This window comes from Callorhinchus milii, unplaced genomic scaffold (genome assembly GCF_018977255.1).
Source record: "Callorhinchus milii isolate IMCB2004 unplaced genomic scaffold, IMCB_Cmil_1.0 Scaffold19, whole genome shotgun sequence".
Classification (NCBI taxonomy): Eukaryota; Metazoa; Chordata; class Chondrichthyes; order Chimaeriformes; family Callorhinchidae; genus Callorhinchus; species Callorhinchus milii.
In genome coordinates, this window is record NW_024704760.1 from 5,073,259 (window position 1) to 5,217,437 (window position 144,179).

At 38.3% G+C, this 144,179-nt stretch overlaps 1 protein-coding gene and 2 non-coding genes across 4 annotated transcripts; all 3 read left to right on the top strand.

Moving 5' to 3' along the window:
- Nucleotides 1–1,114: 1,114 nt before the first annotated feature.
- Nucleotides 1,115–121,527, top strand: LOC103179139 (TBC1 domain family member 22B). 2 transcript variants are annotated; one of them, XM_007894266.2, is made up of 13 exons: nucleotides 1,115–1,241; nucleotides 7,955–8,011; nucleotides 13,387–13,700; nucleotides 20,883–21,062; nucleotides 26,262–26,332; nucleotides 37,610–37,738; nucleotides 39,073–39,138; nucleotides 45,744–45,858; nucleotides 76,078–76,184; nucleotides 79,184–79,259; nucleotides 87,148–87,275; nucleotides 116,718–116,813; nucleotides 119,725–121,527. In XM_007894266.2, the coding sequence occupies exons 1-13, from the start codon at nucleotides 1,186–1,188 to the stop codon at nucleotides 119,851–119,853; spliced, it is 1,524 nt and encodes a 507-aa protein (XP_007892457.1). In that variant the 5' UTR covers nucleotides 1,115–1,185; the 3' UTR covers nucleotides 119,854–121,527. The 2 variants fall into 2 exon arrangements, with proteins under 2 accessions (XP_007892457.1, XP_007892458.1); XM_007894267.2 differs by lacking the exon at nucleotides 7,955–8,011.
- trnav-cac lies at nucleotides 20,123–20,194 on the top strand. Its single transcript has one exon. It is a non-coding gene; the product is annotated as a tRNA-Val (tRNA).
- On the top strand, nucleotides 86,544–86,615 carry trnaa-agc. The gene has a single exon. It is a non-coding gene; the product is annotated as a tRNA-Ala (tRNA).
- Nucleotides 121,528–144,179: the final 22,652 nt, after the last annotated feature.

A 144,179-nucleotide genomic window follows, 5' to 3' on the forward strand; every position in this document is an offset into this window, starting at 1 on the left:
GGGCGGCGCAGAAGCACGATTGAATATCAAATGCAAGTATTATTATTGTTATTGTATCACATGCAAGGATTATTATTATGACTATTATATCATGTGCAAGGATTATTATTATTATTAGATCATGTGCAAGGATTATTATTATTATTAGATCATGTGCAAGGATTATTAATATTAGATCATGTGCAAGGATTATTATTATTATTAGATCATGTGCAAGGATTATTATTATTATTATTAGATCATGTGCAAGGATTATTATTATTATTATTAGATCATGTGCAAGGATTATTATTATTATTAGATCATGTGCAAGGATTATTATTATTATTAGATCATGTGCAAGGATTATTATTATTATTAGATCATGTGCAAGGATTATTATTATTATTAGATCATGTGCAAGGATTATTATTATTATTAGATCATGTGCAAGGATTATTATTAATATTAGATCATGTGCAAGGATTATTATTATTATTAGATCATGTGCAAGGATTATTATTAATATTAGATCATGTGCAAGGATTATTAATAATACTATTATATCAAATGCAAGGATTACTACTATTATTATATCAAATGCAAGGATTATCATTATTATTAAGCTGTGCAGTAGCCCCCCCCACCCCCACCCCCTTCCCCCCCTTCAGCAGCAAAAGCAGCCACCAACCAGGATCAGGCACAGCTGGCCTTGCGGGGCCTGTCAATCAGATGACGTCACCGGAGGGGGTGGGGTGGGGCGGGGGAGACCTGGCAGTATCCCTGGCGCTGATTGGCTGCTCGGCGGACCTTCCCCGGAGAGGTGGTGGTAGGGGGTCCTCGACCAATAGAAAGCGAGCTCTCGGCAGGACGCCAACATGGCCGCTCGCTCCACGGTTTGCCGCCGCCTTCTCCGCCACCTCCACCTGTCCGGATGAGGCGTAAATATTAACCGTCGCTCTCTCCCAACCCCCCCACCACCGCTCCCCCGCCCCCCCCCTCCCTCCTCCTCCTCCTCCTCGTCGTCGAGTGAGTTTTTGTTATCATTCATTTTTTAAAAAAAATTATATACATATATATATATATTAATTTAAATACAACAACAATCATCACCGTCACACACACAAACAGAGAGGGAGGGAGAGAGAGAGAGAGAGAGAGAGGGGGAGAAGGAGAAGACGTTGCACTTTAAATAAAAGCGAGGTCATGGCGAGCGATAACAAGAGGCAGTTCTGGAAGAGGAATACCAAGGTTCCCGGAAGGTTCGTGCACTTGGACTCACTTCGGGACTCGCTCACTCGCTGACTGTAACTCACTCACCAATTAATTGACTGTCCAATTCATTCGCTGTCTCTCTCTCTTTTTTGTGCCCATCGTTTTCTGCCTCTGTGTGTCTCTCTCTCTGTCTGTCTGTCTGTCTCTCTGTCTGTGTCTCTCTCTGACTGACTGACTGTCTCTCTGACTGTCTGTCTCTCTCTCTCTGACTGTCTGTCTCTCTCTCTCTGACTGTCTGTCTCTCTCTCTCTGACTGTCTGTCTCTCTCTCTCTCTCTGTCTGTCTGTCTCTCTCTGACTGTCTGTCTCTCTCTCTCTGACTGTCTGTCTGTCTCTCTCTCTGACTGTCTGTCTCTCTCTCTGACTGTCTGTCTCTCTCTCTGATTGTCTGTCTCTCTCTCTCTGATTGTCTGTCTCTCTCTCTCTGTCTGTCTGTCTGTCTCTCTCTGACTGTCTGTCTCTCTCTCTCTGACTGTCTGTCTGTCTCTCTCTCTCTGACTGTCTGTCTCTCTCTCTGACTGTCTGTCTCTCTCTCTCTGACTGTCTGTCTCTCTCTCTCTGTCTGTCTGTCTGTCTGTCTCTCTCTCTCTGACTGTCTGTCCCCCTCTGTCTCTCTCTCTCTCGCTCTGCCTCTTCTTGGATATCTCTGTCTTTCTCTCTGTGCCTCTCTCTGTGCCTCTCTCTCTGTAAGGCTGGGGTTGGCTCAGAGGTTGTTTGGGTTATCACTTACTATTATGTATTTGTTATTTATTATTGCTATCTCAGTCACTCCCACCACCACTTTACTCGTCCTCTCTTAACATCCTCTTTCTCCTCCTCCAAACCCCTCTTTCTCTTGCCCCCTGAACTCCCTCTCTCCTCCCCTCCCATCTCTTTCAGTTTGGTTCAGAGGTTCGCAGGGTTGTCACTTATTATTATGTATTTCTATTATTGTTTATTATTATTGTCTCAGACATACACAAACCTTACCCATCCTCTCCCAACCACCTTTCTTCTCCAAACCCCCCTCTCTAACCCGCTTATACCCACTTCTCTCTTACCTCCTCTTAACCCCTTTCTCTCTCTCATACTCCCACCCCCTTACCCTCCCTCTTGACACTCTTGCCCACATCTTATCTGCGTCTGACTCCCTTACCTCAGTTCTGTATCCAGACCAAGTCTGTGTTCAGTAGCTGCGCACCTGTACTATGCCAATGGTTAAACACTTACATGTTGCTGAGGATCAGGCTCAGTCTGTCTCACTTCACTGCTTCATGCTTTGGCCTTGCTTCCAATGTACACCAATGCTGTGTTCATACTAGTAATGCACTGACGAAGGAATGCAGGAACATAGTTCAATGATTTAACAGTACTGTCTTTCTCTTTATTTTGCCCCCTTTCTCATCATCACCCCCAAATTATGATAATCAAGATGCTTTTGCAGCAATATACAACTTTTGGCCGTCTGAAATTTGGAGCTGTCAACGATGCTACAAAAGTATCACATTTTGCCCCTTACAAACTTAACTTTTTTTGGCCCAATGTTTGTAAACAGTTAAGTAAGATTTCATTTTGATGATCTTAACTTCCTCGTCATCCTTATCTTGTATGTTCATTGAATTTTATGAGTTTTATGCTGCATGGTGGCAGTATGAACTAGCTGCATGCATTAACCTCAGAAACATAGATATGCATGCTTAGGGATGGATGTCAGTGTCCTGAATTAACAGTATTTGTTGACATTCCTTGCATGCTGTACTTTCATTCTATGTCTACTGAGTAACATGTTTATTACTGGAAAATGTTGATTTAAAAAAAAATCTCCTTCCTTTGTATTTAAGGTGACAGAAACCCATATTCCCTCTTATTTGCCAGTGTCATGACCAGTTGTAGTATTGGGGTTTATGTTATACAGGAAATACCATGATTTCAAAATAAACGAGTGCAGCATTTCCTACTTATCCTGGCATCTGACAAAGTTAGGGAGAGTGGGCACTAACATCACAAGGTGAATAGGTGCATCATTTGTTGAAGTATTGGCACGCAAAATGAAGATGCCTTTGCACCTTTTCGAAATAAAGTGAGTTAAATGTATGAGAAATTAATAATTCAAATTCAGTACATGGTTGCTGTAACAAAGCTCTGGTGCATCAAAGCTTCTCAAGCTGTAGTCAGGTTTGAAGTTTCATTACCAGCTTCAGTTACCTTTATGCTGGATCGTGTGCATTCTCATTGGGTGCTTTGGTTCCAAGTGCATATGTAGCATCGAAAGTACACATGCATCCAACACAAAGGTAATTCTCTGACATGTCAATTTGTTTACATTGTTTTGAGTGATGGCGTACAGCTTTAAAATGGCAGCATATTTTTGATGTGCATGCTTTCAGTTGTTAAATTATAATAATATCCTTGAATTTGGTTTAGAGCCTTATCACATTGGAAGGATGTCTCAAAGCGCTTCACAGGATTTACTGTGAAATGGAGTGAGTGACTGTATTTGTATGCAATCGTGACAGCGCAACTGAGACTATAATAGAAATTAGATTGGATTGTTTTGTCAACTGGCAAAGGGGACAGATTAAAGTTGTGGTAAATATGCTGAAATAGGGGATGGAGAACTCGCGTAGATGTAGTTTTTTTTAATGATTAGGAAGTCTAATTCCAGCATTAAATATGATAGATCATTCACTGCAGCCATTTAACACTTGGCTTCATTGATGTATTTTTCAGGGTGAGTCATTTTTATAATTTTTCATAAATATTTTTGTTCCTGTGACTATTAACCTCATTTTTATCACCTTTTTGTTCTAATCTCTCGTGTTAGCTGATGAGTACTTCAGAATTGCAATTCCCTTCAAATCATAGATTCTAATGACTGCTGGCCAAGTATTTTGCCACACATTTTATACATTGTTTGTGTGTATGAATTCTGTATTATAGTCTTTTCTAAAATGCTGTTTCATGATGTGCTTCATCTCTGCTCTTAAGTGACACAAACGGTTCACATGTTTTGTAGTCATTTATGTATTTTTCCCTGTAAATGTTGATATTGTGGGGGGATGTGTGCAGCAGTTTTCCATTTGTGTGCCCTACAGTGTACCATTGAATCAATTTGTTCAGTTGAAGCGGTCTGGAGATCCCCGAAGTTTAACTTTTCTCCCAGACAAGATTGCTCAATTGACATAATTGAAAGGGGATTCTTGCAGAGTCTGACTATCATCAATTGCTGTATAGTTTTTTTTTAGTTGGAACCATGGAGTACTCTATTGTGTTTTCTTCTTCAAAGATGTTCTCCTCCCACTGAATTATATCAGCCATATTGCCTCCCACAGTACAGATTTTCTTTAATTCTACCCAATAATTGCTCACCACACTACAGTTGGAACGCTAACCATGATGCTGTACACATTGTGTCCGTGTATAAACTTTGAGAAGCAGCAATTCAATGCTCCTCAAGCACCCAATGTTTTACGTCCATTTCATGACCACTGAGAACAATGAAGCCTGGAAAATAAAAAGCAAAAACATTCAGTTTGGTTCTGAAAGTAATGGTTAGAAAGAAACATATTCGTTTTGGTCAGCCGGGGTCTGACAGATGCGGAAATCCATTGTAAGAGTATCTGAACCAGACAGTTTCAAATGTAAATGCCACCAACACTTGGAAATTTCCTGTGTCTGGAATGGAACATGCACTCTCTCCGCAGGAATATATCCTGTTTACCTAATTCTGGAGAGTATTCACCACAGCTTGGAAAGAGCCAAGGCTTGGCCCCCTATTGGGGTATTGTGGAGTTTAATCAGCTAAAACTACAGAGCTGCCCATCAAAGGTTTTTATATTTAATTGCAAAGGCGGGAAGTTCTCACGTATGGGCCAATATTTGTCCCTCAACCATTGCTGCTTTTGGAATGTTGTTGGCACAGGTGATCCGGTGCGATTGGCTTCATAACAGGTCTTAATATCATAGTAACTAACTGTGTGAGGCCCTTGGGACAGTTCAACTTTGCAGACTTTACCTATCAAATGTAACTATATATCTTTACATTTGGATTGATTCCACCTGACCTGGCTGAATTGAATGTATCCAAACTTCATAGTATGAGCACAAATGAGACCATGTATTTGGGAGAATAATCGTTTTGAAGGGCCGTAATTCTTCTCTGAAGTCCATTTGTATCCATGTGAATGGTTGATTGAAACATAATATATCTTATGTTTGATCTGGTTCATAATCAGTCTATCCATCAACAAAATGCAATTAATTTTTTCTAAAATGCTTTTGTCTCTTCCAGAGCTCATTGTTTAAAATGTACAAGTAAATCTAAATGTTATGTCTGGATTGTACTGTAGTGACATTGCAACTGTGACCACCAACCGTCTTGTTTAAAAATGTCACTTCTACAATTCTTGGAGATGTGTAACTGATGTTGCACAAGGTATGTGTAGTGAAAGGTATTGCGACATCTTAAAGGTATAAATATAGAAAACTAAGGTAAGCATTTACATAATAAATTGGCTCATGCAACATTTAATAGCCTGAAACACTGAAATTTATGAGATCGTACATGGTTTACATTACATTAATTATAGCTTTTGAGTGACTTTTACCTTGTATTCTAATACAAGTTATTTGTGACCTTGTGAACCTGTTTTACAAGGTATTTCACAAGTGTTCAAAACAAAACAAAACTGCACACCGCAGTTTGATATATTCCCAATTGTTTGTTGATAAACCGAGGTTTGCCTGCTGTGCAGGTAGATGGTAAAGGTCCCATGGCACTATTCCTAAAAAAACAAAAGGAAATTTCTCCTGGTGTCCTGACAAACTGTTTTCTCTATAAACAACAACAACAACAACTTGCACTTATATAGCGCCCTCTACGCAGGGTAGAGTCTCAGAGCGCTTAAATAGGCTGTTCACTTCACGTTTGTTTGTGGGCCTGACTGAGTACAAACTGACTTGCCCACAAAAAATAGTCAATGCACATGGCAGCCTTTATCTGAAGAGATAAAGGTCGATAATAATCCCTCAAGAAAAAAACCCAACAATGTAATTGGTCACTCAATCCACGACTGTTTGTGGGACACTGCTGAGCGCAATTGGCTGCTGCGTTTCGCCCACAAATATTCACTTTACAGTATATTCTGCAAAATGCTTTGAGACGTCTAGAAGACGTAAAAAGCGCTATATCAAATGCAAGGATTATAAGAGCTTTGAGATATTTCTGTGTTACAGGTGCTGTATTAAATTGAAGAATATTATAGGACAAGGTGTAATAACTTATTTGGCTGATGGTGCTTGTATTAGATTCGCTGGTTTGCATTGAGGTTTGTTTTGGGTGCTTTACAACTGTTAATGTCTTTCAGCATGTTTTATATTGAGAAATTCATTCTCACTGCTGTCAAAGCAGTCCTGTTTTATATTGCAGAGTTGTTTGTAAAGTAGCTGGATGGTTGTTTCTTGCGCAGATTCGTACTTACACATTTTGTGACCGTAATGCACATTTGATAGTGAAACCATGTTCCTAATCGTTAACAGTGGGAGGGATCTCTACAACAATTCTTCACTCACAGCTTGAAAGGGTAGTGGTTATGGGCCAGTTCGGTCAATGGTAAGCATTTACATTGAAATGGTGCTGCTGTCATATTCGTAGCTGGAGTCTGCTTAGGTTAATGCTCCCATGCAGCACCTCACTAAATTTAGTTATGAGTTCTCTGTGATGGTAATAGTGCTGTCTTTTACATGTTTAATATGAATGGACTGTTAATCAGCCAGGTTCTAATCTATATACAGTCAATTCACTTTACGTTATATTCTTTGAAGCGCTTTGAGACGTCTCGAAGATGTGAAAAGGGTCTATATCAAATGCAAGGATTATTATTATGTATGTGAAAATAGGATGAGGCTTAAATATAGTGGCTATAATAGCTTACATGCTCACTCTTTAAACTCTTCCGTGAAGAATGGTCATTTGGCCAAGGGATCACAAAGCTTCCAGAGCGTGAGATACTGTTTTCCAGCAGAGGTAACTAAATTCAGGTTAATAGGGGAGAAACGTTGAGAGGTGGGAGAAGCTCATAATACCAATTTGGCAGCAGAAGATAAAAGATACTGATGTAATTCAATCTTGCATTGTTCAACTGCACATCTGCTTGACTTTTTACTCATTCTATGATCCCATCTCAAGCCAATGGTTGACATTTTCCACTACTTACTCTTCAATATCTTTGTTTATTCTGCTTGCAGTTTGGAGGAAATGCTTATAACGTGAAGCAGGAAAATTGTATGAGATGGGTTTATAAACAGGTTGCTAATTTTTGCCACTAACCAGTGCATGATCTGAATTGGTGCAACTGCAATGGGAAAGCATGTTCAGTTGAAATTTCATCCTGCTGTGAGCTAAATTCTGCATTTTCAGAACTACAATACAAGCTATTGAGTTTTTTTTCCTGCCTAGTTTGACTGTTGCTATTTTTTCTAGGACCTGAAGTACACAATGCTGTACAGTACAGAAACGCCTGCTGTTTCTTCACAGTCTCATTTTGTAATCTTTTATCGAAATGCTCCTGGTTGCAGCTATAAATCCAGCTCATTTAGTATGAATTTGATTTTCTTGTATTGTGTCCTCTTTCTCTGTTCACAGATCTGCAATATGAAGTGTAAATGATGCCTGTTTTATTCATTCTTTACACTTATATAGCATGTCTTTCTTTTTTCCTTAGTATACAGCAAGTATATGGAGCACAACATCCCCCAATTGATCCTCGGCTACATAAAAAGTAGGTTTACAGCACAATTTAATGTTTTGTGTTTGGGTGAGATGCTATTCTCAATCTGAATGATCTTCATTCTTTTACAGCAGCAATTATTTGTGGGACTAATTTTCAGTAATTTGGCTTTTGCCCCATAATTAGGGCGTCTGATTTTTGGTGGAAATACTGTTCTCTAATAAGCATGTAACAGAAAGAATGTAGTTAATCTGGGTTTCAATTTCAAATGATTGGTCAGGACTTGTTCTTCACTTTTTTGGTATCTGATAGTTTGTGACTGTCTTGGGTACAAGACCAAATGTTGCTGGTTAATGATGAGCATAAAGTATTAGAACTTTTCCAGGACAAGGTCCTGTTTACTGCAATTTAAATATTGCATGCAAGCATTCAATACACTTGTGTTCAAGCTCAGTATAAATGTATTTAAGCATTTGTGGCTTTCACTGTAACAGAGAAGTAACAACAATATTATATTGGTAGAGCTCCTTTCACGTCGGGAGGGCGTCCCAAAGCGCTGAACAGTCATGGATCCGGACCCGAGGGTAGGAGGGGAAGGGTTGGGATGAGAGAGGCAGGAGGGCGGCCGAAGGCATGGTCGAACAGGAGAGTCTTGAGTCGTGCCAATTAGGGTACATTTTAATAGTACAAACCAAATCTTTTATAGAAATATTTCATTGTATTAATCAACTCGTAACACCGCTCCCCAATTCTCCATTGCTCCTGCACTTACCAGGTGCATTAAATCATGGAAACTGACATCCTGACCTGCTTACCATGCATTGAATCACGGGAAACTTAGTCTTGATCCATTGAGGCATGTGCAGAACAACACCATTTCCCACGATTCAGTGTGATTCCAATGCTTGCCAGTAGATGCTCATGCAGCGACGGGACAAGGCACATTGAATCACAGGAAACATAGTCTTGACCCATCACCGCATGTGCACTTACCAGCTGTAGTGACGAAGTATTGGATGCACACACTTACTGGCTGCATTGAATTACTCATGTGCAGTGTAGATTATTGGTTAAACCAGATTTTATATGACTTATACAAGTTTGCCTGTGGCTCGGACTTTGTGTAAGTCATATTAAATGTTATAGTCCCGACTGATATGACTTGTGTGAGTTACTGTACTCTGATATACGTTCGCTGTTGCTTCCACGTTTCATCTCTCCAGCAAATTAAAGTAGAGTAGCCTTTTTACAAATATGTAATTAAATACAAGAAGTTTTATTTATAAAGCGCCCTTCATGCGGGGTAGCATCTTGGAGCAAATATGGTTAAACTATGGCATTGATAACTTTTGACGATCTTGCTAATTTTTGATCATGATTCTTTAAAAAAAACTCAATCCATATTTACAGAAACATCTTATGAAACGTTCACTTCTATCTTGAACTTGTTGCTCATGGACTAGATTTGGAAATGTTTATTTTGTTGATATGTTACTAACGAGTGAGTTCTGTAAAAAGATTTTCGGACATTTATGTAGCTGTGCAGCACTTCAACAATCTATAGCTGAAATTATGTGATGCAGTTTTTATTTCTCGTATCATTTTGGGGATATTTTTAGTCTAACTTGGCCTTCCCTCTAATATATTTCCATTCCCTGTATGGCAAATTTAATTTATTCAGTGTACGTGAGTTATAAAACTATTGTTTACATGATTAATTATTTACCAGGTTTGAAAATCAGACTTGATGTACATGTGTGAAATAGCATTTCAATGGACAGTACAGTAGTATTGCTAAATTCATTTGCAAACAGTAGCAGACACCAGGATCTGTGGCCAGCATTGAGCCCTTGACTAGTTTATTTTAATAAACTAACTAGAGGACCAGGGTTCGATTCCCGGGCGGGTCAGGGCGAAACCTTAGGTGAATTTCCTTACACCACACGCACGCCTCTGTTTACCTAGCAATAACTAGGAACCCGTCTGTTAGTTGATTGGGGGATCGCTTTTCCGAGGGTAATAATTCCTTCAAAAAATAATAATTTGGTCAATCAATCCATGACTGTTTGTCGGACACTGCTGTGGCAATTGGCTGCCGTGTTTCGCCCACTAGATATAGTCATTAAACTTTACAGTATATCCTATGAAGTGCTTTGAGATGTCTTAAAGCTGGAATAAGGAGTTATATCAAATGCAAGGATTTTTTTCACTTAATCTTGGAAAAAGATTGGTAACTCAAGTTATGCTTTTGCTGTATGTGAGTTACTGTAAAGGTATCTGGCAGTGTTGAAAAAAGTGCCCTAATCTCACCACCATCAATCACATTGGCATATTTAGATGCACCTCAGCATTGGGATTATTTGCTCTGTTTGTTCCCAATTACATTATCAGATTATCCATAAAAAGGCTTTTTAATTTTCTCTGATATAACTAATAATATATTGGCACTTCATGAGTTTATTTCTAATTTGCCCTTTTAACGTACAAAAAAGTCAAGTTAATAACCCACTGCAACATATACACAGACTGATGTAACAATACCCTTGTCACAATCAGTATTTTTATTACAGTTGTATTAATGTAATTTTATTTTAATAGGATTAGTACAGATCATAAAGAGCTATATCAAGTCCAAGGATTATTATTATTATTATATTGTATAATCACTGCAGCAAATTAACCATTTGAATGGAAAACACAGCTTCTACCATTGGAAAGTATTTTACAAGGTAAGGCTGGGTAAACTCATCTGTAGGTCTGAGCAGTTCATAGTGAGCTCTTACCATGCATTCTAGATTTGGTATCACAGAGACTAAGATCTGAGGATAACTATGCATTTAGTTACATGTAGCAATCTTTCCCTCTCTATTAGTTTGTGGAATCAGTCCTGCAGCTTAGTGGTTGAAGCACTTGCCTCGCGAGAGGACCTGGGTTCGATTCCCGGGTAAGGTGAAAGAGTGGCCAAGTTTCCTTACTCCACACATCTCTGTTTACCTAGCAGTAAGTAGGAACCTTGGTTGTTAGTCGATTGGCGGATCGGTTTTCCGGGGATAATAATCCCTTTGAAAAATAAATATTTATTCATATAATTTGCTATATCAAATGCAAGGTTTATTATTACTATTATTATTCTTCAGTCCTTTCTTCTCCTTTAAGGCATTGTATGTAGTTTAGGTTTGGATTGACGGTTGCACTCAGGTACCTCATCCAGGTGGTGATTCTGCATATGTGAGTTTTAACAGTGAGCATCAGCAGGCAATTTGACTGCGAGTACATTGCAACCAAGCAATTCTGTTCTTGCCAGATGTTCATACATGTACACGGAGAGGATATCTCAATAGTGGGCATGCTGCTGATTATTTTTCTGAATCTAATTTAGGAGTTCTGAAGCTGCTGTTGCAGCCTTGGCTGATATCATGTAACTCAGTGTGGAACATCATTTTCAACACAGAACATTCTACTTTGGAGTCACCTCAGTGTCCCAACGGTCATTTCTACTATGAAGCAGTACGCAGACATTCTGAGATTTAGAAAGATTTAGAAAAAATGTACAGCACGGAAACAGGCCACTTGGCCCAACCAGTCATTGCCACATTGTTTATACTCCACATGAGTCTCCATCTACCTCCCATACTTTTCTATTCCCCTCTTCCCTCATTTGAAGGTCTAACTTCCTCTTAAATTTGTCTATGCTGTCTGAACCACTGCTTTGGGCTGTGAGTTCCACAATCTTACTGTGCTCTGGACGAAGTAGTTCCTTCTAAATTGTCTTTGAGATCCCCCTAGTTGCCATCTTATACTTGTCCCCTGGTTACTCCCCAGGCAGTGGAGAACATCATATTTATGCTAACCTTACCAAACATGTTTATTAGGTTCCCCCTAGAAAAAAAACACCTATCCAGACTATCCTGGCAGCAGTAACCTGTCATCCCTGGTATCCTGGTAAACCTCCGTTCACTCAAATCAGATAAACTGCATTTGACTTGTTCACACTGCTTGACTGATTTTATGGTAGGTCTGTCAGTTGTCAATTTTTAATTTAAGAGCTTAATTTTATAGTAATGAGCAAGGTTAATTTTATCATTTTGATGTTCAGATAGTAGATCATGAGAGTAAATGCAACGATCAAATTAGTTTTTCTTTACTGCTCAGTTAATTGTTTTGAATGGATTGTCTAAATAAAAATGCTAAATCTTTTAATATGATGTGTTAAATTTTGTGCAGAACGGAAGTAAAATATTTGGCAGTGCTTATTATTATTTACAGGCAATTCTACCATAATACTTTAAACACGATTGTGCTCTACAAAACATCTTAAGAAAATCTACCCAAATGGTTTCACAACTTGAAGTTCTTTATAAAGTTAGAGAATTTCTGTAGTTTGCTCTTTTATGCACTTCTGTTTCTCTATTTGTCAAAGACTGAATACTGAGATTTCTTGCCCAGCGACGCTATATAAAGTAAGTCTTTTGAATTGTGGCAGAATTACTGGATCTGGAAATTTACTTTCCTGTGATAGACTTTTGCTGCTACCTAATTCACATATGCATTACATTCAGGCAACAATTGGCATTTTTTAGCCACTGTATATCATTTCACACAGTATATGAGGGGCACAAAAGTGAACTTGTGAACTTCTATCCAGAAAGCTCAATGTGCAGACACGTCTGAAGCATAAGGAATATGTCCTTACCTCAAGTATGGGTTGAATCACAGTTGAGAAGTTGTCTTTGTCACGCAGCATCATGGAGCTTCTATGCAACTATTGCTGAAAGTGCAGTAATATGGTATGCTTACGGCATAAAAGCATTTCCAGCAAAATTGATTATCTGTATTGTTGAAGCAAATTTATTTTGTTTTACTAATCCTAGCAATATATCTATATGTTTCAAGTGCAAAAATGATAATGGCATATATATATATGCCATATATGCCATTATATAAATATATATGCAGTACTATTCTTTAAGGCTATAGATGGTGCCTATTTTATAACCGTTTGTGTTGTTAATAATAGTGTTGTGCAAAGTGTAGTTTGATTTTTACCATGACATTGTCCATTTTGATGGATGAATAATGAACAACAATATTTTCTAGCAAAATTCACCTTCTAAATTAAATGTCTTTAAATTCTCCTGTTTTTCCAAGAAATAACTTAGTACGAAGACCAATTTAATAGCCTTTTCTTAAAAAGACTTACCTTAAAGTTTTTTTTGTAGTGATTTCAATTTTATGAATGGTAAAGTGGAAATACAGTACTTAATGCAGTTTTTTTACTGCGATACTGCATTTTTTTTATCATTGATGTAAATGTCATCTCTTAAATTTAAAAAGGTAATTAACCCACGTAATTTTTACAAGGTGTTTTGATTAAGTGCTCAGAGGAAAAGTATGATGCTGAGTAATATTGTTTTTTTTTTTTGCAGCTTGATTAAAGAAGGTTCTAAAATGTACGCTCAATCAAAGTCGAAGAGAGCCTCGAGCTTCCATGAGTTTGCAAAAAGCACCAATGATGCTTGGGACATCGGGGACGATGAGGAAGAGGAGTTTATGTCCTTTGCTTCCCAAAGCCTTAACTCAAAGGTTGCGATGGCAACAGCTGCTCAGGTTATCCAGAACCATAGTAAATCAAAGGAACATCACGGAGAAAAAACACAGCCATTACAGTCAACTGATGAGAATAAAAGTAACGGCAAGGTGATCAAATCAAATAGTGAAGCACAACTGTCAAAGTCTACCAGTAAGTGTTTCTTTCTGCTTTTACTTGGGTAGTCTGAGTAATCATGCTCTGGGGCACGATGAGATAAATATGTCCTATTTTATACCTTGTTCGATACAGTGGGAGCAGCTTTGATGGGTTGTGCATGCTCATGCTGCCGTATATCGCGAAAGATCCCAAAGAAGTGCTACTATGGATGGGTTTTTTAAAAAACAAAAAGTCTTCACCAGGCAACTAGGATGATTTTCAGCAGATGATATTTTATATTTTCAACTTATACATTTGGTAACAGCTGGCACTAACCATTGTTTGGTTTTCATAAGAAAAACTTGTGAATCATGGGATACTGACATAGCAAAATGTAATATTGAGATGCAAAAAGAGCACACCCAAGCAACAAAATGTTGCTCGTGATTGAAGTGACGACTACAGTTACAGCAGTATTGTGTGTCTTAATCTATGCTTTTGGTTGTAATTTATGTTTCTCTGAGATGCCAAGATGAAATTGTCTTGAAGTGCAGAGTGTACTTCATTCTCCAGTTAGGGAATTTAAAGAAGTCAGGCTGTTTAACTTTAATACTTAACAACAAAATGGGTTAGAATATCTGTCCTATCGAGTCTTTTGGAAGAGGTGCATTTTTCATTGTCTTATGATGTTTTTAATCCATTAGGATTTTATTGTGTCTAATATCTTTTCATTACTCCTGATTTGGGGAGTGGATCTCAGTTTTTGTAGATGCCAAGCTCAATACTTTACAGTAGGTGTAAGTGGGATCATGCCACAATATTAGAGCACATTTGTAATCTGTTAACTTTGAACTATAGCCAGTGTTATGGAGATGCTGTGCTGGTGTGACAGCCTTGGGAATGACATGAACAGCCAGTTGTTTCGTTACTTTACTGAATTTTACTGTACTTACACCAAATGTTTGGCAATGCATCGACCAATTTGAAATAATATGGAGTAAGAAATATAACCACAGTCTTAGTATTAGCAAGATTCTTCTGATCTGATGTAAGCTCCATGGTATTTTGTACAGGATCAGTGGCGATCTTTGACACAGACCTGATTCATTCTGTTGAACAGAACATGGAAGGAACGTATGAATGGAGGAATATCTCTTAAACAAACATTGAGAGTTGATTCATGCAAATATTTGGTTTACCAGTGGTAGGGCATTCTAGACTTGTGTAGGATTTATAATTGTATATCCTTTTGATTTTATTACAGATGGACACTGAATGAACTGCCTCCCACTCCTTCAGATTCTGACAAATCTTTATTAAGACTTTACTCTTATTTCTGTCCCAGTTGAAAGTATTGGCCTTGTTTTTACTAATAAAGATTTGGCACAAAGTGGATACCATCTTTGCGTCTGAGTGCTTATTAGCCAGGAAGACTGTTGGGATGGCAATAGGAGGGGCTTCAGGGTTAGGTGAATCTTTGAGAAGGTGTTGTGACTGCAAATAGTGAGAGATCTACCAATCTTAAGCAGCAATATTTTTTGTACACTGTGGGCATAAATAAATAATGGCAAGGATTCTTAATACCTGGACATTCCCACTGGTTAACCAAACTGAAGGTTATTCTGTAACCTCAGGTTCCAATTAGGCTGCTACTAATTAGAGAAAGATTAGTGGTACCTATTTGCATGGATCCAATGTTTTTACCATTGGATGCAAACCAGTGGGATTTGATGTTTACAGACGATGTAAGCTTTTTTAACTGGCATATATTCAACTGTACCCATGCTTAATTTACCAGTTATTCTTTAGCTTGAGAAAGTTGCACGGACGTGTAAGTCACCCCCCAAAAAAATGTCTCCACCCCTGAATCTCCACATTCTTTCTCTAATTAAGGTATCTGCTTCTTGGCATGCCTTGATTTTTAGTAAGCTTCAAAATATACACAGAAAGTTACGAAAATGTCAACAAAGTAGAAATGTTAATCCAGACTTTGAAATGGACTTTATGAAGATTGTCATATCAATCAGCTTCTGGATGTTATCACATTGACTTAACATTGGATGTCTGTAACTTCAAATCATCCATAAAGGGATAGCATAGGAACAAACTTCTCTTCTGAAGAGCGTTTATAGTGCACCAATAGAAATTTACAACCTACTTTGAGCGGGCAGAAGTTCAAAATTCAAGAACCCAATAATTTTGGAAAACCAATGTGACAAATTCAATTACTTCCTCTACTCCTGAATGAGCTTCTGATTTCTCCTTAACCTTTCCCTTTTTTTTTGTAAGTTCCCCCCCCCCCCCACACCTGGCTACCTCACATATGCACAAGCAATAAAGGTGGTTATACATGCCAAAACCATTAGCAAGTGCAGGAGCAGGAACCTTATCTGGTTTCCCAACTCCTTAACCCTGGAACTTCTGGGAACAATTTAGCCTCTGTGCAAAACCTGCTAAGGTCAGCATACTCAACATGGACTGAGTGATGACTACGGACTTGGATTGGATTTGAATCAGTGAGCAATTAGATTGCAAGTTGCAGCTGTATCCACTGCACCACCAGGCTTGTCTCAAACAAAACCAAGTTCAATATATTAGCCAACCCTTAGAGAATGCCTTGTTTCCCCGCAAGCAATGGTAGTAAATTCACTGACCGGTGGAGAATCACCTTTTGGCTGTTTGCCATCCCATGTTATGAATGTTTAGTTCAGCTTGATATCAGTTCATCCATTTGTATAATTTTCCTAACAACCTTGAGGAACAATTAACTGCATTGTACATTGAGTAGATGTAAAGTAAATAAAGTTAAAGGTTAGTAGAGCATGTTTCTGAATTGAAACAAATGGGCTAACCTGTAATAATTATGATGGCCCTGCTCTGTAAATTGTCTGTACTGGCAGTTTTAGTCTTGCCAATTATGTAGCTTTATTATCTTTCCCAAGATAACTCATTGGGGTGGAGAGAAGGGTAAAAAAAACTGATGAGAAGTCAGAGAAATCAACTGTTCTGCATTAAGCATTATTGCAGTAAAATGTTCATCTCTGCAGAGCAGAAAGATCTAACCGTAACATTCTGTGCTTCTGTTGCCCAAGATGTACTCGTGCAATGAATGTCTTCACCCTGCTGGTAAGCCAGAGGTTCAGAGGTGCTATTATATCTATGATAATTTGCTGTTTTTTCAGTAGTTTTTAACCAATAATATTTAGAAACTGGAATGTTTTTATAAATAGCCTCTGTGATTAGATCATCAGCAATTTTAAAGACGTACCACCTTTGTGGGAAACTTATTCTTATTTATTTTGGATTTTCCCCCGAGATGGACATGAAAAATGTATAGAATGGTGGAGGTAAGTGCTTCGAATTGATTTCAATGTTCCCGTTTTCAGAAGTTGAAGTCAAAGCTTTAAGATGCTGCTCACCCGTGAACAGACATAACTTACTGCTTTGTATTCTCTTCCGCCAGATGGTATGTCTTGATTTTGAAGTGAAGTGGTTCAACTAGTTCAGCTTTCCAGGAAAGATACGATTTAAAAAAAACTATTATCTTTATGTAAATATAAAGTCTTTCTGCTGCTGAAATAAATGTTCTATGCTCCACTTTCCTTGTTTTAATCTGGGTAATAAAATAAGTAGAAGGAATATTCTTTCTGTTGGTGACTTATTCACTGCTGGAAGGTGACGTTTTGGAGGCTGAAGCAATGAACCGGTACTGTCCTTCCTCACGAAGGCGAAAGAGCAATGATTTGTAACGCTTTCACAGTTAACAGGATCACTAAAATATCAATCATATTTAATGCCAGACTGAAGCAATTATGGGGGCATATTCCTTGGGACAGTGGGTAATTTCAGCAAAACCAGTGAGCTAGCGGTCTGTGGAGACCTTGCAAGAAGTTTACAAATTGCTTATGGGAATTTCGTAACCACAAGAGGTTATATTTGTGCTTTCTATAGAAACTGGGTCATTTCTATTTATCAATTTTCCACCTAAATTTCATGGCTGGTATCTCTGTTTATATTGATTTGAGACATTACAAATTGCACAACAGTTTCTGCGATGATTTATTCTGCTGTACTGATGTTTAGGAAATTGAACATTTCAGAATAATTCTTTCCAGTATACAAGGTTAGATGAAACGTGTCCGTATAAAAATACTGTGAGATGCTATATTTGAAATGCATCCGTATGAGAATCTGACTGCTCCAATTCAGCTTCGATTATTTTTACAGTTTTTTAAAAAAAAGTTTACTCTTGTGACACCTTCTTCGTGCCCTGAAAATATGGGCTATGCACTTTGTCTGTGCTGATGTTAGCCAGTGGATAGGACTGCTAGAAGCATTGCGTAAACCTACCTTTCTCCACTGGGATGCTTTTCAGGTGTCCAGCCTGACAGCCTTGCATATGTATTGGGCTGTTGTTTTGAAGCTTGAAATAATAGAGGAGAGGCTTATCGTGTCCTTGACTGACATATTTGAGGTCTTGGTGTGATCGTAGATGCTACAGTATGTCTAGTCACAATTTTCATCCTATTTGGTGAGCAGCTCAATATGAAAAGAGTAATTTCTCGATGGCAATATGTTTGAATGGCAGTGAAGTAATGGAATGACTAAAATGATTTGCTTGTGCAAATGGGAAAGTGAAAGGGACTGTATCAGAATACACAACAGAGAAGAAAGATTGCAGATGATGGACATGAGTTGCTGTTACTTGCCAAATGATTAAGTCGCTTTTATTGTCTGTTTGCAAAACTGGCAGAGGAATATTTAAGAGCAGTATTGCACCTGGAGTAATATGAAGCTTTTGTAGATTTGATGTTCATGCCCAGAAGCCCGATTGTGAGAGATATGTTATAGTTTGAATTTGACCTGTAATTATTCAAATCTCAGTGCAGTTCATCCAAATACATGGTTACAAAATCGCACAGATATGGCAAAAAAAATGATACCAGGTTTTTATAGCAAGACTGTTGTTTTAGGGAAACCGAGAACCTCCCTAAACCCAAAGATTGCGTAAAAATTCCAGGATTAGATTACAATCTTGAACTTTATGCTGCTAGTTTAACATGTTAAAGATGTCTAATCCATGACCGTCAGCATAAAGTGCTATTTCTTTAACTCAAAAATGATGCTTGTGAATGATGCATGTTTGGTGAGAAAGTATGGTTTATTTCAAGTTTCTTACCAAGATTCACTGTAATCATTGCTAGGTGATTTCTTTATCAACAACTCACTCTCTGGAACCCAATTTCAAAAGTTAGTTTGCTTAAAATAACTATGATTAATTAGCTTTACTTGCATTTTACTAGTTGTGCTTTAAAAATATTTAATTGTTAATTTACTAATGAATACTAAAGTACTGTAATTAGATGATTTGAAGGAATTAACTTTTAGATGGTGATCTGAACAAAAGAGATGACAAAGGAGAGCACTCGGCTTCAATCTAACCATTCTCTAACTGCAGTGTTACCCTGATTATTAATCCTCCTTGTTCTTAAATATAATCTCCGTTACTTTCCATTCTTCAGCAGTAACGTGCATTGACATGTTATAAGCAGTATGGTGCAGTCTCATGATCGACCTTCTAGTGGCTTAGTCCCCAGAACACTGAGAGTAAATAAATGATTGTGGTCACTGAATTCCTGTTTATATTAGGATTTCCAAAAAAAATTCGTGCTGGAATAACTAGAAATGATACAGATTCACCCTAGGGAGAAGTGTCAAAGTGAACTGATGAGAAATGTAAAGACTGAATGACAGAGTACTTTTGTTCCTTTTGACATTTCTCAACCTTCTGACTTTTCTGTTGTGTGACTACGCTGATCCCGATCTCAATTTCCTCAAATTTCTAAAGAAAAGTTCAATCACGTACAGCAATCTTTCTCTCAAAAATTCAATGTAATACTTTTGATGTGTTTTTTTGAGTCAAGACTGCTCTAACGTCAGTGACCTTTTACAGTTCTCTCTGTCTCTGTTGGATTTCCTTTGTTTTGCTTCACCTATGATCGTCCTCCGTCTCTTGCTATCTTTTCAATTTCTTCATCAGATCTTTACTCATTTTATACAGTTTTCTAAATGAGGAAAAGATTTGTTTGCTAGGAACTCCCAACAACAAATTATATTTGTATAGCTGCTTTCACGTCGGGAGGACATCCCAAAGTGCTGGACGATCAGAGATTTGGACCTGAGCTGGGGGTTGAGATCAGGAGGGGAGGAGGGCAGGGAGATAGAGTGTAGGAGGATGAACGAAGATGCACTTGAAGAGGAGGGTTTGAGACGAATCTTGAAGGAACCGAGGGAGGGAGCAAGCAAAGGGATTGTGAGATGGAGTTCCAAAGGATGGGGGGGTGAAAGGCTTTGGTTACCCAAATTGTATGATCTTATTACGTAGTACAATGTTAAAACTAAATACACTATTTATATTGCAACTAAATGTACTTTTGAGCAGATACCATGAACAAGTATATGAGGTCCTGTAGTGGAGTCCTGTAGCTCAGTGGTTAGAGCACTCGCCTCACAAGTGAGAGACCTGGGTTCGATTCCCAGCAGGGCAAAACCTTGGGCAAGTTTCCTTGCTCCACACGCCTGATAATAATCCCTCAAGAAAAAAAAATTGGTCACTTCAATCCACGACTGTTTGTGGGACACTGCTGTGGGCAATTGGCTGCCGTGTTTCGCCTACAAATATACAGTCAATTTACTTTACTGCATGTTCTGTGAAGCGCTTTGAGACGTCGAGAAGACGTGAAAAGCGCTATATCAAATGCAAGGATTATTATTATTATGAAGAGTCAATGATTGGGAAACTTTAAACTGAGTCCTTCCCTTTAAGTTCAAACTTAAGTTATGTTGAAAGATAAAACAACCACAACTTGCATTTATATAGCGCCCTTCACACAGGATAGTGCTATTATTCACATGGAAAATAAATTATTAAAATTTAACAAAAGCTCCTTTTATTCTCTTTTGGTCTAGTCGCAAACGAGGAGGGAAAATCTAAACAGTGAGACTGTTTACTCCTATTGAATTTCTCCTGACCTTGGCTCCTCACTTTCTATTCTCATAATAGTTCTATTCCCTGTTATGAGATGAATGCATTTTGCTTTGTACATTGCTGACAGATGGGGCGAGAAAATGTAGATGCACCATCTCGATACTCCTTACCCAGTGACCAGTGAATGTGTTCTAACTGATTAACATTCAGGGATAAGTAATAACCGTTTGATCTCCTTCTTGTTTTAGGTGGCTCTTCAGGCAGGAATACACTCCAGAAACAGCAGTCACTCCCGTTGCGACCTGTTATTCCATTGGTGGCAAGGATGTCGGATCAGAATGCCTCAGGGCTGCCGCCGATGACAGTGAGAGAAAAAACACGCTTAGAAAAATTCAAGCAGCTTCTGACAAGTCAACATACAGATTTGGGTAAGTTGATGAGGAGTGACGTGGAAATCAGCTGGACCAGTTCTTTGGCAAAATAGTTTATAATACATGTTGAGCACAAATCGAGATTATCCTGATGAAATAATTTCCAACTAACTTCTTGTAGACCTTCTCTCGCTACTCTTTCCCCTTCCAGATTATCGAGAAACCTCCAAAGGAATATTTGCAGTTCTTACTGCACCATAGACCGCCCTCCCACTGATAAGTCCTTTTATGCCTAAATGTCATGAAACCTGCAAGAGAACCTCCTATTTACTTGCTTGAGTTGGATTTGCACTTTGCATGCTGTTATCTCGACACTCCAACAAAATGAGTACAAGATTATTTTAGTGGCTCCCATTATTCTGGTGTATAGACAGGTCAGTCCTTTCTGTTATTTTTAAAAAAAATTAAGCAGGGACCTTTTAAATCTTTTTTTTTACACATTAAGAAATGGCAGATATCAGGATAAGGTTAAAAAGAACGTTTTTTGAAACTTCTCTTGAGTATTCCTTTTAAATCTGTTCAAAGCTTGTCTTTAAAGTATGAAGAAAGCAGCATTGTATGGAGATGAATCAAAGAGAGGTAGGAAGTTTAACAAGGTTTTATTGATGGAATTCCCATGTTCTGAAAATAGTTTCTTTTTTTCGGAAGAGGTGGTGCTGACAAGAACTAATCATAGAATCTTACAGTGAAGGAAGCCATTTGGCCCATCGTGCCTGTGCCGGCTGTTTGAAAGAGCTGCCCAACTAATTCCGTTCCCCCACTGTTACCCCATAGACCTGCGATTTTGGTTCCTTTTTAAGCATCTATCCAATTCCCTTTTTAAAGCTACTCTCGAATCTGCTTCCACCACCCTCTCAGGCACCGCATTCCAGATTGTAACAACTCTCTGCGTAAAAAAAAAAAATCTAATATGTAGAACACATTAAAGTAATCAGAAAACAAGTTTTGTGAGTTAAATTTTTCTTTCATCAATGTGGCAACTCATTCGACATTCAGCATTGTCTTGGGTGTAAGGAATTTGATGCAGAAGGAAGGTCCCTCGACTTGCATCAACTCTTGAGTCTTAACTCCAAACTCAGAAGAACAACTCCTTCACTACAATAATGTGATTTATTTTTCACATCCCACACCAAATATCTTTAAAGGCCTTTAAAGACATTAGACGTCTCAATGACATGATAAGGCGCTATATCAAATGCAAAGATTATTATTCTTAGATTGGCACATTTGTGGACAATCAAATTGGATTATTTTGTGTCTGAATGCATTAGCCTAACATTTGTTTCTATCCAGTATTTTCTAACATTGAATCAGTACACTGAACTTTATTGTGACGTGTCAAAAGTTATTTACCTAGCTGAGTTTTCAGTAGCAGTAGTAAAGCTGGTGATTGTACATTACTACCGGGGTCATCAGACATTACTACTTCAGTTAAACTGGCACAAGGTGTTATTCATCCAATGCTTGAATTGTACTTTCTAAATAATAAGCACATTAATTCAATTATTCAGCCATATCTAATGGGATTCTTAAATAAGGAAATCGAATGGGGAGTACGTAAAAGGCATTGTACAAATGTAATTTTGTTGTTGTTAATGACAACCATATTACATCGACCTGTGGGAACGTTGCTCTAAAACAGATTGTGTCCGAACAGAGCTCCTTTGAGTCAGTGTGACTTACATCCAGTGTTCTTCTAAAGGAATCCTCTTAGAAATCGCTGCTTGCTAGAGACCTCATTGATTGGAAACGTATAGAAATGTTGTTCTAAAAGTAGCGCTCTGGGGTTAATAGGTTTTTCCTCTGGAGCATTGCAGTGTAGCGCAGCTGTTGTGCTTCATCTCATATTAGCTTCATGTTTCAATTACCTTGAATCTGATCATGCACAAAAGAAGTGTGAGATGCAAAGTTATCAGGAGTGTCTTGATCCTGTAAACACTCTGACTGAGATTGATGACCACATTTCTTTTTCCAGTGTGATTCACCGCCTCTCGAAATGCTTTCTTCATTTGCGTCTGTTATACTTGAGGGCTTTATTAAGGCGTAAGGTGTTTTGCGCAGAACTTTTGTGGCATCAGTGATGGGAATAATCTTCTCAATCAATAAGCTTGTTTCTGTAAGTCTTTACTGATAAATAAGGTATGGTTCTCATCTGTGACACAAGGTGGTGCTAGCATGCAGGCAAAGTGTGAGAACCTTGATCCCTTCAGCTCTGCAAATCAAATTGATGCAATTGAATCATTTACTCAATTCATGGGAAAATATAAAGCACTGTTTCAGTTGCTGGAAAAATAAATCTGCATAACAGAGCTTGCTGTCATAAGGAAGCCTAAGCAATTTGGTCACTTTGCTTGTTTGTTATAATTGAAGCCATTTCTCAGGTGTAAAGCTCCCTGTTTGGCATAGGCTGCTTCTGAGTTTAAAAGCAGCTTTGCAAAGCTTCGTGTCCTTTGCACCTGTTTAAAAATCGAGAAAGGAATCAACAAGCTCAGTGAAACATTGGTATAATACAACAGCCTGGTGTTTTAGTTGTTGAATGCGAAATTGAGGTTTATGTGAGAGTTGTATTGGTCATTGAATAATCAAATCGTTTAGAAGGTATTATTTTACATTATACATGTTCATATGGTATTATTCTGCATATTATTCTACATCAAATCGGTCATCAAATAATTATTGAATCTGATTCCTGCAGTTTTTTTTTACCCGTCTTCACTTAATTTTAATTGTTTTGGCCAGAGAGATAAACTGACAATTCCCTTCTGAAAATCTGTAACAATTCATTGGTAAAGTTTTTCAACTCTCTAGTATTTTGATTCAGTTCAGTTTGAATCTTCACATTATCAAAACAATAGCTATTTGTCTGCGTTTGTTTAAAAAGTTGGAAAAGCTGTTTGCAGTGAAATTAAAACGGATGAAATTAAAATGAACGTTATGAAAGCAGTAACATAGAATAATAAAAAGCAAGCATTGAACATGAAATCTTTAACAAAAGGGACAAAATGAAAAGAAAAGTTAGTCAAATTAATAAGAAAGGCAGAATAAGTCCTTAGCACAGAGAACAAATTGTGCCAATATTGAAAACAAATATTGAATCTAATCGTTACACGATTTAAATAAGCTTCTGGCAATAAATCTCAGCACTTTCCTTCACTGTCATAATTTTAGATCTGCAATCTTTTAACTTCTTAATAATTTGCACTTTTTAATCAAATGGACAAGTACAAACATTATAGCTAATATCCAGTTATAATGTCACAACTTGGCTAACCTTTTTGCTGTGCTGTCCATAGACTAAATTATTGGTTGCTATTTTATAGAGCACCAATTCTTTAGAGGATAAGTAAAGGATGGACCATTTTGTACCTCTGTTGTCCTCGTCTATCGTTCAGTTTGTTCCACAGATAGACATAGTTTTAAAATTTGTTGGAAAAGTGTATTGTAATGGCGCCATGCCTACAGCAAACAAAAATGTGGTGAGCCATCACCTAATGCAGTGCAGCTTCACACCTGATGCTGCCTGAAGGAGATGGCATCAGGAACTGTATGTAAGCATAAATGTGGCTGTTGCAAGGTCTCGCAAAGTCCAGTGAGCAGCAAAATCATTTTCAACCAGACATTTTGCAACGGACATGAGTCAATTATGTAACTGGCTTTGGTAAAATCATTTAAACTCTAGTGATTTTAGTGATCTGAACACGTGTGCAAAATCCCCAAATTGGGTGTTTGCAGTTTGTAGCACCAGCTTAATGTGGTGTGGAGCAGGAGATATAAAATTGGACTTTCCGCTCTGCATCACAGTACTACCAGGAGCTCAGTGATTTTGCTTCCCGCAGTATAAATGCAATAACAAAATCAAACGGTGGTTTAAAAAGATCACTGCATAAATTAGCCGCAGGTTTTGAAGTTGTAGAATACCTGCCTCATGTTGCGTGTTATGCGCTGGGTATTATGACATGTGCTACATGGGAGGAATAACAATTAATATTCTTGATAATTATATGCTTTGTAATAACTACTTGCACTGTATTGAATTGATTTCCGCAGTGCTCCAATGTAAAAGAACAGATTCTCAATTGTGATTACAGCTCACAAATCTAATCTCGGGGTTTAGATTATTTTGGGAAGATCGAGTAGCTTATAACTGTCATCTGAAGCACAAAATCAGATTGCAGTTGTGAAATCACTCTAGGTTATCTTTATTTTTATATAATACATACTGTTCATTTTTCGGGTCTGCTTTTGTGTTGGCAGCTGGTGACCGCACAGACTGATTGCCGACGTGCTCCATGTCACTGCGGTGTGATGCAGTTCACCCTGAAAGATTAAGCATTGTAATGTCAGTACTGCAAATTGGTTGAGAAATAAATTGCAGTGGATTACAGGAAACATTGGATGACCAATACATAGTCAAGCTAGGGTGGTAGAATGATCTACCATCTACTATACTCCATTTTATTAGGATGCTGTCTGGAGAATGTAGCAAACAGTTCTAAAAATGTTCTTATTCCATTAATATATTCAGAGAAAAAATATAAGCTGATGGAGCCGCAGCCAATTCCTTCCAAGAGGTCCACTGAGACCTTTTAAGTATCGCCAGAAATGCAGAAGAAATATTCTATCCATCTTCCAAGATTTTCAAGTTTGCATGTTGTAACAGCAGCTGGAAACTCTGCTGATACATTTTCTGAACAAATCTGACCAGGAGGTGGATTTTGGTTCAGATTAGATCCATGCGTGTGGTTGGATTTATTATTCCCTTTCAGTGCTATTGAGGGGATAAGTGGGAAAATTAAGTCACACAGAGCACCTGTATTTTTTGTTGCACCATGCGACAGAGAGAATGGTTTGCAAATACAATAACAAATTGCATTTTATATAGTGCCCATCACTCCTGGAGCGCTAATCAAATCGTAGTGGAAAAATGTGCCTTGGTTGTTCATTCTGAAGTATGGATGCTTTTGCTTTTTTTGCAAAAAACATGAAAAGGATTTCAGTTGAGAATTGTTATTGAGGCTTTTACCCAGACACTCTGTTGAAATAAATGCTGCCTAAAAGAGCTGATGATTTCAATGCTGGTGTTATCTTAAAAACAATGGTACAGTTTAAAAGTGTGTCATCCTTCCCTGTTGCTATGATCAATTGAGATTGTGCAGGTTGACGTTGAATGATTATCCTTTCACTTTGCTTTTACAGAAGAACTAAGAAAGTACAGCTGGTCGGGTATTCCAAGAGAGGTTCGTCCTGTTACATGGAGACTTTTATCGGTAAGCCAATATATTAGCTGCAATGTAATTATTAAGACGAGCTTTAAGGATCACTTCAATTTACGTAACTAATTTGCCTTCTCAGTGTGCAGACCTTTTAAGAATGGGCCAAAGTTAATAATAATAATAATAATGGGTCTCTTTCATATTAAATGAGGATTTTTTTCTCTCCCCATTATTGGCTAAGTGATGAATTGTATTTCGCACCTTATGAAACACCGCATTCTATCAATTGCAGTCGCTGGTTGAAGTTGAACTAGCCTACAGTGTTTCCCTCTCTGCTCCTTGATTTCCACCTTGACTCGTACATTATCGGTTTATTTACGAGTTTCTTCTGGAGTACTTCTCGCTTCCTGACCCTGTGTAGTCAAGGTCACATCAGCCACAGGCAGTGTAACCGTCATAAAATTCTTTTTTTAATCTTTGCGTTTTTCATCTCTGTTTTTTTGGTGCATTCTGTTTCAGTGGTTATTTATCTCACTGCTGGTGGACCTTACTTGGCTGTGTAAAGAACAGTCACTGGGTTTCAAAAGTTACTCAAAAGCTTTGTTAGGTGTTTCAGGGTGTTGTTTCAAATGCAAATTTGTTTTCTGAATGACAATAAGTTTTGTGAACAGTAAAGGGTGTAAATAGTCCTATCTATCCTGCTTAATCACATAGGTGACGTTTTAGTTGAGGGTTGGTATTATAAGCAGCATCAGGAAGTATAATCCCAAGAAGATTTAAAGTCTACAACTCTACGTTCAATGGGCTTACTTCCACTTGTGCTAGTTGTTGAACTAACTTCATACAATGAGATGGGAAGAGGGAAGCTACGTTATGTTATTCGTGCGTACCAGGATTCCAAGTGGTATTGACAAGGGCATAGAAGCTCAGCTCCAATGATCATTTTAGATGGAAAATACATTAAATATGCTGGGAAATTCCCACCTCCTGATAGTATTCCCTTGCCGTCTGTCCCGGGAGAGCAAGATAAAAAGCGAGAGAACATCAGTGAATCCCAGCTCTGGCAATAATCCACTTCTGATCTGTGAACTGAGTCTCACAAACAGATGGGGCAGCAAGTTCTGCTGAGTAGGAGAGAGAAGCCAGAAGGAGCCAACATTGTATTATTTATACCACAGACATAGGTGAAGGATCTGGCTGGATCACATCAAAACCTACCGCTCTGCTCTTTTAGCTATCTCTGAATCTTTGGTACCACAATTCCAGAAACTGAGAATGATAATGTTTATTATTCATGAATAATGGGGCTCCTTCATTTCAGCCTATTCAATCTGTTTACCAAGCAGAAATCAGGAAACCAGTTGTTAGTCGATTGGCGGATCACTTTTCTGTGGTAATAATCCCCTTTTTTAAAAAAAATCAATCAATCCACAGCTGTTTGTGGGACACTGCTGTGTGCAATTGGCTGCCACGTTTTGCCCACAAAATATACAGTCAATTCACTTTGCAGTATATTCTGTGAAGCGCTTTGGGACAACCCGAAGACTTACAGTAATAAGTCGCTATATCAAATGCAAGGATGATAATGATTATTATTATTACCTTGGTAGTTTGTTACCATGGTAGTTTACAAATCATTTCATGTCTATAAATGTTGTTCGAAATCTTTTGCTCTGAACATTTAATTATAAAGTGTATGTGTGTACATATAGATAATCATTAAAAGGTGCTTCAAAATTTTGATATAGAATCAGCTAATTTCCAATAGCAAAACGCCATAAACAATAATGAAACGAGTAGCCAATTAATCTGACTGTTTTTGGAGTGAATTTGGGCGAAGCAGGACTGTTAGCTAATAGCAGCTCCCGATTAGAATTTACAGCTGGACAGAATTGGCTTTGAAAAAAGAATGCATTTTCTCCATTCTCCTTTCCTCTGATTGCTTAGTGGTGAGCTGCCACCGGAGCTCTGGGATGGATGCAGCATGTTGGTAGACGTGATGTATCTTATTATTATTAGTTCCCTCACTTCATGATGGTGTTGTCAGCAGCAGAGATAAGTGGTGTTGCCCACAGCAGAGATAAGGCCATAGAAGCTCATCTTGTCTTGTTACGGTAGATTTCACTCCTGAGACACCTGAGGCATTATTGTGCCCTAGACTGCTATTCTCCGAGAGGCACAATGACCTCGAATGAGAAACCGGGAAAGAAAAGGTTACTCACTATGTGAAAGAACAGTCTGGTCGCTGTATAGTTTATACCTGAATCTGTCTGGGTAACCTAGAAAAATGGCTAAACATTTAGGTATTAAAATTTTCACCCACAGGGCAAGAGAATAGATTTTGGTTGCAATTATTTTGTCAGCATTAACTGTAAATTCCCTGCTTCCTTCCTGAGAGAAATCCACCACCATTATACCGGCTGCACGTTATTGTGTATTGTAGCTTTAGCATCACTAACTCACAATTCTATACGGCAGTCTGTAGACTGAATTGGTTTAATAATTACCTGAAAAATAGTGATTATGATATTTCAATACCCTGCAGGAGTGAAGGATTCTCATGGTTTCTCTGTACACAAATGTGTTGATTGACGTACCTTCCAGAGAAAAAAAANTCATATCTTTCATTTTGTGTTCATTTCATCTGAAAGCTCAGCTCCATACCTGTATAGATTGAAAATATAATGGTTAAAATAAACACAAACGACAACTGATGTAAGGCTGCACCTTTTACTTTGCGTTATGATCTTTATTTCATGAGCAGTACTAGAATTTCTAAATTTTACAGGTTGCTTGAGGAGTAAGTTGTTTGTTTTTTTTCCCCCCCCATTTATTCCTATTACTACTCAAAAGTTATTATGTAAACTTTACGTGGAGAAAATTAATTCTAGATGGCACTTGAAATTGGCCACATAGAATTTGACATCAATTTGTTTGTTTGTGCTTCGAATTTGATGGTATCCTGATCTGTAAGTGTAATTGTTTATCCCTCAATGTAACAATAAAAAAATCCTAGCATTTGATATAGTAAGGTACCACATCCTAGCATTTGTATAGCAAGATCTCAACCACGAGCAGAGGTTGGGATCAGCAGGGGTGTAGGGTCGAGAGGGTAGGGGTAGGAGGGTGGCCGAATGCGCAGTTGAAGAGGACGGTCTTGAGACATGCCTTGAAGGAGGCAAGGGAGGGAGCAAAGCGAAGGGACTGTGGAATGCTTCAAAGTACTTCAAATACATAGTCACTACACCTTCCAGGAAATCCAGTGAAATCACATGTGGTAGCTAATGTGCTCAATGCAATGTCCCACAAACAGTTGTGAAATAAATGGCCATTTTTTAAAATCTGGGGATTGTTGGTCAGGATACCAGGAGTGCCTTACCTGCCTTCTCGTGTCGAGTGGAGCCAATTGATTTTTAATGTCTACCTGAACAGGCAGACAGGACCGAGGTTTAATATATCATCCAAAGGTCAGCACCGCTTCCTCGAGGACTGCACTGAAGACCGTAGACTCTACTCGATGGCACAAAGTAGAGGTTGAACGCACATCCTTCTGATTTAGAGGAAAGATTGATGCCAGCTGAGCCAGGGTGCACCTGTGTGGCACTGCTGTGTTCCAATTATTGAGAAATTTAGAGCTACAATCTCTTACTGGGTGTTATATTTGTCAGTAATGTTGTTATAGCCTTCTACTGAAATGTTACTGTTTGAATTGTTTTGTTAATTTGAACACTAGAGGTCCCTGTGGAACAACCTGTACAGTATTCATTATTGTGGGGGTTTGGTGGGGGAGACCATTACTTTCTTAAATTGTTCCAATCTTCTGTGAATTTAAATGCAACATTTGAGTTAGAATGTGTGCGAGCCAAATTGGTTCAAGGGAGACTCGGACACTATTGAGGGAGGAAAATAGATAATAATAATAATCCCAATAATCCTTACATTTGATATAGCGCCTTATCACGTTTTTGAGATGTCTCAAAGCACTTAACAAAATATACTGTAAAGTGAATTGACTGTATATTTTGGGGTGAAAGATTGTGGATTGTCATGGGCACAATGTTTGTGGAGGCTACTTCCCTGTTGGTGGTAAATTAGGTAAACTTCATTCCCTTTTGCTCTTGTCTTTTAGATGCCCTGGTGAGGCAGGAGAATGGGAGACTTCTCTGTGCTTCGTTTGTGATTTCTTAAGAGGAGTTGCAGTTTTGTGAGTGTGGGATTGATCCTCTTAGATCATTCATTCTTGGCCTCCTCAAAAACCTCTCACCCAATTTCTGCACTATTGACATTTGAAGGATCAAATTCCATGTTACGGTTGGAAATTGAGACATCTAAACAAAGTTTTATTCACTTACTTGAATAATATTCTTGAGCACATTTTTACTTGCTCCGAAGTGCTTGCTTATATAACTAGCCTCTGCCCTTTTAAAGTAGTTGATCAGCCTTATGCATCAGAAACCCTACGTAATGGGAATGAGTAAGAACCAAATGTATTGGTTCTTTTCAGTTTCTACATTTTGATGACCAGTTACACAAAGGAACCACGATTTTTGTTTGGAAACCGAGTCCCTGATCCATCTGTAGTATGGTGATTTTATTCTTACTCATTCCCATTACGTGGAGTTGCTGATGCAGATCTAGCACATAAATGTATCACTGTAAGTAAAGTATAAATGTATAAATGTTTCACCGATGACTCATTATTTTAGTCTCCAGCATGTTTAGAATTGTCGATTCCGTGATATTTTTTCGTACCTAAAAATTGTGGTGCAACCTTGTTATCCTTTAATGGCACCTTTGTATGTATATTCAGAGAATATCTTTAAAATAGTTAAGCGCTTGTCTGCAGAACAAACAACAACAAAAAATTACATTTGTATAGCGCCCCATATGTCGGGAGAACATCCCAGGGCGCTGGACAGTCAGAGATTTGGACCCGAGCAGGGGTTTGGGATCAGCAGGGATGGAAGGCAGGAAGGGTAGGGGTAGGAGGGTGACCAAAGGCACGGTCGAAGAGGAAAGTCTTGAGACATATCTTGAAGGAGGCAACGGAGGGAGCAAGGCGAAAGGACTGGGATGGAATTCCAAAGGTTGGGGGCATAGAGGCTGATAGTGGGGCAGGCCAGAGCCTGCTGAGCGGAAGGAGCGGACAGGGTGATATGGGGAATTAAATGAGCAAGGTCTGGATGTTGCAGCAAGGGATGTTTGTTCTCTGTAATCCATTAATAATCATCCAATTATAATGCAGTTACAAGAAGAAAAGTTGCTGAAACTTTGTGCATCTGTCGGGAATTAACTGCGGCGCTCATCAGGGTTAGCGCTTGATTCCATTGACGTTTCATACACAGGACATGCTGAATAGGTGTGATGTGGAAGCCATGGCTGGGAGCCATTGCAGTCAAATTGGATCCTACTGTTGAACTGCACTGTCCTGGCTGGATTTGAATGATGAATGTGTGCATTAGTCTGTAAAAGTACAGCTGTGAATTCAGATGTTGCAATTAAGAAACAGCTTGAGACTAGTTGTCACTAATTGATGACTTTGGGCTCAAGAATGGGTTCAGTGTTGCCAGTAAACTTGGACGCAGCTATCTTTCACTCAGCTCTTAAAGTCAAATCGTTGTTCGGATGATGGAATACAATGCCGAACTGTAACAAAGTACATTGTCACGGTACAGCAGTTACTGTTGTGTTTCCGCCAAATTTTATAAAATATACAGAGAAAAAGGACCAAATCCAAATGTCTGCACTACAATTATATTTGATCCAAGCCTATGATTTCAGTTAATGCATATTTACTACTTTTGCAGGAATGCAACAGTGTTTTTCTGAATTGTGTTGGTGTATTTGCAAACGGTGATCCTCTCCCTTTCACAGTTCAAAACTGACTTTTACTCCAGTCATCCTGGAGGCAAAGAACAATCCAAAGTTGCTGTTTTTCACCTTCTCCATACACCCCCTCAAGCCCCCTCTATCCTCGCATCAAACACCAATTGCGAAGAGGTCCTCGACTTGATCACCTTAAAAATTGAAAACGTACCCACATCTCACCAGTTCTGGCCAGATTCCACTGGCTCCCCATCACCAAACGGATCAACTTCAAGATCCTCATTTTCATGTTCAAATCCATTCACTACCTGGCAGTTCCCAGCTCTCCAACCTCCACACTCCCCAATTCGCCACTCGCTCGCCTGGCACTGGCCTCCTGCTTGTCCCTCGCGCCCTCCGCCCCACCATCGGAGGTTGCGTTTTCAGCCACTATACCCCAAAGCTCTGGAGCACTCTCCCTCAGTCCCTCCGCCTTGCCCCCTCTCTCCCCTCTTTCTAGTCCCACCTGAAGAATTTACTCTTCGACCGTGCTTACGGCCACCTCCGTCTCCCACCCCACCCCCCCACCCCCCCCCCCGGCTCGGAGTCAGGCTCCGCCGCTGTTAAGCACTCTGAGACGCTACCCTGTGTGGAGGGCGCTATATAAGTGCAAGTTGTTGTATTGAAAACGTGACCAACAAAACACAAGACATAGCAATCTTAAAAGAAAATGGTTATATTGTGAGCTAGCTTTCACTTCTTTCACTCCTGAGACCAGTGTTTCAATTCAGATGAGATTGAAGGAATGAACAGTCAGTCTTCCCACTTCTGGTTGCATGGCTTCTACCTTGAGTGGAATGCAAAGCAGTCTGAATCTCGTTTCTAGTGGCTGTGGATCCACAGCACAAAACTGACCTATAATGTGATGCAAATGGCCAGTCACTTTTCCAGACAGCAAGAATAGCTGGGGCGAAGGGGGGAATTTCCACATTGGTGAAATCGTGGAATTAAAGTAACATTGTTGGTTGCATAGCAGAGAAATCTTTTGTTTCTTTGCTTTTAACTTGTGTCGCACTTGATTGCAAATGGTTGGTGCTAGAATGTGTGGCGCAAGTGGAGAAATGGCACATTCCTCAGCCTCACAGTACCAAGGACTCTTCAAGTTTAGCTGGAAATGGAAGACTTTCAAAACTCTGTATAAATGCCAGCTTTCTTAGAATAATTAACACCTTGGAGATGCTCAGGACAAGCAAACATTAATGAAATTAATTTGACCAAATACATTTTCTATTCAGTGCATCAAATCTAAAACCTTTATTTATAGGTTAAATATGAATTATATTGCTCTTCAATCTGGAAGTAATTTTTCGATTCTTCTGCTCATTAGCTCACGGTAGTTCTTCACAGTGCTGAATAAATATTTGAAACAATTTAAATGGACTTGCATTGCAACAGCAAAGAAGCATTGTGGAAGGATTTTTTTTGGGTTATTAGAAGAATTAAACATCATAGTTTAATTAAAATCAGGCATTTTAATTTGCAGCTGTTTAAGGAGGATGAATCTGAAAAAACATTGGCATGGGGGTGCACTTTTTAATCTGCGATCAGCATTTAGCCAATGAAAGCTAAATGTTATCTTGGTTTACGTTTTATTATCCAATTTAAATTAGTCCTTTTCTGGAAGCAGTAATCCTCTGCTCCTTATTAAAATTTAGAGCACCAAACCAATAATGCCAGAGACATGTGGAACCTTCCTCAGATTTTTTTGGGGTGTAACAGTAAGTTGCAATTGTTATTGAACTGCAAGTAGCTTTTGTTCAAAGAAGCTATTCTATATGTTTTCCATTTTATAAAGGCTCTGAGGAATACACAAGATTTTATTACGTTACCTGAGAATTTCCACTTATCTGATCCAATTGACGTTTTTCATAGTAATCATCACAGTATTCCTGAATTCAGGCTTCAAGTGGGATAATTGTAGTTCTTCAGGGTAAAGAATTGTACTGTTTTGCTTTAAATGTGTACTTTAGCCCCCCCATCACCACTGCCCTTCCCCCAACCAAAATGCTGCTAAGCTAGTTGAAGTTGAGTCCTTGGTCTCCTGTCAGTGATGGCCACTGATGCACAGAGTAGATTTCCAATCCAGAGAGTGCAATGGACTGCATCAGATTATATCAATAGGTATTGTATTATTCTTCCTTCAAAGAATCAGTCTTCAGAGGTATAATCAATAAGGGTTTTAGCGATGACATGTGAAGGCCAGTGAAATATTCCGCGTGTTGATTAGACCAGCGTGAGTTAACACGCTCCAGAATCATCCCCAGACTGCAAGATTTATTTGACGTGAAGATGAAGCAGCGTCACAAGGGACAAAGGTGTGCATGAAACAGAAACAGCCTCGGAAGTGCAGCTGAGCTTTCTGCCAGCTTGAGTTCCAACTGTTACAGCATGATTATCTTGACAAGGTCAACCTGTATATGAACACATGTCATGAAACGTATACAAACGCATGCAAACTTGCTGCAGTGAACTTGAGGGATTCAATCTGCCGATTTCTGCGATCCTTTTCTTTAATTGCAAAATAGCATTCCTTGCAATTCAACCAGTTTACGTGCCTCAATTTATTTCAGTGCCTTTGCATCTTGTTTCAAAGTCTGTATTCCTAATCAATTTAATTGAAATGATCAAAGAAAACATTTTGTCATTGGCAGAGAAACGGGACATTCGTTCAGCTCGTCTGTGCTGTTGTTTGATAAATGTGTGATTTATTTACCTGGCCACGTAATAAGTCACAACAAAATTTGGAGGAGAAACGTACAAAATAACAGATAAACTGATAATTACAAAAAATGTTCATGCCTTTCTGGTTGTCTAGCTTTGTTTCTCTACTTTTCTCTAAGATAAGTAAAAGACAATTTGTGTGTTTTGTGTGAACTGTTTTGTCTTGTTATTGCAGTAATTGGTGCTGTCTGTGTATGTGCTGACACATTTGTCATTGCGTTTAGTTGGCACATTTGTTTTTCGCTCTTAATTACTGCCTGTTTGTTGTGGTTCCTTTCCTGTAGAACGCAAGTATCTTTTGCTGAAGTTACAGAAATATCGACTCACTCACTATAAGTTGCAGTCTAATTAGTAAAACTACTTTGCACTCTGAAATGGTGCTGTGTCCTTCAGAAATAATTGCTTTTGTGCAGGGCAAATTACACTCAAAATTATTTGACTATTAAGCTTCTATCTGTCAATTAAATATATATTTTAAAAAATTGTTCTGAACGTATGCCATATGGTGGCACAGTTGAACCATATTCAATCAGTGTGAGGTTTGCATCTACTTCAGTAGTGGCAGAGAAGAAAGCGTTCCATCGTCACTTGTTCTTATTGTACAGATGTTCACAGTACCAACTCGTGTAAGGTGTACATTTTAACAAACCTAAGCCATCGTGGAGATATGGGATGGGTAAAACCTATTTTATGCTGCACATTGCCATACTTCCAGCAATACAAACAAGTCATTAGAATAACCCGTCCTGAAAGAAACACTAGACGTTCCTGAATAGTTCAGATCTGAATTTTGCTAGTCACTATGTATTGTTATTAAGCCCAAAACCTTGATTTGTTCTGGCACGAATTGCCATTCATGAACATAGACATCCTTTAGCCAGACTGATAGGTTCTGAAAGGGTTTTTGTTTATTATGTTTAGGGATTCAGATTGCAATGGTGAGTAGTGAAGGTTTTTGCAGCACTCAGGGCAGAGTCAGTATATAAGTATATGTGTATATTATTGTTTTTTTTAAAAAAATTGTTGCTTTGATATCAGTTGCCTATCCAGTCACAATCCCTTTGGCTAGCCAAAGGGCTTGGTGATAGAAATTGAGTATTTGTTCAGCCTCTTGAGTTTGAATACAAGGGTCAATATGACATAGCAAGAATAGTAGAGGTCATAAATTTGTTAGCTTGTGACACTCGTACGAAAACGCACATTCTGTGCCTGCGTTTGGTCACGTTAATTTGTTGTACTTGGTTTAGTAGCCAGTAAAAATCTGTGAAATCAATATGTCCTGGCTGAATGGTCACAGTTACATGAATTAATATCAGCTGCAGATCCAAGGGTGATACAGTACTACTTCGGTGCAGTTGCTTTTGCAGATCAATTTAGAATTCAATTAACAAGGTCCTGAAGAAAACTTTGTAATTCAAGTAATTTAATGACTGAGTGGAATGTGATTTATTTTAATGCTGACTGAGAGCTGTTCAGTCTGCACATTACAGAGCAATTCAGAAAACTTTCCACGTAAATGCTAACAACATTTCTGTAGCGTTTTACGACATTCCAAACTGTTCCCTTCCTATTCATTGGCAGTAAAATGTTTGGGGCACAAGAACCAAAATGGATCATGCATGTTCTGTCCTGTATCGTCATAGTACTGAAGTAAGGAATAGATTTGTATTTTACCTGAAAATCAAATTAGGTAGAGTAAGCATAGGGTTTTATTTCATTATATAATAGAAGGAAAATTAAAATTTCTTGATCAACACAAAAAAATTCTCATTTCACAGTTGTGGCTCAACCAGACCATGATTTGCTTTAAATATCTATCTTTGTCGTTGGCACCACAACGCCAAGGATTGTTAATGTAGAAAATGGTAATTTTCCAGCCTTATAATATAGAGGATTATTGCATAACATTGCAAAATGTTTGTGCTTTCAACAACTTTCGGAAAAAAAACTTTTTTTTTTCAGTTTTTGTTCACGTTTATTATTGGCAACTTATTAAAAAAAACAATAACCCACAAAAAAGCTTTTGCAACGCAAGCCACCGAGGTTGTGAATCAGAATTGAAGACCTTATCACGCGGAGGCTAACACCCAGAGAAAGCCTGTTATAATGGGCGATTGAGTTTGATCGTGCTATTGATGCGCAACGGAACGATAAAAATTCCGCGACTCAGTGAATTGAAATGCCTCAGAAGAACTTGCATTTAACATGACGTTGAGAATAAAGCAGCAACCCAAATCACTGAGTACAAAATGCAATGTGGATGTGTTATACCCAGATTGGGAGAGAAAAATGAGTTTACCTTACAAGTTCCAGCCACGGGTTTGCAAAATGATTAGAGCATTAATTCGCGCAGGTAGCAGCACCTGTTCTGTGGCGAGGTATTCTTTGAAACGGTGACACTGATTAAAATCTCTTTATATTTTGGAAACAAAATCCTAATGATTTTAAAATTTGAATTTTTTTCGCTACATTAGCTGCTTGAAATTAATCTGTAAATCTTCGCAGTTTAGTCGGGCTACCGGGTGCCACATTGAGGAATGCTGCCAGTAACTGTACAACAGCAGTTGTGGACCTTTCTGAGTGCAACATTTGCGGATGTTGCATGTGGGTCGAAGGTGAATGAAAACATTGAACCGACACTCCCAAGTCAGCACTTTGAGATGCTACCCTGCATGAAGGGCGCTATATAAATGCGAATTGTTGTTGTTGATGCCATCAAGCAATGCTGTGTTTTTTCCCCCACAGGGTTATCTACCTGCAAATATGGAGCGAAGGGAAACCACTCTACAACGAAAGCGAGAAGAGTACTATGGGTTCATTAAACAATATTATGACTCCAGAAACGAAGAACATCACCAGGATACCTACCGACAAGTATTGAAAAGATTCCTTTATTTCTAACACAGGAGATTTGCCCTGTTATGCAAAGTTTTAGCTCCATCAAGTAAAGTGTTTTAATCTGTGACAAATTGCGATTTTTCTTACCTTCGCACTCATTATTCTTGAGTGCAATGCCTGTTTTAAAAATTAATCCCACTTTATTTGACACTTTTGCTATGTTGCAATCTTATAATGTTCATGTAAATGAAGATTATAAGATTGCAATGAGTGCTAATTTAATTGCCCTGTAAAGTTTATTAAATCACTGCAGAAAACCGAATGCAATGATTTTTATCTTTCAATCAATTTTTAATTGTGTCTGAGTGTTTATAGAATATTATATCCAGACGTCATTTCTTTCATTCATCCTGTTTACTCAGAATCTATCAATTGAATCTGTTGTTCAACTAGGCGTGCAAATCTGAAAATGACAAATTATGAATGAGGTTTAGATGCATTTAACAGTCTAGTGATCTACATAAATTCAACAGAAGTTTGGGACAATAACAATTTACTGTGAAAATTATTTTTTTGTGGGGGATGGGGGTTTGCAAATTGATTTGATTTCATTGAAAAGCTGACTTTTTACACGAGATCTATCCGGATAAATTTTATATTCATGTCTCGCTCGTTCATTGATGGATAGGCTACCGAAATTATACAACCAAGGGTCATATTTACCACTTAATTTCAGTTCTTTAAAACCGCTGCGCAAATAATTCCTGAAATGCTTCGAGCTAACTTTGAGTCAGAAAAGAAATTCAGATTCCTTTTGATTCCTTTTTGTTGTGAGTGATGGTGGGGAACTCTGGGATAATGACTCTGACATTGTGAGGGAGCTCAATGTCTAAGTGAACTTGTCATTTGAACTTTGAGCATTAATTCTGTTCCCTCGCTCCATCTTTCACACGATCGGTTTAGTGACTTCATAAAGTGATGACATTAGGGGCAGTTGCTGTTGATACAGACGGCAGAATTTTTTTTAACTGGACTTGGAGTAGGAACAATATTATCAGCATTTAAAAGAAAATCAGAAGAGGTATTAAGGTATTAATTCCCCTTTTAGAACAAGAAAAACAATTTGCATTTATATAGCGCCCTTCACGTGGGGTAGGTTGATAGCTTGATGGTGGCAGAGTCTGACACCAAGCCAGGGGAAGGGGGAGAGGGAGGGGGGAGGTCACCATAAGCACGATCAAAAAGGAAGGTCTTTAAGCAGGGATTTGAAAGCGGAGAAAGGTTGTTGCATAAGATAATCTGCAACGAATGCTATATCTCTCTATAGGAGTGCTTTAAAACCAACTCATTTTACTCATTTTTTTTGACAGATTCATATTGACATTCCAAGAACAAACCCTCTCATTCCTCTCTTTCAACAACCTTCTGTTCAAGAGGTAAGCAAACCGCTACTCATTTTCTGATAATTTTGTTTGGTACAGAAATTAAATTGGACCTTTCTGAGATAGCTTGTCAGTTTGCACACAGCGACACGCTGTGCTTGTGAACTCCTCTGTCGTATTTCCCTGTGCTGCATGTTGTACATGACTTTGTTGCTGCAATGTTGATCTTTATAACAAGGTAGCTCTCGATGATGTGGCCTCTGGCTGATTTCAAAAATTGGGCCTTCCCTTCCAGTCTCTATTTTGAAACTAAGAAAATCTTGAAAGGAAAGATAAGTAGGCTAGAATGGTTTCTCTTCACTTTGCATTTCAGGCCACTTCAAAAAGTCTGAAAATTCGGTGATCACGAGGGCACATTCGAGTCCATCTCTACGTTGTGGACAAACTTAGACCTGGTTATTTGTGACATGAGATTGCTGCTAAATGAGGAAAGACTTTCATCTCCTTTCCCTGATCTGGTTGCATTTTCAGTGCATGTGGACTTTGCAATTTTAATAATAATACTTGCATTTGATATAGCGCCTTGTAACCTTCGCATCTAGTCCTCTTAGTATTCTGCAGTTATCTTTTCTAGATTTTATAGATTGTTGTGGTCTTTATGTATCTTTGTTTCCTATAGCAAAGTCAAGGTCCTCCCCACCCCCCCTTTACTTTACCCTTTTATGCGGATTAATACTAGCTCTGCATCTTATAATTTTCCTTTTTTTAATCTATGTGATAAATTTGATGATACCTTTAAATAAGTGAGGCAGTTTTGCAGCTCCCAAAAGACAGAAAACCTTTTTATATTTCGTCAGTTTGCTGTTAATTTCATTTCCCCAATTGCCTGCCCCAGTACCGCATCTCATTTACATCTGAGATCATGGCCAACTTTCTTACTGCCCTTCACCAATGCTGCTGTGAGAGCAGAGGTGTGCAAGAGCATCCTGCAAATCTCTTGAGTTTCTTCCTATGGGGAAGTTACTCTGCTGCACTGGCTATGCCTGCACTGGAGTCCTGTAGCTCAGTGGTTAGAGCGCTCGCTTTGCAAACAAGAGACCTGGGTTCAATTCCCGCCAGGGCGAAATTTTGGGCAAGTTTCCTTGCTTCACACACCTCTGTTTGCCTAGCAGTAAGTAGGAACCTGTTTGTTAGTCGATTAGCGGATCGTTTTTCTTGGGTAATAATTCCTTTTAAAAAAAAAAAAGAATTTGGCCACTCAATCCACAACTGTTTGTGGGACACTGCTGTGTGCAATTGACTGCCACGTTTCGCTCACAAAATATACAGTCAATTCATTTTACAGTATATTTTGTGAAGTGCTTTGTGACGTCTCAAAGACGTGATAAGGCGCTATATCAAATGCAAGGATTATTATTATGGTGTGCTTTCTGGATTAAACCCAATGTCTTGTCCCTGTAGCATCACTTATATGTTCTCCAGAATTGAAGTTAATGTTACCATTATATTTTTAAAAAGTTGAGATGCTTTTTTTAAAAAAAATATTCTTTAACAATGTAAACACCACTTTAAAGAATTGTGACTAAGAGCAGGAATTTCAAAGAATATTTGAATGCAAATGAATGCACAGTTGAAAGATTCAAAAGTTTGTTGTAAAAATTGAATGATTTCAGATATGACCTTTTCAGACCTTCAGGGCTATTTGAGAAATGAATTCTGAATGTCAAAATTGAATGCATTTCCATTTGAGGAATTATTTCAGCACCAGTCAAAATGTTGATTGTAATTAAATCTTCACTGCGTTAAATTTTTCAATGTATGGCATTATTTGGTAATTTATAATTTACAGAATGGATGGAAACCAACACATTAAATATGAATAGTGAAGATCTATTGGCACATTCAAGTTTTGCAGTCAAGTGCAAATCATAGCAGTTAATTCAAATTCTTTACAGTGAGCCAGTGAATATATGAGATGGTGCCACGTAAAACAGATTTGCTTCATTTTACCATCTGGTGCTTTGCCTTTGGGCACTTTTGCAAGTTTATACAAAGCATTGCAAAACCTTTGAATTGCATTTATATCCAGACATTATTTTTGAATAAACTATTTGAGATCCAACTTCTCCAAAAACCATCAATATCACATATGATCAGTTGGAAGGTGGCATGTTGGATGCAGTTAAGTTGAGAGGTCAGTTGTTCTCTCACTGGATTACCATCAGTGTAATGTTGCATCCAATGGACTTTCCCAAATCCTACAAAGGCTCTTGGATCTGCGTTACCCAACACTTGTGAAATGTATTCACATGATGTAATTTAATTGCTTTAACACCTTGGTAAACCCTGGACTGTCCAGCGCCTTGGGATATCCTCCTGACATGAAAGATGCTGTATAAATGTAAATTTGTTGTTAGTATCCTTTGCTTTTTTTAAAAAAGATATTAAAATAATGAATTGTCAGATCCTGGATTGCTGTCAGTAATCTCCCTTTTTTTTAGAGATAGCAATTATTCTTCTGCTGTCTTTGAAAATTCTGTTGCCCACAGGATAAATGTTTTGCATGTGTATAATTGATGAAATGGTAGTTTGGGATATAAGCTTAAATAGTCAGTAGTGAAATAAGGGAGAAAGAATTGCTTGAAAAAATAATTAAGCATTAGTTGGCCTAACATCAGGGTGAATCTACAGCCAATTTATTTAGGAGGAACTGATTTGTGGAATTGAATCCCATGGTTGCCTGAAGCACAGTATGACCCGAGGCTTGTTTTGGGGTTATAACAGCAAAGTCTGAGTTTCCCCACAAGAATGCTTCCTGGTATACTGACAGCCTTAGTTTAGAATGCGATCATTTGTGCTGCTTAACATTTAGAGGGATGTGTTCCAGCTGATGACACTGTCTGGGAGAGAAGCTTCTCAAGCAGAAGAAATGGCATTGAGGCTTTGTTGCTGGTATTCTGTGTAGGTCATTTAGATTGTTGTGTCATATGGGTCAGAGTATTGCCTGCTAACACTTCAGCAATAATTTGAATTCTTCAGCAGCATTTTTGATGTGTGTTTTGTCAGAAGATAAATGCCAGTTGGGATTAGATGTTAATGTCTGTCTAAATAACTTGAAGAGAAGACCTGTTTTATTTTGATAAAAGTAGGAAATAAATTGATCTCTCCACTTTGGTAAGCTTCACAAACGTCATAGCAAGGTTAACCCTTTTCTCATCTAAATATTAACGTAGCGTTTTTGCCATTCAGCCTGAAAAATTTCCACTTGGCAAAGCTTACATTTGTCGACAAACTTCAGCATACTTACATGAAAGAGAGAGGAAGTTTTCAATTGTATTTCACGCAAACATTAAGTGAAATCGGTCCAATTTGCGATAATTTTAGTCCATTGAAGATCCTGTAAAAATTTGTTGTAGTCAGATAACACACCGTGCCTCATCTATAATTCCTCCACGTAGTGAATTTCCAGTCTCAAAAAAGACAGTGTGGTTTTAGTCTCAGAAGGAAAGAGAAAATAGAAGCATTTCCTGATATAAGAGCAACATTCACAGAAGACTCAGGCAGATTATACTGCCTGAAATGGAGTATGCTGTGTGTAAGATAATACTGTATACAATATTCACAAGAACTTTGCTTGTCGCCTTACAAACTTTGTACAATAAATAAAATTAAGTTGCGTAAAATACTTCCAAAATATCAGTAATTTAATGATGCATTTGAATCTCTTCAAACATCAATTACGATTGGCACTGCAAATGACTATTTTGTGAAATCAAAAGCAAATCATCTATAATATTCTAATTTGGCCTCAACTCCCAGAATCCACAGTGAGGAATGAACAGTATCGATCGGCTTGTAATGCCCATTGCATGTCCTTGATTCACCAGTAATCACATTGATTTGGCACTGATATAGGCCACTGGTTTGATGATCCAAAAGATGTGATTAAAAAGAAAATGCCTTGGAAGCACATGGCATTTAATGCAGAGATATTTGAAGTGGAGTGGTTCCAGGTGCATTTCATGTTTTACAATGAAGTCTAAATTGGATTATTACAAAGAGGGCAATTGAAGCTGATGTGGTGCATGCAGCTCAACAACGTTTATCATTGCACCACGTCCCTCAATTTTGTATGAGAGGCAATCACAAACATTCTGGTGTTTAATCTTCATTTTCAGCTTCTATGCGTTTGTGAATGCAACACTTATCAGGTTTGCAGCTTCTTGTGTTAACCCTTACTATGTAATGTGTATTTCCCCTGTGCCTTGAGATGGATCATCAGCAAGTTAAAGGTTAAGGGTGCTTATAATTCTTCTTTTTAATACCACTAAGTAATTATTGGTAGTGAGCCATTTATTTTTGTGACATAATTTCCTCTAAACTTTGGGATTTAATTGCAAATTATGGTATTCTTGATTTCATTGCCTCGAAAAATTAAAGTTGAAGACGATGAAATGTGGATTGTAGTACTCTGTTCTCAAAAATTACTGAAGGATACAGCACTGTTGCAAGGTAGAAGAGAAACTGGTATGTTTTATCAACGTAAATCCATAGGAATAAAATAATGCCCAAAGACTCATGGTATATCATCTAAAATGTAAGGAAAATGATGCATCTCAAGACCATGGTGCCCTTGGACTTCTTCTAGTCAATGTTGTGACATTTTAGTTTTACTCAGCTTGTTTATGGCAGTTCCTACTGCAATTGCGATGAAGAGGAGAGCAAATGTATTCTCTCTGCTGAGTCAGAAACTTTACCTTTTCCGATTTAACCAGGAACTGTGTCTGTTCCCAGGAACAGCAGCATAAAAGAAAAAAAAATGAAATGCCTGCGAAAGATTACATCACTTTTTGCAATTGTAACCTTAAAATTCATTTTATTCAATTATTATTCAGCTGCAGTGGGTTGCACTGTTCAATGAATTATTTTGCCACATCTTTGAGGGAAGTGAAAAATAAATGTCCTGCCTTTATTGCTAATTCACTGGTAGTTTGACTCGTGCTTTTGGAAACCCTATCAGGCATCTAACCTCACCTGGGTATTAACCTCGTGAAATCTTTGCATGATACCTTACGTGTGACCAGATTAGAGTTACTTATAGGATATTTGATTATAATCACACTTTGCCTTTTATTTCTACCTTCCAGGGATTTATTCTGTACAGTCTTGAGTATTAATAGCGTAATTGGATATCCTGTAAAACGGAGCCCGTACATGTTCCTTATCCCATATGCCAGGAACTATTACTTATGTTCTGCCTTTTCCTACCAGGCTTGGAACTAATTAGTCATTTAACATTGCTCACAGAGTTCAGACTTTTTTTTATTATCTCTCATCATCCAGCTGTGATTGAGGAGATTAGCGCTTTGAGATGTATAACCAGTTAACATGTAAAGAATTTCAGAAACACAGCTGAAATAAAATTTTGAATGAATTCATATGGTAATGATAGGAGCTTAAGTATGGTATAATTGCTGAACTTCACATTATTCAACTGTAGAATGGATGGAGTTGCAACTTTGAAATGCCTTTGGTACTAATTTTGTAAAATCAAATTGAAATTCATGTTGTTGCTATGAGCTATGAATATATCTCATGACATTAGCAGAAATGCAGGTTCCACACCTATAAAACTTACTGGTTGCTGTTTTTNGTCCTCATACTTTTAAGGGTATTCATGTAGGCACACTTTACTTCCTGTTGGTATTCATTGAGGTCAGAATAAAGACTTCAATTCTGGGCTGACAATCCAATCCAGAGCTGGGGAGGCTTTTTGTCAGAGTTGCCCTCCTTTGCATGAGCCATTAATCCAAAGTACCGTTTCTCTGTTGAGGTGGGCGTTCAAGATTCAATGACACTATTTGAAAAGAGAAGGGAGTTTCTCCCAGAGGCTAACAATCCTTATGAAAAATTGATCATTCACCTTCTGCTGTTTGTGGGATCTTGCTAGTATAAATGGCTGCCGTGTTTATCTTCAATAACAGTTGCGTCACTTGACAATCGATGCTTGTGAAGCATTTAGGAATTTTAGCATAAAGAACTACAATTAAACAGGATTATGATTCGCTGTATAATTCATCAGAAGTGAATGAATTACTGCTGCATTAAATCTTGGGGATGTTAAATAACCTTATTCGTATTTGAGAACATTTGAATTGCTTTTCACAAGTTTTGTGTATCCTATGATTTTCAACTATGGTGACATTATTGACATTTAGTAACTAGACCAGTCTTAAAAAAAAGTCTATTCAGTTCAATTAAAGACAAACTTGCATGTATAAAAAGGAACACTGTTGGCACAGTGGGTGACAGCATTGTTGTGAAGTACTAATCATCCAGTGATTTGGGTCCAGATCTATGGGATAAAACATCTTTCTGGTTGCTAACTAGCCGAATACTTTGCTGTTTCAAACAGGCTACTTTTCTTGAAGATGGGCTGAAGGTATTACCCTTCAATTAATATTTCAACATTACAAACTACAATTTAAAGAATAGGCACTATATAAAATACATTTTTAAAACGTATTCAATTTGTAAATGCATCTTCTGCCTGTCTTTGAGATGCCATGAATTTAATATTTTAGTTCAACGAATTCTTTGTAAAGTTTGTGATTGTGCTGTTGTGATTTTGGTGAGCTAAACTTAATCTTCTTTTACAGATATTTGAACGGATTTTGTTCATATGGGCCATTCGTCATCCAGCTAGCGGTTATGTTCAAGGCATTAATGACCTGGTCACTCCTTTTTTTGTTGTCTTCCTCTCAGAACATGTGGGTAAGTTGGTGGTTGTTTATCAAATCGGATTACTGGTATACACTAGTTGGGCCAAATGGCTTATTCCATCCTGCATCATTCTTTGCAAAAATCACTTGTTAAGATCCTCTATTCTAGGAAATCTAACACGAGTTTTAGTATAACGTTTTTATATGGAAGGTAAATTTGCATTGTTCCATATTGTTATGCTAAAATATCCCCTTTTCAGTATTTTCTTTTAATATCCAATGTGAGGTCATTTGAACCCCACTTTTGTGATTGCCAGATTAGCGGGATGTGTGTTTCATCTTTACCAATAGTGCATGGTAGGGTAATCTAAAAGAGTGTTTCTATAAAAAAAAAAGCCATTTGACAAAGCCAAATTTTGGTGCTGGCTATTTTAAGACTTGAACCAGATTGGCAAGACAACAAGCAAGGGCAGGTTAATTCTTTAAGGGGGATGTAATTATCTTGGGCTGTGATTTTAACCAGCTAATTGAAAATACTGTATAAGAGACTTGGAAAAATAACTGTTTGTGTGTTTTTNAATATATGGTTCAGAGAATTGTCAAATCACCAATCGTAGGAATTAATTTGGGAACAGTTATTTTAGTAACAAGATAGATTAAAGTTTATTTAATGTGGTTTGTTATGTAGCATGTGTTAACCATGTGTAAATTTATATGTGTACACCACACATGTACAGAGGGAATTATTGGTGCATTTGCTATGTAATTAGTAAAGATTTATTTTGTAATTAACAGTCTCACAAGACGCTTATAGAAAAGCTGCTGGTTCAAGGTATCTGAGGGGAAACTTTTTTGGTTAAACAAGGTGATTCTAAATGGGCATTTCTTGTAGCAAGCCGTGACGAGCAGAGTTCCCCCGGGAACAGCCTTGAACTTCTGCATATCACATTCTTCATTAACGAATTTGATCAGGGGATTATGGTGGGATTTCTAAGCTTGCTGTTGATATGAAATTGTGTGGGAAGGCAAATTATATTTGGGAGGCAGAGATTAGCCAAAATGATGTATATATCTGTATATATAGAGAGAATTGAGACTGAAGTGGTGATTGGAAATTATATTTAATATATAGACTCATTTAAGGTGATGAATGCTGGGGCAAAAATATTAAATATAACTACACAATAGGGTATGTTTGACATGGAACAGAAAATTGAGCAGGAGAGTTATGTGGTAGGAAGAGTGCAAGGTTCATTAAAATCATCTCCGCAAGGGAAGGCTGCATGTACTGATGTAAAATGAATGCTTGAATGTCAAAGGCACAGTTACTCATCATGTTGCCTGTTTATAATGCTAGTTTACCAATCAAAATCAGCAGCAATCTGGGAACAAAGTTGTTGTCCTCCACCACACTTAGTGCCCGAAAGCTGTAGGAAAAAAAACAGTTCTGACACCAGCTGGGGATACAGGTGACAAGCGGAAGGTCTTCATAGTTGCGGCTTCCCTTTGTATAAGGATTAAAGTGGTTTCACTGTCACTAACTGAAACATCAAGTACTTTTAAAGATGAATCGTTCCCTGTCCCATTTATAAAATAGTGGGGAAACAACAACAAAATTACATTTATATAACGCCTTTCACGTCAGGGGGACATCCCAAGGCATTGAACAGTCAGGGGTCAGGACCTGAGCATGGGGGAGGGGTGGGGTAGGGGTGAGGGAAGGCAAAGAGGTGGGAGAGTGACTGAAGGCATGATCGAAGAGGGTCTTGAGACCGGCCTTGAAGGAGGCAAGGGAGGAAGTGAGGTGAAGGGATTGTGGGATGGAGTTCCAGATTCACAAAGAATTTTTAGATGCTTTTACATGAAATGCTTTGTACTGTCATAAAAACATCAGGGTTAGAAATCAGCAGGAGATTTTTATTTACAATCTTTTAAAGATTGAAAGACTGGGTCAATTAACTAATTAAGGAAGAAGAGTGTTTTTAAAAAAGGCATACAAAAAATCAATGATAGAAATATGTCAAAGTAGCAGTATTAGTCGTACATACTTAAAATTTAGTGAGCTTCCACAATTTTCTTATTCACACTCAAGTTACAACAACAAGATAACATTTTGTATAGCACCTTTCACTTCGACCTATGATTCTTTCTCTGCAGAACTTTGCCTTGTGAAAATTGCAATTAACATGATCAATCTTGCAGCATATACAGTAGAGAACCAATTATCAGCATACATTGGGACAAGCCTCATTGCATATAAACCACACAGTAGATATTTGGATATTACCAAAAAAATACAAATATGCTACAGTGCTAACTAAAACATTTTTCCATCAAATGTTGTACTATTGCTATTGTAATCCACTGCACCAGCCCTTTTCACTTTCTCTGCTACTTTCTCCCTCATTTTCCTTTGCGATTAAACCTACGTTTGGTTAATTGGTGTGTAGATGAAGGGTATTTGCTTGAGTCCTAGCTGTGACCTCAAACAGAATGGATCATGAAAGATTTGCTCATCTTAAAATTAGTAAACCTAACAGGGTGTCTGGACGTGGTTTTCTGTGCTTTCATTAGGTAATGCATATTTACATAGCAGAACTGTTTGCAAGAAATGGTTCTGCACTGAAGGCCTCAGTGCTCTGGAAGTGGTCCCGTTTATATAGCAGTTTGGATACTCCAGCAGCCAGAGCCGCAGAAAATCATTGATGTGCTGCTGCACGTTTTATTTTATTTTAATTGGATTTCTGGCTGTCTTTCCCCACTCCAATTGTTGAGGAAGGTTGTGCAGTGTAGGAAAAACCCAACACTGTTCTGTTTGAATGGCAATAACTGTTAGCCTTAGATGGTTACTTGCATCTGTGGGGCGATTCTGCTGCTGGGGCTGTTATTACCCCTGAATGCTCTTGAGAAAACTGCTGCTCAAAGTGGACAATGAGCCCCCTGGAGGTAAAAACACCAATTAGTTGACCCTCCTACAGTAGAAGTCTGGGTGACTGTCATCAGATCACATTGCCTTTTCCAGGTTTGGCCATCTCTCAGCCATTCCGGAGTGTCAAGTTTCTTGTTGCGCACTCACTTGTCAAGGTAATCCATGTCATTGGAGTGGTTGCCAATGCAAATGGAGACTCAAGATGGTAAGCTTCAAGGGAGGCAAAATGTGTCAACTCAATTAAAATTTACCCATTGTTTAAAAGAAACTCAAATCAAAAATACTTTGCAGTGGAAGATGCATAGCTGGGATCCCCCTGCTTGATCAATTAAATTCTTCTCCAGTTAATTATTATTGACTTTAATATTTCACTGTGTTATTTTGCTCTGTTGGTAGTATCAGGATGGTTAATGACTTGTAAAAAGTGACAATGTGTGTTGGTGGACAGTGGAGGACGGTGGCTGCATTACGATGCATCGTTTTTATACACAAATAATTTAATGATCGTAAGTAGTAAATGCATCTGTCTAGTAAACAAGGGCATTTTTCCTAGTTAAAAATTACAGTAAAAATTAGGTTCCCAATCAAGTTCTGTTTTCCCTTCAAGGAAAAGTTCAAGCAACTCTAGCAATTTATAAACTTAATAGTTAAAGTGTGATTATTTTTGTAGTCTTGCAGTAAATCCCAAGTTAACAGCAATCTTATTTGTTCTGCCAGCTAAGAGGATCCAACATTAAAGGACTGATCCAGGATAAGGTATTGTGGCTTTACCCTTGAGAAATTGACAAATACTTGTTTCAGTTACATTGGTTTTGAAAGGATCAAGGTGACTGGTGTGCAAAGTCCAACCATCATCTGTGAGTAGGTGGCTGGGATGTTAAAGTATCAACACATAAGCTTCCAGGACCTCAGTAAACATCAGAGAAAAATAACTTTAAAAAATACCAGTGCCATCACTGGTGTTTTATATCACTTGTTCAGCTGGGAGTTGGTGGCTGTTCTTATTTGGTCTCTTGTCAGGCTATCGATGGATAATTCACACCTTCACAGGTTGTGTTTGCTACATTCAATTTTTTTTTGCTGTATTACTGCTATGAGCATGTGGTTTATTTGATCTTGCAACTATTAATTATTTCCTGCTCCTTAATGTCTAAATGCCACATTTTCCTATGATTTAAAGAGTCAATACCATTTTGATGTTAATCAGTGTTATCTGCCCAGATTGACAGAAAATATATCCGTTTTTAATTAATGTTTGCAAAAATGACAGATCTGTTAACAGCTTGATCAATTTAGACAATTTCTTAATTGGATACTGTAGGTTTACACTTTGGGTTCACTGACCGTGATGTTTTTTTCATTAATAATAATAGTAGTGTTCCTTGGATTGTGTTTGTATAGATATAATATATATAGTGCCTTGTCACATCATTAATTTGTTTCAAAGCACTTCACGGGATGTACTATAAAGTGGAGTGACTTTATTTTATGGGTGAAATTTTGATCTGAAGTGAAAAAGGAGCAGGCATCTTTGAGAGAACCATTTCTGCTGTTGGATGTCTCTTCTACTGCCTCCAGATGCTGCAGCCTTTCCCGTTGTCTGCAAGCCGAGCATCAGCCTTTGTTTCTCCGTAGGTGCACAAGGTTTCACCCACTTGTTTCTGACTGGCTGTTGGCTAAATAAATTCTGTAAATACAAGAAGAAAACATATTCTAAACTAATTCCCAGCCACTATTTTTGTGTGATACATACGTACGTATATTACTTCACATCAACAAAACACTCATCTAGTAATGTATGCTCGGCACTTGCTTGGGAACGAAATCCAGAAAATCACTGACATTTTTAAATGAAAAGAATGCAGCTTCACAATACACATCATTGCTTCCACTTGAGCATCTCTCACAATGCATCGGGCAGCATCATGTAAACTAGCATAAGAGCTGCTTGTCTGCAATGCTCTTTGAACAAAGGCAGTCAATGCCCTCAAGAGTTAAAAAGGGTTCAGCTGTGTGAAGCTGAGACAGTTGACTCAAGCGCATCAACAAAACAGCTCTGTTGGAGTGTATGCCAAGTGCCTTTTAGAATGATGGTCAATGCTATGAATTCTTCATTGCTGAAAACGGAAAGGAGCAAAGGGCACCCACTGGGACATTGACTTAGACTTTGCCAGGCATAACAATCATTCTAACAAGGTCTCTTGAAACAGTACCATAGGGAACCATCTGAATGTGAAAAAAGAGAGAAGCTTCTTTCTCGTAAATGCCAATTCAGGTCATCACTAGCTTGCGATATAAAAAAAAATTGTCACGGGCACAAGGCAGCGATCATCAAGCTTTGAACCTGAGGGAATAAAATAAAACATTGTTGAAATAAAACGTAACTGCCTTCAACCCCATGATAAGATAATAGACATTTATTATGCACGTTAGGTACATCTATTTGTTTCTAAAGATGAGACAGAACACCAGACTCAGAAACTCTGATCCACCTGGTGATATAACAGCTATTTCTGTAAACAAGACCAAGCATTAAATAATTCTTAACTATAATGCTTTCCTATAAACCAATCAGCATGGAAGACAAGGTGCTACAAACACTGAACTCAATTGAGAAGGTTAGCAATTTTTCTTGAATCCTAATACCAAACTGTTCCTAACTCTTTTTTCTGGTGGCGTTCCTGAGCTCATCTTCCTTGATTTACCAAGCAGCTGGAATAATCTTTCACTCTATGCTCTCGAAACCTTTCAGAATTTTGAAGATTTCTGTTAGATCCCCTCTTAACCTTCTCGGTTCCAGTGAAAATGACCCAATCTTTCGAACTTATCCTCATGACTATAAATACTCATCCCTGGTATCATTATGTGAACCTACACTGTAACCTTTCCACGGCTCTGATGTGCGTTCTGTAATGGGAAGCCCAGAGCTGCAGGCAGTACTCAACTGGTATCCTGAAGTATTTGGAAATTATACTGATCGACAAGAAATAAGTAAATTGAAAGATGAATGGTAAAGGGGTAATGCTGTCTGCTGACTCAAGCACTGAAAGGAATTGCAGTGATCTTTGTGAGTGCGTCTTCATCATTTTAATCACACTTTTGGCTTGCCGTGTTAATAAAGTCAACAACTACAGTAGGGCTATTCCATGCAGAGAAACATTTCATCAGGCAAATCATCTGAGGGAGCAAATAAGAATCCTACTTATGAATTCTTACAGAAAAGCAAAGGTTCAGCTGGTAAACTCATGGACTGACTGGCCTATACCATCATTTAAAACCTGAACAAAGTCCTTTAAAATTCTGATGATACTGAGATGTATCTGATTATTTACTGTTCGAACAAAGGCTATACTGTAGCTGGAAAACAATATTCTTTGTACGGAATGGTGTCTAACATTTGGTAGATACACAAAATTCACATTTTGCCCACAAATACAGTCAATTCTTTTTACAGTATATTCTGTGAAGCGCTTGAGACGTCTCTAAGACGTGATAAGGCTCTATATCAAATGCAAAGATTATTATTGCTGCAAATGTTTTTTATTTTGTAGTTTACGACTGAGCAATTTGTAACATTCAAAGTATGCAAATTGATGCACAAAAATCCTATTGCAAACAAGTACCAATCTGTTTCATAGTGTTGCTTTCAGCTATTTTGTGCATTTTAGTGAAAAATGCAGAAGTTGTATTTGGCAGATGATGAACTAAATAAGTGGAGCATGTAATTTAAAAAGGACATCATTTAGATTTGATTTTCTGACTTAGTGCAGTTATTATATTCTGGTCACAGAATTTCAAATCAATCCATTATTTCTCAATAATCATGCAAAATGACTTTATAACAGCAGGTGCTTTGTTGCAAACTCTATTGGACACCAATGACGAGAAGTACGTAAGCAATCAACACCTGTGTGCAAATAACTGACCCAAGCAAAAATATTTTATCAGCAGCAACACATTTTATTTAAAGGTGCTTGATGCCCAACACTCGTCAACTCTCTGCATTCATTCAGAAGGTTATTAATTCAGTTTCCTACAATTAGAGCAGTTTCACGTAAACACTCTCTGGTACCCATTATTTCATTTTGAAAGAGCCTGTGCTGCTCACGACTTGTAAACATTTCACCAGAAGATCTATGTTTGTATCAATCAATTATCTATAAATGTGAATAAAATTCACACAAAATCCTGTCTTCTCAGCAATCCTGGTTATTTTTTTTAAAAAAAGAGTTGGAACACTTTGTTTCACCTCATCTCCTATGTTATTTCTCAGCTGAGAAATCAATGTTGCAGCCTTTAAAAGTTACTTGCCACCATTGGCGGGTGGGCCTTCAGCCTCTCTGCCCCCACCGTCTGGAACTCCATCCCACAGTCTCTCCACCTGCCCCCTCCCTTGCCTCCTTCAAGACCCATCTCAAGACCCTCCTCTTCAACCATGCCTTTGGTCGCCCTCCCAGCCCTACCCTCCACCCCTCCTGATGTTAACCGCCAGCTCGGGTGTAGATCCCTGACTGATGTACAGATGTAATATATTGTTGTTGTTGTGCAGCAGTCTGCTTTGATGTGGAAGAGCTGTTCAGAGTTACTCCCTCCCTCTCTGCACTTGCTATCTGCTGTGCTGTCACTGTTCCACAGAGCATTGGTATAATATTATCACTCAGAGGAAGCTATTCTTCTAGGAAATTTATTTAATCTGTTGTTTGCCCCAACCATCCGTGTTGTTTGTACAGTACAGTTTCCACCTGCACATTTAACTCAAATATACCCTCTTGAATATTTGATGTAATATGATGCTCTATGTAATTATATTTTAACAGAACAATAGCTCTCCTCAGCCGTCTCCTGTAGGGAGACCTGTAGCTCAGTGGTTAGAGCACTCACCTTGCAAGTGAGAGACCTGGGTTCGATTCCTGGTAGGGCAAAATCTTGGGCAAGTTTCCTTACTCCACACGCCTGATATTAATCCCTCAAGAAAAAAAAAATTATATTTTGGTCACTCAATCTACGACTGTTTGTGGGACGCTGCTGTGTGCAATTGGCTGCTGCGTTTCGTCCACAAATATACAGTCAATTCACTTTACAGTATATTCTGTGAAGCGCTTTGAGACGTTTAGAGGATGTGAAAAGCGTTATATCAAATGCAACGATTATTATTTATTAATATCCCGTATCCTGTTTACACAGTGTATCTTGACTTGACACCAGAGCAAACTCACTGACTGCAGATTAATTATTCAATTTCAATACATTTTGTGTTCTGAAGGAACATCACCTCTGTTATCACAAACCCAGTGCCCTCACTTTTTTAAGATCTGGCAATGTGGTTCACAGTAATCAGTCTCAAACAGCAATTATGGAGTGTGAGAAAATAAGCAGGAGGGCTGTGTCTCCAGCTTACTAATTATACAAACAGGTAAAATGACTTGAACTTATGCACATTTTGAAGTTATCCTAATTAGGAGGTATTTTAAGTACACATGCATGTCAAAATACAGCTTGGTGTTAAGAGGAGTGAGTGGAGCACAGGATCACAACAAAATTACATTTGTATAGCGTCTTTCATGTTAGGAGGATGTCCCAAGACAGTGGACAATTTGTGTTTCGAACATGAGCTGGGTGTCAGTCGGGTGGAGGGCAAGGGGAGAAGGAGGGTGACCGAACCCACTGATCAGAAGGAGTGGGAAGGTTGGTAGGGGGTTGCAGAGGCAGTGGGGGAACAAGGCCATGGAGGGCTTTGAAGGTGAGGACCAGGATCTTGAACCTTATTCTTATGTGCGATGGGAAGCCAGTGGAGTCTGCTTTATATCCACATTAAGTGTACCGGTTGTGTTGGAAGATGAATAACCTGCGTTTATCTTTAAGACTCTCGACTTCATATCAGTAGCGATTCCATATCTTCTCAGCACAGCCTAACCCTAACCCAACCAAAAACCTGTGTTATTTCAGCATTGTGGAGAAGCAATTAATATATATGGCACTATAATCTTTTTTTTCTAGATGGATAACTTTTTTTTCAAGTAGCAATCCGTTGAAAATGTAATAGGGCACCAAACTTTGTAACTGCACAATGCCTTTGGCTAAGTCAATCCGCGTATTGATTTTTATTTAAAAAGAATGAAGCTGATTGTTTTTGCAACTTTCGAAACCTGTGAAATGCAAGATACACGCAGAAGCCTTTTTAGGTCAATTGGAAAATATAATCAGCAGTGTGTTTGTTGTACACTTTTTTAATTTAAACTATTTTGGTTTGCAATCCATTATATTAACAGCTAGTTACTTTCTGTGGATTAATATAGAAGATTTGATAGGAACTGCTGGATGGGGTAGTAACCTTTAATGGTCAATATTATTTGGAAAGACTGCTGCTAATTCTGAAAACAAATGGGTTATAATTGATGAAAAAATCTTGAGCCAAAAAAGGTTCGAACTATTATCTACATACAAATGGGTCGTCAAGCCTTTTAAAGTAGATCTATATTACCTTTCATCCGATCTTAAGCATCTTCATTTTTTCAGGATTTAAAGACGTGATACTTGAGAGTGATATTTGAAATGAGGCCTTTTTGAATCGAATAGATTAAATCACATTTTAGTCTAACACCAAGCTACTTGGCGAGGTTAATTACTTCATTATTGTAGTGGATTAGTGAAGTACTTGAGGAGGTCGGAGGCCTTTCAGCTTTGGGACAGCACTTGACTATCGATCCTGTAGATCTTTACTGTCTTACGAGTGTCAACCTGCTTTTTGTGCGCAGAAAACGGATGCCACACGGACCACGCTAATCGATTTAGTTTTGCTGATCTCAGCTCTGTTTGTTGTGATCATTAGAGAAAATTAGATTTTGAATATATTTCAGCTTGATTTCTTCACCGTTGTGTTGAGTATATTTGACTAGCTTTCTGCAGATAATTTAAGTGCTATGAGTGCCATTGATTCAAAGCTTTCTGTGTGTACCAAGCAAACTGATGAGAGGGGGGCCAAAAAAAAAAAGGATTTTATTCAAATCAATGGCTGCAGTTCAAAGATAAAGTTCCATTTTTCTTTGAGCTTCTCAGCCTATAGATCAGTAAATGCTTCATGTCACCTTTTCAGTTGTTAACGTTCTTGACTCTCGAGTCAGAAGGCTATGGGTTCAGTTGAGCTCCACCTCAGGAGTTTGCGCTCACAGTCTAGGCCGACACTCCAGTGCAGTGGCGGGGATAAGTGCCACCTTGTCAGAGGTGCTGTCATCGGAACGAGGTGCTGAACCGAGGTCCTGTCTGCACGTTCAGGAGGATGTTAACATTCCCATCACGTTATTTTTGTATGATTAATGCTGAAAGCTGACTGGAGGACGTCAGACCTTCTTATGGTAGTTGAAGTAGTCTTGTTCTGATTTTTACAGGAAGCGACACGTGAAGAGCATTGCAGGAACGGTTTTACCTTGGACCACTCTGCACTGTCTAGCAGTTGGTCCAGTCAGCACTGGACCTGGTTAGGCAGTGTCCGAGGGGTAAAAAGCCCCCAACAAGATAGATGACTTAAGATTTGGTGTGATTATATTTAGTAGGAAAGAAGCCAAAACACAGGTTTCACAATGCTGTAGTGAGGAATTTGAACAATTGCTCTGCTTTCCTCCAACTCTGCAAAGTCGCCCGGCTCCGACACTGTCTCACACCGCAGGCCACCGAAACCCTCATACACGCCTTCATTACATCGAGGCTCGACTATGCAAACTCATTGCTTGTCGGCCTCTCCAACTCCTCCCTCCACAGCTGTAGATCATCCAAAACTCTGCAGCCCGTGCCCTCTCCCGCACTAGGCTCCGCGTCCCTATCACCCCCATCCTTGCTCAACTCCACTGGCTTCCCATCACACAGAGGATACAGTTCACGATCCTGGTCCTCACCTTCAAAGCCCTCCACAGTCTTGCTCCCCCCTACCTCTCCGACCTCCTAACCCCCTACCATCCTGCTCCTCCCGATGTGAAAGGCGCTATACAAATGTGATCTTGTTGTTGTTGTTGATCACTCCCTCTGCTTAGCGGGCTTCGGCCCTCTTCACCTCCCCCACCTCGCTCGCCCCACTATTGTCGGGCGGGCTATCCGCCACTCTGCACCCACCCTCTGGAACTCCAACCCGCAGCCCCTCCGCCTCACCCCCTCCATCGCCACCTTCAAGACCCATCTCAAGATCCTCCTCTTCGACCGTGCTTTCGATCTCCCTGCTTCCCCCCCGCTGCCCACCCCCCCCCCCCCCAGCCCCGACCCTCAGCTTGGGTCCGTAACTCTGTCTGCCCAGTGTCTTGGGGCGTCCTCCCAACATGAAAGGCGCTATACAAATGTAATTTTGTTGTTGTTGTTTCTCAGCTGCAACAATGTAAGTAGATGCATTTGGTCACTACTTGTGCTGACAAAATATTGGATAATTTGCATTTTGGACTATAGAGGTTTTAGTGTGTATGCACGGTGAATGCCATCTGTTGAGTCATAGTTTGATATAAGAATGCCATCCCAGCTGTAACAATTTGAATTTATATAGTGCCCGTAATGCGGACTGTTGAAACTGAAAGCTGATGAATGCAGGAGAGAGACTGACTGAGGACCGTATGATAGTTAGAAAGGAAATACCTTGTGAAAAATATTTGTCATTTAAAACGTAGTACTAAATTGATCTTCTAAGCACTAACCGAAGGTTAGCCGCAAAGCATTCACATCAATTTCCAGCTCATGGAGTCAGTGATTTATGGATTTCAGTCTCTAATCTGTTATAGGATTGATCCTGTGAAATTATATGGTTGAATGTGCTGCTTTCTTCCATTATCCAATAAGTCTGTGTGGTACCTATTGAATCGATGCCTAATAGTAGTGGAATAATGGTGTGTTAGTAAACAGTCAGTTTATTCATCTGCTAACATGGTTTTAAACCTTCGCAGAGAACAGAGAGTTTATAAAACCTTGATTAGATTATAAACTAATGCCTAGAAAGCAACAAAGGAAAAAAGTTGCATTTTTAATAGTGCCAATCGCATCAGTGTCTCAAATTGCTCCGGAATAATTGCTGTCAAGTGCAGTCACTGTTTCTATTGGCAATTGCAGCAAATCAGTTTTGCATTTGGAAAGCCCCGGACAGAGCTATGATAAAACGATTTGAAGGATTCTTGGCCGGGATACTGGGAGGAATTCTCTTTTCTCCTCCCGAGTGTTTCATGGGGTATTTAACTTCTACAGAATCTCAGTTCAATGTCTTAACCAAAAGCTGACATCTCTGATATTGCAGTGAATATCATTGGAGTGTTAATCTCTGTGAAGGTTGAACTGCAGCATTCTGATCCTAAGGCAAAAGTATTATCAACTGAGCCAGGCGGACATCTTGTCTGGAGATCCATTTTTTTTTGTCTCTCTAAAAGCCCATACAACATTGAAGCAAAAGAAAGGTGACACAAGAGCAGAGTGCACGATCTACTTTTGTGGGATGCTGCATTAGCAAAATACACCAGTAAGTCTTGACATTGCGTTCAAAACCTATTAAGGATATGGCAGTGCGAGAGGATGCCCTCTTACTTTTGCCCTCCTTGACCCAGCTATACCCTTTGGTGCTTCATTGCCTAACCCTAACCTGTGCACTCACCCTACTCTTCCTCTGTTCTCAAAATGCCTTTCGCCCACAAAATATACAGTCAATTCACTGTATAGTATATTCTGTGAAACACTTTGAGATGTCTCGAGACTGATAAGGCATTATATCAAATGCAAGGATTAATATTATTATATTGAGGCACTATTCCAAGTTTTCCGGAGTAACATCTCAGAGGAAATGATCTTGATTTGTGTGGCATGATTGCTGTGATTAGTTGTTCATCCCCGTACAAGGTGCAAGTGTTGTGTGGGAGGGTGGGTTGAGAAATTAATTTGACACTTAAATGATGCATTTTATTAACTTAATTTTGAAAGGTCTTTATCTAATAAGTAGAGGCAATATTTAAGCGAAATTGAGTATTAAGTGGTGCTGAACAGCACTTTTTTCACTGATGTTTGGCAGCATTATAAGCTGTTGTAGGTTTCTCCTTGCCTTTAAGGTTGCTTGACTTGGAGAGAAGAGGCGATACAGAAATGAAAAAAAATAGAGGATTAAGCCTTGTCAGCCTAAATTTCATTGTACTTTAAACCATATACTTTCAACTCAAGATGTTTTTAATCTAACCTTATGATTTGATTTAAGCAGTCCGCTGGTTTTCTTGTGCATCCTTGCCACACTGCAGGATTTGTTGAAAGTTTGTGTCCTCATAATATTAACAAAACGTTTTTCTGCAGATAATTGACCTTCACAGAAAAACCAAGACCCCTGTTTTTAATGTTCAGTGCTCCTAATTAGTTAAATATTTCAGAGTAGCTTGTGAATTGGGAGCTGTGGAATATGTGACGATTAATTTGCATTTTTGCCTGGTATGTACAACCTCATCAAAAATAAACCTGTCTTCTAAGCACTGTGCAGCTGCTTAGTGAAGCTCAAAGTAATTCCGCAACAGTAAATTTCAGTCATAAATTTTTAGCTTGCTGTTGGAAATGGGTATTTTAGCACTAATTTTATTTGCTTTAAGATTAACACTACACATTGCATGCTGCTCTTCATGAACAATTCTTTTTTTTTGCCCTCTTCTCTGCTTTTTAATGCCATGCAACTTCCAAGCAATGTGCATGCACTCTTCCTTTGCTTCAGCCTACAAATTGCTCATTTAACCAAACAATTAGTGCTTTTTCTGTTTTAAATAGCAAAATAGCAAAAACATTCGGAGTCATCCATTTTCAAGTTCTCCGGTAGGAATCTGAAGAAAGATTCTCAATGAATTTGTTTAATATTTTTTATTTTCTGTATTCAGTTTACTTTTCCTTTAAAGTTAAGTTGTCAGGAAAATATTTTTTCATTACATGCCTTTATAAGTAACTGAGGAATCGTACCAAGGATTGATTTTGTCAGCGTTTTTCAGGCATTAATGATTTCTTTGCAAGCATGTGACAAATGTATCTCTAGATATGAAAAGGTTATTTTTTACCCATTTTACAAAACAAAATGTGCATGACATTCCAGATATCCCAACTGCACCAAGTTTTGCTTTTAATTGATCTGGTGATGGTACATGTTTAGTAATGGTGTGTAAGCACGTTTCAAAGGGTCAAAGGCTCCATATTAGAAGGGACAAATTAATGCAAGAAAGAAGTACAAGTGATTGTATGTGGTACATTGAATCTGAAATGAATTGAATCGGGGTAATTGTCTCAATATGTTGTAATTTGACCTGAAGTATAAGCCAGAAAGCAAGTGCAAGGTGATTAAGTAATGCAGCTCCCAGTGCACTTGTTCGGGGTTTGGAAGTTGAGGACTTTTATTGGAAAACTGAATTTGCTTTATTGTTATATCTAACGCAAATCATTTTCTGACAGACACTTACCTCAGAATAGTGCTTTTGTTTTTTTTAAAAATGATATTCACTTGCCGTGAGGCGCTGAGTCTGTGTGTGTGTGTATAGTCAGTGACCCAATCCCCTCCACCCCAACCCCAGTACCCTCTGACTGTATGGATACATCTCAATTTCTGTTTACAGCCTCCTTGTGATATCAATGTTGAGATTGGTAGTTCAAAGTAGGACGTTGCTCCAGACGTTACCATTCCATTAACTTACACACAGATAAAGTCTGACTCGCCAAGGATTAATGATATTGCTGAATGTCAAGTGAGTTTCCATAGAGTGTCAGAATGAGTAAGTCGTGCTCCTAGATCGTCGTGCCTCATTGAATTAAGAAATAACATTCAAAAGAAGTCGAGAGAAATTAACACACACGAATACAGCAATAAATGTATGTGTGAATCAACAGCCATCTTTTTATTAGTAAATTTTAAAAAAATATTTAAGTTGGAACTGAAGTCTGGAGGCATTTCCATCGCTTACGACCACAACTGAAGAATTTAAGCAGTTCAGTCTGTCCTGTTAAATACATTCTTGTTCACTATTCTGTAATAAACTGGATTGTGACCACTTTTCACGAATCATTGACATGTTAATTAATTGGGCGCTGTGCACCATTCTGCAAGGGCATACCCACTACTTTTGTTCATTCTCACATTCCCTCTTGTGAGGTAAGAATGTTCTCTCCCTGTAGTGCTTGCAGTCTGCATTTCTCCATTTTTATCTGTACCGAAGTCTCTCTCAAATTGTTTAAAAAGCTGGTAACGTGATGCATGTAGTTTGTTTTCAAATGCAGGGGCACATGAGGGTCTCTCTTTAGAACCAGGATCACTGTTCTTTTCATTTGAGTGATATTGAATAAAAAAAGTTATCGGTGCATTGCTAGTGCAAGACTGATACAGTCGCATGCAATCTAGTATTCAGCTGCCTATGAATATAAATCACTAGACCTCTGAACCATCTCTTTACACCTGGTTACTTCTATAATATTTAGGCCTTTAGCTACAACCTGCCTCTGGTACAATTTTAACAGCTCTTTGAGGGGCTGTAAGAATAGTTTGAACCCTGTCCAGAAATAATACAATTTAATTTTTCCATTTGCTTCAAGTGTTCCCTAGAAATGGAGCTCTGGTCTGTAGCTGGAAAAAAATGTTTTATTTCTCAGGAACAAAAACTAGCTCCTCATTCCTTGAAGAATTGGGGTAATAAAAGCGTAAGACTTTTTGGCCCCCACCCCCCCCCACCCAATATCTTCGGGATACATTAATGCGACGGACTGTGCTAATACAATTGCTGTGAGCAACCAGCATAATGAAAGGTGGCATTTCTGCACAGCTTTGTGAAAATTGAGCTGAGCATTGTTTTTAAATATTCAGCAAAAGTCATTTATATTTATCAAGAACATTTTTTTTGTTGTCCTTGATTATTCTGGTCCCCATCCCCACTATCCGACCTTAGCTCCTGAACTGGAGTAAGGTTCCCCTTGCCATTAGAAGTAAAAAAAAAATCTTCTCACTCGCATTGCTGCTTTATCAATCCAACTGTTGCAAAGAGATGTTCATTTGGCTTTTTTACTTTGTTTCTGTATTTCTGATTGAGCAGTGAATGCTGATGACCTTAAGAAAACTGCTCAGGAGGCATTGACAAGTCTGGCAGCATAAAGGAGCTAAATTAACCTTCACTGTTAAAATGTCAGCATGGCTGGAGCACTCTGGGTCAGTGACTGAATCTCGGCTGATAAGTCCGCTCCTTCTCCCCAGAAACGTTCCCCCCCACCCCGTGACATTCGTCACACTTCCTACCTCAATAGTATTTAAACAACAGTACGAAATAAAATCATGCAAAAAAAAGCAACAAAACAAAATCTAGTCCTGCAGCATTGGTTGAGTTTCAGAATGGTATTGCTCATGTAACTTGACCTTTAACGTGATGATTGTGAATGGAGAATTTCAAGATCAGTATTCTGTTTGTAATAGTGAGTTTACACCTTTTGCTGAACAGACCTATTATCCTGCATGTTTGTTGTTATTTTTAACTACACCCAAAAGACAAAGTCGAAAGAAGTAGACTTGCACAGAACATGTGCCTGTCGGTAAACACTTCAGTACTCAAAAGGTAAAGAGGGATTGAAAGACATAATTTAATGTACTCGTTTCGCTGGAATGGGGATTCAAACAAAATGCAAACATGATTTGGTTAAAATTTGTAATCATATAATCATAAATTGCATTTTGGTTTGACAGGAAATTATGGCTGAAAACTGAGGAAGAAAACGCATTCCAAACTGCACTAATCCATACTAATTAATCTATAATTCAATTGCAAGCTGCATCATTCCTAACAGAAAACGAACACATTTGTTGTTCTGTTGTTAAAGCCGCCTGTGCTGAGTTGCTTTTCCCTGGGCTGTAATAGATTGCCAATTTTGAGTAAAAAGGTAAAATGAAAATATCTTTTTAAAAAGCCTTTAGTGTTCTGTACGTTCAAGTTTAGGACTGTTTTAAAATTAAAGGTGATAGGTTTTGTTAAAATAAACCAATAATGGACTCTTATTCATTGTGCGCTGTTCCATATTAAATAACTGTTAGAAACATTTAAACTTGCATTTTATTGGATCTTTTCTCAGCAAAAGTCTCAAATTCCTTCACACGTAATTACTGTCAAATGAAGTGGCCTTGTTTTATTGCGGTCTCCCTAAAAGCAACTGTATTTTGGCCCAGTGATTTAGCAAAAAGCATATCAGAGCCACAGTAATGATTTGCATCTGTGAAGGCTACACATTTGCAGAGTCCTCCTCAGTGTGTATGATAAACTGCCCCACGGTGAGTCTTTTGAAGTCTCATTTTCCCCTCCCTGAACTGAAGTACGATCGTTCCGATCCAGCAGCTGTCAAAAGAAGAGCGAAGGGCTCGTTTTACTTTTGCTGAACAATTTTTAACATTAATTCTACGCTGTAAAACAGACCCATGAGTGTAAAATGTTTATAGCTCGAGTTTGAGAATGTCGAAAAGAGTTATGGCCAAGGTTTGCATGTGTACGTGGATTCAGCTCTGTCTAACCTTATGAGATTGAACACTCAAACGTCTTTCTCCTGTGAGTACAGCAGTTATAATCACTAAGCAGCTCACCCAGAAATATGCTGTCTCCCACTGCTGTTTTCATTATGCAAACAGAACAGAGCAGGTTATAATTTTAAAGTATTATCCCTGCTCAACAGATAGTTAATCGGTTTCTACTGAATAAAGCACCTTTGCTCTAGAGAATGATTAAAAAAAAATGATATCTTGCTTATGCTCAGGGGAATACCAAAGGAGAAGAATCATGCATTGTTGTGTCCTTGAATAGATAACTTTTTGAAGGTTTTAGCTTGCAGAGCACCTGCAATCTAATCTCTTAGGGGCAAGTGGGGATAACAAAAACTTGCATTTATATTGCGCCCTTAACACGGGGTAACTTCGCAGAGGGCTTGACAATGGCGGAGTCTGACCCCAACCCAGCTTTTTGTAATAATCAAACTTTTTAAATCCGTTTATTGGAGCCAAATGGGAAGGCTGTGATTCAGCAAATAGATGTTTGGGGAAGACAAGTTTGCAGGAGAGAGTGGGATTGATTTGGATAGCTCTTTTCAAAGAGCCAGCATGGACACGATGAGCTGAATGGCCTCCTTCTATGCTGTATCATTCTATGAAGTGTGTAAAAAAAAATGTAAAAAAAAATAAAGTTTGAAAGGACATTCTGACACTCACCATTCAAGTGAACAAATTAGGAGATGCTTGAACGCATTAAGTGCATTCCGGCCTTTTTCTTTGAGAACGTTTTAATTAAAATTGCGCTAAGGGAATCTGATCGCAATATGTATTTTAGCAATTAACTTGGAAATTCAGGAGTTTACAGGACATTAAAGGGGTCCTGTGTGCTGAACAAATGAATTATTTGTTGATTAGCTGGGTGTTTGGCACATGTGGATAATCCATCACCGTGCTTAAGAGTGTCCAAACCAAACTGAGATTTCCATTATTCCTATCTATTTGCAGAGATAGATTGTTGGAATGGAATGCGCTCTCTCTCACTGGAGGGACACATCCTGCTTACCTAATTCCGGAAAGTATTAAGAAGCCGCAAACCTTGCCATTGCCAATCTGCTCAGAGATTCATGCTTGTCACTATTCTGCTGCCCGATACTTTGCAATTAAAAAAAATGTTTAAATTTGGATTGCTCCTGAGTTTTTTAGTTAACAGAATAATTTGGTGTTCTGCAGCTTTACTGTGAACTGATAGCTTATGGCAGATGCTGATTAGTGTTTGTGATGACACAATATACTTTTGAAATCACTTTATTTCTCCCATTCTGCAAGTTGTGACCATAGATTTAGACAGGTAACTGCAAGACAGCGGGAGACATTAACCTTGTTTAAAAAAAAAAGGGGCTGCTGAATTAATCATGCCTGTGCCTGTCAGTGTCTTAACCCTCTCATAGATGCAGGAAATAATAGAAGGCTTTTCATGTTTGCCTTTGTTCTCCACTTAGTATTTTTTTGCGAGCATTGCTCTTTTGCAGCAAAGATAAAATAGTTATGAAAAGCAGATTACATAATCAGAGGAAAATATATATTGATAAAATAAGCTTATTAAATGTAAATTATGATTATGCTCCAGTTTTCTGTTAAGAGTGTAATATTAAACAGATGATCGATATGTTCTAATTATTAAGTGTAATAGTTTGAATTGGAGACATTAACTCGAGGAAATTAATTTTATTTTAGTTTGACGTTGTTTATACCAGCAAAAAATAAACCCACAGGGGAGGAGAACTGTTCTGTCGAACAATATTATAGCTTTTTTCAAAAGTGACAGTAAATTAAAAGCTCGAAGGAAAGAGGTTATTAAAACGACTTGAAGGAGAATCGTTAATTAGCCTTACCCTAAGATGTGTTTTTAATGTTTTCTGATTAAAGAGACTTGTGTTGTTGTGGAATCTATTTCACAAAAAAGTCTAGATTTTTATAGACTGGAATTTGGGTGGGTGGAAGAGGGGATCAGGGCTGCTGCCAATTCCAGCTTCTCTTCAATACACTACTCTTTGAGCAGTGTTGAGTGTATGGACTGTATCATATGTATGGATGTTGGCAAATAACCTATGCTTTTAAATTCCTTTCATTGCTGACTAGACTCCACATTCTTCAGTTAAAAGGACAGGACAGTCTTAGTTGCTACCATCAACCCTTCTGCTTAATGATCCAGTTGAGAATCAGCATAGATTAATGATAAATGAAATGAGCTGTCTTTTCCCCCAAACCCCTCCATGGTTAGTCTGCTGACAGCAGTATGTATACACATCCTTCAGGTAGCTTGGCCCTTTGTGCTAAACCATTAGCTCCTAGAAGTGGGTGAGGGTACAATTTACACTTATATAGCACTCTTTCAAGGCAGGAGGACATCCCAAAGCGCTTGACATTTCTGACTTGGCCTGGCTGGAATCTTTGAGGTGGAGTTCCTTGGAATGGATATGCTCCTTACATTATACCAAGTCATAGCAGATGAGCCAGACTGTCTCCACTTAAGAAAAACATTGCTTTTGAGTCCATTCAATCCTTCAGCTAGTTGAACAGATCTCCATTTACAGATGGAAAGTCTGGCTTACTCCATCCATTAATTCCTTCAAGATATATAATAATATAATAATAATGTAATATTTGATAGTCTTAATATTAATGGTTGTTTTAATCTATTGCAGATATTGTACATTTACGCATTTTCCTGTTGAATCCAAATGTTTTCTGTGCTGTGATTTCCCCTTTGTTTTGGATGTTAATTGATGGGTATTTACTGGGGTTTGAGTTTGCTGGAATTTGCTGCAGACCTTAACAAATATTGTTTTTATTTGTTTCCCTTCTTGATGCGCTAAGCTCTTTGTTGAGGCTCTGCTGTTCAGACATTTTAGCCATGACTTTGCCAAGATGTCAAACTCAGCATCAGACTGGCTGAGCAGTTTTGCACGACTTGGAAGACTTGGGAATCCAAACTATGGAAGTTGTGTGACTTACATAGAACCTTTTAGAGATGGAGCTTACTTGCTTTCAGAGAGAGATGAGAAATTGAGCGTTTTATTTTCTGGTGCATTAACTTTAACCTTGGATGAAAGACATCTCAGGCCTTTAGGAAACAAATGCATGTGTTATGTTCACTTGTGCTTTTGTCAGATGTGAGAAAAGTCATGTTGGATAAGACTCCTGTCATTAGCACAAATTTGAAAGTTTTCGTTCTCGGTTCCGGATCACCCTTTGAGACGTCGCTGGCTTTTTTCCAGAATAGGAACCATCAGTAGAGTTACTGACAGGATTTGTGTGCCTGGGCTGAGAGAGCAAAACAGGCTGCCAACCTCAGAATACTTTGAAGATGCAACAGAAACTGCACTATACTGTTTTGATTTATTTCAGGCCAATAACCAGTTTGTCTCTTTTATTTCGGATTGTAATTTTTCAGTGGTTGAAACAGGTAAATTGTTAGCATCTTAAAGAAACAGGTATAGAAGTTGCTGAATATTCTAAATGAGAATTATAATGTGTCCTATCTTAAGACTTCATGCGTTGATTATTGGAGCTGTTTCCGGAAAGAATAGAGGTTCTACTTTGGAGCTTTCTCTAATATCTTTCACACACTGGATTTTAATAGTATACCTTACTTAATGTGTATATTTTACACATGGGGATTCAGGCAGTCAAGGAGACTTGTTATTTCAGGGATGGTAAAAAGGTCATTTAGGCATTCAACACAGCACTTGCCAAGGGTTTAAAATTCTGCCTCGTTGAAGCTCACAAGGCTTGCAGTGGAGTGGAGAGCAGAGAGCCAAAGAAAAACGGAAGGTAATTTTAACAAAATCACAGCTGAGCGGGAGACTGTGACCCGACTACTCAGCACTGAACAAGAAACAGTTAAAAATAGTTGTATTGTCATATGCCCCTCGGAGCAGACTTTTCTTAGCATATTTCCAAATTGATGTAGTCTTTTTCAGGCAAGGCTAGTTCTGACTAGATATAGAAGTTCTGGAATCATCTCTAATCTCTCATTATTGTACTTCTTTTTGGCTGAGGGCAACCAATTACATTTTGCCTTTCTGAACACAATTCTACCTTCCTTCACCTACTGAGAAGAAGGTAGAATTAAATGCTTTCATTGTATGGTCTAGAACATTTTAGGAGTTCCTTTTCTGATTCCAAAGGCTTCCTTGGGAGTTTTCTAGAATCCTACAGCACAGAAGGAGGCCATTCAGCCCATCATGCCTGTACCGGATCTTTGAAAGAGCTATCCAATTAGTCCCACTTCCCGCTCTTTTCCATTGACGTGCAAAAAAATATATTTTCAAGTATATATACGAATCCCTTCGAAAGTTATGGTTGAGTCGACTTCCACCACCCTTTCAGTCTTTGCATTCCAGATCGTAACAACTCATGTGTGTGTTTAAAAAAAATTCTTCTCATCTTCCTTCTGTTTTTTGCCAATTTTATTCCTGGCGGAGTTTTGTTTGCTTCTATCCTGACCAGAGAGATACATCAGCAACTTTATTATTTCTCATAACACTGTGCACTTTTCAAATTGCTGCTTCTTTTTGTTAAATCTGACAGCCTATTATTAAATCTGACAGCCTATTTTTTTTGCTGACCCATGAGTTTCCAAACCCTACCTACCATAGGCATAGCATTCGCAAAGATTGGTGGCACAGATATGAGGGTGCAGATATCTGACGGACAGATACCAAATAGCTTCTGGCTTTTTGAAACTACATATCTGCTCAAAGCTCCTCATGCAGATCAGAAGATAAGTTACATATCTGGATAGCGTTTGCATAAGACCTGTGTCAGCTTATAGTCCATGGTGCATGTCTTTAGAAGAACTTCTACTCCTTTAATATGCAGTCAAGTTGCAATATTTGCAATCTTAGGATTTACAACTTGCCTGGGCCAGTAGGAAATGGTCCTTTTGAATTTCAATAGATCTGTGACATTACGTTTGGTTTAACTATGTTGTAGGACCCAATTTCTGCCACTAGATGGAAAATTCACAAGCTACCGTATGAACTGGTATTCCTAATTAAATAGGTTTGTTGTAATCTTCAACCATTTGTCTTTGAACGATTTGCCATCTTTATTTAGCATTTTGAAAATAGCCCCCCGTCTTTTACTTTAGATAATGTATCTTATATCCAGCCTTTAACACCTATTAACATTTATTAATTATTAAAATAATTAAAAAAAACTAATTTAGGAATCGACAACTTTCAAATACCAATTTGTAATTCCAATATATTTTAAAAATGACTATTTTTATATCTTTGACCCACAGACAATGCCTTTGCTGACACTATGTGGAATGTTTATTATGTCCACATTTTTATGATCAACCTGATGGTAAATATTTTTATGATTGATTATTTTTATGATCTGTTTTTAGCAAAATATATAATTAAAAGAGTATAACTATTCACCAGTGCATTAACAGTCACTGTGCTGTGTTATACTAAACTACCACTGAACCAAGTGACCAACTGATTTGGCTTCACAATTTTTATTTACTGCACCACATTGTAGTATAAATCATCTTGGTAAATTATAAAAGGCAAACCACAAATGTATTGGGCATAACTAGAGAAAATTAACGTTTGTGCAATAACAGGTAACTGGCATCAAATTTATTTTGCTTGCTGCTGAATCTTCATTGGATGGAAGTAGTATGCATAATGAGAAGGACTCTGAACATATTGATGGTTATTTGTTATAGGCATTTCTATCTTCTACACATTTATATTGTTTCTGAGTCACCTGATCCACAGATACTGCTCTAAAATTGTTTCTCTATTTCTTGACCTTGTTTATGTATACCCTGGATAGCTTGGTTATTATTAGTTGATGCATTTAAGACAAGAAGGATATGGGTTCAAATCCTAGTTGGTTCACAGAGAGCGTATATCATACCGTATTTAAAACGTACCCTCCAGTGAGGGAGAGAAGGATAGTTCAATTCAAAAGAGGTAGCCGTCAAAAAAANCAGGCAAGTCATCCGTAATTGAACGTACTGCATGTTAAAATAATACAAATCCCATGCCTGTTGGTTTAGGTAGTATTTTTGTTTGACTGCTGACCAGCTTGTCTGCCTCATCAGTGAGACTTGTCCTCAATGCTGTCAAGCAAAACCCTAATGGGTAAGACAGGCCAACATAGACAAGTGCCATGCAGTTACCAGTACAGTCAATTCACCTTACAGTATATTCTGTGAAGCGCTTTGAGACGTCTTGAATAATAATTATTATTATTATTTCAAGGATTATTATTATTTCAACTCTGCTTATAAAGCACCTCACAGGAGCTCTGGCATTGTGCAAACTCTACATGGGGAGGTAATGTCTTCAATCTTTGTAGCTTCACTTTATCGATTGATTGATTGTTTTTTGAGATCTGTTTATTTGTTTGATTCAGTTGAGTATGGTCCTATTTATTAAGTGGCTGAACGCTCCAGATTATTTTGTTGTTATTTCCAGAATAAATTTCAATCCGATTTTTTTTTAAAAAAATGCAAAATGAATAATATGTATTGCTGGATGAACAAATCTCAGAATGCCAAAGCAGGTAACATTGAGAACACACTGACTCATTAATAAGAATCAAAAAGCAGTGTAGCACAAGGCATTTACATTTTCAAAGTGGAATTCTCAGGACGTTAACAAATAAACTCACTCTTGACAGCAGTCAGAGATTCGTGAATCCCCCATAGAGTTGGCAATCTTGAATTGGCTTTCTTTGACACGCTTCACCATGTCCCAGCAAGCCAGTTAGGCATTCAGAGCACATTACTTTAAAACAAACACGGTTGTTTGCTGTTTTTCCCCGTTTTTTGTCGTTCTGATTGAATTCTCGGAGGGGATGCGGAATAGAACGATTTAATTCTCAAACAGCTGTATTGTAAATTTTTTATTTCACAAATTTGTGAAGTTATTCAAAGCCGCTAAGTATAAATCTCTCTTTCCACCCACTTTAGGGCTTCCTTTATATCCTGTTTTCTGTGTCAACATGCTTGAATGAATCTGACTTTTTTTTACCCACTTCTCTGGGCTCTGAATTTGTCTTCAATCCATGCTCTGGCCGGAACGTATTTAAATTGCTTAAATGCTGGTTGTGGTGCCATTTATAATCATTTCTTGCTTGCTGAGAAGCATTTCTGAGCTATTTCCTTTCAATGGTTTGTTTCTGTATAGTCTTTTCTCGTTTGTTCAATAGCTCTCTGTCTATATTTGTTGTCCCTTTAACAGAGAAGCGAGGGAGAATAGAGTTAAGAACTGAAGTTGGAGGTGCCAAATAAGACCAGAGGAGGGAGAGGGAAGTGGATGCAGAAATTAAGAGCAGCAGTACATTGGAGGACAGTGGATACTAATAACATTAGTTATGCCTCCAAGCTAGTTTCCATGCAGAATCATGATGTGTACATAACCATAGGCAATGCTTAGCTTGCAAAATTAAACAACAGTGGACACACAAGAAGGTTATAATTGTAGAATTCCCTGATTTCTTTTGGTCCCTGGTGTGTTTTCAATTACAGCAATTAGAATTATAGGGAAGACACTGAAGGAGCAGGGCAACGAGAGACTTTAAGTTGGAGGAAGATAGTAGGCAGGGCAATGGGGAAAAGTTGGAAAAGTAACATTTAATTTTCCTGATTTAGCTTTTATCGCTTTTACTTGGATATTTTAGATGCCTTAGATATAGCTTAATTTCATACATCTCCACATCAGAAGTGATGCTGGAATTGGAGACGGAGAAATGGTTAAATCACTAAGTACTACTAGCTGAGTGCTTTGAACAGCTGAGAATCCTATCGTACGGAGTGGAACCTATTTAGATTTGTCCATTACTGGAGGACTCTGAGTGAGTTGCTTTTATGTTTAGTTTGGGTAAACCTTTATTCACAGCTAACATGTTTAAATGTATTGGCAGAATGTGCTTTTCCCGTGATTTCTTTTCTGTGAACAGGAATTTATCCTTTGTCCTTGGTATGTGTTTTTATAAATCGCTGATCACAACCTTGAAAACAAAATGGAAAGCCATAGAAATGAGGGGTAAAATTCCACCTGGATCTAGATTTACTCTTGTCAGCCTCAGTGGTAGCACTCTCGACTCAGAAGGTTATGGGTTCAAGCCCCACAGCAGCACTTAGAATCACACAGGCTAAGCTGACACTCCAATGTGGTGCTACATTGTTGGAGGTGGCGTGTTCGGATGAGACGTTAAACCGAGGTCCTGTCTGCCTATTCAGGTGGACATTAAAGATCTCACGGCACTGTTCAAAAGGAGAAAGGAGTTTTTCCTAGTGTCCTGGTCAACAATCGCTCAAATAAAAATTGGTCACTCACTCCATGGTTGTTTGCGGGGCATTGCCATGTGCAACTGTCTGCCGTTTTGCACCCACAAAGTACACAATCCATTTTATGCTACATCCTGTAAAGCACTTTGAGACGTCTCGATGACGTGGTATGGCACTATATCAAATACAAGCATTATTAATTATTATTACTCAATTAATGTAGAAATTCAGAACGGCCAGAATTTGGCAAATTGAGGTCTTATATTTGAAACTGGTTTTCTGTAGTTGTATGTAGTTACACTAGCCTGCCTTCAAAACACAACAAAGTACCTTTTTAGAAATAAGTCCACAAGGCTGAGATACATGTATTTCCTAAATCTGGACAGGTTGTGCACTTTGGATTTGCTTGATTTCGATAACATGGGGGAAAAAAAATCTTATTCCATAATGATCACTCCGCTGTCTCTATTTTCAAATTTCCTGGACTGGTTTGGTTGTATGGCAGCATGTAATGTGCTATGTTGAGCCTAATCAATTTCACTAGGTGTAGCAATAATATTACTAGAAAATGCATTAATGGCATTGCTTTACAGCAGCGTCTCATCGGAATCTAAATGAAATCTCAATGTAGTTGAAATGTTTCGAGTCCACTCGTGATTTATTGATTGGCTAGTTAAGTTGCATATATTATTTTGACTGAAACCTTCTTGAGAGTAAAACCTGAAGAAAGTAGTGGCTACAAATGATCACTATTTAAGAGTGGGCTTGGCAATTTGCACTCGTACAGTCGACTGAGTCTTATTGCTTTTGTGATGGTTAAAATAAAATGGACATCATTAGCTAATGATCATAGGAACTTGTAAATAAATATGATGGCAATCCTATTTTGAACAAGCATGATTTGACATAATGACAAGCTATAAGGCATTTCTTGAAGCTCATTATTTTAATAATGGAATAAAAATTGCATCGCCATGCACCCTTAAGTACTTTTGTCAGATACAGATTTTCACAGGTCGTCTTCACTTTAAACTGGATTACATATTGCTGATGGTTTGTTTGCATGGTGTGAATCATTGGGCCAATGATCTGTTTTCAGAAAGAGCTTCAAAATTGCTTGGAGTGAATCTGTCTTTTCGTCCTTAACGTAAATCGTGAGAAATTAACTTTGAATGTCAGAGAAGTAAAGACAACAGAAAGCAAATGCTGGAATAAATTCGACAGAATAAGCGATTTTAGTTTACCATATTTGCCTATTATCTACGAAAGATGTTTTTGTCAAATGTTTGTCAAACAGCCGTGGGGATAGGAAATGGCAGCGTGTTTCATCATTCACTTTTTTTTAAAAAGAAAAGTTACACGTTTTCCTCCTAAGGTATCCAGTCTATTGCGAATGGACAGTTGACAGTGCAAGGCAAATCTCCAGGATATAAATGTATTGTTTCTTTGAAACTGAAAGCAAGTCCATTCTTTTTACAGTATTTCTTAATTAAATTATTCTCATCATTTCACAGCACCACTCTTGCTATTTGATCATATAAATGAGCATGTGGGGGTGTAAGTAATTGTTTTTCAAATGTACCAGTTTTCTTTTCTTATTCTTATTCAAATCGGCTTGTCTGTGACTGCAAAACAAAATCACTGTTGGTGATTGATGCTCAAATTAAATACTTTTTTTTCCCCCAATAAGATATTCTGCCACTAATATTGCTGAAATTACAGTATTATAATGTGTTAAGATTCCATTTCTTAAACTTTGCATAAAGCCTGCCAAAGGTAATCAGTCTGTGTTATAAAGGAATAAATGAGTTTAGCAAAAAACAATTACTGTGCTTTCCCTTTCATAGTCGCTCTTTTTCCTACTCAAAATGCACAAATGAGTTTCACCATCGCTGTTTTTTTTAAAAAAACGTTTACGAAAAAATTGGTTGTGTCAAAGAATTTGTTTCTGGACTTGGGACATTTTACTGTCTGTTTTTAGACATGAAAGCGAGTTGTATTTGACTGATTGGATATCTTGATTGGAGGAGGTGGTGAACCTGATAATCTGACAAAACCTGTACAATTGAAATAACAAATTAAGTTAATGACTATGTTCACCGATAGTATGTGAGCTGTCTCACGTTATCTGGCTCAGTAGACTCCCTCCAAGCTCATTTCTCTGATTTCATCAGCTTTCCCAACTTTTTTAAAAAAATTAAACCACGACATGAAATTGAGATTATAGGTTTTGAGATTACTAATGACGAAAATTATGAGATTGCTCATATCAGGTATTTCTGTGGTCAGACATTACCTTTCATTCAGTTTCTCTCTTCCTATCAAAAGATCCTATTCTCGCATTCATCTTCAGTTATAATGTAAACATACTCCTTTCTGAGATAAACAGAATTTGATCATAGGCTTGTGATAGTGATTGAACATTCAAATTCCCACTTGGACCTTTAGACCAGTCATCGGGGAGCAGGATTCATTCCACTCGGCTCCTCTTAACTCTGAAAGTCAAAGCTGTAATTGATATGGTGATCTTAGCTGGACAGATAGCAGGAAGCTAGCCTGAGAGGGTCCGCAAAGCCAAGTTGCCCCAAGCTATATTCTGGGGTTCGAGTGACTCATGCCATTTTCACTCATGGCTTCTCTGAATCAGACACTTTGGCCAGAAGTTTGTTCAGCGTAAGTGGAATTAGTAAGCATATGTAGCACAAAGGTTGAAAAGGATTTCTCCAGTAGCTCACAATTACCTAACGCAAATAAAATTCATTTTTCTTTGCCCTATGGTGCTCGTGCCAGTTATGATAGTACCTGGATTTCTGCTCTGTGTTCTAAAAATTCTTTTAAATTGTAGCATGGTTAGCATTTTTTTAAAGAGCAGATTGCAATGAAGGTACGGCTTGTCTTTACTTTAACATATCTCCTTGATTTGGAATGATTTAATTCAACCACTGCGGAAAATGTTCAGTTCTCTACCCAGTCAAACCAAATTGGTATTCGTACTCCTCCAGAATATTTATTGTGTTTGTGCGCATGTACACTAGAGATTAGGATTACTTTTTAAATTTGCTTTAAAGCTATCAAGGGGGAAAGATGAGAGAGATCTTTTATTTGTCGGTAATATATGTGGTGTCTGAAGAAACATTTTGTGTAAAACAAAGTGTGATGTGAATGCAGCAGATTTAAAGGAGAGCTGCTGAAATTATTTTGTGTTGGTGCCAAATGAATTGGTCTGCCAGGGAAACTTGTTTAGTATTTGATCAACAACAGCAAAATTACATTTGTACAGCGCCTTTAACATTAGGAGGACATCCCAAGGCACTGGACAGTCAGTTTCGGACCCGAGCTGGGGGTCGGGATCGGGGAGGGTGGAGGGCGGGGGGGGAAGCAGGGTGATCGAAAGCAGGTTGATCGAAAGCATGAACGAAGAGGAGGGTCTTGAGATGAGTCTTGAAGGAGGCAAGGGAAGAGGCGAGGCGGAGGGACCGCAGGATGGAGTTCCAGAGGGTAGGGGCAGAGTGGCAGAACGCCCGCCTGCCAATAGTGGGGCGAGCGAGGCGGGGGAAGTGAAATAGCCCGCTGAGCAGAGGGATCTGAACCTGAGTTACAACTTGTTAATATTGTTAACAAATGGTTTCGCTGTACGACACTGCTGGTTGTCCATTTACTTTTAAATCATGCAATTTAAAGTCCTGTCGGGCTGCTGAATCACATTGTTGAATTTTGCCCGTCAGTCTCCAGTCATCACTGAATACTTTACATTTAAAGTTATCCTTGACGATTTGTGACTTCCTTCCATTTTTCAAAAAAAAATCTCACTGCGATATTTGGAACCAAAGATGCTCTTGTGGTTATGGCTTGTGGCACTAAACTGTTACCCAGAGGTATATGTTTAAAGTAAGACAGTAAAATGTTTTTTGTGCACTAAATAAATCTTGAAGTTAAGGTGGTTGCGTAGCTCATGAGAGATACGCTTCATTTACCGAACTCACCTGGGTCATTCCCCTGAATTGCATTATACTTCCCGTTTAGTGTTTAAGACAAGATACTGAAGTAAACCTCGAAAGTATTGCTGATCTAAGTCTTGCCTTGGATGCATTATCTTTCATTGCTATCCAAACACGATCAGCAGAGAGCAAGGAAATTCAACTTTCAGGTGCATTGAAAAGATCGTCTGTTTTCACACCACGTTCAGGTTCTATATTGTAATGGTGGCATCTGAAGTGCGAGTCATCCTCTTCTTGGCATTGAAATTGATCAAGAGCAGGGGTGAACTGAATAAATTTAGATGTAACTGATTTGATCTCTCTCTGCTTCTGTTTCTGCAGTCCATTGGGTCTATTATAAGCACGGTTCCAATTATTAGAAAGCTGCTAGTTTCACTTTGGTTCCTGTGTGTAACTTTTCCTTGCACATTTTAACTAAATTGCTGTTAAACATTATTTTGAGAATAACACGCAAAATGAATGGTTGTATTAAATAAATGCAAGCATATGTTAAGCGGGAGGTTCTCACTGAAAGCTAAATATAGGTTGTGCTTTTTTCTTGCTATTGGTAGAGGAAGATGTGGAAAACTTTGATGTCACGACTTTATCTGAAGAGGTGCAACGGAACATTGAAGCTGATAGCTTCTGGTGTATGAGCAAGCTACTGGATGGGATACAGGTAACCATGCTTTTCTTTCATCAAAAGAGTTGGTTTGCTTCTGAACTTCCTTTACACATGTATGAAAGGTGATCTCATGGTGTGTTGGAATACAGAACAGCGGGATATCTCTGTGCGGATATAATTCTCAGTTATTTAAATTTGGGTGGGTCATCATAACATTATCTTTGGATCACATGCTTTGTGATAAACCATGGCTCAATTTGCAGAGCGTATTGTAAGCATTTAAATCTAGCAAACCCTCAATAAAGTAAGTGTAGAATATCCCAGTGTTTCAGTGTGGAATCTATCCAATTGTGGAAACCTGGCATTCAATTTCACGTATATGTGTTCCCATCTCACAACTCCTGCCCTTAGAAAAATGAGCTAATAATCTAGGAATATACTCTTTGTGTGCATCGGTTAGAAAAATTCAAGAATCAGTTCTTCCATCATTAATATGCAAAATCAATAGCTTAATCTGAAAGTCCTACTTCCATTGCCAGAGACTACATTGCTTCATATAGATACCAAGAAATTAGTTGATTTTTAAAATGGGGGAAAAAGTGAAGGAATTTTGTTTAGATAGAGGCTGGCTGTGCTAATTTTTATTGCAAACAGGTTCAACATTTACCACCAACTTCATAAATCATAGCATGTTGTACTTTATCGCAGTCTTACATTTGAAGTGGTACTTAAGAGTACTTTTGTAATAACACGTTTTACCACCAAAAAAGAAAAAACCCAGTCCGGAATAAAAGCAACATAACCACTCCAAAAAAAAATGAAGGATAGACATTTGTTAGAGTACGAGAACATTTCCAGTCACTTTCCCTTGGGGCAATATCATACCTTACTACAAATAAGAATTTACCAACAGCACATTGCTTTATGTGATAAAAATTACAGCATGAGACCCATGTTCTTGGCAACTTAAAATTTCCCGTTAAAGTTGCGAGTGTTACCTCGGTTTGCTAAATAGTTATGGTAGCAGATTGCGAGCAGGAAGATCAACGAGTTCTATTTTGCATTGTTAGAGCACTGATAGCAGTGCATTTTGTTTATGGTCAGTGTGTATCATAACTTGCCTGTGGCTGCTTTTCTCAACTGATTTCACATAATTTATTGTACTAATTAAGTCCCTGGATTACTGAAGTAGAGATCAAGGTCTAGTAGGACAATATTTTGTCATTGTATCGTAAAATAGGTATGATTTATAATGTTTTTGTTTGAAAGAATCCTTCTGGAAAAAGGTGTCTGTATTTCACGCATATATATTTATATATTATACCCCTATTTTATTATGAATAAAAATATTTTTGGAATAGTTTAGGATTTATACTTTAATGCTCATCAGCAGTTATTGCATTACAAGCAGAAAAAATTGTGCATAGTGTAGAAATTCAGAGATCTTCACTGCTTTGAATATGTAAACTAGAATCCAGTTTTAGTGACTGCAAATTTCTTTGCAAGCTGATTATCCCCTCTAAAAACCACCACTATAACCGTAAATCTGATTAACAAGCTGTTCCTGCATTGCGTTTTCTTTAGATTTTTAATTTTATAATAAGTTAGCAGCACTTACTTGCATTACATCTGTTCTGTGAATCAAATATCTGGAATCAGAACATCTGAAAATTCCTGAACATATAAGAAAAGGCCTGTCTGAATAGACACCTTGGAAATGTGTTACCTTAGGCAGCAACGAACCAATCTTTGAAATTGCCGCAGTTGAGTATCAGTTTATTTACTCACGCTGCTTTGAAATATTCATTCATTCATCATTATGCTCCACATGTCAACTGATTTGATTGACCATTTGTGGGTAGAGTCCCTGTCTGTCTTTCCTGCAATGTATAAGGGTGGTCCCTGGGTGTTCATCCCCAGTTTTTATCCTCATTCTTTTCATACCACTCACTTTATTGTAAAAGAGCATCGCTTTAGCAGTGTTACTGATACACAGATGGAATAGAGACTGTTTACTGTTATTGTGGCTTTCGTAGAAGTAGTAAAAATGGCAAGTCCATGAGGATGTACAGTATTGGTAAAGGGTAGTGCTGAACATAGAAGTACTGATCTTTTGCTTAAAAGAAAGCCCAAGGGCTTTGTGGCCATGATTCCTCCCACAATCACTTATTTGATCTCAGCCTTGCTGTAGTCTGGAGGACAAGCACGTCTTCCACACAATAGGAAGGAAAATTTGGAGAGACAGAATCACTCCAGGCTTTTTGTCCTGTAGCTCTTAGTTCAGGCACAAGATTTGGATGAAGAGGGCACTTCAGTTCATCCAAACTCACCCTTCCAGAACTCTCATTCTTCCAAAACACCACTCCCTACTGTCCTGTTCCTGTCTCCCCCCCCCCCCCCCCCCCCCCCCCCATATGCCCATCACTGCATTATGCTGCTTTTTAAATGAGTCCAGTATCTTGGCCTCAAACACCTTTCTGGTCATCCTGTTTCACTCATTGATCAACCTTTGTTAGGCAGCCACAGCTGTGTAGAGTACATTATCATTTATGATCCGACAACAAGCATGAAGACAGTTTTTTCATTAAGCTCTTGGAGTTATAATGTTGTGCTTCATTTCCTGGAATATGATTGTTTATTCATGTAATACTGTTGAAAAGGAAAAAAAAACTGCGAGCATGTCAAGTACGAAACTTAAAGGTGCGTATAACTGCTGAAAAAATAATTGCGTATGAGATTGTACTTTGTGAATCTATCTGAGCAACACTGATGAATTGTGAGCCAGCTATTCGTTAATGCATTGATGTTACAGTATTTAGTTGTTTTGTCTTAGTTACATGCTTTTCTGTTTATCCAGACATTACCAATAATCTCCATTGCCTTTTGCTTAAGACAGTTTCCGTCCACACAGTTGCGTACAGAGAAGTGTGTGCTTATCTGAAATTAATCTTTCCTTTTCTTTTGAGTTAAATATTTCAAATAGCTTGTGATTGAAGTACGATTAAATACTGCTGCATTCGTTAAGCAATTTGTATTTTATTGTTTCCCTAAAGGACAATTACACGTTTGCACAACCTGGAATTCAGAAGAAAGTGAAAGCACTTGAGGAGCTTGTCAGTCGAATTGATGGTGAGTTATTTGTTTGATTTGTTGTTCAGGAATCCTCAACAGGGTGACAAATAAGCCTTACAATTTTCTGCTCAGCGGCTTTGAAAGCATATTTTGTTCACACATGGAGTGAAGAACGCATAGGGCAAACGTGGTATTTTGAATGATTATTGTTACTTGGTTTTAATTCATTTAATTTTAACAAACAAGACGCATCTTTACTTAGTCAATCGACCTAAAACATTCCTTACATTCATTAAGAAATGTGAAGTTTTGGTTGCCAACAAGCATTTTTGCTCTATATATTGGAAACATTTAAAATCTCATGAACCTACTGACGTGATGTAAGTTTAGCTTTTGAGGTGCTTCTGCTATGTTGGTGAAACCTAAAACATCATAGAGATGAATTGACATTTCCTTAAAGAAAAAAAGAAGAGAAGAGAAGTTAAACTGTGAAGTTTAACGTCTGCCTGTTCAGGTGGACATTAAAAGATCCCAAGGCACTACTCGATAAGAGATAGGAGTTGCTCTCCCATGTCATTCACTTCTTGGCAGTTTGTGGCATGTGGGTTGCTGTAATAGTGACTAAATTTGATATAGTGACTTAATAATAATAATAATCCTTGCATTTGATATAGCGCTTTTCACGTCGGGAGGACGTCCCAAAGCGCTTCACAGAATAGACTGTAAAGTGAATTGGCTGTATATTTGTGGGCGAACGCGGCAGCCAATTGCGCATAGCAATGTCCCACAAACAGTCGTAGATTGAAAATGACCAATTTATTATCGTTTTTGGTTTTGGAGGGATTATTATTAGGCTCTGTGTGGAGTAAGGAAACTTGCCCAAGGTTTCGCCCTCTGCCTGGAATTGAACTCAGGTCTCTCACTTGCAAAGCGAGTGCTCTAACCACTGAGCTGCAGGACTCCACATTTGGAGTCACATTTGGAGGAGTACCTTACGGGATGTAAAGTGTAGTAACTGTATTTGTAGGCGAACGTCTCAGTCAATTCGTGTACATAAATGTACTACAAGAGCCATGAAATGAATGACTAATTTTATCTAGAGTATTATTGGCCAGGGCATATCTGATTCATTCGAATGGGAGGGCGGGTGGGGGCGAGAAAGAGAGGAATAAATGTTGTTGACTTCCATTCTTTTCAGCGTGTTTAACGGACAACTTTAATGATAAATAAGAGGCCCCGAGGCAATGACATTTAATAGTCAACAGTTAATTAATTGTTAGCCCCATGTCCTTCAAAGGACTTGGCATTATGGTAACCCTTTCACTTGCAAACATTTAGTGTATAGTGTATACTTCACAGTGGATAGAATTGCATTACAGTAGATGTATATCTGATTATATGAATAACTCTTTACATGCCATAAAAATGGGTCAAAATCATTGAAAAAAGACCATAATGTTTATAAATACATGTAAATAATAATACATTGGTCACTCAATCCATGCATGTTTGTGGGATACTGCTGTGCGCAATTGGCTGCCGCGTTTTTCTTAGAAAATATACAATCAATTTATAGTCAATTTATGTCTAATATATAATACAGTATTATATATTAGAGTCTGTAGCTCAGTGGTTAGTGCACTCGCCTCGCAAGTGAGAGACCTGGGCTCGATTCCCGGCAGGGCGAAACTTTGGGCAAGTTTCCTTACTCCACACGCCTGATAATAATCCCTCAAAAAAAAAACAATAATAAATTGGTCACTTCAATCCACGACTGTTTGTGGGACGCTGCTGTGCGCAATTGACTGCCACATTTCGCCCACAAATATACAGTCAATTCACTTTACAGTATATTCTATGAAGCGTTTGGGTGTCTGGAAGACGTGAAAAGCGCTGTATCAAATGCAAGGATTATTATAATATATATAACATATATAAAAAATATAAATTATAAAAAATGTTAATAACTCAAATTAAGCTTCAATCATGAGTAAGTTTTTATAACGGTAATAAAGCTTGCGTTTGATGCAGCAACTTTCACATCATTGAGGATTTTGAATCATGCATTAAATGAAGAGCGAGGGCACTATTACTGTGCCATGTGGAGATCAAAGATTTGGGGAGGGTTTGATTGTAACAAGAGTTACCACATAATTAACCTCACAAAATATTCCTGTTGTCAATATTTTAAAGTTAAATCAATACATTCTATCTAGAGTAGAATTAGTCCGAAACTAAGTTTGCATCTTAAATAATAATGATAATCCTTGCATTTGATATGGCGCCTTATTTATCACGTCGTCGAGATGTCTCAAAGCACTTCACAGGATATATTGTATAGTGGATTTGACTGTAATTTGTGGGTGAGAAATAAAACAAATCTGCCCCAGTCTTCCTCTGCCCTATGGTTTTACAGGTGGTGGCTACTCTCTGATACTCTGCGCAGGGGGCCATTCTTTATTCATAAGTGTGTGTGATGTATAGCCCAGGCCTGTCCTCACCCATGTCCAGACACACACACATTTTTCAGCACAGGTCGCAATCGTAATAGCAAACGGGAGTAGGAACCCTGGCTAATATTTGTTTGTCTGTTCCTTAGCCCAAGGCAGCTGAGATTATTTTATTCCAGCGTCAAACTGGGTCTGGTTTTACCCTGGACATGAGCCCAATAACTGAGCCATAGGAGATTTTATTCAGAAAAAAATTGTAGTTTTCAGAATCATCTGCAAACCATCTAAAAGTAAACAAAATTCAGGATTCCTAAATAAGCTGAAACTAAAATATTTAAATTGGAAAAAAAAAGGCCATTGTACTTTGATCTGGAGAATCTAGATAATCGTGACAAGGTCATTAAAACATGATTCAATGTAATGTGACTTGCAAGATGGTGTTAACTGACTACACAATCAATACATTGTTCTTGGAATAATATTCTGGTAAACACAAGAGGCGTCCTTATGGGAAACATACGTTAAATACAATTAAACGTAGACATTAGCAATCATTATTGTGAAAAAACTACCTGGTGTTGAAGGAGATTATAACAATGCCTACAGTAGTTATACGTTCTTTGTCCTTAATTCGTTTGGAAATGTAAAATTAAAAGCTTGACAAGCCTTAAACATTTTTAATTAAACTACTGCCAGTTTCTATTTCTGTGTCTTTATCGACAGTCTTTGTTCAACCGCCTGAATAACCTATTTATTAGTTGAAATTCAAGGTTTAGACTTTGGACCTGAAAAAGTACAGAAAATAGAAGCTAGAAGTATATTGTATCAAATAATTATCCTGACTTTATATTGAAGGAGATGCAAAATTAAGCTTTGATTTATTGTGAAGATTAGAAAACCTGCTTAAACAACCTCCCAGATTCTGTATAACATGAGAAGAACAGTTAGTTATGAATGGAATATGAAATTTGTTTGATGTGTGAAAAACGAGACTATTTTTTGCAGGCGGCTCCTTTAGAGATTCTGAAACATAGGGCTAGAGAGCATGGTATAGGTTGGGTAATTCTAGCAAATATCAGATTAAACTATGAATGTACTGTAAGGGAACAAACTTTAAATACTGTGTAATTAATATAATAATAGTTACATTTGATATTAGACTTTTCATGTAGGGAGGATGTCTCCAAGTGCTTCACACGATAAGCGATAAAGTGTAATGATTGTGTAATTTGTTTAGGCGAATGTGGCAGACAATTTGCGCGCAGCAATGCCCCACAAAAAGCCAGGAATTGAATGCCCAATTTTATTTAGGGGATTATTGGCCAAGACACCAGGAGAAACTCCCTGTTCTTTGTAACGTCTACCTGAACAGGAAGATAAGACCTTGGTTTCATATCTCAACCAAAGAACGGCACCTACAGCAATGCTACATGTCCCCCAGTGCTGAACTGGAGTGTCCGCCTAGAGTTTATGAATACTATATTGTTTAATTTGAAATATCCAGTGGTTAGACGTCGCGAATCTGGAACCAACAGTTTGAGTCTGCCTGCTAATTAATTTGCTGGCCATATTTTGTGCAATCTGTTTTGTTGGATGACGTAAGTTAAATCTAAATGTGACAAATCTGGCTGAGGTTCAACTCGTAACCTGATCAAAGGAGCAATCTATTTTGAAGAAGGGAACAAAATACATCTGTTGTCAATGTAGAAGATGTATATTCATGATGTTAATGCTTTCAAAAAGCTATTTTAATGCAAGTTTTGTTGCTTGTCAGAATTTAAAAGCCATGCTTGTAATTTAGTTTCGGCACTTCATGACTATGCTATAATTTACTTTCAAATATTTCATGAATTCTGAGACTTGTGGAGAAAATGTTTTATAAATAAACACGCATTAAATTAGCAAACACTTTTATTTAAGGACACTCCAATCAATATATTGTTTAGTTTTACTTTGCAGGCTCCATTTCCAGCCCATTATTGTGACTGATGCATACAAATATATTGTGATATGTTTCTGGCTACCTGTGGCTGTGTGCTATGAGCAGGAAACTTGCTGGTTAGCCATGTTTATCATTAATGTTTTCAATCTAGAAACTCTTGCGTGAGCTGTACTGAATGACCAGGTGGTTTCCTGGTTGCAGCATGCATCAACCATTGGCTGGTGGGCTTTCAGCTCTCTGCCCCCTCTCTGGAACTCCGTCCCACAGTCCCTCCATCTTTCCCCTTCTCTTGCTCCCTTCAAGGCCCGTCTCAAGACCCTCCTCTTCGACCATGCCTTCGGTCACCCTCCTATCCCTCCGCTCCCTGCCCTCCACCTCTCCTGATCTCAAGGGTGTGGATCCCTGACTGTCCAGTGCCTTGGGATGTCCTCCTGACATGAAAGCCGCTATACAAATGTCCTCATATATTATATATCAGAAGTTGGTCAGTGCATTCTGGAAGTGACGTCAGCTGTGACCTCATGACTGGGAAGGGAGCCTTATTTTTGTAGATAGACCAGTTACGACACAGAGTCTAATTTTCGTGGCACGAAACGTCATGTTACAACAGGATCTCTCTGTTAATCCCATCAGTTAAATTTGCTCATAGCTGAAGAGCAGACTCTGCAGCAGACAGGGTAGGCATTGGATAAGGACTAACAAATATCCTGACTGGTAAACCTGTTGCGGGGCATTTTGTCCTTCGTTGATATTAATGGATGGCTTCAGTTTGTGGTGAAATCACAAACGATCTGAACAGATCTTTAGTTCGCCTTGAATTTTAAAAAAAGTCACAGTGTGTTCAAGAATGGAGTGAATGGACTTTGTCTCGATTAACTGGTTACAGTTGGTTTAAACAATAAAAACAAGAAAGTGCTTTTTCAGGTCAGAGAAATAGACGTCAGGTTTGATTTTTCACTGAGCATTCCCGCCTTCAAGTTGATTATTACCTCATTAATACCTAAAAGGGCCAAGCTGTGGATTGATTGATGCCTTTGCCGTGTTTAGCAATTTATGTCCTGCAACGCAGAACTTTCAGCCAGTTACATTGTACGATATTGTCAATGTCATTAAAAGTGCGACACAGATTCATCTGTTTTAGAGTTTGTTCAGTGATAGTTTTTAAAGCTCATTAACCTGTCAGTATTCCCCAGGATGTCGATGTGTTGTTCTGCCCTTACATCAGAATTTCAGTGCCACTTTTTTAGTAGGTTTTTTTTTGTTTTGTTTCCTTACCTACTAAGGGCAACACAGCAATTTTCTGACCTAATTTTTAACCTTTAAAAATGTGCAGCCAGCACTGCACATCATTGTAAGGAAAAATTACAGCCAGATTTTGCTTTTGAAGTGCATTGCATTACTTTTTAACTGATCAAGCCACGTATGATCTACAGTGGAGACAAATGACTGTTTGTTGTAAACCTCCTGATAGTTCGGATCTCTCGACTCTGTAAATTTGCTATTTTAAATGACAACGTGTCTCAATATACAGGAGCCATATTTTCAAACAGATGATTGTATTTTGAAAGAATACATACATCAGCAGGTTGATTTTTAAAAAAAAAATGAAATAGCATTTATCAATTGATGGAAACTTGAATCTGGCACCTGTCAGATTGAATTATACTGAAGTTCTGTTCCAACTCACTTGTTAACCCTTTAGGAGAAGGCAGAACATGAGATTTCTTGAGAAACTAAGCCACTCGGGTGTATTGTCACGAATGTCTGTTGAGCATTTTATGCATAAAACCAGAAAGCGAGGTGATTTCATTCCTGAGCACAGAAGCAGGCTGTTGTTAACAATAAAACTGCTTTCACTGTGTCTGCAATCTTCCAGTTGTGATTGCTGCTTCAGCACTATAAAAAGCCTCATACACTTTACAAAATTGCAATTTACTGCTGTGAGTGCAGAGTAGATTCAATTTTATGTGAACCTTGAAGAGACGCCTGATTCAATTTGCGGTTGTCTTCACAGCTATTGAACGTGAACGCCGTAGTGTTGGACTTGTCTTCATGCAGCAATAGACGCGATGAATTTTGCATTGCCTCATTTTTTTATAATTGTCAATGAAATAAGTTTTAAGCAGTGTGGCACTTAAAATGCGTTACAAAATGCTGCTTCACTATTTATTTGTTCCTTGATTTTTTTTGCAAGATATATTTTTTTAAGATTCTCCCTATGCTATGCTGAGCACTGGTCCATGATCATGAGAGAAGGCAGGCTTAATTCCAGGCCTCTGTCAATTGCTCTCCTGAACTTGTTAGGAGACGCTCGAGAGGAGCATAGGTTTATTTTATTATGTGATAGTTTTTCTGAGAACTGGCCTACCGCCTCCATATGATCCAGTTCATCTTAGAAACTAACTGCGTGAGAACGATTGAGTCTGAACTTGCGTTGCACTCTTCTATTTGTAAGTCTAACAGCATACTCAAGTTAAATATTTCTGCTTCATTATGAGGTTCACTTCTTGCAGTAAAGTCGTCTGAATAAAAAAAAATGACTTGTGTTTCTTTACGCCAGTTTCTCCTTAACAATCGATTGGTACATTGGTCTTGTAACGCACTGGTAATGAAATGATCTTAAGTATTTATTGAGGGTACCGTTCCCATTTGCTCTTGCTAGCTGGTAGACGATATTGATTGACACCTAGGTCTTCATCTGAGTTGGCTGGATGGTTTGGGGGAAGGCACAAAGTGAGTGAGTTGTCTCTCCCTACCCTATATGCTGACATGTGGCGTAGAAAAATCGCTTCTCTGGAAAATTATTGGTAGTGCGTTGTTGCTGTGAGTTACACATTTTTGTTTTTCCAATCCGAGATGACACCAATCTGGGTACCACCAAAAGGATTCAATATCAAACTTCCAACTGCAGCCTTGAGCTGAACTATTATTTAATTGAACTATTATTGGAGTCCTGTAGCTCAGTGGTTAAAGCACTCGGCTAGCAAGCGAGAGACCTGGGTTCGATTCCCGGCAGGGCGAAACCTTGGGTGCGTTTCCTTACTCCACACATCTGATAATAATCTCTCAAGAAAAAAAATAAAAATATAATAATTTTGTCACTCGATCCACGACTGTTTGTGGGACACTGCGGTGCACAATTGGCTGCCACGTTTTGCCCACAAAATATACAGTCAATTCACGTTACAGCATATTCTGTGAAGCGCTTTGAGACGTTTAGAAGACGTGAAAAGCGCTACATCAAATGCAAGGATTATTATTGTATAGTTTTTTTNATAGGATTATCATTCAAATGAGCGTAAAAACAATATATTTTGCTTCTTATATTCTGTGCATGCTGTACGAAGCTTTGCTTTCATAGAATGATACAGCACAGAAGGAGGCCATTTGGCCCATCGTGTCTGTGTCGGCTCTTTGAAAGAGCTGTCCAAATTAATCCCACTCCCCCCGCTCTCTCCCCATAGCCCTGCAAATTTATCCTCCCCATGAAGGGGAGAAATTTGTGAAGTTTCTTTGGCCACACTGACTATGACACCTATATTTTTTCCTGCAGAACAAGTGCACTGTCATTTCCGCAAGTATGAAGTGGAGTATCTGCAATTTGCATTCCGCTGGATGAATAACCTGCTAATGCGGGAGCTACCTCTGCGATGTACCATCCGGCTTTGGGATACATACCAGGTAAATGTCTTTGACAGCAAGCAAAAGTTTAGAATTAAACTGACATACATTCCTTTACAGCTACTGATATCGCATGCATCTGGCGGTGTGCAAATTATTCAAAATAAGCAGTTTTCGGATTACATTTACAATAGCAAAGTTGCTGATGTGCAAGAGTGGGAGTGAGCCCACTTCAATGCTGATAAAATGTAAGGCAATTTAAAACTAGTTCATCAAAAAGATAACGTTTTCAAAATAATACAGCCCAGGTACATTTTTGGAGGTACGGAAAGTAAAATTGATGATGCAGCTTGAAGAGTAGTTTCATCAATGGTAAGTAATCCAGGAACTATTTGCACCCAAAAAAATACAGTCACACCACTTTACAGTACGTCCTGTGAAGTGCTGTGAGCCATCTCAATGAAATCATAAGGCACTATACCAAATGCCAGGATTATTGTTTATTATGATAAAAACTGACAATATTTATTAGAAAATTCAATCCTGAAAGCAAGCTGGTTTCTACTGACCTGGCTTGGCCATAGACCAACCATGGCTTTCATCTTTGAGTGATTGTTCTGAAAAGGTACAGAAAGCAACCAGACATGAAGCAGAAACAGTATTTTATTCACAGGTTCAACAAGAGGATAATAAAACAGAGGTGAAGAAGATGGATGGTTCTGATTGCATAGTGACCAACAAAGCATATTTGTATTTCCTTTGAGATGCTTGAGATTAGTTGAACTACATCACAAACCTCTTAAAAAGATGTAAGATTGTTTCTGTTTTTTTTCAATCTAATCTGTGTTTCCCTGGATGCTGCATCAATCAAAATATGCAGTGATATTGCTTTGAATTATGTATCATAACGTCATTTTACTTTTTAACGCACCCAAGTGCGTATCCTTTAAAAATATTTAATACGCTCACAAAGCTTTCATCATTTTGTTATTTCACCCAAAAGATGCCTGTAAACCCTCTTGGTGCGTAACATTGCCCCTGTCACTTCAGAACACATTACCTGTCTTTCTTTTGAATCTACAGCTTCTGCTGAAAGTATAAAATGTGCCTTCATGATGGGTTACACAACACTGAGCGTGAATATGCACTTGCCTTTGCCTTGTAACACAATGAGCTTGGCTGTGTTTTGGCACTCAAAAACAATACTACTGTTCATTCTATTATCACTCCATTATCTGCAGTCAGTACTAAATCAGCAAATAGCAATGAATGTGAATGAGTCCTAAGTAATATGGTCACGGGTGTAATTTAATGTAATCATCTTTGTAATTTTTGTAGGTATTTGTTGGTTATTTGGAACACTCATTCACTTGAGGTTAAAAGGATGAAGGCCCCTGTAGGTTCTGTAACTCCCCTTTGGAAAAGACTTGCCCCTCTATAAAACCCTTTGAGAAGATGCTAGTATGTTATTTATCAAATGGGTTTTTTATGTATTATTTGAACTCTTAGTCGAGTAATTTTGCATCTCAGCAGTGATCCCATTAACTGACTATGCAGTAATGATTAATGATACATCAGAAGAGCTGAAATGTGCAGTTTTTAACTGGTACGGTTTGATCCATTAGATTTTATTAAATTGGATGCCATTGCTTCATAACTGCACTGTGCTTTGTAATAAAATAAACCCAAAGCATTATGAAGCAAGCTGTGAAAGCAATCAAAGTCAAATAGAAGTTACAATAATGCTGGATTTATACAGCTGCTGCAATCATATCACTTCAAGCTTTAGTGCAATTTGGACTGGGAAATGTCATATTGCCCGCCTCAACATAGCATTGGCCAGCAGACTGAGAAGATGGCTGCATATATGCAACTGAATATGTGGTCAGAGTTTCACGAACCATGTCTGTAAAACAGCAGTATTGAAGAATTGCTTCTAATACAATATTTCAGCTATATGTTGTTGGAGCATTACAAAGTCTACTAATATTGAAATTTTTTTTAAGATGAGATTATCCAACTTCTGGTAACTTGTATTTATTTAGACAGTACCATTCACAAAATGTGCTGTACAAAACAAAATTGATTGGAAATGAAGGGTATCAAATTATACAGCCAACACATCTGACCAGCTACTATGTGTGTGAAAGTGGAAGTCAAAAAAAAAGTAACATATATTTCTTTGTAATTTGAAAAAAAAATGATCAGGATGCAGTTTAAGCATAGGACTTGCAAATAGGACCTGAAAATGATCATCCTGATCCATGACACAATGAAAATAATTGTCACGCGTTTTGGAATATGAACAATTATTTTTAATTTGTGCTGGAGACACTGTAATCAAAAGCTGAGTGCAGAACACAGTTAATTTTATTTACGATGCAGCATAATGTCATATTGTTGCTGCGATCTGGCTCCTTCCACGCTTTGACAAGCAAGATCGTCTCTGGTGGAAAACAAAATGTGCTTTAATTGCTTTTTCTTCCCCATAATGAAATGCCGTCTTCTTGCAATACTTAAAAGCTCTGGCCTTTACTGAGGTGATCTCCTGGGCTCTGTGCGGTAGAAATCAAGCATGACGCTGATTTAGTACTGCTGAACGTTCTGAAAGGAATTAAATAATTCCTTAAATACCATAATGAATGGCACTCTCATCATTGGAATTAACAATCCTGGTTTGGAATTTTGCAGCTTTGAATAGTAAAATAATGGTTGCAAACAATTTGCACAAGTCAAGTTTGACTGCATAGATACAATAGCGCTATACAATCTCTCTACCTTCTGTCCCCATACACTTGAAATAATTGTTTTGCACAAAGCATTTTTAATTTCAGCAATGTAATGTGTTCATTTTTTAATTTAAGTTAATTGTAAATACTTTGCTGCTTTTTTGTCTCTTCCAATTTATCGTCCAGATTCCTATATTTCTCAAAGGATATCCTATTCTTTGCAAAACAGAGCTTTGCTGAACCTGAGTTTTCATCCCATTGAATTGCTTTCTTTTCTAAGGCTTTAGAGAATATATGTCTTAAATATGAATTGGAATTGACTGACACATAGCAGTTCACATTTCCAGCGTACAGGCCACTAAAACTGGATATAAGTGAGGAACTGAATTATTAATAATAATAAAGTGTTATGAGATTGAAAGAATCCAGGCTTAAGTGCAAAATTGGTGATGTAGTTTGAAGGTCACAGACCCGTCGTTGAAGATTAAGTGATCCTGAATTTAATTTTAAAGCCTACATTTGGAGTTATTCTGGCAATCACAGTTAAGAGTGAATTTCTAATGATTAATTGTTAGAACTATGAAGAAGGATTTGTCTTAAACCTCTTCTTATGTATAGGAATGCACCTCATAATTCATCATATTTTCACTTGGAGGGCTTTTTCAGAGACTACACACGCAATCGGATTTAGTGTTATAACAGTTTGAGGAAGATTTATTGACCAATACAGACAGTAGGATGCATTATCAGAAAATGTATTGGAACATTAATTTTGGTGGGTTCTCAAGTTGGCTTATCAAAGAGGGATTGTTAAGATGCCAATGGGCAAAGTGATTGAAGGATGGAATATTTTGCTCTCACTTCTGTGATTTGCGTGGGAGCCGAGTCCCAAATGGTGAGAGAGATGAAAGTTGTCTGAATCCTAATGAGAGAGGGAGGTGAAGGGTCCTACGTAAAATAATGGAAGAATTCTTAATTCCATTCCTAATTGGTGCTATTTCATAAAACAGAGCTACCATAATTCAGATTAATTGGCAGTACCATAAAGAAGCCACAAAAGTGCACATTTGTGGGACCTTCACAATCCTTTGAACCTGTCGCTAGACCTAGATAGAAGTCCCTGATACTAAAACCAAATAGAAAAGGATTCTGTTCGCAGAGTAACATTTCTTCTTGAGCATAAAATGTTGTCATCATATATACGTTTACGAGGTTAGTAGGGAACATTTCTAACTAAGATGGCAACTTAACATTTCCTCCAAATCTTTTGCTTGGTACATTGGTGGGAATTAATGTTTTTTTCAAACTGTCAATAGATTTAGTCTTTCGATGTACAATTTCACGAGCTACATATATATTTCCATTTATGTAAAGCCAAGATTAATTTGGCTGTTATCTCCACCAAAATGGGATGCCATTGTTATACATATGAGCTTTTCCCACTGTTCAACTGCATATTTCCAGATTTAACTTCAAACAATAGGTTTACTGTCCAGAGAGTCATCTTGAGCTACTATCTAAATTCAGATGTCTAATGCACAAGTCATTCAATGCATGGTTTTTACCTACTTTTGAAGGTTTGTAACTACTTTGAAAGACCACCTGTCTCTAAGTCTCGCAAATAAACCAGAGTAATTTGAACTACCGGTTGCAGTTGTCAGAAAATGATAATTCAATTTCTGCTCCTTGCTGCTTGTCAGAAAACTATTCCCTGTGCTCAGCAGAATGATTGACCTGTTTACATGTTCAGAATGCCTGCATTGACCATTGCGCTGCATTGCTAAAATTCGACTAAACAAGGTACAATCTCTCCCACTGTGGCCGGTGTGTGCTTGCTTGCTGGGCTGCAGGAAGCTAATATTTTCACACGACTTGATACATACTAAATTGTCTGCTGTCCGTATAAGTATCTTTTCAATGATATTATAAACTCGCTCGTCAGATCAGTTGCTTTCAGGGACCCTAAGAGTATTTTGATAACTTTCTGTATACTATTATTTAAGATTTTATGATTTAAAACGAAATGCTGCAAGAACTAATACATAGTAATTAGCACTAGGGGTGAACCTAGGTTACTTTAGCCAGTGCCCATTTTTTTGAATTCCTTTATATAACCTTCACATTTGTGTAATCATTCAACTACAACACATTTCAATGAGATACTTTGTAATATGGCTAGTATGTCGTGTAATTTTAAATGATTATAAATTTAAGTACAACAACTCCCTTGATGACCTCATAGGTAAAGACATTGCTTAATGTAACACTGAATGACAAAGACTTGGAAGGTGCCAGGTTTGACTCCCAGTATCTGCATAGTTAGCTGATCTCAGGACAGCAGGTGAGATGTTAATTTGTCAGACTGGAGAAGGGAAAGGTTAGCCACGGTTCTTGCACCTGATTGCTTTCCGGTGTGACTTACTGGAAAGTGTGCAATTGTAGATGATTGGGTATGGAGAGAATTGACTTTACCTACACGGTCAGACAGGCTAACAGGTGTTCCACTACGTATCTCAGCTCTCACAGGCAGAATGATAACTTGATCCACGTTCTTGGATGGCTGTTGGCATCTGTTGAACTGTATGTCAATTTGAGTCGATGCCTCCAGGAGTGGAGAAACGCAAAACAAAGGTGGAGAATTGGCTTCAGAAAAGGCGAGTCCTTATTATCAGATACTTGCACTACTTTTGTTAATAATAATAATCCTTACATTTATCATGTCTTCGAGATGTCTCAAAGCGCTTTGATGGACATGCTGGAACACTTGCAAGTATGTTTATGTGCCTGTTAGTATACTAAAATAGCTGCTTCTTCCTGAAAAATGTGGATTACATTTTACACCGAACTTGATCTTCAGTCACTGAGCACGCAGTGTGTGTCTGATTAACCAAATACATCTGCAAACACTTATCCTTGATCAATATCTTCTTGCCTCAATACTGAAATGTTTAGTCAACCTTTTAGCAGACTTGGTGAGTGAGTTCCTCTGATTGGATTCCTAGTGCCTTTTAGGAGCTGTTTCGATGAAGTAGTGCAAGTCAACATTTAAGAACTGTAAATGGTCACCTCACTACTTTAAACCAATGATTGATATTGTTAGCATGTTAGAGCACAGAAGCACAAGGGTAGTATGCTGTGATATGCTACATTAAGCTGTATCTCATGCCTACCAAGAGACTGTAGCCTAATCGTGCTTCTTCACAGTTCCTTCTTGGATAAATTGGGATTTGTGAACAAAGATTAATATATCTTTTCGACTGCAGTGTGGTCATTTAGCATTGTATTTTGAAAGAATAAATCCTGCAGATTTTTCAATAATGTCAGAATGTGGCAGAATGATCCTTTAGGATGTGACAGTGAATTGAACTGACAATTTTGAAAGACCAGGTCAGAAAAATTACCATATCGCTGTATTTTGTTTCTTTGACTGCAATCATTGTTAATCTTGTGCATCAAGTATGAAGTCATCCATTCTAACAAGCAAGATAATCCTTTATGAAGCACCAGTAATTCTACGCTTTAATCAATTACGATTTAGTTTATTTGGTGAATGTTGTAAATTGAAACTTGGTAATGCATACAGTAATTTAATGCTTCAAAATAGTTTATGGGTCTTATGTTAAAGACGCTAGGGGTGAGTAATTGAATGCTGAAAAAACTCTTAGTACAATACTGTTCTTTTTCTAAGTAAGCTGGGGATCCAAGAATTTTCATCCTTGATACATTTTAAGTTTATTTCCATTTCTATCGGCCTGAAGCCTATAGAGAGTACAGGGCAAAACAATTAAGATTATATTTTAAAGAAATTATTCAAAGCAAACAAGTATCTGTGGGAATTATAGCACCTTGTTTATAATTCTGCAAAAAGGTAGCCTTAGTCAATCTTTTGTGTTTTTAAAAGTCTCAAAAGTACTTCACAAATAATTACTGTTAAGTGTAGTGTAGGAGTTCTGTAGCTCAGTGGTTAGAGCACTCGCCACGCAAGCGAGAGACCTGGGTTCGATTCCTGGCAGGGCGAAACCTTATGCAAATTTCCTTACTCCACACGCCTGATAATAATCCTTAAAAAAANTTGGTCACTTCAATCCACAACTGCTTGTGGGACACTGCTGTGCACAATTGGCTGCCGCGTTTCGCCAACAAATATACAATCAATTCACTTTACAATCTATTCTGTGAAGCAAATGCAAGGATTATTGTTATATATTGTATTATTATTTTATTATTACAATTTAGTGACTATTTTGCTAGGCAAACATAGCCACTGTGTAACAACAAGGTCTCTTAACAGCTACTTGATGAATTATCACTTAATGTAGAAGATTATAGCCAAGGACTCTGAGTGAAAAATTCCTTCTTGTGTCATGCGTTCTTTAACGTCATCCAAAAACCTGTAGATTTGACCTAGGTTTTATTATTTCATCTGAAAGACAGTACCTCTGACAATACACTTCTCCCACAGCACTGCATTGAAGTGTCAGGCCTAGAATAGTTCAAGTCCCAACATGGGGCTAGAACATACAACCTTTCAACCCAGAGGCAGGAGTGCTAAAGCAAAAGCTATGAGCTGATCTGAACATATAAAGCAAAAAAAATGTTTAAAATGTTAGTATCATCGTTGGATTGCCTGAGAGCATGTGAAGGAGTTTTAATCATCCATATTTATTCGTACAATCTATCTAATGAACTCCTGAATTGCATTGCATATCTGAGAGATCCATCTTCTTGCAGTGTAAATATACAAAATGTCATCTCAGTGGGTTCACTGATCATCACCTATCTTTCATGCACTTTGGTTTAAGTGGCTGTTCTGTCTTAATAGCTTCCTGGGGGTGGGGGGTGGTTAAAAAATATTTTTCTTAAGCTGAAAAAAGTACTGCCAAATTTCAGAATCCATTACGCAGAATAATCGACACTGCGGCTTTTATTTTTTTCTGGTTGCTTATTTGTTCACTGAGACACTATTTCTTGTTTCCTTTCACAAAATGAGTAGTGTAAAAGCAATAAATTCCATTATGAAGTCGTATACTTGGGATAAAAGCCTCCCACCACTGTATAGCCTGTCATCAGCTTTTATTGCTTTATACACCAGCTTATAATGGAATTTATTGCTTAATTAACATTTTCTGCTAGTTAATTGAAATTCAGCACTGGACCACTTCAACAACAACAAAAAGTTTTTTTTAGTTCCTCAGTTCCTTTTCTGTCGAGCACATGTTTCCAACCTGACTTTGGGCTGCAGTTTGGGCTACACACGAGGTTCTAGTATTCTCCTATTTAGTAGCGTATAATTTGTTCCTGGAAGATCTATTTTTAAGCAAAGGGAATCTGAAGATGTTGTTGTAAAAGTTGCTGCAAATGTTGCCCTAATAAAAATGGAAAACAAACTGCAGAAAGTTAATCTGCCTGGTAAACTTTAATTTTTCAAAGAAACTTAGTTTGCACTTTAATAAAAAGTATACATACGCACAAAAGTGCAAGATATACTTTGCGCACCAATATTATTACTATTAAACGATTATCATTATATAAGTTTCCCTGTGGGTAGGGAAAAGGCTTTTTCACCCTGTAAAAGCCCTGCTAATTTAATTGCTCTATGCGATATGAATTTAATTAAGATTAGTCAAAAGTTAATGTTCTTTCCTTCTAAATGTCTGTGTACAGATTGATGGGGAGATGGATGAATAAATAAAAATTATTGTAAACCTATTGCGCAATGGCTGTTTGCGCTAGAGAAGTCGGGGTGCTGCTAAGGTTCTACACTAGACAAGCATTGTCATTTCTATTCCTGGGAAGTGGCGGGAATGAGCATGAGCGAGCACCCATAAAGAGTTCAGCTTCAAGTTTTGGAATGTAATGGGCAGCAGAGAGGTTGAGTTTTATTAAGCGGCAGGCGGTGTGGAGAGACTATTTCTACATTTGAACCTGGTGTCTATTGGGTGGTTAGTGTTGCACCTCGATTTTAGTATGTGTGGCTGCTGGCAGTGTCACATTGGCTTAAGAAGAACTCGGGTTTGGCCGTAAACTGACACTCTGAAGCAGATTATTCGTGTTAAGAGGATAACGGCATAGATCACGGCAACTTCCTTCCATCACACGGTACTTTGGTCTTTTAAATTAATGGCTAAAAGAGGCATCCACTTTCTGTCAAATTCCACGAAAGGAATCCTTCAGTTAAATGAATGAGGATTGGCCATTTGTCTCCAAAGGATTGCTTTGTGGCAGAGCTTTTATTTCCCTGTAGTATCATGGATTCTTCACCATTGGAGTTGCAATATTGCCGCGTACAGCAAAGGTTTAAAATTTTGAAGTAGGAAACTTGCAGGTAAAGGGATTAACTCCACTCGACATCACCTTTTTATATAGATATAAACAACTTACATCTGTAGCCCACCTTTCACACTGGGACTTCCTCCCAACATGAAAGGCGTATAAATTGGCTGCCTTGTTTCACTCACAAAATATACAGTTAATTCACCTTACAGTATATTCTGTGAAGCGCTTTGAGACAACAACAAAATTACAATTGTATAGTGCCTTGAAGACGCAATAACGCGCTATATCAAAAGCAACGATTATTATTATACAAATGTTATTTGTTGTTGTTGATTCTCGACGAGTATTATTCATAATCCGTTTTGTTAGTTTTTCCTCAAAGTTCAATTGAAAATGACAAATATTTGTGCTGAAATTTATTTTGAAAACCTTTTTTGTAAAAGATTACAAAAGTTGCAAATATTGACAGGAGAATGAGAAGAATTTGGTCAATCAAGTTCTTCAAGTTGTGCGATGAGTGCGTGGATCTTGAGCTGGTTACCTTTCCGATCTCGCAGTTGCAGACCTGATTTAATTCTTCACACCAATGGGGAAATGAGAGGGGAAATTGGAAACACAATATTCTTGCACTGCTCCTAAGATCTATACCATAGCAACAGAAGGGTTGAGAATATGTTTTAGACACCCATTAGCATGAAGTTGGACGTGCTTCATGTGGTAAGAACCTGGGACAGGTGAGAATTAAATCAAAGCTGAGATTGGTAAAAAATACAGACCTTAGGGGAGAGCAAATGGAACAAAAAAGAAAGTTAGGTACTACAATTAAATATCTAATTCCAGAAACCATATTAGATATTAGCTAAGTAGAAAGGCAGCGATTTTTCACAAGGATGAAGACATTATTATCCACTTAATAACACTTCAGAAAGACTCAGGTAATTATTTACTGCTGCCTGTGATTTCTGCGCCAAATTTTTTTATTGCAACCCTCGAACCAGAGAACAAAGATCTACCAGTGTTGGGAATACAACACATAACAATGTTTACAGCAGTCCATCCTTCTTAATATAATTCAAGTTACACTTATCTAGAATCTTTCACATTGGGAGGACGTCCCAAAGTGCTTGGCAATTCAGGCCTGGGCACTGAAACTGGGAGGGAGTTGGTGGAGCGTGTTAGGAGAGGAAAGATGATGGAAAGTGCAGTGAAATAGGTATGTTTTGAGGTGTATCTTGAAGGAGGGGAGAGAGGAAGGAATTCGGAGGGACCTGGATATGGGTTAGTCATTGATAAGAATATTTTCCTAAATTAAAATGCATTATGACACAATATTTCATGCTCCTGGTGTAATACAATGGGAACCTTTTTCACTGATGGCGTGGAGTGTATACAAAAGACAGATGATGATAATAATAATCCTTTGATTTGATATAGCGTCTTATCACATCTTCGAGACGTCGCAAAGCACTTCACAGTATATACTGTAAAGTGAATTGACTCTATTTTGTGGACAAAACGTGGCAGCCAATTGCACACAGCAGCATCCCACAAACAGTCGCGGATTGAGTGACCCAATTTGTTTTTACTCTTACCCACTGGTCCCAATTAGCAAGAAATTGTGAAAATGTATTTCCTTATATCTGGGCACTTCTGAGATATCAGGATTTTATAAGTTTCTGTCCAAGGGCATGAGAGTAAATATACTTTAGGTGGTTAATTGTTTTTTGAAAATGAAACCTGCAAAAACATTCAAAAGTAGAACATGATAAACATCTTTCTTTTCTAGACATGGTCAGTGCATTTGTGACGTCGCCATGTTCCAGAGTAACGAAAACGATCAGCACACGAATGCTAAAACGTCAGGGAGTTTAGCTGTTCCGAGGTTGTGTCAAGCCTTATTGGAGACTTTCTTATTTATGGCTTGAGAAAGTCTTGTAGGCTTATAACACCATCCAGCTGATCGGCATGATTCTAGTGCTAGCATGGAGTTTCTTTTACACTCTCCCCGTCTTTACAGCCTTGTGATTTACAACAACAGAATTACATTTGTGTAGCGCCTTTCACGTCGGGAGGACGTCCCAAGATATACATTACATTTGTACCCTCTGTGAAGTGATAACAACAGAGTAAGTGTTTTAGTGGTGATTGAAGTTAGGGAGCTGGAACACATCTGAGCATGTGCTTTGGAATAGACTAATGAATGCTATTGGTACCATAGGTTTGACTAAAGAACCTGCTCCAGCAGCTGCTCTCCTGAACTCAAGATTAAAGTCCTTGCAGCAGACAGCTGGAAGAATGTGCCCAACATTGATTTAGAAATGCTTCATTGATGCTTCTCTCTGTCCACATTGATCTGAATCAAACTCTAACTTGGATGTTTGACGACAAAGAGCTGGTAAAATCTAAAACAAAAAAGGAGCTTCTCTGATGCTAACCTTTTTTTGAAAACCTAGATCTATGATGGAACATGAAAAGCACCTATTTTCATGGCACTATACAAAACACTCTGCCCTTCAGACTTCTGGTTTATGGAGTGGAATGCTATGTTCACTTGGAAACAAATTGACACCCATAATTCATATTTGAATGGGGTCCAGGAATACTGTGGAATAACAAAAAGCTGTACAAGTGGAGCTATCAGAAGTCATGTTATGCCGTGCACTTTTGTCACTTGTAACTGTCATTCTGCAGTTCAAGTAATCTCTTAGCAGACCGTGATTGACTTCAGTCGAATCCCAGCGGGTCCCTTACCTCATTTGCAAATCTCGAAGACAACCTGCTGCCAGCCTGTTGTGTATAACCACTCGGAAAGAGATGATGTGCTTCTGTATCAAAGAGCACTTGAAGCGTCGCACTGTCGCAGTAGGGGGTGCTGTTTGGAATATCTAGTAGAATCTGATTGTCGGGGGCAACGTGGAAAATGCTTTCAGTCTTAAATTAACCGCATGCTGCACCAAACCTTGGAGCCCTGGAGATTGTTTGTTCTCATCATTCACATTGCTCACCTTGGCGAGCACAAATGTCCTACATTTTTTATCTCGAAAACTTGTATCCCAACTAGGTGTTTGAATTTAGATTAATGCTCTCTTATAAGTATTTTATTCAGCCCGTCAGTAGGTCTGTTGGGTTTAGAGGGCTGGGATATATGCTAATATTCATAGCCAATATGTAAGAATAAATTCCGTGTATTTTGGGGACCTGGCTAATACTTTTGCCAAGTAATATTCTGTTGCCAGTTTAAGTTTTCTTCAGCAAAGTAAAATATCGCTGCTGTTTTCCATTATTACACCTCAGTTTTACCAGCTTGCTGTTCATTTTACAAAGGATGCCTTAATGTGATTTATGGTGAGATAGGTGTTTTTGCAATACTAATCAGAGATGAGAGGGAGACATGGGATTCAACTTGGCATGGTTCTGCAATCCTTGATAATGTATTAACTAATAAATGACTTAATAATGTATCAGACACCATCATCCTTGATTTTGGAAAGGAGCCGAGCATGAGTAAGCTGGAGTCAATATCAAGACACATGACAGGGTCCCTTGACCTATTGCATTTGCCCACTTGATCTTAACTCCTGAACATTAATCTGGTCACTGGATCATCAGATCTGTCACAGGTGAGGGAAATCCCATACGAAAATCTGGTTTGTGTCCCACATGTAAGACATTGATAACTATGTAAAACATTTGCTGAGAAATTCTATTTTTAGCTCCTATAACTTCAGTAAAATGAGAGTGAATTAGACGACATATTGAAATTCTATGCTTGGATCGGATCAGATGTGCTTTTTTTTTACTAAATAAATAAAATTCATTCATTGATACAAATTATATACTCATTTGAATTTTTCTAAAATAGTACAGCCCTAGTTAATCCTGCTTTGCATACTTAATAGAATTTAAGTGCATTTTAATGTTCATAGCCTATCTGACATTGAACATTACATTTGGCTCTTCGAGGGAGTAAGAGCTGCTTAATGACCAGATGTATTGTTCACACTTTTCTGCTCATTTAATGCAATTGTTCCCCAACACACTTGCCCTCACTGAGGAAACTCATTCCCTTCTGTTAGACGCTAAACTCTTCGGGCAGTTTTCTATTTTAATCTGTTCTTTGGGATGTGGTGCTGAATATATATTAAGAGCTTTTAAATAAATTTGTGGCAACATTTTGAAATGTGGCATTGTAATTCCTAAAATGAATTTCAGAAAGGAAATGGCATTTCCCAGCACTGATACTTAAAATAGCAATTTTGCCCATATTGAAGCAAATGGGTAAATTATCTTCAGTTTGGTTGCAAATAAAACCTATGCCCATGGTGTTTACTGCACACACGAGCACCTTATCTTTAATCGAACTGTGGTGCTGACACCTAGGCACACATTAATGCAATCTCTACTCTTTCTTTAACAACACCTCAACAGGCACCGGCCTGCTTCATGTCCCTCTACTCCACCCCACCCACCATTACACGGTCAGGCTATCAGCGTATCTGCCCCCATTCTCTGGAACTCCATCCCTTTGACTTGCCCCTTCCCTCGCCTCCTTCAAGATGCAACTCAAGACTTTCCTCTTTGACCGCTCGTTCAGACATATTTCCTTTCGTCTCACTCCCTCTCACTCCCCAGCTTGGATGTAAACCTTGGACTGTCCAGTGCCTTGGGACATCCTCTGACGTGAAAGGCAGGATATAAATATAAATTTGTGTTGTATTGTCCAAGGAACTGAAGCATTGATTCCTCTGAGGCCCCAGGACAGCTGAAAAATCCTGTTTATATTCTGTTTTTTGTTCTCAAGGTATTGTTCTCTCTAACAGCCATTTATCCCCTGAGTTTTCATCTTTGTTAAAAACCTTTTGTAAGCAATCATGTTCAGTCCTTTTTGAAAGCAAAGTTATTGTGTATTAACAGCAGCTCATTCAGCCACTGTTACATCCTCAAAATGTCAATAATTGTAATTGGGCACTACCTTTCATTAACCCACATTGGCTTTCAATTATGAGTTTAATCATTGCTAGATTCTTCTCAATTTCTCCAGTTTTAATTCCATTTGTACGTTTTAAAGCTTATTCCTTATACTTCCAATTGTGTAAAAAGTTGAGAATTGCAATGTTATGGCCTTGTATCAATCTCTCAAAATCTTATCTTTTTCCCATTACGACAGTGCAACTACATTTAGCCTTAATTTATTTTTATCCCTACCCATTTCATTTAATTTTTCACAACTGTGTATTGTTCTCCACCTCACAATGTTATTATAGAAACGTCAGTCCATAAATATGAACTTAGCACATTGAGTTCAAAATGCTTCTTTCAAAAACCTTCCAGATATTCCTCTACATGCCACTTTCACGAGTTTCATCCATCTTCACAAATGCAAGTCCTCCTTGGTTTGGTTCAAGCCATCTTCAGTTGCCCTGGGATTTTTTGCAGGCGTACAATAGTGGGCACCTCAGTCTGTCATTGGTATATTTGGGTTGTAGGGTCAATGATGATGCATTACATTGCAGAATCATTTCACAAAGTGGTTCTGCAATATTGCTTGAGGGTCAGGATTCTGTGCAGGGTGGATTTAACAATAGCCGGAACAACAGAAGCTGCATTATGGTGTGTAACTTTATTTCTGACATTGTACGTTTTCCAGAGACTGCAGAAAGTCCATATAAGCCAACAAGTATGCATTGCAAGGCTATGTAGGCGGACTGAGTGTTCAGTATGTTGGCAATCAGAAAATACTGTATGCCTGCCTGAACATGTGTAATGGGTGCAGTTGAGGATACTCCTTTCTCCAAAAGTGCTGAGGAACAACACAGATTAAAACACAAGTCTCAGAAGTTCTGGATGCAGCATCCATCTTGCATAATTTATACCACGATGTCGGTCGGGGCTGTGGTTGGAAGGAGCAGTGTAAGGTAATTGTAGTATTTGCTGTTCCATTTGCTTGTTCAGCCTTAGCTTACTCATCAGTTAGTACATCCCCATTAGTCACTATTTTGTGAATGGTTCAGGTGAATTATATTGCAAATGGGAAATCAGTTTTGTTTACGTTAGCAAATCTTACTAATTAAACTCACTTTGCATTTCACATACGTTCATTGCCATCGATTGGCATTAAATGTAGACTCCGGCAGTCCAAATGGATGAGTGGCCCTGTAGGAAAGGTGATCTTTCATTATGTTTACATATTGGAATGAGATTACCTAAAACTATTTAAAAATGCAGACCAATTATGGTTACTGCTGTATGAGAACATGTGTACACTTGTGTATTCAGATAACATTGTGTTTAATGTCAGTTTCATATTCTGGATCATAACAGTTTGATTAACACTCCATTCCAAGGAAATTGTGGTCAGACAGTTATTAATTTTCCAAAGCGATTATTGTTGTGTTCCAATGTTGCTGCAGGAACAAGTTCCCAAATAGCTGTAATCAGTAGATCCATTAATCTGGGGAGAGCTCATCTGAATATGTCTGATTCTCAGAAATTATAATTTCTTCATTTTTCACCTTAATTGTGAAGACTCCACCTCCAAAAAAAATTGCCCAGCTGACATTTGAAAGTCCTTTAAAACACCAATAATAAAAAATGTTACTCAAATTGAAATTCAGTTCAGGGACCAGCGATAGGTCGCTGTTCACTGATGGCCTTGAATGGTGATAACTAAAAATAGGCTGTATCAGTTTCATTCACAGTCCCAATGCAGTAATCCGCAGGACAAAATTCCCTCTGCGGCCACACAATCAAAGAAAGCAGAGGGAGTGAATCAGTCGAGTGTCAGAAATAATAGCTTGTGGAAGGTTAGTTTCACTGGTGCAAGAACCAGTCACAGTGTTATAATGAGGCTTGACTCCTGCTTCCAGCTAGGCCTGTGAATACTCTGGAGCTCAACCTAAGACCATATTTCTAGTTATTGAAATTTTGTGTGTAGTTTTTCCTTTTGCTGCCTTCTTGTCCTCTGTGGCATTCCTTGCAGCTTTTCAAAGTGTTTAATCTTTGCTTTTCTACTTCCACCACAATTCCACGACTTTATGCACTCCACTCTTAAGAGGTTCAAGTGCAATGATATGATTCTAATGAAACCTGATTGGAAATGGATTGATTTACACCTTTTCAAAAGAGCAATCTGCTTAATTTCATGCAAATCAATAAAACCCACCACAGATACCTGTAAAAGCCAGGATTACTTCAAAGTTATCTGGGTTTGAAGCATTCTGCTTCCATCGTGTAATTTAGCTGCTGTTATCAAAGTAATGACTTAACCTCTTCACTGCAGTAGCTTTGAATAAAGTGCTTCTGGGTTGACATTGATGCACACATGCAGTCTGCTCCGTTATTTTGCCATTTCAGTAATTGATGAATTTATGCAAGTTTTATTCCCTAGTCAATTCCATAAAGGGTTTGTTCTGTAGCAAAACATGAACTACACTTCAAGGTATTTAACACTGTTCAATAAATGCAACTATCTGCTGAAAGTACTGATATTTCAACTCTGGAATAAACATCGTACAGTTTTACACTGAGAAGTTTGCAGTATGAGAAATTTAGTGTAATTGGCCCATGATTTCTGTTATGGCGCTGAACCGTGCTCCATTAAAGTTTCACTAATACATTAGAGTACTTCTGTGGCTTTCACTATACGGATAAGGATAATTCCCTTTCTGGAATTCAATACTGTTATATCCAATCTATAAGTAGCATATTCATGCATTTTTTTTAATGATGGCCAGTAAACCTAGAGGTTCAGCTTAATAGGTGCAAGAGCTGTTAGCTATGTATTGGATTTTACAATATTGCTCATAACCTGCATCGAGTATTCGTGAGTACAAATTCTCCTCCCCATAAAAATAACTCATTAAAAAAAGCAATCTCGTCACATTATTATTGTACTTCAGGGGTATTATAACAACCTTTCCTGTTAGCAAACCTCGTGAAATGTGCAAAACAGATCCTTGGCTCTTTTTGTCTCACTGCTGAAGAATCTTTTAAAGTTTTAAATACCCACTGATGTTGCCAACACTGCTACAGCACTGTTTCAGTACTGGTTTGCTTTGTCACTTCACATTTTGTGAGTCTAATTTATTGCATTTCAACAATTAAATTGCTAATTTTGTCAGAGAGAGATAGTGTAGTAGAGATGAAAAACTACCAAAAAGATGACTAGATAATGGAGAGGCATATTGAAAGACCAAAGAGACCAGGAAAACAAATCAGCATCTCACAGGGTAGCCATTCCATCATCTGCTTTGCAGAATTTGTTCAGGTAAATAATATCCTGCATTTAATTTACTGGCATGTGTTGATGCAATATGCATTGCTAAGAAAGGCTGGTGACTGCTTCACTTAATACATTAATATTGTCCAGAGTCTCAGGCCTAATGGACAGACTTGCTTTAATATGTAAATGGAACAAGTCAAGTAAATGATGCTTACAGTGATTTAAACTAGTTGTTATGATTTTTATTATACATAACTAAAAATGCAGTTAGTCAGTATATTAATTTCAGTAATAAGAATGGAATGTAATTTTGATTTATTAGGATAAAAATAATTTCAGTATGTATTTGCGTTTAGAGCCTGAAGGGTATTTCTTGGAGTCCTGTAGCTCAGTGCTTTGCAAGCGAGAGACCTGGGTTCAATTCCAGGCAGCGGGCGAAACCTTGGGCAAGTTTCCTTACTCCAAACGCCTAATAATAATCCCTCCAAAACCAAAAACAATAATAAATTGGTCATTTTCAATCTACGACTGTTTGTGGGACATTGCTGTGCGCAATTGGCTGCCGCGTTCGCCCACAAATATACAGTCAATTCACTTTACAGTGTGTTCTGTGAAGCGCTTTGGGACGTCCTCCTGACGTGAAAAGCGCTATATCAAATGCAAGGATTATTATTATTATTTCGCAACTTAATTGTCTTGTAAACTCATTTGTCTAATTAAACACTATTACCTCATATAAAATTTGACCTGTAAAATATAAATGTTGACAGGCAACTGTTTACCAAGAATAAAAGAGTAATTTAATAATCTATTCACCAAAAACAGATAATCATCATATATGTTAGTTGTAAACACTCTGCAAAAAGAGAAAATGGTGTAATGGGCTGCTTGATGGAACTGTAGAACACTTGCTTGTTTCCAATTTGACAATAGCGTCATGCAATTGCTGTAAATTAAGCCATTTTCTCTTTCGAATATGTATGCTTCAAGCACTACAATAGTGCATTTACGTTTCCTTGAATTCACCTGCAATCTAGTGTTATTGGAGAGTGGCTCTAATTGGTGATTTCAAAAACAAATTTGGGTAGTTAGTTGGTCATTTAGAAAGCTGTCAAGTAGTAGAAAATGTTAGACCATTGGTTCACATTTATTTAATTTGAAATCAGATTGCAAGATGCTTCCCCGATTGTACGACCTCTCAGGTAGCACTGCCCCAAATCTGACCTCTATTCTACAGCATATTCATACCAATCTTGCTGCTCAATTACAGCCAGTGTAAAGTGACCCAAACCTATGATGCAATCAAAGTGGGGAAGCACTTGGCCAACAATTAACGCACTTAATTCCTCCAGGGAATAGCGTGTATAATGTTTAAAAAGTCCTTTTTTTCCCAAAATTAAGAATCTGTATAATAATCTTTGCTTTTGATAGCCACCTATAAGATCAATGCCTCAAATTTCTTTATGGGTAATTAACTGCAGTGTCTCTGTGTTTGTAGGTCAACTATAGGCATAATCGCTTTAGGTCTGATGAATCTGAATTCCTAGACTCTCAGGGAGACTGGCACTAAGTCTGGTTTGCGGGACTGAGGTTTGTAGTCTAATTGAAGCCTGTAACTCAAATCTGCCAGCCACCAATTCTAATCTGAACCCAATGAACCATAAACATGTCTCATTTATAAAAAATAATTTGATATAGTTGCCTAGGATAGCTAAATTAAAAGGTGGGGTGGGGGGGTCGCTAACACAGCCAAGCTAAAAATGTAAAAATGTTGTCAGTTTTAGGTGTGACTGATTAATTTGTTGAGGAATTCTTTACTGGACTTTTTACCATTCAGGGTGGGAATAATAAAACACAGCAGTGTGTTAACATGATTGACCTATAGCCTGCTTTTCTCTCTCTCTGTCAACCTGTGTACTTAGTATACATTTTTCTTTCTCGCCTGCCATTATATCAGTCTTCCTGAAATTCAGATGGAAGAGAATAATAACAGCTGACAATTCGATCTTGTATGCTGTCAAACTACTGAAAGCCTCTTATGAAATTATGGAAAGGGTAGAGGGAGGCCTGGGAAATTATTATTCTGACTTCTAAACATCAGTCACAAAATGGAACAGAATTGTCATTACTGTTACTGCAATCAATCATAAAGTGTTAGATTTTATTTTACCAATTGTTCCTTTGAGAGAACGGAATAACTACGACCTCTTAGCTTTTACCTTCCTTTGTTCTTGTGAATTTTCATTAAACTTTGCACCTTTCTAGTGTTATTTAGACATATCAGCAGAGGATATTTTGCATTTCACAGTGTGTTTCTCCTATGCACTCATGACCCTATTTGCTTAGAAGTTTTCACATTAAAAAAAAGCACTACAGTGTACTTATTCAGTCCGACAAGCGAAAGACTTCTGATCTTGAAAATGTTTAACGGTTGTGACATTTCTTTGGAACAGACTGCCTTTAACTGCTTCACAACTAAATACTGTATTGTAAGATGTATTCACAGTTCTGGTTTTAGACTTTTGAGCGTTCTGTGTTCTCTGGTCCAATGAAGTAATAATAATCTCTCCATTCGATGTAACCTTGACAAAATGGAAATATCCCAAAGCTCGTCACAGGTAATTGCTATCATGTGTAGTGACTGTTTTGTAGGCAAATATGGCAGGCTTGTTTGCAGCAGGTGGGTTGTTGTGCCCTCTATTGATTCCATTTGTACATGAAACTGGAACTGCTCTAGTGGCGAGATTCAGGAATGTGTGATGAAGAGAAATCAATTTGAAAAACAAAACTGTATTGAAGAATTGTATTGAATTGTATTACTGGTTATTAATCCTATCAGGATCAGTCCCAGATCTCAGTGGTGTAACGGGTTGAAAATAACCAACTCTACCGTTTACTGTCCAGGGTCATACATTTTTCTGTAACTAAATTTGAAGCACGACTCCCAGTTGTATTTGGGATACTGCAAATGTTCTTAAAAACAAACTTAATCCTTTGACAACTGCTTAAGCAGAAAATAACTGAACATTTAAATGCATCGGCACTGATTTTGTCAAGAAAATGTGTAACCAACCAAATGGATTGACTATACATTGTGAATTATGATTTTGTTACAATCTATATGTCGAAAAGCAGCATTTCATTACCCGAACGTCAATAAGGTTGTTTCTGCCTCGGTAAGCAAGTAAGATTGATTCATCGATAAAATATTATTGGCATTGAATCATTTTAGCTCTTTATTTGATTAGCCAATGTGTCATTCATTTCTAATATTTTCTCAAGTTTATCCAAACCAAGTTTTACTTGGCAATTCTCAACAGCCATTTTCTTTGTGTAAATGAAAAGAGATTTAATTGTTTATGAAACTGAGCCTCTTTAGAGAGTAAATGGTGGGGAATGCAGAGTAGGTCAATACCCAGTTTATTGCTCAAGTGAGGAAGACAGGATAACACATGAATGGCAACTGAAATAGAAAAATCTTTATGCGCAGAGTAAAGTAGCTGTTCTATGCTTTGATTGATAAATAGCCGAGAGTCAAACACAGCCAGATTTACTTGGAAGGTCCTGGGTTTGATATCTGGTTTGTGCTGAGTAAACTGATCTTAGCCAAGGCTGTATTAGAGAAGTAACTTGATTGGATTCAGGGTGCTGGGGTTCTGGATCATGATCACTATTCATTAGCCACTGCTGGAGAAAAGCTGTGAAGCCACTTGTAGTCAGACACCCTGTCAGCACACACTGAAATCACAGAGGTTGAGTAAGATACAAAAGGGCAAAGGAACTACAGCCCAGTATCACAAATATGCTTTCAGAAAAGAAGAGGTAAAATCAGACAGGGAAACCTCAAAGAAGCTAAACAATCCAAGTTTTATTCATAATTCTACAGCTATACAGGCATAAAATTGTGGGTTAAATATTTAATTCAAATTTAAATGAGTTTTAATAGCAATTATTTCAAGAGCAGAAGGGTCCTTCGTTTTATATTTTGCACAAAGCCAACTTGAGCTGCTTCTCGGTCCTCTCCGGAAAATGCATCATTGTGAAAATCGCCTGCATGAGGATTAAGTATTAAAATTGCTGCAGTTGACTGAACCTGAAATGTTACATCTTTCACTGGTGATTCACGAGGTTGATATGAATATTTAGCTTCTTGATTCATTTTACTTTTTTGTGCAAACTGTGTAGAAGGACAAAGACACTTCAGCTGTCTGTTGCATACACCTGCTGTAACTGTTTTAAAATTAATTTTTTATTTTATCCTTGCATTTGATATAGCGCCCTTCGACGTCTTAGAGTCGTCTCAAAACGCTTCAAGGAATGTACAAGTGAATTGACTGTATATTTTGGGGGCCAAACCCTGCAGCCAATTGTGCACAGCAGTGTCCCACAAACAGTCGTGGATTCAGTGACCGGATTATTAATTTTTTTTGCATTTATTTTTAAGGAATTATTACCCCCGAAAAAGTGATCCGCCAATTGACTAACAACCGGGTTCCTACTTATTGTTAGGTGAACAGAGGTGTGTGGAGTAAGGAAACTTGTCCAACATTTCGCCCTGTAGTACTGTTAGTTTTGTATCACAGGTCCATGTAAGTCCCTGATGTTTGTTCAGATTTGCGTTTCTTGATTCGTTCAACTTCGATACGCACAGAGAAATTGCTTTGGAAATTACTGTCCGCTGAGGGAAAACTGTATTGGTCTTTGCCCTTTTTTGAGAAATGTTGTTCTGGGCAACCATGTGATCTCCAAACTTTCGGCAGTTTATAGACGGCCTCCAAACAATAACATTTATAGCAAAAATATAAGTCGCTGATAACACTCAGCAGGTCAGGCAGCATCTATGGAGAAAGGAAAGTGAGTCGACTTAATTATTGAAATGATTCATTTTACTCGTGATTCATTTCAATATTACTGAATCATCTGGATCCCAGAAACACCTTTTCTCTCTTTGGTCTGGCTGTTTTGTTGCAATTCTCCCCACCCCCCTTGTTGTGCATTATTAACACCCCGTTTCCTTTTTTGTTGCAATTCCCCCCTTTGTTTTGCATCATTAACACCTCTTTAATCCATCATCCCCTGACCTCTATCCCATATTTTCCTTTGTCTTCCTTGTCCTGCCTCTCCCCTCTCTGTTAGTCCTTAAAAGCCTCTTCCTTCCAACGTGCCCCAGTTCTGACAAATGTTCGTTGACCCAAAACGTTAACTCACTTTCCTTTCTCCATAGATGCTGCCTGACCTGCTGAGAGTTCCCAGCGACTTCTAGTTTTGTTTCAGATTTTCAGCATCTGCAGTATTTTGCGTTTTGAATAACATTTATAGTGTTCATTCATGGCTTTAGGTTTAACTATCAAACAGTTAAAACTTCTCTTGCAGTCTTGGAAGTTGTAGAAGGGGAAAATTAATGAATTTATTTCTGTTTTGTCTTCGAGGCTCTCGAACTTTGAATTGATGCCACTTGAGTATTGAACTGCCGGCAACCATTCACATTTCATTGGCCCATTTCAGGTCTAGGCAACTAGTGCCATGAATATTCCCCAGCAACCAACTCCATGATGCCTGCCTTTGCTAACTTCCAATATTCTGAACCTGTGGGTACAAGCTCCCTCTTGGTCCTATTGTAGTTTATTTCTTGACCTGCTTTGTGGCTTAGAGATGCTTTTTGATCATTGTTGTTTTGCAATGTGGTTGCCATGAGGTTTTGCAAAGAGCAGTGTAGGAGAAGATTGTTTGACTGCTTTAGGGCACACTTTTGCAAATGGACAGTATCACTGATGATTTTTGCTCTGTGGGACAATACGATCTCTTTTGTGTACGTGGAGATTAGTGATTCCTTCAAAGAACCAGGCATTCCATAGTTAATCTTAAATGTTGTACGGCATTTGATCAGCACAGAGTTAATGAGATTTTCTCTGTGTTCCATTCTGAGAAGATTTGCATCAATATCATTGATGTTTGAAGGTGAACAAGCCGATTTATCACGGCCAAGTTATGAAAATTAAAATTGACATTTGGTTGTTGTGTCTGCCCAAGTCTCGATCACAACCAGTTTTGTATTTTCCACCTCGCAAGGTTACAACAACGCTGTGAAGTTACCTTAAATTGAAGGCCATTTCCTTTTGTCACTCTTAATTCATAGTTTCTCTAAGATTACGTTTATTCGTTGGCTATTAATTTAAGAATTGGTAATCCTCAAACTTACTTCCAGTCACATCTTTGGAATATTCTCGACAACTTCTTGTTCAGTTCTGTCCTTTACAATTGCTTTGCCTGAAAATTTATCTGACACTTATTAACAGTGCAGTCTCCTTGGCCTGTCCTTTGTATTTGACAATCTTGATGTGTCACATTAGTAATAACTTAGTTGATGTATTGGTAGCTCAGTAGTTCTGAGCTTCCATTATGAGCATATGCTCATTGTTCATGTTCCCGCTGATAATACATCTTCAGCATTGACCAACCTTTGAACGGGTTACATTTCAGTAAAACACATGGTAAAATACCCTAGTTTGATGCTTAACGTTTAAATGTTGATGCTGTAGATTCACCGAATGAGGCCAGTTGTCTAGCTCCATTGAACCTATGTTGTCCTCATTCACCAGTCAAATGCATGGAATATTATTCAGCCACTACATCTCTGAGGGGCTTTTGTAACCTGTACACACCTTGTAGTTAGAGGTGTAAATTGCGACAATTTGAAATAGGATTTCTTAATTAAGGAACTCTGAAATTATATTGTGTCATGGGGAGTTTCCAAAAGTCGACACGGCATATTTCTGAATTTCTTCATTAAGCAATCCCACTTGAACTTGCTGTGTTTTAGCCTTTGGTATCCATTGTAACTCACGTTCCTTCAACAAACAAATCCGAGTTTAGTTAAAGCAAAGTATTTCTATGTTGAATTGTGAAGATTAAGCTTTATTGGAAATGCTTTTCAGATCTATAGTTAGCAGCTGAGAAAGCAGCATGTTTTATTGATTTGTTTTTCCCAGTCTTTTTTTGATTAAAGCTTGGCAGACCAGTGTGGTTTCGAAACCACCACAATCTAGTTTTTCTGCACGTTATCCATTTGGTTAAATAGTATTAGCATTTGCAACAGTCGTCAAAGGTTATCAAAATCAGCAAAAATAAATGCCATCCTGCTCAGGAGGAGAAGTAAGGGTAAGAGGTTAAATGAATCAATAATAATCCTCGATTTTGATATTGTGTCTTATCGCATCTTCCATATGTATCAAAGCCCTTCGTAAGATTTACTTTAGAGTGTAGTGACTGGATTCTTTTAACAAAGAAGGATTTGGTTGTTGGGAGTATTGTTGACATTTGGAGCTAAACAACAGATCATGTCAAATATGTTGAACGCTGCACATTTGATTATTCTCTAACTGAGTAATTTCGAATTTGATATCTCGGGTCGTCCAAATAGCTGGTTTGCTAAGCATTATGTAAGCAATTGTCTTTGATATTAGAACAGCAGAGAGTGCTCAAGCTGGACACACATGTCAAAAGCCATCTTAAAATTGTGACTGAGGTTCACAAGGTCATGAGAAAGATGAAAAAGATCATCCGTCTCATTTTTGTCAAATACTCACCTTACTATCTTCCCACTAAAACATCAAGCCGATTCTCAAATTAATCCTCTACCACTCGTCCTGGTAACTTATTCTAGCCATTGAATATTTTCTCTGAAAAAAAATTGTCAGTTCTCCTACAGTACGAGCAGATGATGGTTTCAAGGCCACAAGAATTTTGGTACATCATCTGAGAGAGAAATGCAGCTAAAATTGATATAGAATATAACAGAGATCCACAAAAAATCCCACAGAAACGCACTTATTTAAAAAGAGCAATTGTGTCCTGGATGCCATATTGGCCAATTTGATTGTGTCCCATTAGGGTCTGTCTTTAGCAAATGTGTCATTGCAATTTTCTGTAAATAGACTATACAGTACTTATTTTAGTACAAAATCTTCCGGTCCGTCCCAGAATATCCGCCTTAGGGGAGAATCGTCAATATGCATAGAGAGCATGAGCTTCCAAAAGCATAAGACCTCACCCCATTGTGTTTGTAAGTAATATTTTTTTTGAACAAAACTCACTTTAAAAAAACAGCACGAGGGGGGAAAAAAGCAATACGGTATTTAGCTCATTGTGCAATTAACTCAAGTGACAAAACATTTCCGACTGTGTGTGTGAGATTTTTCTGTCTCCTGCCATATCATTTCAAAGTTTCAGCATTGCACTTCATATTTTTACAACTAAGTGTTACACGATCCGATTGTGGAGACTATTCATATCTCCAGCTGTTTCCATCAATATGCTGAGTGAGGGGCTGGAACACCCAGTACTCGTTAAAACATGCCTTGATATACAATTGATGATTAATTCATCAAAAAAAAATCTGCTTGCATTTTCCTCACAACGATGAAGAATGGAGGAACATTCCTTTATTGTCTCATACCAGGCTGACACCTGGCTCAGTTGATAGCACTCTCACCTCTCAGTCAGAAGGTTGTTAGTTGAAGCCTGATGTCAGGGCTTGGAACAAATAGTCTGGACTGATACCATAATACAACGATGGGGAGGTGGCCACATTGTTAGAGATGCCGTCCTTTGGTTGAGACTTTAAACCCAGGATCGTCTGCTCATTCGGATGGATATTAAGAATTCCAAGACACTATTCGAAAGAGAAGGGAATTCCCCCGGTGTCCTCGCCGACAATCCCCTGGATAAAATTGGTCACTCATGCTATTTGTGGGACTTTGCAGTGCACATATTGCCTTCAAATAAAGTCACTACATCTTACAGTTCCGTGAAGCACTTTGAGGTGTCTGACATAAAGGATGCTAAATCAAATGTAAGTATTATTGTAATGCTGCTTGACTACAACTTTATGGTGTAAGCTTCAAAGGGCCAAGTTATAAAATCTGGGGAGAAGCCATTTATTGAGACTCTTAAGCAGAATTGTTGCTGCCAACTTACACCCATCTCTCCTCACACCAATTAATATTGAAAGCTATCAGTCAGAACTCATTGCTGCTTAGCTGCTTAACATAAAATTACATTAGAAGTTCACATTCTCTCAATTGGCTGAACATTTAGCCGATTCTCAACATTTTCTGTAAGAGGGGAGGATTATCCTGTAAAATCCAGTGTACTTTTAAAATCCGTGGGGCTCAATTGACTATGTTAAAAGAAGCTGCTCTCTGGTATTAAGAGGCTTCAGGTTTCATTGTGCTCTGCTCCTGCTTTGACTACTGAATATCCTCGTTAGCATATTAATCTACAACGCATGAAATATTCACTGACCGCAGTATGTACTGCAAGTGTCACCTGTATGTTTAGAAAATGTTATTTTTTTAGGACTTTTTCCTAAAAAATAACAATTATATTAAGATTTCTATAATTCTGTTATGAAGCTTAGATTGAGCTACATCCATTGCAAATATTTATTCATTTAAACAATACCATATATAACACTATTGTAATGAAATCATCTTTGCTGCGAAGCAATGTCCTTGTCAGAATCTGCGTGACTAAGCTGGCTCTGAAGTATGAAACGCATTACTATCAATTAGAGGTAAAAGGGAGGCTTGACTGACATTTGCTAACCAAAAGGCAATGACTTACTCCAGGCAGCTGGAGAGAAAAGCAAATTATAGGAGGTGTCACAGGTCGTAAAAAGGCAAATGAAAAGAATTTCTGAAAAAGCTTGAGAAAAGAAAATGTAGGTTAAGATAGAATGCAAAAAAGGAATGCAAAGCTGACCAGAAAGACACCGAGCTGGATTCTCAAATGGGTACAGATGAGTCTCTAGGAATTAATGAGAAAAAATCAATCGCTTTAAGATTCGAGCTTCCGCTTTCCACTGATTTGAGAGGCTCATTCCTCTGCTCCTCATAGACTGAACAATGGAACATTAGTGCTCAGATTTTCCCTGTAAGAAGCTAGCAATTCAATTACCACTGCAGTCTTATAGCAATTCTGTTATATTCTAAGTGAATTGTGATGTTGAATTTTTCCCCTGCCAAGTTAATTTCAGCACCTGAGTTTATTGTTAGCAGGTCCAGTGTAAGCTATTGTTAATTGTAGGATAATTGAACCATTGTGAAAAAAAATGTTTGCCACCCTGCACCCAGTTATCTGCAGTTAGTGAGTGATATGACAGGCACATTGGGCACATTGCTCTATCTATAGGTTTGTTTTTTCCATCACTTTCCATCTATAGGTTTGTTTTTTCCATCACTTTCCAACATTGAGAAACTGCAATATATCCTTCCCAGGATTGAGATCAATAGACTTATGTTGCGTCAATGAAGAGTTTTGTTGAAAAACAAAATCGAGATGTTGAGGTCCACAGTGGAAGAGCACCAAAATTTAAAAACGCGAGAATGAGCAGGAAAGGGGAAGAGAGGAGGGATGTGGAAAATGATGGGATAGGATAGGCTATTTATCACTTACCACATTTTTTGCAAAGTAGCTTTTCAATAGCATTGGAAAGTTAGCTGTACTTTGCTCTGGGGCAAGACAGAACCTCCTTTATAAATGGCCGGGAAAGTATAAACAAGATGAACAGTAATGTTGGCATAAATGCTGCTGGGGTTAAGTATTATTCCTTTGGACCTGATTTTAATGAGCAACGAGAACTTAAAAAAAGAAAGATATGCGTACTTGGCTATTTGATTCAATTGACTTTCAAATGTATTCGTAGCGCCAGACGTCTGCGCTGCAAATGGACTCCTCAATTTGCCGATAGTTGAGGAGAAATTCTGGATCTATTAGATTTATTCTAGATTTATTCTGTCTGAGTTTAAACCATGAAGAATTAGACCTATTCTTAAATAAATAATTAATTTTGTGGCAGGTTTGTACTTGGGTTAAGAACTACAGAAAACCGACTAACAATAAAACTGAATTCAACAATTTGCCAAATTCTGGACACTCTGAAGTGCTGCATAAATAACCGATTAAGCCAAGACCCAATTGGGATTTTTTTCCTAAATGTTTTCAAAGTGAGAAACAGTTTGTCCTTCTGCTGATTTTTTAAAATCATATATTATGTGATTCAAACAACCGGCTTCAGGTTCTCAGATACAAACCGCGGATGTATAATTCCTCCTTGTGTCGCTGTGTCGAGTCTTTTGAGGAATACCCTGGATCCATCAGCATGCCGTTAAAACATGTTTTACGAGAAAATTACTGATCAGCTAATGATCACTGCCAGGGGGGAATGTTGGCCATAATCTGCTGCCTGTTTTTTGATGTGGACATGCACTGTATTGAGGGGGACTCTGTGCAAAAGATTTATTTCAAAACTCTCCAATAACATTTACAATAATTTACTAGAATATATTTGATTTTCAATTCTAATTTCTACTAGAAAGTTTTCTCATCTTTATAGAGAGTATTCCAGTCATTAGGTGCACAGAAAAGTAGGATTCTCAGTGATTGCCATTGCTGGTTTAGACTTGCCAGTTACAACAAAGGAGCATGTGGGCTTAGCAATATGGGTTGAGAAAACACCCCAACCTCGCCCTTATTTATTGTAATGCTGCGTGTAAAGGGCACAAGAATCATTTTGAACATGGTAATTTAACAGTTCTCTCTTCAAAAACTGTGTCTAGTTCAGCACACACAAAATGTGGTTTAAGCGCAAGGTTCTGTAAGTTGTTGAGTAGCTTCCCCATCCTTTAAAAATCCTACATTTGTCAATGAAATCTCTTCTTAACCACGATCTTAACTGCAAATTACGCAAAGCACACATGGGTATGGAAGAGAGCTTTTACTTCTGAACAGTGACCTGTCACAAGGCCCCACAAATTGCATTGTTATTCCTTCACGCTGTGAGTTGATGATAATCCTTGTATTTGATGTAGCGCCTTATCACGTCTTCGAGACGTCTCAAAGCGCTTCGCAGAATATGCTGCAAAATGAAAATTGACTGTATATTTTGTTGGGTGAAACGCGGCAGCCAATTGTGTACAGCAGGGTCCGCCAATCTTAAAAGTACAAAATGAAACCATTCCACAATTTTTAAGCCATTCTCGTCAGCTCAGGTTTGAAATATAAATAGAAATGAAGTTGAAGTCCCTTATAAGATCTGTAGCATCAATCTACCACATTGAGTAATACCAAGTCTCCACCACATGTCCATCTGATAGATTGGGGTGGTGTTTTGTGCTCATGTACACCAGCCTCCCACAGTAGATTGGAACTTAGTGATTTATACCACTGGGCATTCTGGTCTCTGAAGTAACCCCTGTTGATATTATTCTCTTGCAGGCAGAGCCAGAGGGATTTTCTCATTTCCACTTGTATGTCTGCGCTGCATTCCTCATCAAATGGAGAAAGGAAATCTTGGACGAAGAAGATTTTCAAGTAAGTCCATATCAGGTGCATGAAGACGCATTCTGCCTGTTCAAGACCCTTTGAAGATGGTTCAGTACCATCAAGGGTACTCTGCAGAGAATTCCAATGGGGCCCCGTAATGATCTGTTCAATGCAGTTGACCAAAACTGAAATAAATTTTAAATTTGGAGCAAGGTAATATAACCGAAAAACTACAGCATACATCAACCCAGACATTGACAACTATAAAATCATTATATGATCACACTTCCACAGCCAGCATCCATTTCTGTGCTCACAAACCTAATGGAAATTACTCATACCTTGTTCAGTGTTTTCAGAGAAGAGCATGTTTTTCTTTCATTGTTCGAATTAGTCCACATTTGAACACTTTGGGACATCTTCCTGACATGAAAGACACTATGTAAGTGTAAATTGAATTGTAAACGTACTTCAGCTCCTAACAAATCCACATTAACGTCAAAGGATGAAGCGAAAACAAGATTTCCTTTTCACATCCACTGAGAACATTACCACAATATACAGGATCAGTCAAGATATCAAATTCACTGCCAAAGGACACGTGTATATATATATATATAAGATAACCAATTATATCATTACATCAGTGGTAATAATTCATAAGATGCTTATTCTGGACCACACTGAGGATATCATGTCATATATAAACCTACCTTCAGATTCTGCAAGAGAGCAAATAATTGTCCATTATTACTCAGAATTACTTAGTTTCCTTACTCCACATGCCTAATAATAATCCCTCCAACACAAAACAGTAATAAATTGGTCATTTTCAATCCACGACTGTTTGTGGGACACTGCTGTGCGCAATTGGCTGCCGTGTTTCACCCACAAATATACGGTCAATTCACTTTACAGTATATTCTGTGAAGCACTTTGAGACGTCTAGAAGACGTGAAAAGCTCTATATCAAATGCACGGATTATTATTATTATTAGAATTAACTTAATCATGGCCTTCATACAGAGACAATGTAGTGAACCTGTAGAGGGTCTTGGTTAAAGCTGGAGGCATTAACTGTAAGCATCCTATTGCATGAAGGTTATACAAGCAATAAAAAAGGTACAGTATAGATTCACCAAGACGTTGCCAGGGATAAGGAGTTGCAGTTATGAAGAGGAGGAATATTAGGAGCGAGTGGGATTAGATTGTTGAAAAACACCAGATGGACTGAAAGTACCAGATGGACCAAATATCCTGTTTCTATGTTGTAATGTTCTATGTTTCTATGTAAATGATTAAGCGATGCTTTATGCCAGCAGGAATACATCTGTTTACAATTTGTAGATGAAAAATCCACAAAAGACCTTGGTAAAGCAAACCAAGAAAATAGACACGAGTGCCTTAATTTTTTCATAAAGTCCAACTGAAAGTTTGCCTTCTTTTAACCTGCCTTGGGTAGACTTTTGATCGTTTTCCATGGGAAATGTAAGACTACCCCCTTGTTCTGCACACATCTGCACAAAAAAGCTTATATTATCGAAGTTATTGAAATAATTGAAAATTCTTAACTACCGTTGTGAGTGAGTGAGTGAGCAGCATGCGAATGCTTTTACGAAGCTGTGCTGCTATTGTATCACCAATGATGTAACCCACATTCATTCCAGCACCATTTAGAAGGTAACCTTTGTAGGTTAATGGTGCTGTCAAGTACAGTTACATTTGCTGTGAAAAAAAACAGCTATCAGTAAAGAGCACTAAATCCCTGAAGCAAAACGACTGGACACAGACTTTGCATTCTAACCTTATCTGGTTCTCAGTGCCATGAGCTGGGTTTACTGCGTGGCAAATATGGACCACAAAAAATGTTTAACAGAAATACTATATAATATATATATATTGTATGTATTTAGGGCCAGAACTTGATAGTAGTGAACACTGTTATAACATTGTTAAGAGACAGCTTGATGCTATGTTGGAAGTTTTAGGGGCAGGATCCTCATCTATACCGGTGCTTATTGCAAAAATTGTAATTATGTCATGGTTTCAGTCTCAATTTCATCACTTCCTCCCGGTCCAAATATTTCATTAACCCTTATCTGCCCCACCGAGTACAGCATTAGAGCAGGAAATTACACCGACATCATTATGTTGTCACTGAGGCAAAGCCTTGTGACTTTACATTGAGAGGGTTTAGTTCCTTACAAATATCTGTCAAAAGGTTGCCTCTGACCAGCACCTCTTAAACATAAAATGGGGCAACAAGAGACGGAGAGAGACATTGACAAATGTACAATTGGATTATTTGCAACACTTATAGTTACGGAGCATTTCGGTGGAATATGCTGCATCTTTGAAGAGAAAAAGCAACTGACCGTAACCGTTCTGCTCCCATTACATTTTGTGGAATTGGATTCTCTTTGTGGAATCTGCTGGTGCCAGAGAGCATTAGATCTTCTGAAGCACTTGAATGCAAAGACGAGCAGTGAGGACAAGTTAATGTTAAGCCGCCAGAAATGTAACACAAATGATAAAAGCATCCTACTTACAAGCGCCACATTTAGCAAACATTTGGGTCTGACATTCTATTACGTGAACACCACCAATCGAATGCAAATTATTACTGATATTGCAACAAAGTAATATGTAATTAATCTTGCTGCGTAGCTCAATGTGCTTGGTTTGACTGGTCATTTAGTTTTTACTGTTGATGTTATCAGTCATCGTAACTGCTTCTTATGTAACCAGGTAAGGTGGAGCTCTTTCCAAAGAAACTCACTCGCTGCACTATGTTCCACGTATTTCATGCAAGTCTTATTTTTAAGTTTGTTCTTAAAGTGTAAAGTGAAGCATTTGTACTTTTGTAATCTTGTTCATGGGTTCTGAGTTGACTGTCCCATTCCAGTGAAAAACTGGTGCTCCTATTTCTCCAAATTAAAGACTCTCATTTGTTTTATAGGGTCTTCTGATGTTATTGCAGAATTTACCGACAATCCACTGGGGCAATGAAGAGGTTGGCCTCCTGCTAGCAGAAGCCTACAGGCTTAAGTACATGTTTGCAGATGCACCCAATCACTACAGGCGATAAGTGATTAGGAAAATAGATCAACAGCAAAATTTAAACCCCTCGTTGTCTGTCTGGTCAGATGGACCTCAACTGCATCCACAGAGACAGCAAATATTTCAACTACCGTGGAAGTGGTGGCCAATTACTTGAAGCTTTTCTTAAGCTATTACTGTAATATATGTAATCTGAGGGAGACTGTGATCTGCCTCTGTCTGCTCTTAAGAGACTTACTAAATCTTTGACACTGGGTTATACATAATTCTCATTAGTAAAGGATATAAAAGACATTATATACTGTGTTTCTGTATATGAGTTACAATGTATGTGTCCTTAATTTGTACTGTGAGCATCTATTTATAAAGTTGGCTTTTGAACTTGGGTTTTGTGTGTAGAAAGGAGACTGGTTAAACTTTTCAAGCATTCTTAAGCATAACTGGCATCCAAATTCCTTGTGCGAAATAATCTTCACAATATTTTTAATTGTGACAATAGCAAAAAAAACATTAGTTCCCCTCTGATTTTATTTTCAATTGTGCATTATTTGTAAACTGTCCCGTGTTCCAGTGAGGTGCAGTTCTTCTAAAAAAAATGCATTTAATCTATAATAATCATTTTTATAAGCAATAAAATGATTCTTGCTTCAATGTAAAATTTGATGAATTTAAAAGAAGCTAATTATCTTTGTAATTTTTTTAAAGATTAACATGATCTGTTTATTATGACCACTGTAATACTGTGTTTAACAAAAGGCTAACCCTATTGCCAATACTGAAAAGCTATAGAGTTACACAACTGTGCTGAAGCCATTCAAAGTTAAAATATGTTTCTCAGGTATTTCCTTTTAATTTGTGTGCCTTTTAACCTATCCTATTTGTGTAAAACTAGGAAATGCAATATTTATCTTTTAAATTGCTTTAAAAGAATTTGATGGTGTTCCCTGTAACTCTTAGTAAATCTCTGTTGCCTGTTTGAAGAGGTCATGGGTACAGTTTACAATGTTATACAAACATTTCATGTAACTAAAATATATTTTTAAATACATATGAGTCCTATGTATTTATGTATGTACATATAACCTGAGAAACAGATTTTTCTATCAATGGCCAACGAATAAGGATGGGATGCAGCCTTGTTTCTCTGAATTTCTTTACCACAACACCTTATGCTTTACCTTCTTGATTTCAGGCTCTGATTTTGCAGAAGTAGTGCAGAAAGGTTCTGATTTAAGTTGCCTGTGAGGTAAGTTTAGAGTTGCCCTTGTAACCAGCATCTCAAGCAACTTATTGGACGTAGTTTGGCTTTTAAGCACTCCCTGTGAGTTTAGCATGCTCGGTGCTTGGGAGCAATTTTAAATATTGGCAAGGTTCCCAATTGATGGATGCCAGCCTTCGTTACTCTCTGTTATGGTGGAGAACAGAAGAGAGAAAATAGCTAGAGTTTTCAATGACTCGAATACCATTGTCAGTCACACTCCCCCAATAGGAGGTTCCGGAGGGTAAAATTGGCTGTGTCATTGCTCTCACAGCCAAGCTGAGATGCCATTTGCCTCAACGTATCCAGATCTAGTGGCTTAGCCAAGAAATTGTCACAAGAGGCACATAGTGAGGGCTAAGCAACCCAAGATCTTGATCCAGCAATGCCTAGGCGGCGAGTCCCTTTGATGTTACTCCTGGGGCCAGAGTTAGTACAAAACTTTCTTTGGGGGGTGGGTGGGTGGGGGCACAATCAACAACTGTGCGCTTTTAGCCTCAGCTTTCTTCCACAGGAAACTTGCAATGTTTGATATCTCATCGCACTGCCTTGGTCTCTAGAAGCTATTATACTTATCCAGAGACATTGTTTGGTTATTAATGGATGAGAAAATATATGCCCAGAGGTAGATGAATGAAACATATAAGAGGTCCAAAAAAGACTTATACTGTGTAGTCCTTAAGAAACCAAATCAGTTTGTATTTTGCTTTTTAATTGAAACTTGAAATGCCAGTTTGTTTTACTTTGTACAGTATGTAAAGGGCAAATTTATTGAAAACTACTCGGCTGTAGCTTCTTGTGTATAGCATTTCCCCAGAAATTCAAAAGCTATGTAAATAGCAATTTTCACACCGAACCTTAATCAAAAGCTGTGCTTTACTTTCATGCTGAATAAAAGGAAGATCAAATGTGCCAATTACATTCAGGGCAAGTGTGTAAATTATCTGTATGTAAATTCCTAACAAATGGTTGTGGACGTAATCCAGCAAAAGTGCAGGTCAAACTCCTGGATTAATTATTTCCTCCTCTTCCAATGTTCCTGCTCTTCTGGATGAAGGCACTAATTCATGCTGCTGTACGTTTGCACAAGCAACCTCCACTTCTCACCCACATGACCATTCATCCCCGAACCTTGACAGAGACAAAACCATTTGTCTGAGTTGCATCCCAGCCAAGCCTGCTGCTGATGTCCACACACTTTCACATCGTGGTAAAGAGGAATACTTGAAGCCTCAGCAAGAACAGGAGTTCTTGTCTGAGACTAATTATAGCATCCCAAGTTCTGCCTTGCCTACGATCAACTAACACTGCAGATCTGGGAACTCATGCCTCTGTGGGGTTCAGTTTCGCTTCAGGTAGAGGCTTTATCAACTGAGCTGTTGAGAGAGCTCACAGGACTTTAAATTAAATTTAGATGGGTGACCTAGAATTCATTTCTTTGTTAGGGAACACCGCTCATGACAGTCAAGATCTAAAGGCCTTCTACGCAATAAAATGTAGATTTTTCATGGGCCATTTATTATTTTAAATGTATTTCTTCAAAGAAAACATGTTCGGACTCCATGGGGGAACGCTCCTGATCTTAGTAGAAGCAGTTCCTGATTACTGGAGAGACAATGACGGAGCACAAGTCAATGCAAGCTTTGCGCAGCTAGTTGCTGAATGCATTGGCAAGAGGTGTGGGAGCAAGGTGTCTAACAATTATTGCAGCTGGGGAACGTGTGGTTCATTGAAGCTTGAAATAAAATGTTTCAGTTTTTTTTAAAAAAAAGAGCATTGCTCCCGCATAATAGAATTGATGTACTTTTTTGCTCCAGTGAAAATTACACAATGATTGGATTGTTGTAATTGACATGATGATGGTCACAGTTCTTGCTTGTACAACTATTGCTTATCCATGTACTGTGCATACCTGGAACGCTCATTAGGTAGAGGAGGACGAGTGCTGTTGTTTTGGTGTGCTGGACTGATATATACAGCATATATAACATATAGCCAAAGCATTTGACAGGTAATTACTGCTTATTTGTAGGCAAATGTGCTGTCATTTTGCACGCAGGAGAAGCCCGAGCAACCAGCTGAAGTGATTGTTGCCAATTCACAAGGATAAACTTTTCTTATCGCATAGTGCCATGGTATCTAACTCGTAAGCCTCTGCTTAATGCCTGTTTCACAGTACGGCACATTCAGCAACGAATCATAACCTTCCAAGCACTGGAGTTTGATTGCTACGTCAGCATTTTGTTTAGACTTTTGGATAGAAGTGAATTAGAAACTAACCTGTCAACTTTTCACTTACAATGTCCCAACACCACCAGCTCTTATCAAAAAGGCTCGATTTGATATCACTATATGCAATCAGTTCAAAAGAGGGTGTTTGTGCATTGTGTGAAAGCTGGTGTGTTCCTGTTTTGGAGATTGCATAGGGCCAGTTTGACAAAGATCGCAGAAATGTGTGATGTTAGAAGCACATTTGTACAGCAGTGAGGAGAATATATTAGCCCTTTGTATGATACTGTCTTGAGATTTGCCAACGTTTTTTTTAAAACTGTAGCATTGTTTTTGTAATGCTTCTATAGTCAATGCTATTATGAGCCTTAAACATTAAATTCCTGCTCCACATCATGCAATTGTCCTCTATTATTGGACTTGGTATAGTAATAAGAATAATAATCCTTATATTTGATATAGCGCCTTATCACGTCTTCGAGACTTCTCAAAGCACTTCACAGAATATACTGTAAAATGAATTGACTATGTATTATGTACTTCCAATTATGCAGATTTCGATTTCTGAAGATGTGAAAAGAACTTTTATTTATAATTCAGGGCGGGGGATCTTTCATAGGGGGTGGGGGTGGAGATGCATGCAGTAGAATTGGATGGACTATTTTAATTTATTCCTAAGGATCAAAGTATGAAGCTGAAGTGAAATTCTAGATACCCTGAACTTAAACAACTGCCCTTTCGAAATCACTGTGGTCAGCCCTATTTTAAACAGTGAAAGTGCTTTGCTTCTTCTCCTCCTCCTCCTAATAATTTTTTCTGTCTCTTTCTTGCTGCTTTTATCTTGTGGTTCCTTGTGACAGAATCAGCACCTTTGCCAGCAAACTCCAGCACTTTCAAACAATCGACAGGACTGCACTGTAAGCAAAGTTTGTGAGCGATGCCACTTGAAGTGCAACTAATAGTGCAGTGAGAGGCGCAATACAAACCAGCATTAGCATAAACTCGAAGATATAAAAAAAACATCAAGGGTTGTTTTTGAAGTCAGAATCTTGTTTTGATTTTTCGTGAGATTTCCAACCCTTTGTATATTTTGGCAGAAATGTTTACTCGAACAAAATGTGTCAAAGACTTAAATTGCTCAGGGGTTTTTCTTCGCACATTTGTTGAGTCAGTGTTAAACCCAAAACTTGGTCTACTCGTTCAAAGCTTAATTTATCGAAATTCATGAGATTGAAGCTGGGACTTCTTTGATGTTAGACAACAAAGAAAGCAAGACATCTTTTTGACAGATGAAACCACAATAATGCAGATTTGTTACACACCAGGTAAAACATTGAAACAAGCTGCATCTGGATTTGGTCTGGATGTGATCTCAAAGTAGCCAACAGTATTAAACACGTCTGGTCATTGAAGAACATACAAATCAAACTTCTGAAGTCCGGCGAGACAATTCTGAGTCCAAATCTACATATTTCTATACCTTTAACATCTACTGTGTCAATTAATTCCTGTGAAAACCTCCCTGAATTAATTGTGAAGACCTTTTGATAATGTTCCTCAACGTGTGAACATCAGATCTAAAGATGGACTAGGATACATCTACGTGCATTAGAAATCTTTTTGTGCATCTGTTTGTGCTCAGGTATTTGCTAGTGCATAAAATTGTAATAATGTATGCAGTGGGTTTATGGGCTTTAAGACCCATCTTAAGACATATCTCTTTGAATATGCTTTCAGTCATCTTTTCCCCCTTCCTACTCCCAACTTGGGTACCCAGCCAACGGTGTCAGGCGCTTTGAGATATCCTCCCAATATGAAAGGGTGCTGTAGAAATATATAAATTATATTGCACTGCGTCAAAAGATTTGGACAACCTGAACAGAAAAACGGTAATGCCAGAAAAAGATGTGAATAATGAGTTGTTATGCAGAGACAGGTTTTTATTGCTGTGGCCAACTCCCTTACTGAAAGGACTTCAATGAAACAGTGAAACTGAAAAATCATCATCCCAAGGGAAATAGCTCAAATGACTACTTATCAGAATTGACTAGTTATCCAAAGTGTCGTATCTAGAAAGTGTAATGTACTCGAACAGCTGGGATATTGAGTGAGTGACTATTTATGTGGGGTTGATTATTTATTCCCAGGGGTGGGATATCAAGAGTTTCAGTTTAGCATAAAACTTGCTCATATTCTCGAGATCAAGGCTTAGCCATCCTTATTTCAATGGCTTTCTTGTCCCACAAGTTGCCACCAGTCATCTGTATTTTTAAAAAAAATCATTTTCTTTTGGTTTACCGTGTAGCTGTTTGCGTAAATGGGAGAAATATATAACAAAGGTATTCGGGGCTGGAATCATTTAATTTAATAGCTTCAGACTTGAAGCAGTAGCACATAAAATTTTGTGCCATAGGCTTATCAAGTCAACACACCAGACACTTCAGTGACATTCCTTTTGAGTAAATCTACTTTGCTGTCAAAGCAAATCACTCACAGACGAGACATTTTATTCACTTTTTTCAGATGTTTTGTCCACAGACGAGCATTGGTAACATGTAGAGCTGCAAGTGTTGAGAGATTTTAATGAACGTGGTCCAAGCCAGGCAATTTACTCAATACTGGACCTGAGGCCTGCCAGGTTCTCACATCGTTCAGCAATGACATTCCTCTCGAGCAAATCGACCTTTATTTTTCCATTTTGCACTTGTACCAGAAAACCATAACACTCTTTCCCCCTCCTCCTCCCTGTACGAGTTTGACTGCTAGTAATGAACTGCAAAATCCTTCCTCAAGTTAATTACAATTTAAATAGAAAGCTCATCCGATTGGAACAAATGCAATTACTTTATGTGACTCTTAATTGACTCTCTTTATTGCTAATGCTCAGCTGTAATTGACTGGTAATAGCCTTTTGCATCCATGTTGATTAATTAATATGTTCTCTAAGGATAACACCCTCTTTATCATTGCTAAAATGATTTGACAGTAGGTGTAATCCACATTGGGATACTTATGCCATCACACACCCTTTGTACTTTCAGGATGTAGACTGTTCAAAGAGTGACTTCAGCTTTTTGCAGCTATTATTAATAAGAAAGGTCTTATCGTTATTTTGCAGCGTTCCCTCTTCGATGGAATCTTGAGATCTCCACTAGATTATGAGCATTATGAAATGTCTCAATATTTTGCACGATTCTATTACACGAGGCCACTAGTTATATTTTTCTGGACCTCTCTACATGGAGAATTGCTAAAGAGATGGTCGAGCAGAGCTTGGGTTATATAAACTAACAATCCTTGAGTTTGATATAGGTCCTTATAACATTGTCGAGATGGTTCAAAGCGCTTCACAGAGGTTATTGTGAAGTGTGACTATTTATAGGTGAGCGAGGCCAATTTGCACATAGCAATGTCCCAATAACAGCTATGACAATTTTACCTGAGGGATTATTAAACCCACCCTGGAGTGTCAGCCAAGACTGTATTGTTCCAAGTTACAGTACTTAAAAGCCAGAATCTGTATCTACTCATTACTGCAGTCTTATTTTGTTAACTATAATAGTGGCAGTAATAATACTTTAAATCCAGTTCGGTAGATCAAAGCAGCAATATACATTTATGTTCCTGTTCTTGCATTGGAGCTTCATTGCCTGTTTGAATAAGTCCAGCTATTGATATGCACCAAGACAATATCTTACATGAAATGTCAATGCAAGTTGTTGTATTTTTGCATTTTTATAACAATAATAACCCTGCATTTTATACAGTGCCTTATCATGTCATTGAGACGTCTACTGAGATAGGTTGCCCATTGCTTTGACTTTATTTCCAGGGCATGAAAATAGGTGAAAGCTCATATCTAACATCAGAAACACCAGGTGAGTAAAACTTCAATCTAATCCTTTCTCTAGTTCAATATCAAAGCAAGCGACAATAAAGAGCGACTGCCCTCTCAGCCTCCAGTTAAACATGCACCAAAACAATCTCCCGCTTGTTACAGGAACTTTAGAGAGCTGATTAATGGCTCCTAATTATTGCGCTTGCAAATGCTAATTAAAAATAATGTTTCAATTTTAATGCTGTTATTCATTAACTCCTGGAGAGACACCCAATGTAAATGCTCTTTTTTCAAAGTTCTTCAAGCTACGTGAAATGCGTTAACCTGTTGCTGTAAATTGAAGGCAATGTTTTACGGAAAATAAATCAGTTACTGTCTGTTAGTTTGTCTCTGGCTTTCTCACTCTGGTCAGGCTTTTTTCTGTGAGTCTTCTCTGTTGTAAATTGCCTCAGATTCTTGCTATTTCACCCTTCTCGCCTCCAGGGAGAGAGGGTGTATTCCATTCCAACAATCCATCTCTGCGATTTCCATGTGTCGGTGAGATGCATGGTAATCTCAATTTGGTTTGGGTTCTCTTAATAATGATAATAATCCTTGCATTTGATGTGCGCCTTATCACATCTTCGAGACGTTCGCAAAGCGCTTCACAGAATGTACTTTAAGGTGAATTGACTGTATGTTTTGTGGGCAAAACGCGGCAGCCAATTGCGCACAGCAGCGTCCCACAAACAGTCGTGGATTAAGTGACCAAATTATTTTGAAGGAATTATTGCCCCTAGAAAAGCGATCCGCCAGTCGACTGACAGCCGGGTTCCCCCTTAGTGCTAGGTAAACAGAGTCGTGTGGAGTAAGGAAACTTGCCCAACATTTCACACTGCCTGTGAATCAAACTCCGATGCTCTCACTTGCGAGGCGAGTGCTCTAACCACTGAGCTACAGGACTCCATAAGTATGGTGATGTGTTGCCACCTGTGTTAGATACCCAGCTGATGCAACACAATTAAGGGGTTTAAGATGATCCAGTCAAATTCTTGCACTGAAGAAGTTTTGAAAATAAACTGGGGGCTGTTGTACGAAGAGTATGAATAGATTCAAGAATTTGACTAGATATTATTTCTGGAGAAAGGAGATAGAGGGTCAGAGTGAAATGTGGAGTTGGGTCCAGCAAAAAGGGGATTGAAATTGTTAAACCAAATGGGCTTTTCTAGTTCTAGCATTGACTGTGATCACACACATTTCTAACGCAGGTGAAATGCAGAGAAGGTTAATGACAAATTTTCAATTTTGCCTTTAGTCGGACATGAAAGCACTGTCCCGACATGAAAGCACTATACAAATGTAATCTTGTTGTTGTTGTCTCCCCACTGAATGAGCTTCGAGAAGGCAAGGGCAGATTGCGCAACAATTACAAATTTAAATAAATTACGCTGTACTGAATGTTACAGTTGAGAGAGGTCCAGAGAGAGTATCTGTGCTGCGTATGTTATTCCCAATGGGCTTGAATTAGAAAAAAAATGCAGATTCAGGGCTGCTCTTCTGTTTCGGAATTTAACATGATCTCGTCATTCAGAGAGAGCAAAAAGACACGAAGCAAAGTGAATGATAGCATCAGCGAGTAGATAAATCACCACACTCTTAAAAAATGGTTTGCTGGGGGAAAAAAAGAGATGATAAATATGTTAAACCAGTAATTCAAATGAACTGAGCCCAAATCAATCGATGCTATTACAGAGTGCAATGCCACAAGCGGGTATTAAAAACCCAAGATGAAAACACGGCAGCTTTTCCTCAGGGGAACTCGGGAGGAAATTTCCATTTAAAAAAAAAACAACACATCTTTAATTGGATTTTTCTAAGGGAAAAAGCAACAAATTCGTGACAAGGAGGATTTGATTGAAGAAGACATAAAGCACTGATTAGGAAGGGCAGCTGTGCAACCTTGGCACACTAGTAAGCTGTCTGGAAGATTTTTTCGAGTAACTGAACAGTGTGAAAAGAAAGAGAGAAAGAAGCGCACGCAAACCACACAGGTGGTATATCCTCAGTGCTGCTGATTATTGCCAAAACAGCCAACTTGATATTAACTGAAGTTATCAACTTCTCTGGAGCTGATCACGGACTTCAATGGCATCGGTGTGAAGATGCTGGTGATTGAAAGCTCAGTAATTTATGACGTACCTGCCAGTTTTCTAGTTAAAGAGTATTTGATTACTCTCAGGATTTTCTTGTCTGAATCCAAGTTTCGCAATATTTCCGTAATCTGTCTGGTTGCAGCTTTGTAAGGGAAGATGCACTCAAAGGTTAGAATCTTTCAAGTCAAACTGATCAACAACAACAACAACAAGATTCCATTTATAGAGCGCCTTTCACGTCGGGAGGACGTCCCAAGGCTCTGTACAGTTGAGTCAGGACCCGAGCATTGGGGAAATGATCAGGGTGAGGGGAGGGAAGGGAGGGAGCGAGGAGGGGGGAGAGAGTCGAGAGGGGAGCTGAAGGCTCGGTCAAAGAGAAAGGTCTTGAGATCGGCCTTGAAGGAGGAAAGGGAGGAGGCGGCGAAGGCACTGGGGGATAGAGTTCCAGAGCCTCGGGGCTGAGAGGCTGAAGGCCCGGCCACCCATGGTAGGGCGGTTGGGGCGGGGGATGTGGAGCAGACCGGAGCCAGAGGAACGGATCAGTTAATTGAGATCGAAAATTTGACGTACAGAATGCTGTCCGGGCTCATTGATTAAGTGAATCGACTGCATATTTTGTGGGCGAAACACGGCAGCCAATTTCGCATAGCAGTGTCCCACAAACAGTTGTAGATTGAGTGACCAAATTATTCTTAAGTATATTTTTTTTTGAAGGGAATATTACCTCCGGAAAAACTGATCCACCAATCGACTAACAACCAGGTTCCTACCTACTGCTAGGTAAGCAAAGGCATGTGGAGTAAGGAAACTTGCCCAACGTTTCGCCCTCCAGGGAATTGAATCCAGGTCCAAAGCCATTCGTACAGGTATCTGCAGCATCTAGTAGACGCACATTCTCGCTTAGCTCATCAAAGTGTGTATCGTCATCTCAAAAAAAAACTGGATTGCCTGCAAAATATACAGTCATTTCATTTCACAGTATATTCTGTGAAGAGCTTTGAGACGTCTCAAAGACATGATAGGGGGCTATATCAAATGCAAGGATTAATATTATTATTATTATAAGGGTCATTATTATTATCAATGATTAAGAGGCAGCAGTATTCCTATAGTTATACTGCTATATAAGAAGTTTAGAATGTTACCAAAAGGATTCACCTTTTAAAATTCAAATGTTTCAGTGATTCCTCATCAAGGAATCCAGTTAGCAAAGTGTGCATATTGACAGCATTGTTCTTAAAACATCAAATGATGATCATTAATCGCATCTCTCCAACTGCACATCTTTCTTCGAGTCCATGCATTTGCTGTCCCTTGTTCGAATTACTTTGCAGTTATCTACATTTAAAATCCATCTGCTACTACGTGACCCAACAGATTAATTGATCCAAATCTTCTTGAATGCTATTTGTCCTCATATTATTCACCTGCTCACATAACTTGAGCCAATAAATAGAATTGAAGTAAACGCACACTGGAATTTGTCAGAACTGCCGTGAGCTGATGTAAATATTGCAAGAGGTGCTTGTTTCCAAGTTATGAATAAAAAAGATATTTTATGCAGTTAAAGGCACTATTATGTATTTGCTCAGAGCCATTGGTTGTATTCAGTTGGTGAGCCCGAACCATTGAATCAATGATTTGTATCTAATGATAATCATAAAGACTGTCGCTTTCCCCAATTGCCATATTGGGCAATGCACTCAGGACAATCTTCTCCCTTTAGTATCTGTTTGCCAGGTTGCTGGGTATTTCACAAGAGATCTGTGCGACTTTGCACACTAGGGACTCTGGGACATTGCTCTCCACTACTTTTATTGCAGCATCATCTTTTCTGCCAATTAACTGCTATCTGTGGTGGAATGCACATGTCACCTGTCTGCACTGAATAACTTTTAATGTGCTGTGTTCAGCTGAATTACTCTTTGTGTTATTTTTATTGCAGGATAGAATTCGGCGAGTTTCCTCCCGAGAACTGGGGGAATACAAGTTATAGTGTCCTATATAAAGCGTAAGACAGTTGTAAGGGCCAAGTTCTAGACACTTGACAGAACTCCCTTGAATTGATGTTATCGCAAATTTTTATAAATTCATGATTTAAAATGTTGTCTTTTCTATTTTTGGGGGCGAAATGCGGCGACCAATTGCTTTTGCCCACAATATATACAATTAATTCGCTTTACAGTATATTCTGTGCAACACTTTGAGGTGTCTCAAAGACGTGATAAGGCGCTATATCAAATGCAAGGATTATTTATTATTATTTCCTAGTTGCCAACCCATCACTTGTGTGATGTACCCAATTTAATGCCAAATAAGTAATTTTATGTTGTAAAACTGCACCCAAGACTAGCCTTGTTTCTTTCACTATTTGTTCCACACTTCACGATTGACATTCTTGGGACACGTTGTGTGCAAAATGTTTTCACTTTTTTCTGCTAATTGATGACATAAGAATCCTTACACAAAAAAAAGACAGTCACGTCACTTTACAGTATATTCTTTGGGACGTCTCAAAGACATGATAAGGCGCTATATCAAATGCAAGAATTATTATTATGATTACTATATTGTTTTATTGAGAGTCCACTTTTCAAGAATGTCTGTGATTGGGACAAGCTAAAGAGAACAAATTGTTTTGAACCTGCACCGCCACCTTCCGTCAGATTAAACTTGGACAGTCAGAAGGCGAGACGATAGGAGACTATATTTCTGCAAAGTTAAACTTTAACGTGCCATTCATTTGCTTTTATATTCAGCTACGCTGGTACACTGAAATCTTTCATGTTGAGCCAAGATGACCCTAAGTAAGAAAAATCATAGCATGGCACTTACCAAAGGAAAAGGTGCAAAAGGGAACTCTCGAGATATATTAAAATATATCCTACTTGCCATAATTCTCATTAAGGCTGTATTAAAAAAGCAAGATATTTGTTTTGATTAATAATATCAAATCTAAATGGGAAATAAAGTTGGGAAATTGCTGTAATTCTTTTCCCCATTTGTAAAAATAAACATACTTCCTATTAATTTAGTTTCCCATCAAATAACCTATGCAAAATCTCAACACCACGCATAGTTCAGCTGCCATATGTGCTTGCAGTTTGTAAAGTTAAATAACCATCAAAACATGTGCTGTAATTTTTTTTAAAAAAGCAAACACCTGAAAGAAAAATTTCATTTCTCGCCTGACAAAAAGATTAACTTGATCCCCAAAACGTTGGGGAGAGTGCACCTGCAGAATAAAATATATTGTATTCAGGCAGTAAAATAGCTACTATAAGCTGTGTTTGACTGATGCAGCATTACTAGTTAAAGACAAAAATAGTACGAACAACTGTGCGAAGCAGAATAGCAGGCATTGCTAATTGGACCAGGTAGCCCTAACCTCCAACACATCTCATGTATCCCCTCCTGTCTCCACTCTGCAGTTACTTTCCCGTTGATACTGCTACCTACCTCCAGGCTGTTGCCACTTCTCCACTTGAGCTGAAGATATTGCGGTTTCATTCTCCGCACTGCTATCACTCTTCCTAGTGCTGCTATTGCCATCTTGTACACACCCGAGCGTGGAGATGCTAATGATTTTTACACAGTGTGCACCAAACAGCAGTTGATTGCTATTATTCCTACTCCAGTGGTTCTGGAGAAACCCCATCTGGGAGAAAGTTCTGTAACACGTCTGGCACGTGGGCTCATTGTAGGAGGAGATAATAAATAGCTTAGATGAAAAACACAGTGAAAACAGAACCATGAACACACAAAGAACAAAAAATAGGGGGTGTGGAGGGTCAGCTGGGTGTCCGACATAAGTGGAAACCCATCACCAGGCTTGAAAGTACCCAAACCAAACTGAGACCATGCATTTCACCTACACATGGAAATTCTAGAGATAGATTGTTGGAATCGAATGCACTCTCTCTGGCCGGAGGGACACATCCTGTTTCACTAATTCCGGAAAGTATTAGATGCTATATAAGTGTAATGTGTTGTTGCTGTTGTCTAGCTGGCGTCTGACCAGCTAAAACCACATAGCTTGCCATTGATAGCATTGTTTGGCACACTTTCCCCATTGTTTATAATAAATATAATTATAATCCTTGCATTTGATATAGCACCAATAATAATAATAATCCTTGCATTTGATATAGCGCTTTTCACGTCGGGAGGACGTCCCAAAGCGCTTCACAGAATATACTGTTAAGTGAATTGACTGTATATTTGTGGGCGAACGCGGCAGCCAATTGCGCACAGCAATGTCCCACAAGCAGTCGTGGATTGAAAATGACCAATTTATTATTGTTTTGTTTTTTTGGAGGGATTATTATTAGGCGTGTGGAGTAAGGAAACTTGCCCAAGGTTACGCCCTGCCGGGAATCGAACCCAGGTCTCTCGCTTGTGAGGCGAGTGCCCTAACCACCGAGCTACAGGACTCCACTTGTCCAGCTGGGATGACTCTACCTGTTAGGGCATTGGCTTGCAGGGTTAACAGGAACTGTGTAGGATGATTCCCTTCCCCCAGTGACTGATCTGCTCTTCCAGGTCCTGCTGATGAGCCAGGCTGCTGTGCTGCGGACCCACCTGGCTCAGGAACCAGCCCCGCATCAGGATCTGCCACTCAAAGTCTAAGCTGACCCTCTAATTCAGTGCTGGAGGAGTGCTGCAATGTTGGAGGTTCTGCCTTTTGGAAGAGATGTTAAACTGAGGTCCCGTCTGCCGGTTCAAGTGGACATCAAAGATCCCACATTGCTATTTGAAAAGAGAAAGGGATTTTCTCCTGGTGTTCAGTGATTAGAGCAGATTCCAATATGCCTGGCTCTTTCCTATTTCTCTTTTACAGTCCTTTTAATAAAGCGGTCCTTTTCTGGTGACTCTGCAAGGTGAATGTACGAGTCCAATTTGGTGTGAAAAAACAGCAGTCAGAACTGACACTAATTGGTCAATTGCTGACTACTTAGTATGATTCAAAGCAAAAAGGATTCAACCACCATCTTTGCTGTCTAATACCTGATTAAGAAACCTCAAGTTATGAATTAGTGTGTCATAACATTGCCAGAACGGAGACAGGAAATTTAAAGTGCCTTAATTAATCTTGAACCAATGGTGCTTATATTTTTTGTAGCAAAATAACATTTGAAGGGAAACGTCCTCAAGTTTGAAGCCGTGCGTTGTGTTAAGATCTGGATCAATATCCTGTGCACTACTTTTGGATCCTAATCAATAGGGAGATGGTCAGGTAGTTTGAAAAATGTTACTGAATCGTTTCATTCAATTTCTAATCTTTCCTTTCATCTTTATATTTCCTTGCCATCAAAAGTCTAATACACATTTTTTAACAGGTTGTGTTGTTGGTTTCAATGCACTTGGAAACTTGGATTCTCAAGCGGAACATGTGGTTGGGTCTGAAATGCGGAGATTTCGAACGGGATTCTTTGATTGAGGAATTCTGAATGTGGTCTGAGGTAACAAGGTGCGTGTCACCCATCCTTCCGAGGAGACATTAAAACGAGGTCCCATCTGCCTGTTCAGGTGGACATTAAAGGCCCCATGGTACTAGTTGAAAAGAAAAGGGGAGTTTCTCCTGGTGTCCTGGCCAACAAACCCCGCAAATTGTTCACTCACTCCATGGCTGTTTGTGGGACACTGCCGTGCATAAATTGGTAGCCACATTTCGTCCACAAAATAAACAATTGATCCACTTCACATTATATCTTGCGCAGTGCTTTGAGACATCTCAATGACATCAAAAGGCGCTATATCAAATGGAAAGATTATTATTTTCATTATTATATCACATGAACACAGGAACTCAACTCTGAAAGTAATGTTAGAGCAAAGATCCCGCTAGTTAGCGTGGGGATAAGAAATCTCCTTAAATAAGAAATCCCTTTGGAAATCACTGCACATTAAATCTCATCAAGACGAAGGGCCTAATAAAGGGGTGGGATCAATTGGTCACAGTACATTGTGTAACATTACTGCATATGTAGTTGGTGCTAGTTATTAATTTTTACTTATTATGATCGAGTTTATTAACTGGAGAATGAAGGGAAAAAGATTTGTGCTTGGTTTAGTCTTGTACTTTCAGCTTCTCCTTTATATTTGTGTGTATTTTGTGGCCAGAAACAGCTGAGTTCAATTCCAGGCAGAGGGCGAAACCTTGGGCACGTTTCCTTACTCCACACAGAGCCTAATAATAATCCCTCCAAAAAAACAAAACAATAATAAATTGGTCATTTTCAATCAATGACTGTTTGTGGGGCACTGCTGTGCTCAATTGGCTGCTGCGTTCGCCCACAAATATACAGTCAATTCACTTTACAGCATATTCTGTGAAGCGCTTTGGGACGTCCAGAAGACGTGAAAAGCGCTATATCAAATGCAAGGATTATTATTATTATTATAGAAGCTGCAGGCAATTTGCGCGCAATAATGTCCCACACACAGTCATGAAGTGAATGATCCATTTTATCTGGAGGACTGTTGGCCAGGAAACCAGAGAAGCTCCTTTCGGTTTTTAAAAGTAGTGCCATGGGATGTTTAAAGTCCACCTGAACAGGCAGACAGGATTTCAGTTTGGTGTCTCATCCAAAGGATGGCACCTGTGACATTGAAGCACTCCCTTTCAGAACTGCATTGGAATCAGCCTAGTCCAAACATGGGGCTTGAACCCATACCCTTCGGACTCAGAAGTTGAATCAGAAGTGCTCCCGACTGAGCCAAACTGTCCCTTTTCCTCATGAGCTCCAACTAAACTCCTTGTAATTAGCCCCACTCTTCCTGAAACATTCACTTATCCGTTCACCCCATGTGCAACTTCAAATAGAGTATTATTGTGTTTTTTTCATGAACCCTGATGATGTCTTGAGGGTAATGGGCTTCAATTTGCAACCTCTTTTGAAGAGAGTTTGAAAATGAGTTCTTCCTGCTTTGTTTTATATCAAATGGCTTTTTGTTTTAATTGAGCCTTCAGGGAGTTTTGAAGAATAATTGAATATCTCTTAATTCCAAATTACTGCCACCTTCTGACCCATTTATTGGGATGCTGATAAGCAGGGAACAAGGAATACTTTGCCTACAAAGTACAGTATTTTGCAGTAAATCCTGTGACGGGCTTTGAGAGTTCTTCCCAAACTGAAAGGTGTTATACTGAATGTAAGGATTATCCTTTTAAGAGGGACAGCTTGAACACCAAATATCTGGGGGGAGGGGAGGACAAGTCAGAGAAACATAGCTCTACAGGGAGGTAGGACATTTTGCCGCTAGGCTATAATTACTGAATGAAATGATGGATTATTGCATTGAGACGGTATTTGGAAATTGGCGAATCCCACGCAAATAATGTTAACAGATCATTAAACCAAGTCACAGGGAATGCTAATTCTTGATGAAATTGACACTGTTAATTACAAGGTCCCCAATTCAAAAGAGGTTGCAAACTAAAACCTCTTCAATATTCAACAATAATCAGCCTCGTTGACATCATAAATATGCAGGAGTGTTATAATCTTCCTGGAGTGCATCAAAGTCAAAGTTTACACCTTAGACTGGCTCAGTAGCACTCTCACTTCTGGCTCAGAAGGTTGAAGGTTCAAACTCCACATCACAGAGTATTGCATTTGCTGTCCTTTGAATAAGTAAGAGGCCACAAGATGTCAGATCGACTCGAGTGGATTCGTAGTTATCAACAGTTCTTATCTCTCAGTTGTTAAAGAACCCAAAACACTCTATGAGAAGAGGCAGTTTTTCCCAATGTCCCAACAGCCCATCAGATACATTTGGTCATTGATTTGTGGGACTTTGCTGTAGGCAAATTGGCTACCACATTTGCCTACAAATAAAGTCACTACACGTTACCGTAATTCCATTTGAAGTGCTTTTAATATTATCAAGATTAATAAGGTTGCCCACAAGGGCATTGGAATAAGCCTAGCGAGTACAATACCTAGAAGTGTGAAAACAGTTGTAGGTTGATGAAGGTTTTCTAAGTAATTAAAATAAATTGCTTTCCAGCAGAGCAGGAAAATACCCACTTATAGAATAAGAATTCTCAAAGGCATGGGACTCGTACCTAGCAGATCAACAACCAAAATGTGTTTCTCCAAAGAGGACTTGATGTTCTGCTTCATAAAAGCTTTCAGGGTCATAAAAGCAATGCAGTCGTCATGAGTTTTATACATTAGGAATATAACTACATCCTAATGTTGATCCGCATTGATAACACTACTTATTTGCATCAATATTATTCTAAAACAATGGTCTTAAATTGCTCTTGTGCAACAACTAACCTATTTGGTACATAGATCCTGACTATACGTATGAATATGACTTGTTTTCGCTCCCTCTAATTAAGTTTTCTGGTATCCTTTTTCTAATATATATTAATTTCAAATTAAATTACTTTTGCTGCTCTTCAGGGTGAGACCCTGAAGAATTCTTAAAGGTGATGCATGGAAATTCGTAATTTCACAAGAAAATTTAAATTAGTTACCAGTAAAATAACAATAATAATCATTACATTTGACATAGTTCTTTGCACATCAGGAGGACATTACGTCTTCGAGACGTCTCCAAGCACTTCACAGGATATATTGTAAAGTGAATTGACTGTATATTTTGTGGGCGAAACATGGCAGCCAATATACTGTAAAGTGTGGTGACTGTGTGTTTTCTAGGTGAAATGTGGAAGCCAATTTGCTAACAGACAGCCATGAAGTGAATCAACAAGGTTTTCTGGGCAACTGTTGGCCAGGTTCATTGGCATAAACTCCCCTCTCTTCTCGAACAGAGCTTTTCTGTTAAAGAGATTGACATGCAGGACACAGATGTGGAGAGCAATAAAATAGGCAGTTCACTTTGCATGTTTATTTAACCAGTTGGAGTTGACGGTTGGAACAGTAACTGGAAACGAGTGAATAGATTAGGACAAAGTTGTGGCGCTCCAACAGATATGAAATCCATCTGTCTTGTCAGTCTGAGTGTCCAAAACAATCTGCTACAGAGAAAGAGCTGAATTGCATGCTGGTGAGAGAGAGGAAAAATTTACCACATCCCTGTGTGGTCTGATACAGATGAGTCTCACTGACTGTCCATTAGATTTACGTGTGGTCTTGAGGTTTGGTGCCTTTGACGTCTCTTGGAATCTCGTTGGGAGGGCTTTTCCCTGACTCTCCAGAGAAAATGTTGGAAATCAATTGAATTCTCTTTCAGTTAAGGAACACTCTTTCTGTTCATGTAACAGTATATTTCTCCTCCAGATTTGCCTTGATTTTTTTTGTGTGTGTGTGTGTGTGTGAAACTAATGTCCAAATGAATCCGAAGAGTTTCTCGTTTATAAAAAGATTTAACCAAATGAATCCGAATTGATGGATTATTTGAGTTAACGGCACATACAGGATTTTTTTTTAGTTAAACCATTAATCCCTTCTTGTTATCCAATTGCAAGTTTACTTTGAAGAACTAAACCTTGTGCAATACCTGAAGGTCAAGCTCTGTGGAATGCCTTGGCTCTGACAGCTTGTGTATATGAAGATAAATTAATAGGCAGCCTAACCTCCCCTCTGGAACCAGGCAACATGAGCCCCAGCAACTCATTCCACCATGCAGCCACAAATTAAGTTAGTGTGATTCAATTTTCAAGTGGGATCCTTTATACTCCCATACATCAGTGCAGACGGATTTTATTACATAGCTACAAAACTGCTGCCTGCTATAGTCACTCATGCAAGGGAAGGCATCATCAGTGTATTATGACATTTAATCAATACTCACCATGAGTCTGTGAAGAGGTATTAGTCTGAAAGATGCGATGTGAGCACAAACAATGCACCAACTGAAATGCCATTTAGCTCTTGATTTGAACCAGTTCCATTTTCAGCAGCTTTCCCATCATTAGTTTTTATTTTAAATTTCCCCCCAACTTTCACTGCACCCCGAGCTAAGCCTCCCTAGATGCCGTCCTGCATGAAGGTCGCTATATAAATGCAAGTTGTTGCTGTTGCGTCTCTCCCCTTTGCTTTCCTATAACAAGTCTTCCTGAATGCTTTATTCTTCCTTATACATTTTGCCTTCCGTCAAACAGTTTGTACTTCTCTTTCTCCCCTTCTACCACCCCACCACCTTCCCCCCCTCACCCCCGCATCATTATTACCTATTTCCAAAAGGAAAGGTTGGGTTTACGAACGTGCTGATGTGCGATCGATCGACTAATTGACTTTCATGCTTGCTCGTAAAGCGGCTGTGGCTTCTTCACGGTTCTGCAGGAACATTATTTTTCCTAATTAGATAATCGAACTGTTAAGAATGTTCAATACAATACAAATTCAATACAATACAGAAATCTTTCCTCCTAAACTTCTATTAGGCCAGTGTACCTGGGAAGCTTGACTATATTTCTTACAGAACTAAATACTTTGGGAGCAACAAAGACTCCTGTGATTAATTACAGGCTGATTCACCAGATTAGACAGCAGAACTTTTTTTTTTTAAAAAGTGCTCCATTAGTACTGAGAGGAGAAGATGATTCAAACACTAGCCTTCCTGCATTGCGATTTCTCTGCTAAAGGGTTCTTCAACTTTACAATCGACAAGCCTGGAAATAATAATCCTTGCATTTGATATAACAGCCTTTCACGTCTTCGAGACATCTCAAAGCACTTCACATAATATACTGTAAAGTGAATTGACTGTATATTTTGTGGGGAAAGGCTGCATAATCAAAAGTGACTTGTGATTTCATCTTGAAAAATAGATTAAAATGGTCCTTTACAATGCAAAATCTTTTTTTTAAATTTGCAACGTACAACTGAGTCCATCTAAATACACACCTAACCCAAGGACTGAATTTCAAAGCAACATTCTGTTCTATTAGTGTACTGTAACTCCAATCTAAGTGCCATGATTAGAGAATAAAATTAGCATTCAAGTGCACATCCGCCTAAACTTGATTGGTGATGGATTATATTTAACCTTCATTAGCAGTTCTGGAGTGGTTAGGTTGTGGAGGCTGAGAGCTGGCTTATTGCCTAACTTCACTCCCTGAAGTGACTGAGAGGTATTTGAATTGCACAGTGAATGCTGTATAGGAATGTTAATGCCTGACAAAGCATAGCACACGCAAATTCTCTATGGATTCCAAGTTACTTTCATACGCTTAACTTGTAACGCTTGAAAACTTTCATCTTTCGTCTCATTTAAAACAAATGGAAAAGACTGGAAAGTACTTGTACACAAATCTGATTCAACTAACTTGGCAAATGCCACCACAAAAACATATCTTCTCCTGAGTTAGATTATGCTATAAGTTAAGCAACATTTTTTTGGTTGGTCTTAACTTATTATGCATTGCTATTCCTTTAGAAACGATATGGGCGAAAACCAGACTATAACACTGTTTGTGTATTGAGAGTAATATATCTTTCGTAGGATCTGTGACAGTGACCCTGTGTTTTTTTTATATAGAAAGTGCTTTCCCAGGGACCAGAATGATTAGAATAGTCAATGGTCAGTGACTCTTTTGTTGATTTTGTGTGTGTGCCTATATTTGTGCTTGTCAAGGTGAGGGATAGCGGAATGATAAACGCATCACTTTTTGTTCACCTTGAAGGATATGAATGTGTGTTAATAAAAAAAAAGACTGAAAGTGTCAGGAGCGATTTAGGTAAAACCCATCCTACAGTAATATTCTTTCCCCTAGTTACAGTGCGAGTATGAAACGACACCGAAATATCTCGAGGCAAAACAGCAGCTCCTGATTGAAACACTTTGGAGGGTAAATTATTAAAATTTCTGATGATATGCAGGACCTGTTTGATTGTTTATTTATCGTCTTTACTCTTGTCTGAATCTCTTTCTGCTCTTTTCGTTACAGGATACTGTTTCGAGAGAGCAAAGCATCTTGAAACACAGACCTCTCACTCAGTGACTGTCAGAAGGTAATGGTTTTGGGGAGCGAGCAGTTGAGTGGAATAGCATTAGGTGGAGGAAAAGACCAATGCAGACTTGATTAGCGATATGTCCCCTTCAATAAAACATAATAGACGTTTCTATGTTCTAAGAGGAAATATGTGGAGTAGGGCTCCCTGTTTGTTTCCTTTTATCATGAATTGATCCTTTAGCCACTGATGAAACTTTCTATAGAATGAAACTGACTCAGTGTCGAACGAGTTTTGCATTCAACTCCTGAATTGGAGGATATTGTTTCACCCCTTGAGTTGGTTCGTCTGCCATGAATCTGAAAAAATCATCCAATAATAATAATAATCCTTGCATTTGATATCACGCCTTATCAAAACGCTTCACAGAATATACTGTAAAGTGAATTGACTGCATGTTTTGTGGGCGAAACGCGGCAACAAATTGCACACAGCAGTGTCCCACAAACATTCGTGGATTTAGTGACCAAATTATTATTTTCATTGTCCAAGTGCAAAATGTAAAGCTCAGACAATCACCTTCTCGTTTGCCAATATAACTCCCAGTTCAACGTTAGCACTCTCAGGCCATCTGGTTTTATACATGGAAGTATTCTTCTAATTTATAATGGATAATAATACCTCCGATAGAAATTGGGGGAGAGGGGGAATGGTGTGGAGGGAGAGGGGGAAGGGTGAGAAGCAGGGCGGGAAATGCAGGTGGAGGGAGTGGGGGGGGGGAAGTGTGCAAGGGAGTGGTAGGAAAACAACAATTTAATTATTTCACTGCACAATTCAGTCACCCTTCATCTCTGTGTTGTTTCAGATATTGCTTAGGTTTCAGTGTTAACATTTTAAAGGTCAATTTGATATGAAACGAGACTGTAAGCAAATGATTTTTTCAACAAATTAAGCCCTAGGTTTCTGTAGCTATGATTCTAAAGCCTCATAAATGTTTTATTTATGTTTGTTATGCATTCAAACTGCATCATCAGTTCCTGCACACTGAAAGTGTCACAGTTTCTAGTCAATTGTAAACATGTGTATAACCAACATCATCAGAGAAATTAGCAAGATGTTTACCAAGACATGAAGCGCAGTTAATAGAAATGAACAGTGTAGAAAAAACATCAAATGCAACTCTTAATCATACATTTCTCTGTTTCATCACCAGACAGTTTTAGTTAAATAGGTTACAACAGGAATAATATTTATGTAATGTTTGCGTATAGTAACCTCTTTTAAATTAAAGAAATTTCTCCCATGTCATGCGGAAGATCGCACCCCCGACAATTCAGTCACCCCCATCATCCCATTGGAGTGTTTGCCTGGACTGTGAGTTCTAAGTTCAGATGTGGGGTTTAAACCATTGTATTGGTTGACTCAGAAGCGAGATTACTACCAAATTAACACACAATCATTGCTTGGTTGTTTGTGAAACCTTACTGTATGCAAACTGTGACATGTGCGCTACACTTGACAAGAACTTCTATGTCCCAATTGGTGATGGTTCGAAAATAAAAGCCATTATAAAAATCTTTGGAAAATACAAATCATTTGTGATTTGTAAAATATCTCCTAAAAAGCCATTTTATCAATGGTGTAAAAACTGAAAGTTTAACATTCCAGCAGCTTTATCTTTTTACGGTTATGTTTAATTAAAACCTTTATTAAGATCCTTGTCATTTACTTTTTGAAAATATTTTATCAGATTTGGCTTACGTACAGAAGAGAAAGAACTTTACGACTCCATATTTCCATCGAGGCACAATTAAGTGCATCCTAACTACTCATAATTGCTTGCAACCTAATGAATAACAAATGTATGCCTGGGAGACCTTCAGAAAAAATATTTAGCATTCCGTACGATTCAGACAGAAAACATATTTGCATAATGCTGAAATGTTCTGCGATAACTTTTCAGACATTAACAGCATACGTTTTACAGAATGTCATACGTGTGAGATGAAAAGATATGAGCAAACAATTGTGGGAATTATTCCTATTTATGTGCAATAAAATATGGATCACATTGACTTTTGAAAACACCCGGAAATAAATAGCAAAAGCTGCTTAACATACAATGTCTGAAATATCATTTTAATGAATTCAGCCAAGTCATCACAAAGTACCTCGGGCTGATCAAGAGGTGAAGCTATTTTCTAAATAGGTTGTCAGGATGGAGAAAAAAGTTTTTACAAGAAATGCGGTTTGGAAAGAAATTGCTTCAGATATTTAAATGGACGAGAAAATGCATTTTCTTTGGGATATTGTGGGTATTAATAACCACAAGGATAACGTAGGACCTAAGGCGAGTTTGATGAGCAATCCTGTTTATTTCTCTTTCTGTTGGGCGACCATGTTTTAATTTGTTTTTTTTAACAGTTTCTCTGTTTTCTAAGTCTCATAAACGTCTAACCATCTTCTCCAGCCAAGAGGAAGTAGTTGCTTCCAGTATCCTTTCTAAAATGTCAATATGGCCACTTGCTTTTTTTTTAACAGTTTAGAACACCTATTCTCCATTCAGTTCCTACCCACAGAAGCACAGTCGATCTTGTACAACACAATATCACGCGCTGCGAAATGATGTGCCACAAACACAGATTCCTGATTTCAATACACAACATCCTGCCACAGCTCAACTGACGCATACATATCACCTGCTTGCCATTTGGTCTTGAGGTTACAGGCAGCATTTGTACCGTGATGTTATTGGCTTGAAATTCCTTTGTGCCCATTCTAGGATTCAATTAAGATTTTAAAAGGAGAGGTAAAAGGGAGGGCAGAAAACTAAAAAAAAAGATGTTATGGGAGGGAAATGTCCTTTGTGTTTCTGGTTGAAATACAAAAATTGTGTAAATGGTATTGTTGAAAATATTTTGCCATGTGTCGACATCAATACAAACAGTTGTGATCCACTGTTTCTCAGATCCAGTGAATTTCATGATCAGCAGTTACGAGGAGGGATTATACAATGTTCTTGTG

Coding starts and splice junctions, on each gene's coding strand:
- LOC103179139 (XM_007894266.2), top strand. CDS start 1,186: ATGGCGAGCGATAACAAGAGGCAGTTCTGGAAGAGGAATACCAAGGTT. Junction 39,139..45,743: donor AACAACCTTCTGTTCAAGAG/GTAAGCAAACCG, acceptor CTTCTTTTACAG/ATATTTGAACGGATTTTGTT. Junction 45,859..76,077: donor CTTCCTCTCAGAACATGTGG/GTAAGTTGGTGG, acceptor TGCTATTGGTAG/AGGAAGATGTGGAAAACTTT.